At 37.9% G+C, this 144179-nt stretch overlaps 1 protein-coding gene across 1 annotated transcript; it reads left to right on the top strand.

Annotated features, from left to right (window-relative positions):
* Nucleotides 1-67429: 67429 nt before the first annotated feature.
* Slc13a1 (solute carrier family 13 member 1) lies at nucleotides 67430-142736 on the top strand. The gene is made up of 15 exons (XM_052172442.1): nucleotides 67430-67528; nucleotides 82118-82246; nucleotides 93839-93975; nucleotides 96180-96367; nucleotides 96975-97032; nucleotides 97113-97161; nucleotides 113420-113571; nucleotides 123054-123173; nucleotides 127523-127621; nucleotides 128250-128351; nucleotides 131366-131472; nucleotides 134310-134419; nucleotides 139286-139447; nucleotides 140879-141016; nucleotides 142599-142736. Exons 1-15 carry the CDS (start codon nucleotides 67430-67432, stop codon nucleotides 142734-142736), a joined length of 1788 nt encoding a protein of 595 aa, XP_052028402.1.
* The last annotated feature ends 1443 nt before the right edge of the window (nucleotides 142737-144179 follow it).

The following is a 144179-nucleotide window of genomic DNA, read 5'->3' as shown; positions in this document are numbered from 1 at the left end:
CACCTTGAAGTTGAGTCCCACATCCTGCAGATTAACAAACACACACACACACACAGACACACACACACACACACACACACACACACAGACACACACACACGTTTTATATATCCAAATAGTTACAACTGTGGAATATCTATCTATCTATCTATCTATCTATCTATCTATCTATCTATCTATCTATCTATGTTCCATGTGGTTCAAGTAATAAATACATTAAATAAATAAAATGGCAATAATAACTAGCAAAAAATAAATGGAAATAACTTATGAAAATATGCCACTTTTAATACTTTTGGTCTTAATCTTGTCACACTTCAGCCTGCTTTGCTGTTATCTCCAGGTCTTCCTCTCACCTTGATTTAAATGGGTCTGATTTCCTTGCTGACTTCCATGTTTCCAGAAGAATGTGAAAGCAATGTTTTGGTTGCCTTCAACTTTAGGAATTCATGGCAGCAGATAATATTGAGGTTCATTGTCTATTTATCTGTGAAAGCAGGACAATGATTCTTGCTGGATTCATCTGATAGTTTTCCAAAAGGAGTTAATATAAATAACTATGACCACCTTAAATCATCATGACAGTACATCAACAGGTTATGGTCACACTAAGGAAGCCTGCTGCTTGGGTTCACAGTCTCAGGAAGTTCTTGACAAGAGAGTGTCCCCTGGGAGGTCATTTGTTATGCCCCCTCACCTTTATAGAGTGCTTGTCAGTTTTACTAGTGTGCTTGTTTGTTCTCTAAGTTGATGCTTCATTTCCACTCTTCACCTCTCATGTCCCTTCTACTTTTCTGTCTTGACTGTTCCTTCTTGACTTGTTGTTATTGTTTTTGCTGCTGAGGACATCTCCACCCAACTATGTCCAAAAAGACCATAACTTATTTAGATTGCCCCTTAAAAGCAAGTTAATAGCTGGCCCACTCATCACCTTTTCTGATCTTATACACAGGTGTTCTAAGAAGCTTTGCAATAAAGCAAAGATATAGGGAGTAGCTTCTTGCTTTTCCACAAATAAGTCTCATGATGTCTGTTCTTCTTTTCTTTCACATATGTCCCTGGTAGTACTCTGCTCCAATAATGCAGAAAGAGCTCACCATCTTGAACTGCTAGCATTTGTTCTCTTCAATATATGTATATTGAAGCTGAGTATGGTCAATCCTATAGCTATAGTCAGCTCCAGGCCTGGGAGAAGAATCTTGTCACCCAGAAGGAGACTAATATTCATTCCTAACATTTCACCCTCTTAGTGGGGTTTTTAAAGTTTTTTAAGCAGCTTAAAGGTAGGCACAGGACATTAAACCTCAATAATCTCCCTTGCCTCAATTTTGCTGGGCTTGAAGGTTTCACCACTAGGATTCTTTAAAGAACACATATTTATTAAGAACTTACTCATGCCTATTACTTTCCTTAGAACTGAAGATTAAAAATAAAATCATTGAAGATAAAACAAGCCAGCACATTTCTTTCCCACATGATTTTTATCAAAATTCCAGAGAATATGTAAAGAAACATCATGTGTATGTGTGAGTGGTTGTTTGTATGTGCATGTATGTTTGCACATACATGTGTGTGTGTGTGTATTGAGGATAGTTCTATAATATTGGTCAGTGTTTAAATCTCTGTCTTAGTTAAGCAGCTATAATTTTTTTAAGGTAATGAAACAGATCAGATAAAAATATCATGAGGGGATGAGAAGCAAAATGAGAGATAGAACTTACTAAAGGGACACAGGATCGGGAGCATCTCCTTGGGAAGCCTACTTGGCTAAAGAGCATGGTCCACCAAAAGGGAGAAGATGAAGAAAAGGAAGTGCTTCCATGGTGAAGTGAGGTCGCTCACAGAGAGGTCCAGAAAGAAGACAGAGAAGAGAAAGAGGAATAGTCAAGTACTTCTCTCCTCGAGATACCTCTCTACTGACTTGTAAAACAAACATGTTAGTCAAAGCCTGTCAAGGAGTCAATCTCTGGGTCTTAGAAATACAAGAAAAGATTTATTTCTCTATGTACAGGTAAATCACATGTAGTGAGAAGCTTGGGTAAATTAGTTGGTCCTATATTTATATTAGAGACAGAGAAACTCTTATTTATCACCTTTGATGAGCCTGGTGTTCAAAAGATATTTATTGGTTGTCCATGACCTGGATATTCTGTTTTTTTGTCAGAGACAAAGGGATGAATACAACAGTGCACTTTGCACTCATATCATGGATCTTTTTAGGCTAAGGTTTTCTGTTTTCCTGAAAGTACTTAGCAGTAAGTAAATAAAGATGCTATTAGAAATATATTCATTTTCCTAAACTGTTTTAATTGGAGCTATTACTTCCTCGGTGACCTCTCTCTAATATATTTGGAACAATGTTTGAAAACCATTGACCCCTTAACATATATGCCTATGAGAAGGGAAAGATGCTAGTATAAAAAACACATTAATTATTAGACTTAGAAATAATGATTCATCCTAAGGCAAGAAGGCGTGGCATAATCAAACAATGAATTATCAAGTTATAATGGGCACAAATGCCTTGAGCAAACTGACCTCACTTGCTCCTCAAGTGCATTTTTAGGATTGGAGTCTTATGCCACACACATGTCTTCTTCCCCTTTGATAGAAATTTCATGGATCAAATATTGTAGTGTATGTGATGATAGTAACTTGGTGATTTGCACCTGTACAGATAGCTTTATAGTTAAGAGTACTTGCCGGTCTTCTGAGATCCTGATTTCTCTTCCTAGCACCCACATGGCAGCTCACGGCGCTCTGAAACTCCCAGTTCCAGAGGGTCCTTTATGGATACCAGGCACATACATGATGTACATGCGAGCGAACACTCATATACATGAAATAAATCTAAATAACAATACTTTCGGTAGTTGTAAAAAATACTACTAAACATGGTGGTTAATAACATACATGCTAAATGTAAATCCAATTATTTATTAATTCAAGTATAATTGATATTTTAATAGGAAATATACCACAGCCAATGGCCTTATTTTATTATGAAATGGGAAATTACAATCTATTATTACTTGTGAGTATACAAATATTATGAACATTTAAGAGAGGCATAGTTTCCTTGATAAGAGTGAAAGAGTCTTTAGTTGTTTGGCTAATGGTCCACGCTGGTGACTCTGTGCTATCTCTGAAATCTCCATAGCAACAAACTGCGATACAACAAACAACTGAATATGATGTGGATACCAGAAGTAATTCAGAGCTATCTCAATAGAAATTCAGAAATGTACTTGTAAAATGTATCCGTAAAAGTGTTTATCTCTACTCGGTTCTTAATTTGAAATTACCCTTTGGATATCACTCACTGCAATTCTTTTCTCTATTAAAAAGTGGGTTATTGCAAAGTGAAGCTTTATTTTTCCTTGAAATCAAAACATAGTAAGCACATTCCCAGTTCCCTTAAGGGGACTCGTGGGTTTTTTTTTTTTCTTTTTTCATGGAATATTGTATTCTTAAGGAAAAGCTATGCTTATTGGACATTATAGAGGAAGCCAACATGAAGCTGGGTCTCATCTGAAAACATTCTCCTCACCCCACGATGACCCAAGAATTCCCACTGGGCTTTATAAAGGTTTTGTCACCTCACATACCACAGTGGAGAATGACTTCAATGCATGAACTTTTGGGGAGTGTACTCAAACGGAACTACATTCCCCAATGCTTTATTGTACTTTCATTTATTCACTGAAGGAAGTTTTTAGGTCATACTAACTTCAAACACTCACAAAACCAAGTAAATAGAGGCACAAAAATAACAAGACATCTTCCTGGGGTCAGCTTGCTCATAGTGGAGTGGGCGAGATGACACAGTGACAGAGCTAAACACAGAACAAATCTCTTTGGGAACAGTGAGTGTCTGCACAGTCTCTTCCAAGTAAAATTCATTTCTTCCTCCTCAAGAAATCTGGAGAAGGAGGCCAAAATCCAAACACACACACACACACACTTACACACACACACACACACACTCACACACACACATACACACTCTCTCTCTCTCTCTCTCTCTCTCTCACACACACACACACACACACACGCACACACACACACACACACACACACTCACACACACACACACACGATTCTGTTTAGCTTTAGGTACCGGTGTGTGGAAAGGAAATAGACAATGTTTCCTTGCCTCAAGCCTGATCTCATCTATAAAACAAGACATTTTTTTTGTGCTAATAAACATCTTTAAAGTATGTTTCTTTTTTTTCTTTTTTTTATTCGATATATTTTTTATTTACATTTCAAATGATTTCCCCTTTTCTGGCCCCCCACTCCCTGAAAGTCACATAAGCCCTCTTCCCTCCTCCTGTTCTCCCACCCACCCCTTCCCACTTCCCTGTTCTGGTTTTGCCCTATACTGCTACACTGAGTCTTTCCAGAACCAGGGGCCACTCCTCCGTTCTTCTTGGACCTCATTTGATGTGTGGATTATGTCTTGGGTATTCCAATTTTCTAGGCTAATATCCACTTATTAGTGAGTGCATACCATGAGTGATCTTTTGAGTGGGTTACCTCACTTAGTATGATGTTCTCCAGCTCTATCCATTTGTCTAAGAATTTCATGAATTCATTGTTTCTAATGGCTGAATAGTACTCCATTGTGTAGATATACCACATTTTTTGCATCCATTCTTCCTTTTGGGGATACCTGGGTTCTTTCCAGCTTCTGGCTATCATAAATAGGGCTGCTATGAACATAGTGAAGCATGTATCCTTATTACATGCTGGGGAATCCTCTGGGTATATGCCCAGGAGTGGTATAGCAGGATCTTGTGGAAGTGACATGCTCAATTTTCTGAGGAACCGCCAGACTGATTTCCAGAGTGGTTGTACCAATTTTCAAGCCCACCAGCAGTGGAGGAGTGTTTCTCTTTCTCCATATCCTCGCCAACACCTGCTGTCTCCTGAATTTTTAATCTTAGTCATTCTGACTGGTGTAAGGTGAAATCTCAGGGTTGTTTTGATTTGCATTTCCCTAATGACTAATGAAGTTGAGCATTTTTTAAAGATGCTTCTCTGCCATCCGAAGTTCTTCAGGTGAAAATTTTTTGTTTAGCTCTGTACCCCATTTTTTAAATAGGGTTATTTGGTTTTCTGGGGTCTAACTTCTTGAGTTCTTTGTATATGTTGGATATTAGTCCTCTCTATCTGATGTTGGGTTGGTGAAGATCTTTTCCCAACTTGTTGGTTGCCGATTTGTCTTTTTGATGGTGTCCTTTGCCTTACAGAGATTAAAGTATGTTTCTAATTAATGTATAGGAAGTACATACGTCACAGCCCCTCCTGTGGCAGTGGAGATCGATTAAAATTATAACACATTTTCACTTTCTGTTTCTCCTTCTTTTCTCTCTCTTTTTTTTATTCGATATAATTTTTTATTTACATTTCAAATGATTTCCCCTTTTCTAGCCCCCCACTCCCCAAAAGTCCCATAAGCCCCTTTCTCTTCCCCGTCCTCCCACCCACCCCTTCCCACTTCCCCGTTCTGGTTTTGCCGAATACTGCTTCACTGAGTCTTTCCAGAGCAAGGGGCCACTCCTCCTTTCTTCTTGTACCTCATTTGATGTGTGGGTTATGTTTTGGGTATTCCAGGTTTCTAGGTTAATATCCACTTATTAGTGAGTGCATACCATGATTCACCTTTTGAGTCTGGGTTACCTCACTTAGTATGATGTTCTCTAGCTCCATCCATTTGCCTAAGAATTTCATGAATTCATTGTTTCTAATGGCTGAATAGTACTCCATTGTGTAGATATACCACATTTTTTTGCATCCACTCTTCTGTTGAGGGATACCTGGGTTCTTTCCAGCATCTGGAAATAGGGCCGCTTATAAATAGGGCTGCTATGAACATAGTAGAGCATGTATCCTTATTACATGGTGGGGAATCCTCTGGGTATATGCCCAGGAGTGGTATAGCAGGATCTTCTGGAAGTGAGGTGCCCAGTTTTCGAAGGAACTGCCAGACTGATTTCCAGAGTGGTTGTACCAATTTGCAACCCCACCAGCAGTGGAGCAGTGTTCCTCTTTCTCCACACCCTCTCCAACACCTGCTGTCTCCTGAATTTTTAATCTTAGCCATTCTGACTGGTGTAAGATGAAATCTCAGGGTTGTTTTGATTTGCATTTCCCTAATGACTAATGAAGTTGAACATTTTTTAAGATGCTGTTTCTCCTTCTTAAAGGTACTTATCTAAGAAAGCTGTTCTCCATGATTGCTGGATCACTCCTCTAGATATTGCAAAATTAAAGTTTCATTGAAAGATGGAAAGACCAGTATATGTTGAGTGTCAATGTTCATTTTGTAAATTTACCATCCATAATGACAAACTCTCTTTCCTAGGCTTTCTTGTAATTGTCAATTCATCCTGTCAAGAGCATGTAGAAACCAATTTGCCTCATAATTAATTTGTTCTTAGAATAGTTTCCTTCATCATCCAAAGAGATGAAAGCTTGCAATACTATTCATTGTCCTCACCAGGTGAGCATCTTCTCAGTGAGAAAGATGGAAACAGTGCAACAGTCTTGATGGTTTTGTGCTCCTCTCTCTCTCTCTCTCTCTCTCTCTCTCTCTCTCTCTCTCTCTCTCTCTCTCTCTCCCTCCCTCTCTCCTTTTGTAAATACAGAAATTGTTTTCCTGGACTGCTCAGGATCTGTCAATAGTGCGTTAATAAGTAAACTTGTCTCTCCTGAGAGGATTTTTCCAAATGATTCTCTTATTTACTGATAAATTGCCTAACTGAATTATATTATTCAAAGCTACTAGCAGTCTGTGCCTGTTTAAAATCTCAAAGCATGTGCACCAATATGTAATATGTACATGCCATCTATGGGGAGTAGCCCACAGATAAGCACATCTTCATATTCTTAAGAAAAAAAGAGAATTTATAGAAATCACTTAGTCCAATATTTCATTTTCCTAAAGATCAGGTTGAAGCCTAGATTCATCACATCCAGTAGGGGATGCTTGAAGGCAAGGTCTGTTGTGTGCCATGTTGACTAGCCCTTCATACCGTATTTATAAAATCAAGTAGGTTTAGTCTTATGTGAAAAATATGTGAGATTTGTTGTTGCTGTTGTTATTTTTTTTCTTTGTCTTTTAAAGACCTAGCCTGGAAGATACTATTAGCCTGGTATATTTAAATCAACTTCTCCCCCTCTTCTCTCCATCTCTATCTTTTTCTGGGACTAGGATTTGAATTCAGATCTTCCTGGATGGTAGATTATGTGTACTATCATTGAGCTGTCTGCGATCTGCAGTCAACTAGAATGAAAGAGAAGTAGAATGAGACAATCTTTCAGGTTTTGATATGCTGAGCACTGAAGGAATTTGCAGATTGGAAAATGCAGATATAGAAGACCTTAGGCTCCTTAAAAGTAATTCCCATATTTCCATTTATTCTTCTGGCTCTCTTGGCTTCTCTCCCATCTCAGCCTATACCTGATCCTGACCCCATTTCCCCTTCTCTCCCCAACCCAGATCCTACCCTACCTTTGCCTCCTGTGATTATTTTGTTCCCTCTTCTAAGTGGGATTAAAGAATCCTCACTTGGGCCTTCCTTCTTGTTAACCTTCTTGTGGTCCGTGGGTTGTATCCTGGGTATTGTGTAGTTTCTGGCTAATATCCACTCATCAGTGAGTACATTCCATTCATGTTATTTTGGGGCTGGGTTACCTCAGGATGATATTTTCTAGTTCCATCTACTTGCCTGCAAAATTCATTTTAAATAGCTGAATAGTATTCCATTGAGTAAATGAACCACATTTTCTTTATCCATTCTTCGGTTGAGGGACATCTGGGTTTTTTCCAGCTTCTGGCTATGAACATAATGGAGCAAGTGTCCTTGTGGCATGGTTGAGGACTTTTGGGTATATGCCCAGGAGTGCTTTAACTATTTCCAATATTCTGAGTAACCACCAAATTAATTTCCAGAGTGGTTGTATCTACCAGTTTGCAATCCCACCAGCAATGGAGGAAAGTTCCTCTTTCTCCACATCCTTGCCAGCATGTGCTGTCACTTGAGTTTTTGATCTTAGTAATTCTGATTGATGTAAGGTAGAATCTCAGGGTCATTTTGATTTGTATTTCCCTGATGACTAAGGATGTTGAACATTTCTTTAATTTCTTCTCTCCCCCCTAACTCTGCCATTTGAGATTCTTCTGTTGAGAATTCTCTGTTTCGCTCTGTACCTTTTTTTTTTTAAATTGGGCTATTTGGTTCTTATAGAGGTTGATCTCTTGAGTTCTTTATATACTTTGGATATTAGCCCTCTACCAAATGGAGGGTTAGTGAAAATCTTTTCCCAATCTGTAGATTGCTGTTTTGTCCTATTGATGGTATCCTTTGTCTTACAGAAGCTTTTCAGCTTCATGAGGTCCCATTTAGAGGTGGGGTAGGGGTGGGAGAGACCCTCCAGAAAGTTCAAGAGACCTGTGATGTCAGAGACTTTCAGGAATCAATGGCGGTGACCTTAGATGAAATTCCCAAACCTGGGGAGAGGGAACCAGAGGAACCTCTGGTAGATAAACAGGACCCCAAGTGGAAGGACTGGACCAGCAACCCACAGTTACAATTTTTGACCCAGAATTGTTCTGGTCTAAAAGAAATGCAGGCCTAAAAATGGAGCAGAGACTAAAGGAAAGGTTGTCCAGCGACCGGCTCAATGTGTGATTCATCTCATGGGGAATGGGGCGGGAAGGCCTGACCCTACTACAGATGTGATGTTATGGTGACACACGGGAGCCCAGCACGGCTGTTCTCTGACAGCCCTACCAACTGTTGACTGAGACAGATGCAGAAACGTACAGCCAACCATTAGACCCCTATGGAATAGTTAGGGGAAGGATTGAAGGAGCTGAATGGAATGGTGACTCCATAGGAAGACCAACAGTCTCAACCTGGATTCCTGGGAGCTCCCAGAGACCAAGCCACCAACCAAAAAGCATAGGTCTTAGGCACCCTGGCACACATGTAACAGAGGACTGCCCTGTCTGGTCTCAGTTGGAGAGGATGTACCTAATCCTGTAGAGACACGAGGCCCCAAGGAAGGGTGGGGGCACTGTCTCAGAGGAAAAGGAGAGGGGGAATGGGATGAAGAACTGAACTATGGAAGGGAGACCTGGGAAGGGGAGCAATGTCTATAATGTAAATAAATGAAAGAGTTAATTAACAAAAGTAATTCCCAGGCTGTTTAAACAATATAATTTAGGTGCCTGGAGGAACCAGAGTGAGGTTTTAGAGAAACTAACCATTGCCCCTTGGCTAAGCCAAACCTCCTTTGAAGGTTCTTGGTCTTGCAGCCGGAATAAAAGCTTAGGGAGTGAAAGGCTCTATGAATCTGTATAGAAAGCACAGCATAGAATACACATTGGAGGAATGTCAGTCACCAGGGTCTATTTTCTTAAAGGGAAGAAAAGGGAAGAAATGAAGACTGAAGGCCCAAAATGCTGGTATGACCAACAACCCAGTGATCCTTTGCTCTTTTTTTTCTTTTATAAGATATTTTCTTTGTTTACATTTCAAATGTTATCCCCTTTCCAGGTTTCCCCTCCGAATACACTCTAACCCCTCCCCCCCCTGCTCTTCTATTAGGAGTCAGTCTCCTCCAGAATCTGCCCCAGTTTCCTGAGCATTGTTTAGGCCCTAACCCTGCAGTGACCAGAACACATCCTTATTAATTAGGCCCCATGTTCTTTGTACCCTACCCCAATACAATCTATCCTTATGCTTGTCACAGATACCCCTCCCCCCAGACCCTAGCCCGGAGCTCTGTTTATCAACCAATAGAACTGATTGTTGAAAGGTCACAGGTCACAAGTTGTACTGCGCTTAAATGTGTAAGAAAAGGGAGCCAGGAGGTCAGTCTCTGGAAGGCTATGACCCTGTGTCTGCAAAGATGGCGCTGTCCTGAATTTCATTCTTCATCTCTCACAGGGGTGTGGGGTATGAGTTGTGGGGTGTAGGGTGGTGTGGGGTGTGGGTATGGAGGTGGGGTTGGCAGTGTCCCTGACAAATCTCTGTTGAATATTCAATTTTTTATTAATGTTTTCCCTTTTAAGTTCTATCATTCACACCAGAAATTTAAAGTCAATTATATGTTTATTATTTTAAAATTACAAGACTCTCCACAATCTAACTTAGTTTTGGCTTGTTTTGTTTTCTTTTTGGTTTTGCTATTTGTTTTTAAACAGGGATTCTCTTATAGGCTATTGGGAACTCACTGCCTATGTAGACCAGGCTGACCTCCAACTCATAGAAATCTCTCTCTCTCTCTCTCTCTCTCTCTCTCTCTCTCTCTCTCTCTCTCTCTCTCTCTCTCTCTCTTCTCTCTCTCTCTCTCTCTGCCTCTGAATGCTGGAATTAAAGGCATGCACCACTATGCCGGCCTCATACCCAGTTCCTATATTAAAAGGTCAAATTAAGGCCTGAAAGATACAGATCTCTGATGGGGATGTTAAACACAATTCCTTCACCCTGTAATTGGAACTTACAGTTCATGAATGGGATGGTCATAAAGGATCCCTTTGGATCATCTTACATACTGAGGACCTCCCTTTTTACCCCCGTGTCCATGAGATGTGGACTCCAAGTTCTTTGCTCATAATGGTCCTCCTGGATTGTCAAATGTTCTTCAGCCTGGTCTCAGAACGTAGAGACTCTTTGTTGTTTGCCGCACTTATTTCCCTTGGGTATAAAATTTCATTTCTGATATTTGTGCAGTAATATGGAGTTTGGGACACTTCTTCAGAATCTACAGCACAATATTTTACAAGAGGATACAGGAAAAATGAGTCTCACACTTCAATCTGTACAGCAGTTTTAGTGAGAACAAAAAGCGTAGAGTCTGGGGAGAAACTCCATTTCCAATCTGATCCAGTGTCTGCTGCTAGAGACAAACAGGGCATCAATCTGCTTGTAACCTTATGTCATTGGATGTGCCCCAAATGGTTCAGGTATGACTGTACCAGGAACTCATAAAATAAACCGCAAAGCCCTCATTTATGCACCTCAAAGGGAATGGAGCTAAGCAGCAAGTGTCTGTGAATAAATACATACATATGAATTCTGAGCTTTTTAATTTTCTGCTGCTGTGTACAATGCAGCTTTTACACCAAGGTTGAGGTCGTGAGGCTGTGGTGGTTCCTTAATATCAAGCTGTGTAACAGAAGTTTAGCAATGTTGAGAGGGTTGGAAGCCACACATTCTAGTACTTATCTGGCCCACTAGGAGTTGTTCTTTTATGGGCATTATGAAATGATGGGGACTTAAATACTGAGGGCGATACTCTCAGCCAACCACTGGAATAAGCACAGGGTCCCCAATGGCGGAGCTAGAGAAAGAACTGAAGAGGTTTGCCGCCCCATAGGAGGAACAACAATATGAACCCACCAGTACATCCAGAGCTCCCAGGGACTAAACCACCAACCAAGGAGCACACATGGAGGGATTCATGGATCCAGCTACATATGTAGCAGAGGGTGGCCTTGTTGGACAGCAATGAGAGGAGAAACCCTTGGTCCTGTGAAGGCCAGGGGCCCCAGTGTAGGGAAATGCCAGGTCAGGGAAGCAGGAGTGGGTAGGTTAGTGAGCAGGGGATGGGGATGGGATAGGGAGTTTGGGGAGGGGAAATGAGGAAATAGGATAACATTTGGGGGCTGCCACATAAATAAAGAAAATATTTAATAAAAAATAAATGAAAAAAAGAAACACATCTCTTATGCAGATAATTTCAAATAAATTATATAGATACTAAAAAAAGGTATTATTTTCAAAATAGCTAGTCCTCAAAACAAATAACAAAAATGGCCTCCTCAACAACTGAATGTGTAACTTTGTATCTGGCATTCTCCCAGGTCATTGTATGAAAGTATAAAAGGTGGTGTCTTAGTTAAGGTTTTACTACTGTAAACAGAAACCATGACCAAGGCAACTCTTATAGGGACAACATTTAATTGGGGCTGGCTTACAGGTTCAGTCCATTGCCATCAAGGGGGGAACATGGCAGCGCCCAAGCAGACATGGTGCAAGAGTAGCTAAGAGTTCTACAACGCCATCTGAAGATAGCTAGGAAAAGACTCACTTCTAGGCAGCTAGGACAAGGATCTTAAAGCCCATGCCTCACAGTGACACACTTCCTCCAACAAGACCATACCTCCTAATAGTGGCAGTCTCTGGACCAAGCATATTCAAACCACCACAGGAGGTAAGTGACAGGGAAGATTGTTACAGATATGTAAGCCTTTTCCAAACACACCTCAGACCTAGTTTGCATGCATAACTGAAACAACAGCATCACCAGCTCCTTCATGTGCCCAGACAGGGCTTGCTTTGGGGGATTATGGGAATCTATAGAATCACTATCAAGATGAACTCCTAGAACACCCAATTTAACAGTGAGAAAAGCACAGGGGAGGCCCAAGTGAGGACTCTTTGTTTCAGACAACTGGAATGCTGCAGAGGAACCTTGGGTGACTCCAGAGCTTGCTGAAACAGAGTGGCTACCAGATCTCGCAGTATATTAATATTAATCAATATTAATATTAATATCTACTTTCTTTTTTATCCTTTCTATTAGACCATGTTGAAATCAATGCTGTGTATATATAACATTAGGTTGAAAGTCAAAGAGTATGATGCTTTGGCAGCTTTGTGGGTTATATGTATGCAAATGGAGAACCTCTGTCCTTAGAGCAAACTATGAGTTTGACTTTGGACAGATAGCACTTGGTTTCTAAGGTGTGCCTATCACTTAACATGTAGGCCTCTTGGGTGCTGAGTCATTAGGGACCGAGATGTGGACTCACATAACTGGGAAGCCTTACTCACTAACAAAATTCTCTGTGAATACCTCTATATCAACATGTGACTCCTCCTAGGGGAGAGATTATTAGGAATAGACTCTGAATAAGTAATTAAACAATGATTATACATTCATTTACTATTGAACCTCAAGAGCAGGTATCTTCCTAAGTATTACAACTCAGTTAAGGATTCATCATGGATTCTGAGGTTATTTTTATACACTATAGACTTGTATTTAAATTTGAGTACCCTGTATGCACTTTATTTTTCATGGATGTTTCCTTGTTTAATATTCATAATAACTCTACAAGGTAGATACTAGTTTGATAACTATTTTATTACTATTTTGATAATAGCTTAAGTGAACTTTATGGGTTATTCAGTTAAGAAACATTCCTTAAAAGAACTGGGGATATGGCTCAGTAGTTAAAGGCCTTGCTGTGTAATCATAGGATGAGAGGTCAGTTCCCTAGAACCCATATAAATGTCCCGAGGGTATAGGAGTCTATCCAATTCCAGCCCTCAATATGAAGAGCCAGCAATTCCAGCGCTCAATACATAGAGACCAGAGATCCTTACAGCAGTCTGGCTAGCCACATCAGTTCAACTGAGAGACTCTGCCTCAATGAATAAGGCAGAAGAAAACAAGGACAACACCTGATGTTGACATAGGGTCTTTATATACACGTACATACACTCATACATATATAACACATGCATGCATATCAAACACACATACAACTTTTTAAAAAAAGTATTTCTTAAATATAAAACTGTGTTCAGCAGACTTATGCCTTACCTACCCTGTTCCAAAATGCCAGCCTTCTAATCCCTATAAACTGTGGAAAAGTTACATGGCAAAAGGAGATAAGGTTAGAGATGGAAATGAGATTGCTCATTAGAAGCTAATTTCTTAAGCATAGATCTTATTCTAAATTACTCAGAAAGGAGGATTTACTCGCCAATGGAAGGGGTCCTTGGAAGCTGAAGACTGAGAGAAAAGAAAGGTCACCATGAAGCTATTGTACCAGGTACTAGGGCTGAGAAAATAGAGGAATGAGACCTAGAGCTAAAGGATGCAGGCGAGCTCTAAAAGCCAGAACAAGCAGAGTGATAGGCTCTCCTCTCTTGCCCCCAGAAAGAAGTAAAATCTGCCTGAAACTTTGCTACTTGCCCAGATGGATTTCCTCAGACTTGCAAGACAACTTATTCACATTTAGTTTAAAAAAAAAAATGGTGTGGCCGCTTTAATCTTTCAGAGGAAAACGTCTTTTGAAAGCAGTTCATATGTGACTATCACACTGAAGTGTGTGTGTGTTGGTTATGATTTAGCTTTCTGAGATATTCTTTTTTTATTCGATATATTTTTTATTTACAGTCCAAATGATTTCCCCTTTCCTAGCTCTCCACTCCCCAAAAGTCCCTAAGCCCTCTTCCCTTCCCCTGTTCCCCCATCCACCCCTTCCCACTTCCCTGTTCTGTTATTGCCCTACACTGCTGCACTGAGCCTTTCTAGAACCAGGGGCCACTCCTTCCTTCTTCTTGGACATCATTTGATATGTGGATTATGTCTTGGAGCCAAGTTTCTAGGTTAATATCCACTTATCAGTGAGTGCATACCATGAATGATCTTTTGAGACTGGGTTACCTCACTTAGGATGATGTTCTCCAGCTCCATATATTTGTCTAAGAATTTCATGAATTCATTGTTTCTAATGGCTGAATAGTACTCCATTGTGTATATATGCCACATTTTTTTGTATCCATTCCTCCATTGAGGGACATCTGGGGACTTTCATTCTAAAGCATAAATAGTATACTGGGGTTTGGACTGCAATGATACTGGTAGGTTCTTCATGCAGGAAAGCCTGGTGGCCAGAACACCAAATGGACCCAGCTCTTTCTGTCTTTAAGCTATTTTCTTTCTTGTGATTTTTCTTGTTACTAGCTCTCTATTGTAGAGAGAACATCTTATATATTGTATGGATGCATCACCTGTCAATTAAAAAGCCTATAGCCTATGCCCTATGGCTTAGGCAGAAAATGGGAGGTGGGCATCTGGGAGGAGAAAGAATTCTGAGATAGAGCCAGACTTGGGAGCCAGGAAGATGTGAAGAGATGGATGCATGGAACCTGAACACAGGCAACCTGAACATATGGCGGCGTGTAGGTTAAAATAAGTAAGGTATTTTAATTATGATCTAGTCAGAGTAGAGCCTAGCTATATGGCCAAGGTATTTCTGTTTATTTTTGATGTCTAAGTCTTTTTTATGGGAACTTGGGGCTGGGAGAAAGAAATGGATGCAATTTCAACATTCTATACATTTCTACTATTCACTCGCTAATGCTGCTTATCATCTATTTAATGATCAACTGCATTTAGAAAGTAGAGTTGAAGCTACATTTCATTCAATTCAGAAAATGCATTTTAACACTACTCATATTTTTACATAGAACCTTGGTTTTTCATGGATAGAATGTAATACAAATGTAGTATTTTTTAGCATTTAATTACACATTGATACCCATTAAGCATTATTTAGTGCATTCTTTTATAGCCAACTCTTGGAATCTGGCCTAATGGATAAAATACTATATTTTAACTCAACATGGGAGCTCTTACCTGACACAATTACCACTAACAGAAGAAAAGGGAGCCTTAAATTTTAGAGCAGAAGTAGACACAGAGTAAGATGTGGGATTTTCTAATCTTAGAGACATTTGAATGAAGTCTGATTGCCTGGCTTCAGAACTGGAAGGTTACAACTAGACACTCAACAGAGCTCTGGGGGTTGTCTGTGTTTGTCACCCAGTTTCAGGTGGTTCTTTCTCCTACTGTATCCAACACTGAACACCAACTGTGTAATACTCTAGCATCCAGGTTGGCATATATCCCTGGTGAACTTTTCTAGAAAAGGCTGGAAAGCTAGTAGGAATATTCATACATGAGTATTCATACACAACTCATGACTTACCCTTGGATTAAATAATCCTGTGCACAAATTTTGAATAATGAGACCAAAAGTATAAGAAAGTCTAGAAAACAGATATGAGATATTATCCAGTTAAGCAATACAGACTTCGCATGTTGTTCAGATTGTTTAAATGCTTTCGTTTGAACCAGGAAATGGCCCAGGTATTTATATAATAACATTACTACTTTTGGCTTACTAGCCTTGTTATTGATACCAAACGTCAATGTTCTGAATAAAGTGATATTTTTCTAGTAAAAGCTCACAATTATCATTAAAAATACATTTTTTATTTTTATAGGAGTACATATATATGAAACATGACCTTTCTAAAACCACAAACCAGTTCCATTGGAAGTCAAGGCTACTTATTGGGTTCTGTATTCCCTTGAGAGTTATAGTTAATGCCTCATCTCTATAATGGAAGGGAACCTAACTGAATCATATAAAGGCCCATTTTATGATATCAGGAATAAGAAACCAATTGAGAATTTTATTATTTTTGTACACTAAAAATATTTACCTAATCACCCAAAATAAGGAAATTTACTTATAATCCCAATAAAAACCACAATTGAAAGCAGCTGCAATAGGGTTATTTGGTTCCCTGGGGTTTAACTTCTTGAGTTCTTTGTATATATTGGATATTAGCCCTCTATCGGATGTAGGGTTGGTGAAGATCTTTTTCCAGTTTGTTGGTCGCCATTTTGTCCTTTTGACAGTGTCCTTTGCCTTACAGAAACTTTGTAATTTCATGAGATCCCATTTGTCAATTCTTGATCTTAGAGCATAAGCTATTGGTATTCTGTTCAGGAACTTTTCCCCTGTGCCTATGTCCTCAAGGGTTTTCCCCAGTTTCTTTTCTATTTGTTTCAGTGTGTCTGGTTTTATGTGGAGGTCCTTGATCCACCTGGAGTTGAGTTTAGTACAAGGAACCAAATAACCCTATTAAAAATGGGGTACAGACCTAAACAAAGAATTTTCACCTGAAGAAATTTGGATGGCTGAGAAGCACCTCAAGAAACACTCAACATCATTACCCTTTAGGGAAATGCAAATCAAAACAACCCTGAGATTTCACCTCACACCATTCAGAATGGCTAAGGTTAAAAACTCAGGAGACAGCAGGTGTTGGCGAGGATGTGGAGAAAGAAGAACACTCTTCACTGCTGGTGGGATTGTAAGATGGTACAACCACTATGGAAATCAGTCTGGCGGTTCCTAAGAAAACTGGGCATGACACTTCTAGAGGACCCTGCTATACCTCTCCTAGGCGTATACCCAGAGGATTCCCCAGCATGCAATAAAGACACATTCTCCACTATGTTCATAGCAGCCTTATTTATAATATCCAGAAGCTGGAAAGAACCCAGATATCCCTCAATGAAGGAATGGATACAGAAAATGTGGTATATACACACAATGGAGTACTATTCAGCAATTAAAAACAATGAATTCATGATTTTTTTAGGCAAATGGATGGATCATCCTAAGCGAGGTAACGCAATCACAAAAGAATACACATGGAATGCAATCATTGATAAGTGGATATTAATTAGCCCCGAAGCTCTGAATACTGAAGATACAATTAGCATATCAAATGATTCCCATGAAGAAGGAAGAAGAGGGTCCTGATCCTGGAAAGGCTTGATCCAGCATTGTAGGGGAGTACCAGGACAGAGAAAAGGGAGGGGGAAAGATAGGAGAATGGATGGAGAGAAGAGGACTTATGGGACATATGGGGGGAGGGAACTGGGAAAGGGGAAAGCTTTTAGAATGTAAACAAAGAATATAGAAAATAAATATTAAAAAAGAAAGAAAGAAAGCAGTTGCATAAAGGAAAACTTTCCAGCCAGGGCTATACAGAGAAATTCTGTCTTGAAAAAAAACAAATCCAAGAAAAAAAAAAAAAAGGAAAAGAAAAAAAAAGGGGGAAACTTAAATCTCTTTCAAGCAAAATTAGACTGATTATTTAAAAAAAAACATTAACAAAAATCATATTTTTTTATTCTGTAGCAGGACTCTTGATAAAGAAATGCTCACAGAAGATTTGTTGTATACTAAGAATTTTAGATTTGTACTTGAGTAAGTAAAATCCCTATACATGTTGAAAATAACTGGTTGCCAGAGATGACTCAGAAACTCAATCCATTGGCTGAGAGGTGTATAAGACTTTGACTAAGAGTGTTCAAGTTTTAGGCTTACATTAGAGCCATCTGGGGAGTTCTGAAATGTTCTGCATATCCTCAGAGCAACTGCGTCAGAGTCAACGAAGGACAGATTCAGGAACCATGTGTGTTTGAACCAAGGCTCAAGGTTCCCAAGAAGGTTCCCAAGTAATCCTAAGAAGTACCCAAGGCGTTTACTCCAGTCTCTGCTCCACACTTTGTCTCCTTAATTGTTCCTGTGAGTATTTTGTTCCCTTTCTCAGAGGAACCAAAGCACCCTCACTTAAGTCCTTCTTCTTGAGCTTCCTGTGGTCTGTGAATTGTAGCTTGTTTATTTTGAGCTTTTGGGCTAACATCCACTTATCAGTGAGTACATACCATGTGTGTTCTTTTGTGATTGGGTTACCTCACTTAGGATGACCCTTTCTAGTTCCATCCATTTGCCTAGGAATTTCATGAATTCATTGTTTTTAATTGATGAATAGTACTCCATTGGGTATATATACCACAGTTTCTGTATCCATTCCTCTATTGAGGAACATCTGGGTTCTTTCCAGCTTCTGGCTATTATAAATAAGGCTGCTATGAACATAGTGGAGCATGTGCCCTTATTACATGTAGGAGCATCTTATGGGTATATGCCCAGGAGTGGTATAGCTTTGGACAACAAGAAGTGCATACCAAAAGGAACTTTCCATGGTTGTCTCCGGAGAGGCCCTGTTAGAGCCTTATACATACAGAGGCAGATGCTAGCAGCCAACCATTGGTCTGGGCATGGGGTCCCCAATGGAGGAGTTGGGGGTGGTCTGGAGGAACTGAAGGGGTCTACAGCCCCATGGGAAGAACAACGATGTCGGCCACCCAGATGCCTCACAACTCCCAGGGACTAAACCATCAACCAATAGGTACATATGGTTCCAGCCAAAAATGTGGCAGAGGAATGCCTTGTTGGATATCAATGTGAGGAGTGGTCCTTGGTCAGGTGAAGGCTCAATAGATGCCCCAACAAAGGGAAATCAAGAGGCAGGGGGAGGTGGGCATGGGTCCTGTGGAGGTGGAGGGGCATATTCTTGGAGGCAGGGAGTGGGAGGAGGGGTTGGGGGTTTTCGGGGCGGGAGGAAACCGGGAAAGGTTTTATCATTTGAAATGTAATGATTATATTCAATAAAGAAGAAGAAGAAAGAAGAAGGAGGAGGAGGAGGAGGATGAGGAGGAGAATAAGGAGGAGGAGGAGGAGGAGGAAGAGGAGGAGGAGGAGGAGGAGGAGGAGAAGAAGAAGAAGAAGAAGAAGAAGAAGAAGAAGAAGAAGAAGAAGAAGAAGAAGAAGAAGAAGAAGAAGAAGAAGAAGAAGAAAAAGAAGAGAAGAAGAAAAGTCGAAGAAGAAGTAGAAGAAGTAGAAGAAGAAGAAGATGAAGAAGAGGAAGAAGAGGAAGAAGAGGAAGAGGAAGAAGAAGAGGAGGAGGAGGAGGAGGAGGACCCAAGGCTGAATCCCTGCTGTGTGACCAGTGGATGGCATTTGATCTTCAGGCATATCAGAAATACCAGTGTGTATTCCAGGCATACATGCTACCAAAAAGAGCTGAAGTTTAGAAGTTCTAATAGGGTCATTCTGTAAAGGCACAGAGTTGGCAACACACGCTGTTCAGTGGCAGTGAGCAGGTGGGTGCTTTGTGATTGCTGAAGAAGGAAATGAGAACTACCCAAGGCCACTTGAATGAAGACATTCTCTCGGGAAGTTCTGGCATCTTAGCCATTATGCTGTGCTTCTTAATAATAAAAGCAAGAAAATAAAAGCAAGACATTGTCCTGAGGGTAAAGAAGGAGGAAGACCGGCAATTACCTACCGGTTACAAGAGGTTCCAAGTCACCTGCGAATCACAGTAAGTTGGTGAATAAACATTAGTTGCTAAGGAACTTGGCTTCCATACAAAACTGAGCGCTCTTTAAACCAGTAATCATGGGAAACTGTTTCTAAATGAAGAAAATATCTACTCTGCTCAAAGATAAGTTTTACCTCACTCATACATAACACATTCTCACCCTCTTCCTCACCTTGGTCCTCTCCTCCCCTCTCCCTTCCCTTACTCCTGTGGGTATTTAAACTGAACGATGCAGATAAGATATGAAAGTCTTGTTCCCCCCCCCAAAAAAAAACAAAACTTCACAAATATTTGAGAATAAAGGTCACAACTAAGTTCTATTTTCTATTTTCCTACAGTAATTCATATAATATTATGCTACTGAGAAAATACAGATTTGTTTTAAGGAATGGGCAAGAAAATCCCATTCCCCTGCCAGCAGGAGTGATTATACCTTTGAACATTTGCTCTCCTGCTTCCCAACACTTATCAAAGTCATTATTCAGGGAGCATAGGTGAGCAGAGGGTTTGTGTGGAAGAAACTGGTAAACAGCTGGGGATCCAGGTGCTCAGCATTTAAATTCTGTGGTGCAGAAGTATTTCCCTCATTACATGAAACTGTCACGTTATCATTTTACCTAATGATACCATCATTATCATATTCACTTGAGTGACAAAATGCCAGATTCCAGCCCATCAATTTTCTGTGGAGTCTTTCCATATCAAAGAGCCCTTCCTTTTTAAATGCAGCAAATTTTTATGGTGAGCTCAAGCAGCAGAAAGAGGATGCAGTAGCAATATTCAACAATTTCAAGCTATCTCAGTCCTTTCCTCTAGTTCATCATTCAATTTAGTTTTGCCAAGATTTAGCCATTTAAGTTTGAATTATTCTGAGTTTAATTATGCATATCAAGATGAATATTTAAGTGTGAAAATTTCAATCCCAAGAAATGATAAGAAAAATGTAAATACAATTTAGAGAGGAAGGACCAAAATAAATATTCTTATTTTACCAAGATGTTAATCGATATCAATCAAATTTCTTTGGGTGAATTAAAAGAATACATTTTATTTCCATGTATTTAGAAATAATAACTTGTCTGCAAACATGTTATACTAAGTATAGTTGGTGGAGAGTATAGGAAAATGGTTAAATGTGTTGACAAGTCTCCAACAATTTATTTTAGGAAACAGAAAGAAAGCCAAAAGGCAAGATACTAGGTTAGGGAGATAGCACAGTCTTTATATTACTTGCCTCAAAGGATAAAGATCTGAGTTCAATCCCCAGAGTCCGTGTAATAAACCAAGTATGGTGGCATGTACCTATAACCCCAGTGCTGGGAGGTAGAGACAGGCAGATCCCTGGGAATTGCTGACGAATCATCTTAGTGTTCTTGGCCAACGTCAGGCTACTGACAGATCCTGTCCAACAACGTGAGTAGATGCAGCACTAGAGGCTATCTTCTTGTCTCCATTTCCAGGCACATGCACATATCTGTGCTCCCTCACACAAACTAACATGAACTCTCACATATACACAGTAAAAAAAAAAAATCAAAAAGACAAGATGTGTTTATTGTTAAAGAAGTAGGGCCTTCATTAAAATACCCTGCCTGTCTGATCCATTTATATATGTACTTGGCAGGCTACCTTTCTTCTCAAAGTCTTACTTCAGTATACTCTAATTTCCACTTATGTGAATATGTGTTTGTGTGTGTGTGTGTGTGTATGTATGTGTGTGCGTGTGTGAAGACTGAAGTAACATGCCTGGCATACAGTAGGTACTCAAAACATAGATAGCTATTGTTTTTAATAAAAGGACTATTGTATATTATCCTGAATTATATTATTATTATAAGGCCACTTCATTTCTACTTATATGACTTTTAGGTTAAGGGGAAGAGAAAGCAATGACCTGCTGAAATTTTATCTGATACTAGAAGAATGTTTTAAGTCCTATGAACTGAGCCACAGCATGTGGGGTGGTAGTTCAGCATGCTGTAGTTTTAGATGAATGGTTGATCGTTAGGTAACTAGTGGAATCAGTGAAATTGTACTCATTATGTAGGGACTACTTCATGTGAACTAAAGTACCACCTCCCCACTCATACAAGAGTAATACCTTGATCATTTGAGATGTCTCAATCCTCCACCGGTCCCCTTGTACATCCATGAACTTAGAAGACTCTTGGTTACATACTTTCAAAATCCACACTTCTTAGGCAGCTCTCAGAGTACCTCTTTATTGGCCTCTCCTTCCTCCAGTTCTCCCATGGCCTGCCTTAGTTATCATTCAAACTACCTAGCTAAATGATCTTTCTAAAATAGTTTGCCACCTTCTTGGACTTGTCTTCCCTCCATAGAAATCTATTTTTTCCTCACATCACAGGATGGCTGATAAAACTTTAAAGAGTAAATTAAACCATCTTTTGAGCAAAGCTTTAGTGAATAAAAAACTTCTTACCTTTTGCCTAGCTAAATATAATATATGCAGATATTCCATTCTGTTGTAAAAAATACAAATAGATAACTCATCTAGATAAAAAAAAAACAACAGTAGAACTTGATGTCTATCTGGGAAGCAGCAAGGTGCTAATGGCTCTTTAACATCTATGAGTCAATTAAGTGGCAAATGCATATGTACGAAAAAAGCATAAAAATAAAGGTATAGGTGGTAACTATGAATGAACCTAAGGAGAAATTGCCAAAATAAAAAGGTAACATTTAAAGAAGACAGTATGGCAGCAAAGAACATGGAGAAGGTATGGTGGCATCTTCAATCCATTCTTCATGGAGTGATTCCTGTCACTATGGTTTCAGTATGTTCTTCCCCTATTCAGCATCCTCACATACAGGCCTCATGTAGAAATTTAATACTCAAAATTGGATAGCTGTCAGTGGAACAGTATTAAGAGGATACTGATTTAATCTGATTCTAGATTCAGAAGTATGGCCATTGAGAAATGATTATGATTAGATAAGGTTATTATATCACCTGTGGGTTGGCCTGGTGGCTTTGTAATCAGGAGTAAGGCATACAGGTATACATGCATGTCCATAGTAAGAGATTACTATGTGATATTTAAGTCTGTCAATAAGAAGGTCATCACTAAACAATGCTCTTTAACCTTATATCTTCATAACCATGGACCTAAATAAACCATTTGTATTTATAAAGTAGGTATTTCATTATACTTAAGCAACTGAATATGAAACCGGGAAAGGGAATGAGGAAATCTGTGAAAAGAGAACTCTAGGTTGCAGGAGGAATCAATGTAAAGACCTAGAAGCAGCAATCAATGTGTGTGATCTATTTGAAAAAACAAAACAAAACAAAACAAAACAAACAAACAAAAAAACCAATAGAAGCAGTCATTAAAATCTCCCAACCAAAAACCCCAGGGCCAGATGGTTTTAATGCAGAATTCTAGACTTTCAAAGAAGAGTAAACACCAATGCTCCTCAAATTATCCCACAAAATAGAAACAGATGTAACATTGCCCAATTCATTTTATGACATCATAGTTATCCTCATACACAACCATATAAAGACCCGACAGAGAATTACAGACCAATTATGTTACAGACTTTATGAACATAGATGCAAAAATTCTTAATAAAATATGTATACACTGAAAACAAGAATGTATCAAAGAGAACATTCACCATAATCAAGTAAACTTCATTCCAGATATGCAAGGATGGTTTAATATTCAAAAATTGATAAATGTCACCCACCATATTAACATACTAACATATCAACAAAGACAAAAGCACATGATCATTTTATTAGATTCAGAAATAGCCTTTGACAAAATCTTGGAGAGGTTTAGGATATAAGTGACATATTTCGACATAATAAAGGTAAATTACAGGAAGCTCATAGCCTATGTCAACTTAAATGGAGTGGAACTCAAAGCAATTATACTAAAATCAGGAATAAGACAAGATTGATCACCCTCACCATATCTATTTAATATTGTACTTGCTGTCTTACCTAGAATAACAAATGAAGGTAATAAAAAGGCACAAATTTGGAAGGAAGAAGTAAAAATATCATTATTTATAGACGATATGATATATACATAAGAGACCCTAAAATTTTCACCAGATGAAAAACTCTTACAGATGACAAACACTTTAGCAAAGTAGCCCAAACAAAATCAACTCACAAAAATCTGTAGCCCTCTTACAAATGACAAATATTACTGAGAAAAAGAAATCAGAGAAACAACACCTTTGACAATAGCCTTAAATAATATAAAATATCATGAAGTAACTATAACCAAGGACTTGTGTGATAAAAACTTTAAGACATTGAGGAAAGGAATTGAAGAAGATGGAAAGATCTCCCATGCTAATGGATCTGTAGGATGAACATAGTAAAATTACTCATTTTAACTAAAACCAATGTACAGATTTAGTATAATCTACATCCAAATTGCAGCACAATTCTTCACAGACTTTGAAAGGGAAATTTCCTGCGTTGTATAAAAATACAAAAACCCAGGAGGTCCAAAACAACCTTGAATAATAAAAGAACTGCTGGAGGCATCATCCCTGATCTCAAGTTGTACTATTGTGCTATAGTAACAAACACAGCATTGCAAGGGCACAAAAACAAACATGTTGAACAATGTAATAAAATTGAAGACCCAGAAATAAATACACAAACCTATGGACACATGGTTTTTGATAAAGCAGCTATAAATACACACTGGGAAAGAGCAGCATTGTCAACAAAGGGTGCTGGTGAAATTGGAAGGCTGCATGTAGAAAAATTCAAGATGGATTCAAGTATGGAGATCTGTATTGTTCATACTGCACTAAACTCATCTCAGAGACCTTAACATAGAACCAGATGCACTGAACATGATAGAAGAGAAGGTAGTTAATAATCTTGAACTCATTGGCATGGGAGAAGACTTTCTGAACAGAACACTGTTAGGATGGGTATTAACACCATTATATGGGCATTAAATTGCCCTCATGAAACTGAAAAACTTCTGCATTAAGGACATCATTATTTAGGCAGAGTGGCAGCCTACAGAATTAATTTTTAATTAATTAATTAATTAATTAATTAATTTTACTAATTCCATTTTTGACAGAGGGCTAATATTGAGAAAACATTAAGAATTTAAGCATTTTTCTATGAAGAAACAAAAAGCCCAGCTTTTAAAAAAATGGGATACAAATCTAAACAGAATTGCCAAAGGAGGAAACTCAAGTAGATTTAAATAAAACAATGAAAAAAAAATGTTCAACATCTGTAGTCATCAGGGAAATGCAATCTAAAGCTCCTTTGAGATTTCATCTTAAACTAGTCAGAATGGCTAAGTTCAATAAAACAAATGGCCAAACTGCAGAGCAAGAGGAATACTCACTGCTGGTTCCCCAGGAAGAAGGCAATCACTCTCCACCAAGATCCAGCTATACCACTCTTGGGCGTACACCCAACTGTCATTTCATCCCACCACAGAGAGACTTGCTCAACTATGTTCATTATTGCTCTGTTCATAGTAGCTAGAAGTTGGAAACAACCTAGATATCCCAGAACAGAAGAATGAGTAATGAAAATGTGGTACATTTACACAATGATGTATTTTACAGCTATTAAAAATAAAACCATGAACATGTTAGGTAAATGGATGGAATTACAAAAATTCCTCCTGAGTGAGGTAAGCCAGACTTAGAAAGACAAAGTTTTATGCATTGACTTATATGTGGAGATTAGCTGTTAAGTCAATGATAATCAAGCTATAATCTGTGGAGCCACAGAGGGTGTGTATAGAGTAAGGGGCTAGGCAGGGCAAATATATCACCTTATGAAAGAGAAATGGAATAGTTAGATATGGATGAATGAGAGTGGACTAGAAACAGAGGATCAAGTATAGATTGGGGAGGCAAGAGGGGGGTTAGGAAGTGACTATGAGGAGAGACAGCCTAAGGGTCATTTGAAGAATAATATGAAAACTGTAAGAATCTATAGCAGCTTCTTAAAATATATGCTCATATGAAGGCTATCTCAATCAATAGCCAAATCATGAAAGACAGGGCCCCAGATAGCCATCTCTTGTCATCAAATGAAATTTCCAGTCCTGGCACTGAGTTACATTGAATGGAATTGTTGGCCAAAGGGGATCCATAGGAACCCCAAAACAACCCAGACTGTTGCCAAGATTTTAGGTTGCTCTCCACAATCTGATAGCAAGATCGATCCCACTGCTGAAGGTAACACCCACACAGCTTCCTGAACATCAAGTGCTGAACTGGTCCATTCATAGAACCTTCAGACCTACATTGTAGCATCTTTGGTAGAGGAAGGTACCCTGCATGCTACAAAAAAGAAATATGAACACCATTTCAGCCACAGAACCCTTTATCTACAAAGGTGAGCTAGCATATCTTACAGACAGTGCATACATCCTAATAGTGCCACCCCTTGGGTCAAGGATATTCAAACCACCACAGACCACATATGTGACACTGTTTGAGTAAACAAGAACCCTGAGAATACATACCCCAGGGACCTAGGGTAATATCAAATGCTACCAATGGAATTCTGCTGTACTCAGCAACTAGTGTCTTGTTCAGCCATTATTAGAGAAATTTACTCCTGCAGATGGCAACAAATGAAGAGACCTGAAGCTGAGATATTGTACTGAGAGTGAGAGACCTTGGAACACTCAGCAATACATAGGATGTCTCCATGAAATCCCTCCCCTCAGGGCTTTGGACCTTCAAGAAGAGGAGGTAGCAAAAAGTGTAAGAGACAGAGGGATGGACAACACTAAGAAAACAAGACCTCATTCAGCATGACAGACACACACATGAATGCACAGAGACAGAGGCAGCATGCACAGGGCCTGCATGGGTCTCCATCACATGGGGCCCTAGAGAAGTGGACACAAGCCCCCATCCCTAACCAAGGAGCAATCTCCAATTGGCAGCCATTTGCAAATGAGGTTTACTTTCCTTTAAAGGAGTCTCACAGTGTTTGTGTGTGTGTGTGTGTGTGTGTGTGTGTGTGTGTGTGTGTGTGTGTGTGTAAACAAACTACTCAAGTGCAACCATCATAATCGGCAGTAAATGACCAACAGAAAACAAATTCAACCACATCTTTGATGGTCCCTTGTCTCATTATGTTATGTCAGAGCTTTTCTTTTTTTAAAAATCATATTATTTTTATTTTAATTTATTTATATATTTTTATTATCTCTGTTTTTTTTAACCATACAAGTGTTTATTTATATATTGTGGTTTCCTGTTTAGTGGGTTTTTTTTTTCAGATTTCTAAGTGTATAAGCAAACAAGTCTTTGTTTCTTGTGCCTTCTTTTGGCCTTTTTACTTCTCTTTGTTTTGCCTGATTATTATTATTATATTATCTCCTAGAAGCCTAGAAGCCTGTTTTCTTTTCCTTTTTTTGCTTTTTTATTGGTTCTTTGTGAATTTCACAGCAGGCACCCCAATCCGACTCATCTTCCCTTCCCTTTGTACCCATGCTCCACCCTTGCAATATCCCCTTGCAACAGAGAAAAAAAAATCTGAGGTGTGTCACAATGTGTCCCTACAGCATTCCTTTTGTCCACATGTCTTTGCTTGCCAATGTTCATTGCAATAATTCATTGATCTGGTATGAGGCCTCTGGCTTCTGCTAAGCCATCAATAGTGTAACCTCACTGGGACTCCTCAAATATCTTGTTGTTGCCCTGTGTTGTGGAGATCCTGTAGGACCACCCCCTTTCATGAACTCCAGAAGTTCATAGACAGTGTAGATGTTGGGGTGGGCCAATTCAAGGTCCTGGCTCTGGGCCTGAGAGGTCTCTGAGCTGGTAAAGCCCACCAGCTCTCCTGTACACACACACTCTCTCAGCAGGCTCACCAGCAACCCCCAAGTCCGGGGACAGCTCCTCAGTGCTGCTCTTCTGAGGAAGCTTCTTTTCTTTTTTTTTTTTTCTTTCACAGAGTAATCATAGATTTATTTTTTTCCCCTTTGATATATTTTTTTATTTACATTTCAAATGATTTCCCCACTCCCAAAAAGTCCTGTAAGCCCCCTTCTCTCCCCCTGTCCTCCCACCCACCCCTTCCCACTTCCCCGTTCTGGTTTTGCTGAATACTGCTTCATGAGAGACCAAAAGAGGGTGGGATCCGGCTGGGAGGAGAAAAATCAGAATTTATTATATGAGAATAAAATACCTATTTTCAATAAAAGGAGGGTGGGGAGGGCATTCTGAATGGAAGAGACTGAGCAGAGGTGACTTGGTAGCCAGGAAGGGAGCAGGAAAAGTTTACGAAGTGAAGTGACTTCTGCCTTAGTGGAAGCTCGTTTGGCACAACACAAATTCTGTGAAAGTAGTGAGGTGTGGTGAGATACTGAGAATAGTTTAAGTTCAGAACTGGCAGGGTGAACTGACCGAGCTGTTCATGACAGATTTCAAGATAAGGAGTGCTTGCTGAGATATTTGTTCTGGGTACAAGATCTGCATCTGAAACCTCCAGGAATAGGGTCTTGGACCTTGCCATTATACTCACCTTACAGGAGACTTTCTTGCTACAGATCAAAGCAAACATCATGGTTCACCTCAGAGATCCTTTCCAGTACCTACGTGTTCCATCAGGCTTTGAGAAATTTCCCAGAATTCTCTTGTAGGGCCTGCCTAGTGGCCTGGGAAGAAAGTCAAATTGTACCAGTCACCTCCTATTGACTAACTGATAGTTCCTATAGCTTCCTTTCCAGATCCATCCCTCCCCACTCCCACAGAAGAACTAAAAACACTAATACACCAGTAGCCAGAGCTTCTAATTTAATATATCTCTAATATATATATTTTATAATAGGGAAGGATAAAGAAATTTGGTGATGGAAAAAACCAGAGGCTAGAAATTAGACTTCATAAAAATCAGCTACTAAAGTCCCTTACCATCCAATTGTTTATTTTTATGTTTTATTTTTTATGGTTTGCCTTTGTCTCTCAGTGTAAAAGAACTACTGCTTTGTGTTTTTAAAACACCTCTGGAACAGGGTTAGGGAAAAAGAGAGTTTGGAGGAGCCAAGGCGAAAGGCAGTTTTTAAGTAGGCAAGTTGTTTCCTCAAGCATAATTCGGATTTAAGCATCATGGTGCTGATTTTCCTTCCTTCACTCCATGGTTGCGGAATAATGAGAATTAACAGCATTTTGACTGAGACCAAATATAAAGTGATTCCAGCTTAGTACCTTATAAAATCAAGTTAATTTCCATTCCTGTGATAAACAGATCCTCCAAGGCCTGTAAATGAAAACTCAGATACGATTCTGGGCAATTCTGTTCACTTGAAGTCCTATTTGCTCTTTTATAAAGGCAAGCGCGGCACGGGAGGGTGATTATCTGGTCTCCAAACAACCCTTTAGTTCACTCTCAGATTCTGAAACTGGTGAGCCTATGCAAAGAGCCACAGAATTCTACTCTCGTGCTGGATTTGGCATGCAGGATGCCTTTCTCCCCGAGCCACCGTGGCACCAATATAAAGTAATTTGGCTGGATTGATTTCCTCAGGAATTGGGCCGTAATGTACTTTAGTACCTTCGCACCCTGTGCAGGGCTGCAGACTGTCCCAGTGCGCCTAATGGTTATTGCATTTGAAGATGACCCCTCCCCCTCTTGTTTCTCTTTGTCACTTTATCTTCTGTAAAACGAGTCAGTAGTTAGTGTGAAGTTGCAGCGAATTAGGATGAGGCACAAATGGTCTAATCATTATGCATTCTGTTTTATAAAGACAGTTAAATTGACTCTAAGTCTAGTGCTGGGCTTCTGTGGGTCTGTGCCTGTCATTCTGAGGAATGGCAAGTCTTACATCAAGATCAATCAGCAAAATGATTTTCCACCTCAGTGAGTCTATAATAATGATTTTATAAGAAAAATTTTAAAAAGTGTGACCTTCTCATAGAAACCCAATAAAGTACTAATTGGTGAATGCACAAAACAAATAGATCTGGAGTATGGTCTGTCAGTTGCCAGTAAAAATCTACTTGTTATTATGCAGCCATTGTTTGCTGTAGATCTCATTCATTCATTCATTCATTCATTCATTCATTTTTGTCTACAGGTTACAGTTACATGAAAAGTTATTATTTCTGAGTAGCATGCTAGGTTATTGGTTACTGCCTAGTATTTTGATCAAGGTCGGTTATATTATTTAAAGATATTAAATGATGGGTTTAATGTATATCTTGCTTGGAACACACAGTGACCTGAGTATAAGCTCTACCCTTTGATTTGGAGTTCAATGATTTGCCGTGCTTTGTTAAGAAATATTAAGAAAACCGAAGGGTAGCTGCACATTTCCCCTGATCTCCTACATTTCTGCTGTTGCTACATTGTAGGTTGTAGATGTAAAGGTTTTCAAATTGTACACATGTTAAAGAGTTGAGCCCACATTTGATATTATTGAGAAGTGGTAGAAATTAAAAAGATGGGGGCTCTTTTTAAAGATTAAAAAGTGATAAAGCACTTGCTTAGCATGTGTAAAATCCTAGGTTCAATCTCATCTCAGGAAGAGAGAGCATGTCCATGTAGTTGACTTATTTAAGCTCAAGGTAACTAGCATGTAGCATGTTCTCAGTACATATCTGCAGAATGGGTGCATCTGTAGAGGAGTGAGAGGGTAGGGATATGGGAGGCTGGTGAGTGGGGAACTGCTATTAGATACATTGGAAAGTAACCCTGGATAATAAGGTCCAGATTTAGGATTTGAGCTATGGGACATGATGCAGGAATTTATACATAAATGGAAAAGAGTAAGAAGAGAAATTGGTCCACTATAGGATTATACACAAGGCGTGCCCTGGGTAATCAAGATTCTTTTGTTTTTTGATAAACTTCAGATAAATATACACTATAAAACCACATTACTGTATGGCATGGCTATTTTAATAATTGGAGATGTATGGGTATTTATTTGATAGAAGAAGGAAGGGGAAGGCCTCACAGTAATGGATGGGAAGGAATCAAACAAGACCTCCCATGAGCTGTCTTCTCTCCTCCAGCTGCTGCTTTCACACTGGATCCCAAGGAACTGTGTGCAAGGAAGTCACACAGCAGGCTAGAGTGACAGTGGTGGTCCCTGCTGACTTCTATGAGGAAGGGAAAAATGCAAACTGCAAGCACAAAGTTGTCTTATTTCTACCCAGTTTCTAGCAGACCATCTTCCATGGAACAGACAAAAATGCCTCCTTTGATTCTATGGCTTTCTACCCAGCATTTATTATGGTCAAAGGACTCACAATTGATAGGTGGAGAGATGGCTCTGTGGCTAAGAGTATTTCCTAGTCTTACTGAGGTCCTGGGTTCAATTTTCAGTATCCACATGGTACCTCACTAGCATCTGTTACTCCAGTTCAAAGGGATCTGATGCCCTCTCTGGCCACCACAAGAACTGAACATGTTTAGGATAATATCTATCTCTATCTCTATCTCTATCTCTATCTCTATCTCTATCTCTATCTCTATCTCTATCTCTATCTCTATCTCTGTCTCTCTCTATATATCTTGGGTATCTTTTCCAATGTTAATAGATTTTCATATATATAGGTCTATCTATCTATCTATCTATCTATCCATATACATGAATATGAGAAGGCAAAACACTGAAGCACATAAAATAAAATGGACTCAGTGAACAACCAAAGAAGTATAACCCTGGTTCTAGCTTACCAAATAGAGTGGTCCTTTGAAGACTTGGGCATAGTACCAAAAAGGCATGAATATCTTGCAAGGTAGAGAAAGGTTCTCCAGGAGTCTGTATTCATTGTTAATCAGTATCTGACATTAATTACTGTTTCTCTGAATTCATGGGTCCTAGATTCAGCTGGTGGCACTGGGGTAGAATCACTAACCATACTAGTCATAGTAGCAGTCCAATCGTCTACTATTAACGTTTTGGCTTCTTATCTCAGCAACCTTATGCTTTGGTAATGTACAGGTCTTCCTTCCAGAGGTAAGGATACCTCCAACAGTATGTGACAATTTTCCATTTAACTAGAAGTGAAAACTGATTGTCAGTGATTGTGCATTTCTCATACTTCTGAGTCAACAACCAAAGAAAGAAAATAACCATATGGGCCATAGTGATTGATCTAACCTTCTGAGAGAAGACTAAAATTCTCAACAATGGGACAAGAAAAAGTAATGCTGAAATCAGAAGATATTCTTTAGCGTCCAGGTCTTGACGAGGTGTGCAAAGGTAGGAAAATACAGAGGTGAAGCATAGCATGGCTGGAGTATAATGACCCAGAGTTCTCAGAAAGGAAGGACTGTCTCATCCTGCTAAGCAAAAAATCCCAAGGCTATTTTAAGTTTCCCGATGAAGGCAAGAATGGAAAATAACTGCTTATAAATAGTAGCTATGGCCATGTGACTGTTGGCGAAGTGAGAACTGTAACACTCTTGTTTCTTTCTTGTTTAGTTCTATGTATGAGTGTATATAACACATACACTAAGAATATACCCATGCTGTCTTTCTTCTCTTATTCATTGATCATGTCCATAGGATTTACTGACTTCGTACCGTAGTACTTAATTATTATCTATTTTATAAAGCATTTCTGAGATTTGTAACACTGCATTTCTGGTCTCCACCTTTGAGACTCAGAATGAATCACACCATTAGCTTTTCTGGTTCTTCAGCTTCAGGTGGCATACCAGGGGGTTCTCAATTTGCTTCCATAACTATTTGAGTCAATATGAATTTCATCTTATGAATCCCTATCGTTTGTGTCTATACGTTCTGCCTATCTGGATAACTCATACTAATACACCACAGGATTTAGCAAGCTAAAGTGTAGCGTTGTAAAGGTGAAAAAGAAAAACTTAAATAAGTTTTTTAAAACATCTAGGAAATAAAGTTAGCAGAGCAGGAGATGGGAGATGGTGTACTAGCAATTATTGAGAAAGGAAAACTAAAACATACAGCTATCTAAAAAGGAGAGTAAAAGGCTCGCACAGGTTATTTCAGATTATCATATTCCTCCTTTTACTATTGCACCAATTCATTCTACTAGAATTGCTTTTCTAACACATTCATTTCCTTAAAGTCAAGTTTTATATGTATTGAAATACATATCCCAAAATGTACACAGAGAGGTCTTTTGTTATTAGGTTTAGGAACAGATGGATGAGGTGAGTTTTGTTCATCTTTTCTTCATTATTTTCTGGTATTTATGATCACCCTGTATTCTGTTTGCCTCAGTCTTAATTGTCATTATCAGGATGATGAAAGGGTTTCATACCACAGATGTTGACAACAACCAAATTTGGTGCTTTGAAAAAGGAAACTCCAGTCCATAGATAAATGAATGTTTGAAAACTCAGAATAGAGATTGTATTTATAGATGAAACAGCTTATCTGATATTCTGAGTTCAGGCTGAGTGTACCTGACATAAGGAATGGCTTCCATCCTGATTCTAACAAGAATATTAATTGTTCTCCTCTTGCCTTGCATCTGGTGCCACAGTGCAAATCTTGCTCCTTTAATTAGATTTCAGAAGATTGAGAAAAGGTCTACTCCTGATCTGAATTGTTTCCCTTGGTGACATTATTAAGTTTCATTTTAGCAGCCTGGAGGTGAAACCCATCAACCAATCAGCAAGTTCATATGGCCTCCCTACTATGCAGGTGGTTTTGTGCGAAGAGAGCGCAAGGAGTTCAGAATTGAATTGAGGAGGGAAAATCTACACATATCTAATAGTAAAAGAATAATGAGGGTCACACCAAGGAATACATAGAAATTCGGAGAAAGAAAAACATCAGTGTAGGCTAAATAGCCAAAGATTTTTTAAAATTTTATTGTTGACAAAACCCTAATGAGAGTAGCTGCTCCAGCTGAAGGGCCATCAGCAGTGGAACCAAGGCGTCACAGGGACCAGTTAGGCCCTGCGCCCACGACCACTGACCTTCGCTGACCAGCCGGACAGCAAGCAGCTGCAGTTGTGCGGCGCCTTTCCTGCACGGAGGCCACTTCAGAACTCGGCCTCCCACCAGTCAGGAGAGGAGGATCCATCTTGGTTCCGTACTCCAGGAATCGGACAGACTGAGGTACACAAACATAATCCGAGGCCAACACCGCGGTGGTCTGAGCCCGACGGGCGTTGGCCTGCACCCAGGCCCTGGGCGGGTCGGGGGGCCATCGGGGTGCCAACCCAACCAGGAGGTTTTTTGCCCAGGCCTGCGAGCGCGCCGCCGCCATTTTGCCTGCAGGACGACAGAGAGCTCAGGCGGGCAGACCTGTAACAGGCATAGCCTAAGGCTAACAAAGCGGGGATCCAGGCCCCAAAAGGCACAGGACTGACCCCAAGAACTGGGCGGCTTGGTGCGCCATCTGTGAGTCAACCCGCCCAGGTGATTGTTAGCAAAGCAGACTCTCCCGGCGCTTTCAGGGAGCGCGGGCGCACACGCCCGCCATCCTAGTCACCTGGCAAACCCAATTAACAGTCAAAGCCGTAGGGGAACTTTGCTCGGACCTTGGCCTCCCAGGCTTTTGCCTGGACTCAGGGACTGGGCGGCCAGGCTAACCTTGTGTGCGATAGCCCGGTTGGCAGATCGGCTGCCCAGCGGAGTGAGCGGAACTCAGGGGAGGTCACAGTAGCATACACCATCGGCACTCCCTGGGAGTGCACACGGGCTCCATCTGCTCCACAGACACAATCTGGGGCAAGGCCTCAGGCAGAAGGCCTTAGCTCTACTCTCTCCGCTTCCGGATCCAGATCAGTCTGGGCGGCAGCATTACATCTCCAAGTCCTGCAAGTGGCTAGCTGGGCTTCCGGGCGGCCAGCTGGGAGAAGTCAGTGTGCTCCAGTGAATCCAGCGGGCCCCAGCGGGAGCCTTCGGGTGCCTGCTTTGGGATCTGAACAGCCTGGGCAGCAGCACACTGTCTACAAGCAGTGCAGGAGGTAAGCTGTGCACCAGAGGCCAACTGGGAAGGGGCAGCTTGCACTGGTGAGTCCAGCACTGACAAGATAAACTAACACCAGTGAGATCTAGATGGCAAAAGGCAAACGCAGGAACGTCACTAACAGAAATCAAGGCAATATGGCAACATCTGAACCCAATTCTCCTCTACCAACATGTCCTGGATACCCCATCACACCAGTAAAACAAGATTTGGATTTAAAATCACTGGTCATGATGCTGGTACAGGAACACATGAAGGTCATACGTAAAGAAATTCAGGAGACAATGGATCAAAAGGTAGAAGCCCTTGCAAGGGAAACACAAAAATCATTGAAAGAAATCCAGGAGAATACAAAAGCCAACAAGGAGGAAATGCAAAAAACACTTAAAGAAATACAGGAGAACTTTGCTCAACAGGCTGAGGTCATGAAAGACGAAACACAAAAATCTCTTAAAGAAATACAGGAGAACTTTGGTCAACAGGCTGAGCTCATGAATGAGAAAACACAAAAATCTCTTAAAGCATTACAGGAAAACACAAACATGCAAGTGAAGGAGCTAAGCAAAACCATCCAGGATCTAAAATCAGAAGTAGAAACAACTAAGAAAACTCAAAGGGAGACAACTTTGGAGATAGAAAGCCTTGGGAAGAAATCAGGGGACAGAGATACAAATATCAACAACAGAATACAAGAGATAGAAGAAAGAATCTCAGATGCTGAAGATTCCATAGAAACCATGGACTCAACAGTTAAAGAAAATGCAAAATGCAAAAAGCTTGTAACCCAAAATATCCAGGAAATCCAGGACACAATGAGAAGACCAAACCTAAGGATTATAGGCATAGAGGAGAGTGAAGATTTACAACTTAAAGGGCCAGCAAATATCTTCAATAAAATTATGGAAGAAAACTTCCCTAACCTAAAGAGAGAGATGCCCATGAATATACAAGAAGCCTACAGAACTCCAAACAGACTGGACCAGAACAGAAATACTTCCCGTCACATAATAATCAAAACACCAAATGTTCTAAACAAAGAAAGAATACTAAAGGCAGTAAGAGAAAAAGGCCAAGTAACATATAAAGGAAGACCTATCAGAATCACAGCAGACTTTTCACCTGAGACTATGAAGGCTAGAAGGTCCTGGGCAGATCTCATGCAGACTCTAAGAGAACACAAATGCCAACCAAAACTACTATATCCAGCAAAACTCTCAATCACCATAGATGGAGAAACTAAGATATTTCATGACAAAACCAAGTTTACCCAATATCTATCCACAAACCCGGCCCTAAAAAGGATAATAGGAGGACAACACCAATACAAGGAGGGAAACTTCACCCTGGAAAAAGCAAGATAGTAACCTTTCATCAAACCCAAAAGAAGTTAAGCATTCAAATTTAAAAAATAACGTCAAAAATGATAGGAAGTAACAATCACTATTCCTTAATATCGCTTAACATCAATGGACTTAATGCCCCAATAAAAAGACACAGACTAACTGAATGGATACGTAAACAGGACCCTACATTTTGCTGCTTACAGGAAACACACCTCAGGGTCAAAGACAAACACTACCTTAGAGTAAAAGGCTGGAAGACAATTTTACAAGCAAATGGTCTCAGGAAACAAGCTGGAGTAGCCATTTTAATATCAGATAAAATTGACTTTCAACCCAAAGTCATCAAAAGAGACCCTGAGGGACACTTCTTGCTGGTCAAAGGAAAAATACAAAAAGAAGAACTGACAATCCTGAGCATCTATGCCCCAAATGTAAGGGCACCCTCTTTTGTAAAAGAAACTTTATTAAAACTAAAAGCACACATTGCACCTAACACAATAATTGTGGGTGACTTCAACACTGCACTTTCCTCAATGGACCGATCAGGAAAACAGAAACTAAACAGGGACACAATGAAACTAATTGAAGCTTTGGACCAATTAGATTTAACAGATATATATAGAACATTCTATCCTAAAACAAAAGAATATACCTTTTTCTCAGCACCTCATGGTACCTTCTCCAAAATCGACCATATAATTGGTCACAAGACAGACCTCAACAAATATAAGAAGATCGAACTAATCCCATGCCTCCTATCTGATCACTATGGAGTAAAAGTGGTCTTCAATAGCAACAGAAACAACAGAAAGCCCACATACACGTGGAAACTGAACAATACTCTACTCAATGATACCTTGGTCAAGGAAGAAATAAAGAAAGAAATTAAAGACTTTTTAGAACACAATGAAAATGAAAACACAACATACCCAAATCTATGGGACACAATGAAAGCAGTGCTAAGAGGAAAACTCATAGCCCTGAGTGCCTCCAAAAAGAAAATGGAGAGAGCATACATTACCAGCTTAATGACACACCTGAAAGCCCTGGAACAAAAAGAAGCTATTTCGCCCAGGAGGAGTAGAAGGCAGGAAATCATCAAACTCAGGGCCGAAATCAATCAAGTAGAAACAAAGAGAACCATACAAAAAATCAACAATACCAGGAGCTGGTTCTTTGAGAAAATCAACAAGATAGATAAACCCTTAGCCAGAATGACCAAAGGGCACAGAGAAAGTATTCAAATTAACAAACTTAGAAATGAAAAGGGAGATATAACAACGGAAACTGAGGAAATCCAAAAAATCATCAGATCCTACTACAAGAGCCTATACTCAACACAACTGGAGAATCTGGAGGAAATGGACAATTTCCTTGACAGATACCAAATACCAAAATTAAATCAGGACCAACTAGACCATCTAAACAGTCCCATAATGCCTAAAGAAATAGAAGGAGTCATAGAAAGTCTTCCAACCAAAAAAAGCACAGGACCAGATGGCTTCAGTGCAGAATTCTACCAGACCTTCAAAGAAGAGTTAACACCAATACTCTTCAAACTATTCCACAAAATAGAAACAGAAGGAACACTACCCAATTCCTTCTACGAAGCCACAATTACGCTGATACCAAAGCCACACAAAGATCCAACAAAGAAAGAGAACTTCAGACCAATTTCCCTTATGAACATCGATGCAAAAATACTCAATAAAATTCTTGCCAACCGAATCCAAGAACACATCAAAACGATCATCCACCATGATCAAGTAGGCTTTATCCCAGGAATGCAGGGTTGGTTCAATATACGGAAATCCATCAATACAATCCACTACATAAACAAACTCAAAGAACAAAACCACATGGTCATTTCATTGGATGCTGAAAAAGCATTTGACAAAATTCAGCATCCCTTCATGCTTAAAGTCTTGGAGAGAACAGGAATTCAAGGCCCATACCTAAACATAGTAAAAGCAATATACAGCAAACCGGTAGCCAGCATCAAACTAAATGGAGAGAAACTTGAAGCAATCCCACTGAAATCAGGGACCAGACAAGGCTGCCCCCTTTCTCCTTATCTTTTCAATATTGTACTTGAGGTACTAGCTCGGGCAATTCGACAACATAAGGAGGTCAAAGGGATACAAATTGGAAAGGAAGAAGTCAAACTATCATTATTTGCAGACGACATGATCGTCTACCTAAGTGACCCAAAGAACTCCACTAGAGAACTCCTACAGCTGATAAACAACTTCAGCAAAGTGGCAGGTTATAAAGTCAACTCAAGCAAATCAGTGGCCTTCCTATACTCAAAGGATAAGCAGGCTGAGAAAGAAATTAGGGAAATGACCCCCTTCACAATAGCCACAAACAGTATAAAGTATCTTGGGGTGACTCTTACCAAACATGTGAAAGATCTGTATGACAAGAACTTCAAGACTCTGAAGAAGGAAATGGAAGAAGACCTCAAAAAATGGGAAAACCTCCCATGCTCATGGATCGGTAGAATCAATATAGTTAAAATGGCCATTTTGCCTAAAGCACTATACAGATTCAATGCAATACCCATCAAAATCCCAACTCAATTCTTCACAGAGTTAGAAAGAGCAATTATCAAATTCATCTGGAACAACAAAAAACCCAGGATAGCTAAAACTATTCTCAGCAACAAAAGGAAATCTGGGGGAATCAGTATCCCTGACCTCAAGCAATACTACAGAGCAATAGTGTTAAAAACTGCATGGTATTGGTACAGTGACAGGCAGGAGGATCAATGGAACAGGATTGAAGATCCAGAAATGAACCCACACACCTATGGCCACTTGATCCTCGACAAAGAGGCTGAAAACATCCAATGGAAAAAAGATAGCCTTTTCAACAAATGGTGCTGGTTCAACTGGAGGTCAGCATGCAGAAGAATGCGAATTGATCCATCCTTGTCTCCTTGTACTAAGCTCAAATCCAAATGGATCAAGGACCTCCACATAAAGCCAGACACTCTGAAGCTAATAGAAAAAAAGCTGGGGAAGACCCTTGAGGAAATCGGTACAGGGAGAAAGTTTCTGAACAGAACACCAATAGCGTATGCTCTAAGAGCAAGAATTGACAAATGGGACCTCATAAAATTACAAAGTTTCTGTAAGGCAAAGGACACCATCAAGAGGACAAATCGGCAACCAACAAATTGGGAAAAGATCTTCACCAATCCTACATCAGATAGAGGGCTAATATCCAATATATATAAAGAACTCAAGAAGTTAGACTCCAGAAAACCAAACAACCCTATTAAAAAATGGGGTACAGAGTTAAACAAAGAATTCTCACCTGAAGAACTTCGGATGGCGGAGAAGCATCTTAAAAAATGCTCAACTTCATTAGTCATTAGGGAAATGCAAATCAAAACAACCCTAAGATTTCATCTTACACCAGTCAGAATGGCTAAGATTAAAAATTCAGGAGACAGCAGGTGTTGGAGAGGGTGTGGAGAAAGAGGAACACTCCTCCACTGCTGGTGGGGTTGCAAATTGGTACAACCACTCTGGAAATCAGTCTGGCGGTTCCTCCGAAAACTGGGCACCTTACTTCCAGAAGATCCTGCTATACCACTCCTGGGCATATACCCAGAAGACTCCCCACCATGTAATAAGGATACATGTTCTACTATGTTCATAGCAGCCCTATTTGTAATTGCCAGATGCTGGAAAGAACCCAGGTATCCCTCAACAGAAGAGTGGATGCAAAAAATGTGGTATATCTACACAATGGAGTACTATTCAGCCATTAGAAACAATGAATTCATGAAATTCTTAGGCAAATGGATGGAGCTAGAGAATATCATACTAAGTGAGGTAACCCAGACTCAAAAGGTGAATCATGGTATGCACTCACTAATAAGTGGATATTAACCTAGAAAACTGGAATACCCAAAACATAATCCACACATCAAATGAGGTACAAGAAGAAAGGAGGAGTGGCCCCTGGTTCTGGAAAGACTCAGTGAAACAGTATTCAGCAAAACCAGAACGGGGAAGTGGGAAGGGGTGGGTGGGAGGACAGGGGAAGAGAAGGGGGCTTGCGGGACTTTCGGGGAGTGGGGGGGCTAGAAAAGGGGAAATCATTTGAAATGTAAATAAATTATATCGAATAAAAAAAAAAAATTTTATTGTTATCAATTACTATCATTATTACAACAATGGCTAGCATTTTTGTACATTATGTATTCATCACACACCAAGTGGTGTGCAAAGCATTTTGTGAGCCTTCTCTGATTTAATTACCTGTTATTATTCCTACTTATATAGAGAAAGAAATGCAGCCTTATTACCATCCCCCATTTATAAATGGAGATATTTAACCTGGTTTGGTAATTCATCTAATTCCATCCATTAGAACTATGAAAAGTCAGAATAGTTTTTCTAACCCCAAACCACTATACCCATTTACCAAGATATAGGAAGGCATTTCCTAATGTTTGCAGCAGGCTGCAACAGGTAGCACCTCTCTCTAAAATGTATGGAGATTTCAATATATAGGATAAAAGACTGAAAGCATTTCTGTAGATGTCTATGTCCACATCTGAAAGATAAGGAGATGATATGTATGAGACACAGCAGAAAACATGTGCAAAACAGTATGTTTGTGCTTTAGGGGTTGGGAAATCCTGGGTAGGTCCATTTTGCACAGCTATACTGTAAATCTGCACAAAGCATTTTGGAGGAAGAGGCTTTTTTTTTTCCCCAGATAAGGGACAGGCAGTGTTACTTGAGAAATTACAGTCATCTTAGATATCAAAACTTTACATATTAGGTGGGCAAGAGTCTGAGGAGCAAGTCAGAGTAATGCAATAAGAATAGGCAGTTTTTCTGTCAGGTTTGACATGCTAATCGGTATCAACCTTGTCCAGCTTACATTTGGGCAGTTATATTAGTGAGACATTATGGGCGTAGCTTCTGATACTACAAGGAGACAAAATTTCATAGCAAACTCCCTGATCTGTCTTTTATTATATTTTTGCTCCCACTTCTGCAGTGGTCATTTCCTTGGGTGGAGGAGTATTTTGAGATATATCTATTGGACTCCACTGGTCTCCACAACTCTGTATATTGATTGGTTATGGTTTTCTGTAGTTGTTTTCTCCCTTGGGGATTCTCTCCCCGGGGAAGAGCACACCAACTGGTTGTTCAGTGCCAAGCAGTAAACCTGAAAAACATACATATACATTGCAACATATGGACTGGGGAGAGAGAGAGAGAGAGAGAGAGAGAGAGAGAGAGAGAGAGAGAGAGAGAGAGAGAGAGAGAGAGAGAGAGAGAGAGAAGGGATATGTGGGAGTAAATTGTAATTATTTTTTAAAAAAAGGCAGCGTAGATCATTTTGCTTTTATCCCTTCCCAATAACATCCTTGAACATCTGTATATTAGTTCCGTTTGCTCTGCTTTGACAAAATGCCTGGAAGAAACATCTTAAAGGAAGGAAGATTTCCTTTGACTCATGGTTTTAGATTGTTTAAGTTCAGCTTAATAGAGAAGAATTGGCTAAGTATCTCAATAGAAGCATATGACAGAAGCTGATGACATGACCGCTGACTAGGATTCAAAATGACCTAACCAGGGTCCAGGCATAATCTTCAAGGCTGGGACCTTCATGTCTTATTCACCCCAGATAGTCTCCACCTCGTGATGATTCTTGTGCCTTGGGATCTTCCAAATCAGTGCTACCTACCAGGGGAACAAATATTCAAAGTATGCGTCTGTTGGTGACATTTCATGTTAAAACCATGGCGACCTACTGGATTCAATAACAGGAACTGTGGAGTTGTAAAGAAAACTCTGGATTCATTCCCTCAAGTAGTCTTCAGTCTAGTCAGAAGACATGATCACAGGTAGTTAGAATGCTTGAGGATTGGGGCTAGATAGATGACTCAGTGGTTATGAACATATCTTGTTCTTGCAAAGGACCTGAGTTCATATCCCAGCATACACATCAGGCAGCTTACAACTCCAGCGCCCATGGTATTCCCTAACCTCAGGTACATGCACGTATACAGATATACATACATGTACCTGATGTATGAAAATCAAGAAAAGGTGAAGGAGCAGTTTGTTGAGAAAACACATATCCCAAGAAAATGAAAAAACTGGAGGTTATAATTTATTTATTTATTTTTTTACATTCATTGATATTCTGCTTGCATGTATGTCTGTGTAAGGGTATCAGATTCTATAGTACTGGAGTTACAGATAGTTGTGAGCTGTCATGTAGGTCCTGGGAATTGAACCACACTCTTCCAGAAAAGAAGCCAGTGCACCAGTATTCTTAACTGCTAAGCCATTTCTCTAGCCTCCTAGAGGTTATAACTTTTTAATTTATATTACATATGGTAAGCACTCACTATAAATCAGGAGTGCAGAAAATGGTAGGAAATATATATATATATATATATATATTATATATATATATATATATATATATATATAAAATGAATACAGGTGGATATAAGATTAAAGATGAAATAATTCGTATGTAAACAAGTGAATTAAGACTGCAGAGTTAATAACACAAAAGGGAGGAGAATTTCTTATCATTTTAGGTAATTGAATGTTGCATTTCTATTAAAAGGAAGATAACTATAAATATCTAAAGAAAACTACAACCATTGATACTGAAGGAGTAAGAGGAGTCATGATATTAAAATGCTGGGGAAGAAACCAGAGGAAAGACATACAAAGATTTGCTGGCCATCGGCCAGATGTGATTGGCAATACAAGGTTAATGAAGATGAAGAGAGGGCAGAGATAATCAAGTATGAAACACATGAAACAATGGGGAAGGGAAGAGAAGGCAAGGAAGAGTAACTTCAGAAAGCTCAACTAGAAGCCTTGGCCAACATGGAGTTGGTAGGCTGGTAAAGGAAAAATAAAACATTTAGACTACAAAGCTACAAAGGGTGGTAGCAGGTAGGGGCAAAGAAAAGTAAGATGCTGAGGGAAGCACCTAAATTTTTGCCTGTGTGAGGTATGGATTTACTTTCTCTGAAAGAACCTTATTCTGATGAAATAATTATGCATATTTACCGTGTTTTGAATTAATCCACAAGAAAGCAGCCTTCTCGATTGTTTCTTAATATGGAATTGGGTTCTGAGCTGCACATAAGTGGCAGATTCGCAGCAAAATGATCTCAAAAGTATTTTAATTCTCACATAGAGGTCCCCACTGACGTTCAAGCACATACTGCATGAGGGCAAATACTGCTAGTAAATATCACCAGCCAGTAAATGTCATCATCAGGAGAGAAAAACTATTTGTAGCATGAGTAGTTCTAGGTAGAAGACAATGGTGGCATACTAAAAGCATGCACACTGCTTATCTAAGAAGTATTTGATGAGTACCTCGTAGAGCAAAGGTCTTCTGCTAACTAACACAGAGTTGAAATTTGAAGGCATGATCCATATCACCTCTAGAGACTACTAAGTTATATGAAATCAGCATACTTGTTTCTTAGAACATAATAAGTGATAATAAGCACATGCAGGTATTTTGTGGTTCTCAATAAGTAGTAAATGTAAGTGATAATAAAAGAACGCAGGTGTGTTTGTTCTGTGCTTTATAATTCATCTCCTCCCTCCTACAATAAAGGTAGAGCAGGGCAAACACCAGAGTGAGTAAAGAAGTTGGTGCTTATGCAACCTAGCCACTAGACTATTATGTTGAGCACTCCAGTGCATGTATGAACAGAAATGCCAGTAACAGTAACCTTTCTGCACACCAAAGAAAGGAGCTTTAACGATCTAAGTAAGCATGAAATAGGGTGTGCTTACAGAGCTTGGAACATGAAGTCAAATTTTCATTTGAGCTGAAATCCTTATAAGAAATTAGAAATCACACAAAAAATTTTTAAATAGAAGAATGGGTTTCTTTAATGCCACTAAAACCAAAATGCACATTTAAACTTGGAAGACATGTATCTGACAATGGGGTATATTGAGAATTTATGGAAAGCAGTTTTTTATTCGATATATTTTTTATTTACATTTCAAATTATATCCCCTTTTCTGGCCCCCCACTCCCTGAAAGTCCCATAAGCCCCCTTCCCTTCCCCTGTTCTCCCACCCATTCCTTCCCACTTCTCTGTTCTGGTATTCCCCTATACTGCTACACTGAGGCTTTCTAGAACAGGGGGCCACTCCTCTGTTCTTCTTGTACCTCATTTGATGTGTGGATTATGTTTTGGGTTTTCCAGTTTTCTAGGTTAATATCCACTTATTAGTGAGTGCATACCATGACTGATCTTTTGAGACTGGGTTACCTCACTTAGTACGATGTTCTATGGAAAGCATTTTTAACTTGAGTGGAACAATAACAATGGAGAGTTAGACAACAGAAATGTTAAGTTTTTTTTTTTTTGTATTTCTTTTTTTTTTGAATTTTTTTTATTCGATATAATTTATTTACATTTCAAATGATTTCCCCTTTTCTAGCCCCCCCCCACTCCCCGAAAGTCCCGTAAGCCCCCTTCTCTTCCCCTGTCCTCCCTCCCACCCCTTCCCAGTTCCCCGTTCTGGTTTTGCCAAATACTGTTTCACTGAGTCTTTCCAGAACCAGGGACCAATCCTGCTTTCTTCTTGTATCTCATTTGATGTGTGGATTATGTTTTGGGTATTCCAGTTTTCTAGGTTAATAACCACTTATTAGTGAGTGCATACCATGATTCACCTTTTGAGTCTGGGTTACCTCACTTAGTATGATGTTCTCTAGCTCCATCCATTTGCCTAAGAATTTCATGAATTCATTGTTTCTAATGGCTGAATAGTACTCCATTGTGTAGATATACCACATTTTTTGAATCCACTCTTCTGTTGAGGGATACCTGGGTTCTTTCCAGCATCTGGCAATTATAAATAGGGCTGCTATGAACATAGTAGAGCATGTATCCTTATTACATGGTGGGGAATCCTCTGGGTATATGCCCAGGAGTGGTATAGCAGGATCTTCTGGAAGTGAGGTGCCCAGTTTTCGGAGGAACCACCAGACTGCTTTCCAGAGTGGTTGTACCAATTTGCAACCCCACCAGCAGTGGAGGAGTGTTCCTCTTTCTCCACACCCTCTCCAACACCTGCTGTCTCCTGAATTTTTAATCTTAGCCATTCTGACTGGTGTAAGATGAAATCTTAGGGTTGTTTTGATTTGCATTTCCCTAATGACTAATGAAGTTGAGCATTTTTTAAGATGCTTCTCCGCCATCCGAAGTTCTTCAGGTGAGAATTCTTTGTTTAACTCTGTACCCCATTTTTTAATAGGGTTGTTCGGTTTTCTGGAGTCTAACTTCTTGAGTTCTTTATATATATTGGATATTAGCCCTCTATCTGATGTAGGATTGGTGAAGATCTTTTCCCAATTTGTTGGTTGCCGATCTGTCCTCTTGATGGTGTCCTTTGCCTTACAGAAACTCTGTAACCTTATGAGGTCCCATTTGTCAATTCTTGCTCTTAGAGCATACGCTATTGGTGTAGAAATGTTAAGTTTTAAGCATACATAAAGCTTTCAGATTTCACCAATGAATACACACACACATACACACACACACACATACACACACACACACATACACACACACACATGCATATTTACACCAAGTACATAGAACACATTGCTAGTCAATAGAGAAATACAAATTTAAGCTATAGTTAGATAATAATACAAATCTACCAGAATTATTAAACTTTTCAACTTTTACTCACTGATAGTACCAACTGTTGGTGATAATGTAGAAAACTGGGGCTTACACACCACAAACAGAGGTACAAAATGACCAGATTACACCAGGAAATACTGTGGTAACATTTTTATAAGGTGCTTTTCAAATGCTCAAAAATCCTATTCTGAAGTGTTCACTCAAAACTGAAGAGGACATAAGTTCACAGAAGACATACTGTAAGTGTCCTTAATAGTTTTTATGTAGGAGTAAAATGCTGGCAACAGTCCTTATGCCATCACTTATGGCTACGTAAACAAATTGTTATCTCCCCACAAATGTGATATTTTCAGGGATAAAAAAGCAAGAAATGTTGGTCACAGGTCCAATATAGCTCAATCTAAAAAACAATGTACTAAGTTCAAGAAGCATTCTTCATAAGTCTAGTTTACATAATATTCTATCAGGACAAAATCATCCACAGAGGGACAAAATCCTCCTGAGACTAGACAATACATCTGGATGACTAGAATGTTGGACAAATTTACCTGTGTGGTCAATCTAAAGAGGAAAACCTCTGGTGGTTACCTGCACAAGAAATCCATGATCTTACCAGGAGACAAAAAGAAAAAAGAAAATGTGTGGTAGGTACTAGGAGTGCAGTGATAGCTCATGCCTTCTGACAGAGTCTATCTCAGGGGCTGTCCTTATTTTGATTCCAAAGCTATTAGATGAGTATGCCTCTTCAACATGTCATTATCCACTCTGAATGACCCTTTAGGAGATGCGAGCTTTCTCTAATCATCCACATCTCTACTAATTAAAGATGCTTTCCCGGCAGGGGCTTTGGATGTTTTCTTTATCAGGATGTTTCACCTAGGGAATCATAACAATCACATTCAGTGAGATGTAGCAGATACCTGGGTGGTCTGAAGCAGATTTCCTTTTCATTGTATTCTACATTGGAAGCTTATCGTCTCTGAATCTAGCACTTACCAGTAAATACATTCCTGAACATGATTGAAGTGTAGTAGCAGTTAATTAATTCAGTACAAATAAACATGATATTTCTGTTTGAAAGTCATATAACATTAAACTTTAGGTCAGGTGTTATCCTAGACACCTTAACTCATTGAATTATTATAAAACCCATGAAAGTGAAGAGATTCTGTTATTCTCAGTCTTAACAGGAAGGGTAGGTGACTTGCCTACAGTCACAGAGATCATAAGTGCAGGCACTAGAATGTTAACATGAGAAGTATTAAGGACTGTTACTTTCCACTACAACATACTACATTAGTGCTATACACCTGTGGTATTCTTTACTTATGAACCAGGAGTCATGGTGTTGTGAATACATACTGGGTGCAAGGATCATAGTTGGGAATCACGGTTGAGGAAAACAGAGAAGGGGTTACAAGGGACAAAGGAAGCATGATGTAGGGTGTGCTATAGAGGTTAGGAAGAAATAGCAGAAGAAGCAAATTCTCCACGTTATGTTCAAGAAAGAGGATACAAAAAGTCAATGATAAAGATGAGGACTACGTGGAGAATGAAAAGGACACGAACCCCATTCTGTGTCACTTAGGTTTAAGGGAGGCTAAGAGACTTGAAAGTTACCTGACTAGAATTTTGACTTAGCTCCCCCAAATTGATCACTGCACATTATATACATGAATTGAATCATTGCATTGGACTTTGTAAGTTTGTACAGCTGAAATAACAGTGAATAAGTGTTTTTAAAAGGACTATTTTTCACATCATAGTATTTGCCATCAATGATATCTTTTGCTTTTTAAATGTCTCCTTATTTTGTCCTCTCAGTGAGTTGATAGAGGCCCTTCTATCAAAATAAATAAGCAGCCACAGGCCCCTCCATCTCCTTCCATACCTCCCTATAGAGCTGAGGGTTTCATTGACTCCACTGGTCCTTGTCCACTTCCCCTTCACTGAAGCTTCTGATGTCTCTCAGCTACCTTTATAAATAAGGAATCTAGTCATACAGAAAGCCAGCCATTCATGACCTCCATTCAAGGGCAAGTAATGAAAAATCCTCTTGGAATTCACTCTATCCTGACTTCATTCTATCACGATTCTTTCCTGATAGACCTATGCCCATTCTCTTTTCCCTTCCACATGTGATTTCCAGCCCATGTTTACTGAGCCCATCCTCTAGGTGGTCCCCTGTATCATTAGGAATGGATTAGAAACATAACCCAAAGAAGCAAGCTTGACCAGGAAATGCATACCAACGAAGAGCAAAGGAGAACATTAAGATGGCTAAATTCAGGACTTTTAAATTAAATAAGGTAGATTTAAGCTGGATTAAATCACAAAGTAAAACTCTAGCATGAAGGAAATGCATCAGGATATCAAAGGGTGACTAAACTGAGCCTGTGGATAAGACGGAGGAGTTATGTCTTCTTGGACTAGCTCAAGGTCTTGCACATGTGTGATGATTTAAACAAATTGTCTGCACTTGAGACATTAAATTGCACCGAGTCTTGTTGGGGGTCCATATGTCTCTAATAGTGAGTTTTCTTTGGAAAATGGACCTACTAATAACTCTGATAATGGCTATACTCTGTCACTTAGGTGAAAGTTTGTATTTACAGAAAATATTTTATGATGTTCATAGAGTTCTACTCTAAAATACAGGAAACTCAAACTTCTGCAGCAAGCAGTGTGCCATAGGTTAAGCAATTTATTTGTACTCTGTCTCTGTTTCCACCATTAACTAAAACTGTACAGTTCTTGGCAAATAAATTTTGAGGATACCTCACTATTATTTTTTTCTTCAAATATTATTGCTCTATTCTCCATTTGGCGCAAAAAAGGGGTATCCTTCTCCTAATATATGTTTGCCTATTTGTGTGTGTGTGTGTATGTGTGTGTGTAGATAGATAGATAGATAGATAGATAGATAGATAGAAATTTTAATTCATAATAGCTCTTAGTTCAATTATTCTTGAAAGGTTCTGTATATGATTGACATACTGTTATATTATCTGAGGGGACAAAATACCTTGAATTTCACCAATTGTTTCCATTAGTTTTTTTCTTACTCTGTGGAGAACAATGGATATATAACTAGAAGGAACGCCAATATCAAGTCAGTCCCTCGCTGTTCATAGCTAGAGTAAAGTTGTGTGGAGGTTACACATTATTCTACTCCTTTAATGAACATTAATCTAGCAACTTACTTAAGTGCTTTTGAATATTCATTAAAGTTCATAGTTTGGTTTATGCCAAAGGATAGTCTTTGGTTTCAAAGAGCTGAATTTCCTGGTAGAGGTATATTAATAAGTGATGTTCAAGAAATAATATTATAAAGGGGACTCACTTGATAAAATGCCCACTATGAAAACATGAGAATAATTTGTGTGGGTTAGAGCCAACTCACTCAGGTGTGTTGGCAGGATTAACCAAAGAATCAACAGTTAGGCAGAGCAGGAGGTTAATTATAGAACTTGGAGTAGCTAGTAGGGCATTGCTGACAGAGTGAAGTATTGCAGAGCCTTAAGGTGACAAATGTGATCACTGGGTAGCCAAGAATTAGTAAACTAGTGGGAGATGATGAAGGAGAAGAGTGTTTCCTCAGAGTGTTCTGTCACGGAGGACATTAGAAGCTAAGTTGGTCCCTGTCCACGTCACAGCTCCTGGGTCCTGGACTGCTTCATGATGTAGCTGTTTGTATAACTCTTAGAAACTAACACAGTCTCTCAAGAATTATGAGGCTTCTCAATTCAAGAAGTCTCTTGAAGCCTTCATCAGGGTCCTGCATTTTAGACACTAGTCAAATATGGGAACTGACATGTTCGATTTAGTCACTTTAAAATCAATCTGCAGCATGGATAATTGAACCTAAGATTGAGCTGGGGAAATGGTCCAGTAGCGAACATGCATCATGTGTACATATAAAGCCCAAGTTTGGATTCCCAGGGCCCATATAAAAAGCCAAGCTTCATAACATGCACCTATTGCTAGGTGACCATAGGAGTCAGAGATAAGAATATACTTGGCAGAGATCTTTGGTCAACTGGTTTTGCTAAAGCAATGAGATCCAGGTTCAGTGAGAGACCTTGCCTTAAAATCTAATCTGGAGATTAATTGAGGAAGACCCATGACATCATCCTCTCTCCTCTATGAACACGTGTGCAGGTATACTTCCCCAAACATGCATGTGTTCATGTAGCTTCCCAACACATATGTACTTACCCTCCAAATACAAATACATGGTTATGACGCCAGTCCTTAGCATTCTCCCATCACATCACAACTAATATTTTACCTACTACATTGTGAATACCACATTCGGCTAAATGGAATGTTCTGATCAATCAAGAATTACTTGTCTCTATTTTACAATGTTACAAGCATGTCAGAAAGCACTTTGTGGTTGCTTGATTGTATTAAGCATGGCAGAATTAAAAGAAGAAGAGTGGATTTTTCAGGCTATATTACAGTAGTTAGGCAGAGCTGCTTAGGTGAAAAGAATCTATGAGGACAGATCTGTGTTTGGAACTAGAGTAACCTCCTTTTCACAGCCCCTGCTCCTGAGCAGATAAGACCGTCTACACTATGTACACAAAAATGCAAAGAAAGAGGAAGGCTCAGCCCAGCCCAAATGTCAGGGATGACAACAAAAGGTTTTGTCTTGTTCAACAAAGGTCCTAAAGAACCTGAGGGAACTGTGAGGAAGCAGTGAACACCGAGGAGGCTTTTGTGTTGCTGCTCTGGAGCCTCTTTCTACAGACTTAGCCAGGGGGAGTATATGCCTGTCAATCTAAACTGTGTAAGACTGTGCTGATCGAGCACCAGATCTCCACTGAGAATAGATAGGGCTCACGTCTTCCTCCCATTGTCATTCCTAGGAAATTCACATGGTGCCTGCCATGGAGATGATGGGATAAATAGAAATCTATTTTTCTCATGGAAGTTTGAAGTCCAGACTGGCTCAATTACAGTAGCTATTACCACAAAACCACATGGGAAATGTTTTCTATAGATACTACATAGTGACACCAATTATGGATTTACATAAGTAACTCATTAACTACTGGCATGGCCATTAACTGGGTAACTAACTGCCGGGAAAAGCAGTATCTGAGGATTTACTGGAAAGGTTAGCTATTTAATATTCTTCTCTCTATACAACCTTAATTTCAGAAATTATAATACATACCCCCCAAAAGAAGTCAAGTGGTTTTGGCTTACTTCATTAAATATAACTGAAAAGTTTGTGAATATATTATTTTATTTGGTTAGTGTTACTGGGAGACAATAAACAGATTTTTATACCACTAAAACTTAATCCATTAGGATATGCAAAGTTTATTTATATCTTCTATCAGCAGTAACCTCCCCTTTTACCAGTTCTAGTTGAAAATATGGTTTTGTCTGTCGTGAAGAATCGTTTCCCTCTAAGTCTTCTTCCTTGATGCTTTTCTGTTCTGTAGATGGCACTCCTGAATAGTCAGCCTCGACTTCCCTTCTTCAGTCACGCTGCTCACACCAGAGTCCATTTATTGCCTGAACTGCTGTGCAATGTTCTTGGTGTTGATTCCTTCCTATTCATCATAAACTGCATTGCCAAGTGAGGTGGCTATCTGCTTGAAAGCCCAGCCTTACAGGCCACGAAAACTTGACTGGAGACTTTCTGCTTTACAGATCCAGTCTTTGTACAGCTGAACCCAGAGATCTGATGTCTCATGCTGTTTAGTACTGAGAGCTCAGGCATGAGACTTGGGATTTGGTAAGGACAGTTGTCCATGAACAGCTGGATTCAAGGGGGAGCAGGCAGAGGAAGAAGCTCCCATGCATTCCACTTTGTTAGTGATTGTGATGGGAATATTATCACAGGGAGTTACTTTACCATCCAGTGGCAGTACTGTGCAATCCATTAAGAGTCTCATTCCTTTAGTTAGCTTCAAGTCAAGCCCTTCTGCTCTCCTGAGGGAGAGCTTTTCTGTCTGTCACCAACAGCCTCTCAGGAAGATCAGTTCAGTTTCTTAAACCTATTTAAATAATCTTTCTGAAAGCAAAACCTAATGTATCCTTATTTCCTGATTAAGGTAGTTCATGGAAATCCACTACTGATCTTGGAATAAAGTCCAGATTTTTTAAGCTATAATTTATGACCCAGAATCATTTACATTCCATTGATTTCGGCAATCTCTTGCCTTACCATCATCCATGAAGATACTATACTCCAGACACACCAAACAAAAGACTCTACCTGCTTAAATGTAGAGCTATTTAATGCTATTAAATCCTTGCTGGTTACCTTTAATTCTTCTCCCATTGCCTAGTAGATGACCGTGCATTTGTGTCTTGGCCATGCCTGATCTTTATTCTCTATAACCCCCTTGTTAGAGTTACGCAGATTTTCTCCTGGGCTCTCACAACTTGCCTTGCAATTATTTTAATGCCTATCACATTGTTTAAAGTATATGCTAATACCTTACCCACCACCTTACAAGTCTCTCAAAGGTAAGAAACATATCATCTTCCTTTTGGTAACCCCACTCTTAGTACAATTTTAAATATATAAAATAAATAAGGTAAAAGAGGAAATTACTTACTCATTTTAATTCTCCTTCTTTTAAGTTTCTCAATTCCCATTCTACCTACTTCAGCAAATGCTTCCTTAAGTAGCCCTAAGACTCTAGAGGGCTCTCTGGCCTTGGTTGCAAACTCCTTTTCTAAATAATCTCTTGGAAACATCAGTTCTGCTAAAAGGTCATTCCCCTTTACTTCAAGCAATTCAGTCCTCCATTTCTATACTCTGGGACATTTGACTAGTCTATCATTTGTGTTCAAACTCTGACCTACGCTCAAGTACATCAGTTTCTTTTCCTGTTGTGACAATAAAACTTAACGGAAATGACTTAATGAAGAAAGAGTTAGTTCTGGCACACAGATCTTAGGAAGTCTGTCATGGTAGAGAAGCCATGGCGGGGGATATGCGACTGCTGGCCAAGATGTATCCACAGTGAGAAGCTGAGTAATAACAGCTCAGCTAGCTTTCTTCTTTTTTCAGCCCCCAGAATGGCATGTCCTACATTTGAAATGGTCTTCTCACCTAAGGAAACTTAGTCCAAATAATTCCTCATAGGCATGTACAGAAGTGGAGGTAGCACTGGGACATTAAGCTGGTGACCTCTGTTAACTATCACAGAGTATAATCAAGTTCTAAAGCAGTTTATTGACCTTTTCCCACACATCCTTTTTTTAAACTGTATTATAACATTTTTGAGAGTGCTATGTTTTGTAATCTTTGGATCTCGGGCACTATTGAAATAACTAATAAAACTAAAACTAATAGTTTTAACCTAAAAGCTTTTAGGTTAAAACTATTACATTAGTTAAGTACTGACATCATAACTTTCAGCAAAAGCAATATTTTAGACTTTTTTCTTTGTGTCTTTCATTTCTTTCTATATTCTTTTCCTTTGTCATTATTACTATTTTACTTAAACATTATATTTACAAATAAAGTAGTGAGGCTGGAGAGATGGCTCAGCAGTTGAGAACACCGGCTGGTCTTCCGAAAGTTCTGAGTACAAATAAAGTAGTACTTAAATTTTAAGTTTTTATATAAGAAATGACTAGATAGCCGCACAGGAGACTGATAAAGTGAATGCTACTTTAAAAATAACAATGAGAAAGGCTATAAGTAGGTATAGTCATACTGAAATTAAATTTGGGTTTCCTAAAGAAAATTCAATTATCAAATGATCCAGGAACCCTATTTCTTGGACTATATTAATCCATTTTCTGTCATTGTAATGAAATTCCTTTTTTTCTTTTTTTGTAATGAAATTCTTGAGTCTATCTAACTTTATCAACAATAGAGAGTTTATTTAGTTCACAGCTCTGTTTGGTTCTCAGATTGGGTGGGCCTCAAAGGTTTTGCCCCTGATAAAATATGAGTGGAAGCAAGAGTATATTGAGCCAAACAGTCAGTGAGAGAGTGGGTCTGGCTTGCTCTTATGTTGTGGGTTGTCTTTTTACTTTTCTGATTTTGTTTTTGACTTATTTAACGGAATGTTGGTAGGCAGAATAAGGAAGGGGGTCAAATTCATTTTTTTAACATGTAAATGTCCAGAAATCTGAAACTCTTAGAGGTAGGTTTACTCTTGCCCTAATTTTTTTGGCTTCTAGTCTCCACTAGCTATATGTATCACTTAAATCCAATGTGCATATGCTCAGGTCAAGCAAATAATTTGTGAAAATATGTGACATGCTGTCAACTTAAAAGTCAGTTAACTCAATGACTATGAGAATCTTCTGTAGAATGTGTGTGTAAAGGAATCACTAATACTGAGACAAAACATCCCATGGAAAACTTGTCTTAAAGTTTCCCTTATCTCATGTAGACCGGGTTTCCTGGGATCTTATCAGAAAGCTGTGCTAAGATCATTTTTTTTACATTAAATTAGTTTATTTATTTACATTCCAAATATTACCCCCCCCCTTCCCAGAGCACCTCACTTCATCCTCCTTCCGCTTTGCCTCTGAAAGGGTACTCCCTCAACAGGTGACCCCCCCCACCCCCAACTTACCTTACTATCCCCAGTATTCCCTTTCCTGGGGCATCAGGCTTCTACAGGATTAGGGATATCTTCTCCCACCGAGGCCAGACAAGTCAGTCCTCTGCTACATATGTGTCACAGCCTAGGCCAGCCCATGTATGCTCTTTGATTGACGGCTCAGTCTATGGGCTCTCTGAGTGGTGCTAGGGCCATTTTCATGCTATGTTTTTCTTGATATTTCGCTTTGGGGAGATTTCTTAGCAGTTTCATCCTTTGTTTTTCATTTTTAGAGGAAACAACATCAAAGGTTGGAGATTTTCCCTAGGGTTTTTTATAATTACACATTTATTTTACCGGGAAAGATGCTATCTCTAAGAATTTCAAAACATTAGAACAAATGAACAAAGTTTTGAACTAATAGAAAATGCTAGACAAACAAGCTTCTTAGTAAACTAATTGGAGATTTTCTCGAAATATGAAACAATTGATGTATTAACTATCATGATAAGCTAATGTAACCAAGCAGTAGGTTACTATAGAAAGAAGTACCTGAAGTTTGTCAGATCCAGCATGCTTCATGTAGGGATATTAAAACCAAGCAGCAGAGCTTTGAGACATGGCTCAGCTGCTGAAGACACTTCTCCTCTAAAGGACCTGAGTCAGGTCCCAGGATTCAGGTGTCAAAGCCAATTTCTCCTTTTTTGTTTCACAAAGTACAAAGCCCTCAGTCTCATTCTCAACTCAGGAAACAAACAACAACAACAAACCCCTAAAAACCTTGTACAAAAGTATGTGTGTATTAGCTAACCATCTATGTCAGAGACATGAAGAGAATCTTTAAGTTTAAATGAATAAATTTAAGCATAAATCATTTGAAATATGTAACTAGAATTTGTAGAAAGATCTGTAAAGGGAGATCATGTATTTTTTCTCTTAAAGAGAATTTAAGTTTGCCAACCTGACAATTTTTTTTTATTTGAATGCCTTATGTGGTAAGATTCTTGGCATTGCGTGCATTTATTCTGCTTATTCATGTACAAGCATAATAATGTTCCTCTAATTTCAGCTCAGCTGCTTGATGGAGTCATTTCCACCTGGGTTGAGGCAGAAAAATGAAGGAGATGGCACAAGACTGTGACTCTCAGCCACAATGACACATAAAGACATAATTAAACAGATCTGGAGAGTGTGTGTACAGGGTTTGAGTTTCATCACACTTACAGCTGCTATTCATAGTATTGTTAGAGCGTGGGTTCATGTTTTGTAGTGAACCCTGAAGATCCTTGAATTAGTGGGTACTAGCCTTTAACTTGTTATTTAGAGTCATAACTTTTTGTCCGTCTTTATAACTTCCATATGCAATAACTGAGTGAGATTGCCCATCAAGTACTTTTATACTTAAATTTTCTCACCAGAGTTTCATTATCCTTCCACTTTAGATAAAAGTCTATTACAATACTTTTATATGTCAAAATCAATAACAAAAGTAAATACCATTCCAAGGTTAACACTCAAGGGACTGGGACCACAGAGCAAGCATCTAGTTGAGAGGATGCCATGTCAAAGTCTTAAACTTTGCTTCAAATAGGATGGGATACTGGCTTTAGAGAAAAGAAAGTGATAATTGGATGGGCGTTCTCAACAGCAGCTATAGAGAGACTAATGTATCTTTCTGTACAGCTATTCTAAACAACTTATGACTGCTTGGACACTTTAAAGAAACCTGTGAGGAAAGTCTGTGCTTGTTGCAATGGAAAGAATGGACCATGGGGTGCAGAGGGGTTATACCCCTTGGACTTGTAATATGGAGTGAGGGTGGGATTCAAACCCTGGGTTTTGGATTCAGACCTTGACTTTCTTCACACCAAATCCTTACCATTTCTTCAAATTACTTAGAAATGGCAAATTCACCAAGAAGAAGACAGGATGCAACTATCCAGGGATATAGCTATACTCACACAATGACTTATCCTCGACAAAGGGGCTGAAAACATCCAATGGGAAAAAGATAGCCTTTTCAACAAATGGTGCTGGTTCAACTGGAGGTCAGCATGCAGAAGAATGCGAATTGATCCAACCTTGTCTCCTTGTACTAAGCTCAACTCCAAATGGATCAAGGACCTCCACATAAAGCCAGACACTCTGAAGCTAATAATAGAAAAGAAACTGGGGAAGACCCTTGAGGACATAGGTACTGGGGAAAGGTCCTGAACAGAACACCAATAGCGTATGCTCTAAGATCAAGAATTGACAAATGGGACCTCATAAAATTACAAAGTTTCTGTAAAGCAAAGGACACCATCAAAAGGACAAATTGGCAACTAACAAATTGGGAAAAGATCTTCACCAACCCTACATCAGATAGAGGGCTAATATCCAATATATACAAAGAACTCAAGAAGTTAGACCCCAGAAAACCAAATAACCCTATTAAAAATGGGGTACAGAGTTAAACAAAGAATTCTCACCTGAAGAACTTCGGATGGCAGAGAAACATCTAAAAAAATGCTCAACTTCACTAGTCATCAGGGAAATGCAAATCAAAACAACCCTGAGATTTCACCTTACACCAGTCAGAATGGCTAAGATTAAAAACACAGGAGACAGCAGGTGTTGGCGAGGATGTGGAGAAAGAGGAACACTCCTTCACTGCGGGTGGGTTGCAAATTAGTACAACCACTCTGAAAATCAGTCTGGCGGTTCCTCAGAAAACTGGGCCTGTCATTTCCAAATGATCCTGCTATACCACTCCTGGGCATATACCCAGAGGATTTCCCAGCATGTAATAAGGATATATGCTCCACTATGTTCATAGCAGCCCTATTTATAATAGCCAGAAGCTTGAAAGGATCCAGGTATCCCTCAACAGAAGAATGGATGCAAAAAATGTGGTATATCTACACAATGGAGTACTATTCAGCCATTAGAAACAATGAATTCATGAAATTCTTAGGCAAATGGATGGAGCTAGAGAACATCATACTAAGTGAGGTAACCTAGTCTCAAAAGATCAATCATGGTATGCACTCACTAAAAGTGGATATTAGCCTGGAAAACTGGAATACCCAAAACATAATCCACACATCAAATGAGGTACAAGAAGAACGGAGGAGTGGCCCCTGGTTCTGGAAAGACTCAGTGTAGCAGTATAAGACAAAACCAGAACAAGGAAATGGGAAGGGATGGGTGAGAGAACAGGGGGAGGGAAGGGGGCATATGTGACTTTTGAGGAGTGGGGGACCAGAAAAGGGGAAATCATTTGAAAAGTAAATAAAAATATATCGAATAAAATTAAAATTAAAAAAAATTTGTAAATATAAAAGAAATGGTTACACTTTGGTTTGAAAAGTCACCACAATTATTATACTTACATGTTTAACCTAGTAGTCCATTGAAAAGCATGCTACTTTTCCTAGCGATCTAACCAGCGTGTGTGAAGAACTCAGATTAAATTTTCAATACTGCACAAACAAACAAACAAATACCATTTTATGAGAGCAATGGTTCTTTTGCCATCTAGGGTGTTGATTGGATTGATTTTCCTCTGCTAATTGCAGAATTTAAAGGCAGGGAGTCTTAATTCTGAATTGGTATCCTCAGACAAAGCAGGCAGCAGTAGGTAGCAAATATTATTAAAAGAGATGATAAAGAAAAGACATAAGGGGCTAGGGACTTGTAAGGTTTGGATGGCTTACAATGGGTTTCTTTCCCCTAATTTTGGCTTGATCAGCTTAAGCAAAGATAGGGGAGTAGCTGATAGGCCCACAGATTGAGGTAAACATGTTCATGGTCACCGTTAAACATATGATGCAGAAATATGAACCACAGTAATTTGAATTTTCTTTTCTTAGCTCTTTTATGATCTCTGGTGAAATTCTGTTTTACAGGAGTTTCACAGAGGTAAGTTCACCCTGTTCTACCCTGCACAAACTCTCCCTCAGCAGGGATCTCTTTCAGCAGGGACCCCCTGACTGTTTCTTGCAGAATTTTTCTATATTCTTACAGGGGCATATGTTACTTACACTTGTGGTGTCAGCACTGTATGACTGATTCCTTTACATCCTGCTGTCAAAATGTGGGTCTTGACAATAAGGTCTCACCATATCGTAATGGCAAGTAGCCCCAAACAAGGGCAGCTGCACATGTTGTTTTGGAGACCTCTGGGGCCTCCTTGACCAATATCTTGTTGGGAAGAATTCCCATGCCTGGCACTTCAGTCTTCACTTAATACCTCATGTCTTTAGGAAGCATCATTATCCATGATTACAGAGTACCACTGTTGAAACTCTTGAAATTATATTTTGAAATTCACATTCTGTCTTGTGGATCTCATAAAGCTTTCAATACATTGGTACTTTTGCTTAACCCTTTCCTGCTCCCATCTTACCCCCAACCTTCAGCACTACATTTCCAGTATCCTTTTACCTATTTGCATATGGCATGATTTCTACTATTCCCTCTGATCATATCTCTAATTGGATTGTGAAGAAGTAGTTTATGTATTTTCATATCCCTTCATTTAAGTCAGTTCTCTGCTACACCACATAATTTCCCCTACCCTCCCTTGATTCTCCCTCTTAGAGACGATACCAAGAATAATTAAGATAGGAGATAAACCCACAGAAAGACAAATTTTTGGCTCACTGTAAATAAAAATGTAAGATGAGCAGAGAGGAAAGGAGATGTTTAAATCTGGAAGGAGAAATGAGTCAGTTGTCATTAGAGGAAGATATCCAGCAATATGCTGAGATAGAATAAGTTTTGGCTTGCATGCTTCCTGAGGCCTTGGAATGATTTTCCAAACCAAAAGTACTGTGATTCTAAAAATGTCCAGGAAACTGTAGAAGGATGGGATATTTGCTTGGGAATTTATAGTGAATTATCATGGAGAAATCATTAAACAAAGTAATAAGCCAGAATTAACTGCCCTCTAATAGCTCTTGTCTTATCTCTACCAGACCAGAGGACTCCTTGCTGTGTTCACAGTCTTCCTCTTGGGAAGAGACAATCTCATATAGATAAGATAAATCACTTGCTAGAAAGAGTTTGTTTTGATCCATTTTATTAGCTTCTAAGTCAGTCCATATTCTCTACTATACCAAGACACCCGAGGCAAATCACTCTTCAAAGAAGCTTCATTAGGATGTGTCTTTGGAGATGCTGAAGTTCGAGAACATACTGTTGATTCTGCTTGACTTCTAATGAGGCTCATATGGTAGAAGAGAGGTTGACACGTGTAGGAGACATGTGTCAGTTAGGTAACCACAGAGAGGCAAAAGAGGCTTGTCTGCTTGATATTAAACTCAGCTCACCATCAGGGATCCAATCACAAGAGAGCTAATTTCAGCAAGATTTCATCCTGTCTTGAGAATATTAATCTGGTCTCTTAAGAAGGATCTTAATACATTTATGAGAATATCATTTTATAACTTCATCTGTTCTTGTTGATTTCCACCTCTAAAATGTCTTCTCATTGCTTCTCCATATTGTTAAATTATGGGGACTAAACTTTGAGTATTTCAACATCTCCGGGAATGCACTAAACAAAAGCTACAGATGCTTCATTCCTTTTCAAATGTCCCAGAGTTCAAACTACTTCTTAGTACTATTGTTTGCACATTCAGACCAAAAGTATAAATTCAGCTGGATCCCCAGGGCTTTTCAAATAAGGTGGTATAACCAGACAGCGATATGAGTGGAGAAGAAAATGTTCTGACAATGTATCTCTCTATGTCTGGGATAAAAGAGGAGGAATTTGCCACCAACCCAAATAATAAAAGAATCCAAGTGGTGCAGAACAAAGACTTCTGTAGCTATGCCAACAGAAAATTACTGCAGGAGGACAGCCTGGCCAGCTTCCATATTCATGGTAATAGCATATTGTCAAATATTCTACACTTAGGTAAAAAAAATAATTTGTGAAAGAGATAGGTCAGCTTGACTGTGAGCTGTACTGTGTCAAGGCCATTTACTACACTCAAAATAAAATCACCATTGGGAACCTTAACATTTTGCTTTCATCGTCATCAGGGACAGGAAATGTTTCAAAGGGACAATATTTTGGTAGTTAAATAGGAGAATTTTTTTTCTTTCTGCCTAAGAGAGATAAACAGACATATTTTACTGAGAGTAATAATGATTTTGTTACAGAACTGAGCTTCCTGGGATGGGGTTGGGGGGAGGATGTTGGCCTCACTTATTCCTTTAAAGTAGTCTCTGTAGTTTTTCACAACAGTTGGATCTGCCTGACTTGATGTACCACATGGTAGAATCTTGTGACTTCACATGTGGTATGATAGCTGACACCAACTCAGACTACGTAGAGGGTTCAAGTAATCAACTGCTAAGAGTCTTCAGCTTCCCTTAGAAAGAACATTAAACTTGTATCAGTGTTCTAGGACATCACAGCTCTATGCTTCCCTATCTATGAGCAAATGTAATAAATGCTGCGCTCAGGTGTCCTGGGTTTGCGGCTGAATACCCTGGCAGCTCCCATTAGGACTGAGACATGGACTGCTGACATGGTCGGAATGTGACGAGTACACCAGATACTTAGGAAAGGAAGCAAGACACTAGCATTCATGGGGCAGGACTGCTATTTTTGCACTTCTTAGGGCAGCATTACTCACTTACCCTCTTTATTTTCTTAATTATTTTCCTACACAGTTTGGATGCTATCTTGTTCATTAATTTATAGTGTTCATTCACTCATTCATTCACTCATTCCTGTATCAGATAATTAGCAAATGCCTGCTCTATGAAAAAGCCCACTGAAAAATGTTCATAAAGAACTTGTGCTATATTCTTCCTCATAAATAGAAAATCAGATAATGCAAAAACAAAATAAAAAACAAAACAAAACAAAATCAAAACAACCAGTTCAGCACTGAAATATCAAACCAACTCCCTGGACCTGTGAAGTCATGGATCTTACCAGAGCATTAGTTGCCACCATTTTACTAGACCAGCATAATTCCTAACCAAGTTCTAAAATGTATCCTTATACCCACAGATACATGTAGCTTTCACCCTTCATCAAAGAAAATTCTCTACAAAGCAAATGAAAACCATTACAGAAAACCACAACAGAGATCACGGAGTTGTATGGAGCCCAGCTCTAATGGATGCATCTGCAACATCGTTTTGCACTGTAGACACAGAGAACATCATGGAAGATGGGGACCAGGCAGTGAGATCCTGTCTGCTAGAAATGAGAAGGAAGTGACACTGTATTATTGGAACCATATGGTTGCCCAAATAACATCACCAACAGATATGCTAATGTGAAAGGAGAAAAATCTTACTAAGCCCATCCACTAGATAAAAAAAACCAACCAAACAAACGCAACAGGTAATTAATGACTACTGAAAGGGAGAATTACCCTTTCCCAGGATGAATCTACATAGTGGCTCATCCAATGCACAGTAGTCTGCCCTCAAATCATATGCACACAAGCCACAATAAATGAACTCAGCAGGATGTATTTATTTGTTTAGGCATGTATATGTCACATTAATAATCAAAAAGAGGTGATCTATTTAAGAGGCAGTGCAGGAAGGAGCCACATGATGGGCTGGAAGAAAAAGCAAAGGATCAAGTGATATAACTGTATTTTAACCAAAGTTAAAAGAAAAAACGTTAGTTGAAGAAACAATAGGCAGGTCCATAATAAATAAAAATAAGCAGATTAAATCATAAACAGTAACTATTTTCTCAGCCATTTATAGAAGAATTTAATATTTATTATGTTTAATAGGTCATTTTACCTTGTGGAAAGAACCTATGGTAAAACATTCAGATTAGTAAGTGAATACCATCCTCTGTTTAATTCTTCAAAAATTAAAAAGCTTCATCTGTTGGCATTATTAACTAGTAACACTAAGCATTTGTTATGTAAGTGATAATTAATTGCATTTGTTTATAAAGCATAAAGCTAGTGACTTCAGAAGGAAAGTAATGACACTCTATAAAGAATACATTAATTTAATTTTATTTAATGTCCAAATCACCAGACTTATGAACTAACATACTGTTTATTACCCCTTTGTAATGAGTACTAGTGTTCTAGAATAGTCCTTCTCTACTTCCCTCTTTCCTAGTCCTCACCTCTATTCTATAATCAGAGTTTCTCCCTTCTAGCTCACTTCCCAAAATAAAAATGAGGTCAGGCTTGGCCAGAAGAAGCATTTCCTCTGGCTAGCAGAGGGTGTGACCAGTTCTGAGATGGCCCTGGTGCTGAGACAGTCAGCTATTGCTATGTAAACTTGAGTAGTCCCTCCTCCTTTGGAATTTGCTTCTCTTCTCGGTTCACAGAAGCCTGGGTCCCGGCCTCTCGGGACACAGTTCAATCTTTATCTATTTGGTCAGTTATTTACTTCATGATTATTGAGGTTGTGGTTAATGAATGTTGACAACATAAGCAGTTAAGGAACTTGTGTTTGAATCTACAGTCTATATGGTACATAGCAGACAAATATTTTAATCCTTCATTTTAGGAGATGGGACATGGGCCTAGAAGTTTGTCAACATATTTTTTGTTTAGTTTTGAAACCAGGTTTTACTATATTGCCTATGCTGCCTAGGTTGTCCTGGAGCTCATAATTTTACTGCTTCTGCTTTCCCAATATTTGGAACAAGTGACTACCCGTCACGTAACATCATTGTCTATGTGTTGGTTTTATTGGAAGAATTTGGCTCATCTTAAGGATTTAGATGTATGAACCTGAAATAATTGAAAACATTAAAACACAGTGAGGTGAATGCCAAACTACTAGATGGTAGACAGGGGGGAAATGCCTTATTTTAATAACTTGTAAAATAGTTGGAGAGTCAGCTTACACACAACACTGCCTTCCCCCCACATAATGTCTAAAAGTTTTGAAATTTATAAGGATGGTTGGAATATATAAACAGGAATCCCAAATGGTCAGATGGCTCAGCAGATAAAGGCACTTGCTAACAAGCATGGTGACTTACGTTCAGACTTTCAGACCCACATAGACAAATGGGAAAACTGATGGTTGCATTTGTTTTTGTCCCCTGACCTTTATACATGTGCCATAATAAGAATGTGCCTACACAGTAATATACACACAAAATAAATAAATTTTAAAATAAATACATAGGAATCCTTTGGGAATGACATTCGGTTGTGGGACTGGTAGAAGCTTAGGAACAAGTGAAAGCCAGAAGAAATCATGGCTTTTATTCCTTGACCAAAAGTCTCAATTGCAATTGACTTAAATTGGCATGTAGTTTATACTCTAAAGGTTCAAAGAATAAACATAGCAGTGTGACTGAGGCAGAGTGCTAATTCAGGAAGAGTAAAAGCATTTTGACTTTTGATGTGTTTTCCCCTCCTTAGCAAGTACACATGAACATTAGCAAGTGTTCAATTCTTTTGTAAACTTAAAAGCCATTGAGATTCCATGTATCTTTTGAAGCCTAAACACTCTACTAATAAATGCTATACTATAACCAGCCATAACCAATGTGTCTATTTGGCTTCATTTGATTACAGTCATAGGTAAGCACACAGACACTACCCATTGAGTACAGTCTTGTGCCCAGAACTTTGATAGAGACATGAGAAGTAACTATATGTGTATCTTTAAGAATTAACAATCTTCGCTGGGTAGTGATGGCGCATGCTTTTAATCCCAGCACTTGGGAGGCAGAGGCAGGTGGATTTCTGAGTTTGAGGCCAGCCTGGTCTACAGAGTGAGTTCCAGGACAGCCAGGGCTACACAGAGAAACCCTGTATCAAAAGAAACAAACAAACAAACAAACAAAGAATTAACAATCTTACTGAAAAGTTAAGATTCATATACATTAGTAAAATAGCGAACTGTATAAGCCATCCTATGACAAAGCTAAAGAGTATTTTACAGTTATTCAGTCAATGATTCTCCAATTCTAGGGTACATAAAATTGCATATAAAGCTAACTAAACCAGAAGTCTCTCAAGACTCATTTTGGTTTAGAACTACAGTCATCTCATTTACACTAAAGAGCTTCCTGGAATGGACATGAAATGTAATGGATCAGGGACTTGAGCACAGATTAGACTTATCTTTATAGAACAGCAGTTTGTAGATGAATCAATAAGATCAAATTTCAACATGGGTAGGATTGAAGGAGAGAAGGAAAGGCTTGAAGGAAAACAAAAATCAGACAACAAATATGTCCTTAGAAAAGAACAAAGAGAGAAACTCACCTGCACTCTGCTCCCACTGATGGTCTGAACAAATCAAGTGTGATGGTAACTGAACTGTCTTACAATAGCTAAGGGGGCCCTCCTCCATCAGTGCACCAACATTTCATATCATTTATGCTATCCATAATGCCCAAGAATAAATGAAAAAGATAGAATTCTTAAGCTTACCAAAGCACATGTAAGGTCTAGTGGGTTGAATAAGTAGTCAATATTGTAGATATATGGCATCGTGGAAAAGGAGAAAAAGAAAGAGTTGGATTCAAGTCTTTACCCTATCCATTGATTTCAGGCATATTTTAACTGACCTCTTCAAATCCTTCACAAAATACAAATGGTGATAAAAATGGCAAATCACGAAACAAGAGTTCATATCTTGTATTTGTGTATGTTTATGATACTAGAAATTGAACCTAGAGACTCATGATTGCTACACAAGGGCTCTACCGCTGAGTTATTATCCACCCCCCTTATGTTTTTTTTTAATACCGAGGCAGGGTTTTTTTAAAGTATTTGAACATAATGTGTTTTAAACGAACTAATGTTCACCTGTTGTTACAACTTAATTCATATACAGCACAATTATATGTAAGAGCTAATGTTCACCTGTTGTTACAACTTAATTCATATACAGCACAATTATATGTAAGAGCAACTACAGTATGTCACACGAGGTTTAGTTTCTTTTTATAAGAAAGTCAAAATTCGACCCAGGGAACTAACCTATCTTTGCCTTGAAACTGGCTAACAGGGTGCAATTTGCAGAGTGTCTTGAGGTATGTCTTCAAGAAGCTACAAATAGCTTGGCATGTCGTTCCCTGGTGAGTCCTGCCTGACATTTATCGCCTACTAATCCTAATTACTTTGCCAGATCTTTTCTCTCTGTGACAGCAAGAGAATATGGCTGAGGGTTAGGAGAATGGTTGTGTGGCAGGGGTAACTGAGGATTGACATTTAGGAATTATGTGATGAAACTTCTTGTGCAGGCACCCACAGAAGACTGGTCCAGTTGTAATTTCAGGTCACAGAATGAGGGTCCTGAGAACCTTCACACGGGGAGAAATGGTCTCCAGAAGAGAGCAGAGGCTGGGCAAGCCCCAGGAGCTCTTGTTCAGCCTCTGTCTGAATGATGAGCTACCTCCCCGACACACTATGCACAGGTCTTCATTTCTGTTAAGTGGAACATAAATGTCTTTCCATTTTCGATATTATTTCACAAAGTGATGTCCTCTGAAATGAGAAAGTGAAGTGCAAATGGTCACAGCAGACGGCCTAAGAAAATCTGAGACCTAAAGTGTTTCCTTCAAAAACTAGAAGAAAGGAAGAGCATGGGATGAAATATTCAGGGTATTAGTGAGGAAAAATAAGGATAATTCTGAGCCACTCAGTTCCTTTTATCTGTTCTTAATACTCTTTATTATTGTGACTTTGTGGATAGTCAGTGTTATATTTCTATTGCTATTCAGATGGCAATCACCCTTTCCTTCATCTGCGGACTTATTTTATGTAATGATGCATTATTATTCAGAAACTTTTTTTCTATTTACCTCTCTGGTTCTCCTGAATTACTGTGTGTAATTTGCCTGGAAATTTATTGTTTTAGAGGGTGAAAAATCTTATTTACACCGACACAGGGACTATTATTGAAAGGAATAATTTTCCTTGACACAAAAATAAAGTAGAGTCAACACTAATATGGAATTAGGAGTCAGGTCTAAATGACATCCATACGTTACAGAATAGTGAAGTGTGTGTCAAAAGAAACTTATTCTAAAGTTCAGGAGCTCTGGTGGGGTACTTTGTAAATACCTAAGGATGAGTTCACAGTTGCTAAGTTGAGCTTTAGTGGGCAATTCACATTTTAAAATGCCCAAGACAATCCCAAACCATACCTTCTCTACATTGCGACAGTTTTCATCTTTACCTACATACACACAAGCACACATGCACACACATCCCTTGAATGACCATACTGATTTATCTCTGTACAATTCCCTTGGTAATTATGTAACTAATATCGGTACAACAATATCATTTCAAAAGCATAAAGTTCTTAAAGGAGAATGTTTATATAAGGTTCATATTTTTGTTTCCTACCAAGAAAAGGTATTAAGATCTCTAAGAGACACAACATACTTTGCTTTCAAAGCAAAAAGAAAAATTGCTATCAATTTTTCAAAATACTTACTCAGACCACGACCCAAGAAACTCCAGGAAAAGCTATCAGTATCAAACATCCTTTCCTTTACCCACTCCCCTGCACTGAAATCTGTGCAGCTGGAGTTGCTATTTCACCTTAGACAGTGAAGTCGACTTTCTTAGATAGGATTCTGGAGACTGCATTAAAATACTGAGGGTATCACAACAGTGGTGACAACTTCAGCTAGAAGCAGCCAGGTTTTATCAAAAGGGGAAGAGGGATTAAGTGTGGACAAAGTTAACTTCATTCATGATCTGATCTTACCTTCTCCTGGTCTCTCAAGTCTATAGTCCAGTTACTGTGCACCAAAAAAGAAAAGAAAAAAAGAAAGAAAGGGAGGGAGAGGGAGAAGGAGAGGGAAAAGGAGACAGAGAATGAGAGTGAGAGTGAGAGTGAGAGGGAGAGGGAGAGAGAGAGAGAGAGAGAGAGAGAGAGAGAGAATCAGTATTACTTTTTATAAATCACATAAGCAAATGGTCTTTGAGTCCTCGAACATTCTTGGGCTTATCTCTTTCTTTTAATTGTGATAGTAAAACAATAAAAATGAGATTTAATTTTAACTAACATTGGCCTGTCTGAAGCAGTAAGTAAAGACGATGAGGTAGAGAAACATTAATCCAGGCTGGTTATTTAACATCTGCCTGCGTGTGAGGAGGGTACTGTTGAAGGCACCTGCACAGGACAATGAAGCTCCTCAGTTCTGCTTTGGTCTATCGCCGCTTTCTCCTTGTGGTTGTCAGTGTTTTGGCTTTATTGCCACTTCCTCTCGTAATCCGCACCAAGGTAAGCAATCCCAGAAGACACACAGGAACATGGTTTGGGCTCTAGGTTGTCCAAGGTTGATCGTGGTCTAGTTCAAAGCTGAAGGAAAGGTAATATTTTCTGCTTGTCTATACATTGTAGCTGCCAGTTTTCTTGATTGTTAATGAAGCTTGTCTTATTTACATCTCTGCATTAGTAAGTGGAATAATTAGACATAATAATCAATGAGTATTGCTCTCCCCCTAACAACTAGATGAGAGAAAGAACAAAAGAAACACAACGCTTTAGTTCTTTCAACTTATCAGCCTCCAGGGAGTATCATGGATAACCATCTTTCCCCCCAGGAATATGCAGTAATATATTTTTATATAAAAGACTCACAGGGAAACCCACCATCTTGATATTGTTACATGATGTTGTCAGCTCCGAATATGTTGTGTTGTATTGATAGTTATTCTAGGATGCAGGAACCCTGAGGCTGCAGGTTATACAGGCCTAGACAGAGCAGTTGGCAAAGTAAGGTCTAGAGACAGCACAGAGCTGTCAGCTCTGTGGCATAGAGTCAGCCACAAAACTCTCCAGAAATTTCATTTCCTTTAGGAACAGAGACATCAAAGATATAAAGTTATTTTCCAGGTTAATCAGAAAATTTAATAAGTCATTGCTTTGCTCATTTCAGATTTTAGTGTACGTACTTTGGCATACTTTATAAGTATCTTTCAGTTTGCCTTTTGAAAATAATCAGTCTATTAAGCCCAGAATATTAAACTCAATGAATCTTTCCATGTTTTGGTGCCGTGGTCTGAACAAGCAAACACTTAGTGAGCACCTTCCCTGTGCCAGCCACAAGCGTGATGTGGTGGTAGGAGAACAGGTGCTGGGAACAGTCTCTCTGCTTGAGATGCCATATTTAGCATTTGCAAGCTGTGTGGCCTGAACAACTTACATAACCTCCCTGTACTTCTGCTTTCTCATAAGAATGGGATCATAGCAGGCTTGTTTGGGGGGCTGAATGAGTCATTGCTCACCAAACAGTAAGCGGGGCTCTCGTAGTTTCCCTTCATGTGTTGCCTGTACAGCTAGGGAAATTCTTACCCTTCCTTGACAGACAATCCCTCCACTCAGTAGAAGAGATGCTCTTTATTCATGAGCATTGTTGTATTAATAAAATAGAATAATTATAGTATATTGGGCACTCTAGCTTCCATCAGAAGTATTAACCACCTATCTGGAAATTCCCCGAAGGAAATTCATATACAGTAATAAAATGGTGTGGATTGTTTTCAGCCAGATTTGATCCTACTGTAGCTTCCTACACTTGACTCCCACCCAAGAGACTAGGCAGCTGTGTGACCCTGGTGCATGGACCAGATAATAGAATTGACTTGTACACACAGGACTCTAATACAGCTCCTCCCCTCGCCATTTCTAGGTCTCTCACTCCATCTATTATGCACAATGACTTCTTTACAAGCCCCCTGAGTTTATGAATCTTCAGATGTATCAGAATTTTCTCCCAGGCACATTTTGATTCATACATGGATGCTTGCCATATTTTAACACTTATGCCTTAGTATCAACATGGGCCCTTACTTATTGCAGGGAATACAGGAAATTAAACTACAGTCAACCCTATGCCATGACTGCATATCACCTATGTGGCTCCTCTGACGTCCACATATATCTCATTCTAATTATCATCCATAATTTTAGGGGAAATAAATACAAGCTCACTGAGAAATAAAACAAATACATAAATAAAAAGCAATAATGTGAGTTCATGATTCACCACTAGGAAAGTCTATCATTGCTAAAATATACACTCATTGATTTTCCTTTCCCAAACATGTGATGGTAAAAGTATATTACGCCTACACATTAGCCCAAGTACATTGAGTGCAAAGCGAGGAGTTGTATCAAGTTGTACTCTGCATGTGTTCTGCTTTTGTTTTATTCTAATCAATTCATTTGTTAAAATTCAATTAATTTTAATGAGGAAAAATTTCCTAACACCATACAAGAATTTTATTAATTAATTAATTAATTAATTAATTTGAAAATTTTGAATAGAAATATTATCATCAACCAACTACTAAGTAAACGTAAAGGAGCATCATTTAACTCTTGAAATGAAGGTAGGGAAGAAGGTATAATATTAGGTAGAGGCTTACGTCGACACGGATATACATCAATTTGTGGTTGCCATCTTTGTTACTGAAGTGAGGAAACCTGCACTTATAGACACAGCCATAAGGATACAGAGGAATTCAAGCAAAGTGAAAAACACAATGAATGTATGTGACATAGAACCAACAAGGGAAATTGCTGGCTGAGATTTCCACTGGTTACTGACGCTTTCAGAGACTGGCCTTGCCTCCTATCTCAATTCCATCTCTAGCCAAGACTGTGTCCTCATCAAAGGGATCCTCAGAGAATTTTTAAGCCATGTTAAGAGGGAAGGAGATAGGATATCTGTACAGAGCACTCCTCTCTTCCAGGCATTCTGCCAAATGCTTTGCCCAAATCATTATATTTAACCTTCTAACAAACCCACAGATGCTGGCTGACACGCCAGCGCTCTCATTCCACATCTGAAGGAATCTGTGCTCAGAGATACTGAACACAACAAAGACCGAGGAGCTTGTTCTGAACTTGGGTTTTGTCAAACTCGGAATTCATGTGTTAACAGGTGTTTCAGAGACTTTCCTCAATTTTGTGTTTTTAAAGGTTTAACATGAAATTCTTAGGCAAATGGATGGAGCTAGAGAACATCATACTAAGTGAGGTAACCCAGACTCAAAAGGTGAATCATGGTATGCACTCACTAATAAGTGGTTATTAACCTAGAAAACTGGAATACCCAAAACATAATCCACACATCAAATGAGATACAAGAAGAAAGCAGGAGTGGTCCCTGGTTCTGGAAAGACTCAGTGAAACAGTATTTGGCAAAACCAGAACGGGGAACTGGGAAGGGGTGGGAGGGAGGACAGGGGAAGAGAAGGGGGCTTACGGGACTTTCGGGGAGTGGGGGGGGGCTAGAAAAGGGGAAATCATTTGAAATGTAAATAAATTATATCAAATAAAAAAAAAAAAAAGGTTTACTGTTAATCATTTAGCAAACAACCCAGGAAGTTCTCTACAAGATAATGTTCCCAATAAGCCAAAGAGCAAAGGAGGTTTATCCGAACTATTTCTTTAATTAGCAACATACTATTTAGAATCGTGAGATAGAAAATGGCATGGATTCCCGACACTGGGGAAAGGTCTTTTGAGAAATGAAGCAATGAACTAGGTGTGTACTGTTTCCATTTCCTGAAGTCACAGAGTCCCAACTATGTCACATGGTCGTGTCTGCTTGAAAGGTTATGTTGACCCTTTCTCGTCCCGTGTTCACTATAAATCATGGCATTGGGTTGGTATGTGCACACCATCATGTTGAATGAGAAATTGAGCCCGTATTTTTCAGTGCTTTCATGTGAATGACATCTTATAAGGAAGGAGACTGCACCTTATTCCTGAAGCTTCAGGGCATAAGCCAAATAGAAGACCAGATTTCCTTGTTACCAATTGGTTATTACTATTAACCAGTCACTCAAAATTTTCAGAATAAATATAGAAAGAAATACTAGTAAAGAGCTTCATATAATGTGGTTGCTTGTGTTCTCAAACATTTGTCTGAGTCCATTTTCTGATCACCAATATTCATAACAAGTGATTATCTGCATCTATAACAATTCCATGGTGGTTAGAAGTTCAGTCCCATAGCAAGGCTGTAACTGTTGCTTTGATAAGTGATAAGTTATACCTTCTTATGAATATAAAGTATTAGAAATACTTTTAAATTCTCACCAAACACAAAGGTACTTTTATTTCTTCCCCAGTTAGTAGTTAATAATCAATAACAAACTAATCAATAACCAAGTTCTAATGCAACTGCTGGGTTTTTTTAATTCAATAATCACAATGAATTTTTCTCACTATAAGGAAGAAATTGCCTCAGTATTCCCATGCAGAATACTATTAACACTGGCCTAGGCGCTGTGCTACAGTTTCATTTTATTTTCTATGTAACTGTGTATTTATGATAACTTCTAGCAGTTTCTAATTTTAATCTTTCAGTATGTGCTCAGTTTTATTTTCATTCTTTTATTTTTTTTTACAGTGTTTTGGTTTGTCTTGGTATTACTGTTTATAAATCCTAAAAAGATTAAAAGAAAGACCAGCTAGGGATCTAGCTCATTCAGTTTACTGTTGATCATCTATGAAATCCTGAGTTCAAGGCCCAGCAGTGTGTAAACAAGGTGTGGTAGTCCATGCCTCTAATCCCAGCAATTGAATTAGGAGGACTGGAAATCAAAGTCAAGGCTTCATTCGACACTGTCTCTATAAAAATGTAATAAAATCAACAAGCCCGGTTCTTTGAGAAGCCATATGAAAAATCTGAACAGTCATATATTGTTCTATGGGCAGCATTTCTCCCATAAGTGTCTCACTCCAGCTGTCTGATGCTTTTGTTTGGAGTCCTTTTCACAATAAAGAGACAGGAAACAATCCTATGGACACTGAGAAAAACATTTACTAGTTGATGGATTGTAAGATCCTAACTGCATTTCAGTTTTCTCTTTGATACTTCTGTTTTGTTTGTTTGTTTGTTTGTTTTTAATATTTTACATCGAGATGGATTCCAAGGGAGAAGAGTATGGGAGAGTCAAGATATAAGTATAAGCCTCAAACCCACGTGTCCTTTCAGAAGCTTCCCCCCACCCTGTCTCCTACCACTGAGTATGTTGTCTTTCCATCTAAATCTTGCTCTCTCCATCCTTCTTCCATTCTCCATTCTCACTGTACTCTCCTCAAGACAACAATCTTCATATCTATTCATACATCATCTTTTCACACCCATTCTCCCAAAATCTCACCAGAGAACTGATTTCAAAATGCCAGCTTGATTCAGTTATGACCACCAGGCAAACATCTTTCACACTGATGGAAAGTTTCAACTTTGGTATTTGTCCTAATAACTTCACATATCTATCTTACCCACTAACCCTTTGCTGTCCCCAGAGTGCCAGACTATTCCTAACACTCTCTCTTTGCTCACCCTATAATATCTTCCTGTCTCCTACTTTGTCCTGTCCTCCTTGAGAAGAGCAGAGCAAACTGATAGTCATTATGACTGCTTGTGTTTCATCATAGCTATCTTGGCGCTATTGTAGTGTGTATTCCATAGGGTGATTATCTTTGCCTTCCTCTACAGACTGTAAATGCCTTAAGAGTATTCTGCAGATTGTTAATCTATGTTCTCCTGTCCCAAATAGAGGGTTTCCCACACAGAGAGTAGATGACTACATTGAGTGAGCAAATAGGTTGTTCTCATGTGGCAGAAGGATATGTAATTTCTATGAGCTATAAGGTGAAGGACTGATTGAAAGAGAAGTCTTCTAGTACAGAAAAAAGCATAGTGAAGCGATCATGGGAAGGTGCTTGACCCACAAAGCTCATTTTCTCTTCTCGGAGAGGATTTTGTACCTTGCTTGGTAAACATGACAAATGTGACAGCTCATAATGATAAGCGTCACAGTAATTATTAGAAATATTCAATATCTCCTTTCTGCAGTTGAACAAACTCAGGTTAAAAATTATCCAAAGTTACAGGAACCTATAAATGGAACAAAAAGATTAGAGGAGACTGCCTGACTCCAAAACCCACAGAGGACAACCCCTTTTGTGTTGTATAGGGACAAAGTAAAGTGACAGATTCCTAAGGCTAAGGAATCTTGTGCTTGGATTGACAAAGGTGTTTTGTATAAGTATCAAAATACATTATCAAACATAATAGTACAATGAACATGGAGAACTCGTAGTCAACAGTTCCCACAAGTGATTCTGGAGTCAGGTCCAGCTCAACACCAGAAGCTAAGGGCAAAAGAGATATTCTTTAATTGATGAAAGACAAAAAGAGGAAGACTGGTCACTGCCTCTGGTCCATAGGAAGTAGGCACTTCTGGTTTCCATAGCCAGAAAACCGCACATCAGCTTCCTTATTTAGTCAGATGCACCATTTGGATCATACTAGCAGGATTAGGGCTCTCAGCTGACAGAATCTTATCTGAGGACTAATGGAGGTAAAAGTGAAACTCCCAGAGCAGGAAGATAAGTACAGAAAGAGAAAGCATGCAAATAAAATATTAGTAAAGTTCCTTTTATGTGTATGATGAGTTGAGAGTTGATCATTTAGTATTAGAAACCAGTTTTGGGGGTTTCCCCAGGGAAGACTATTCCTCCTGTTCTCAGCATTTTTTAGTTATCTATAATTCTTTGTCTAGGGTTGAAGCCCCATGGTCTTTTCCTCTTTTCATGGTAACATAGCCACTGGTGTCATCATGTATGTTCAGATCCTGTTTAGACAGTCATGTTGATGGCACTTCAACGAATATAGCTTCTCTGACATCTCTATGACCCATAGTCTCAGAGCAAACTTCCTGTTTCTCTGGCCTCTGGCTCTTACAATCTTTCCAACCCATTTGCTATGATCTGAGGTACAGGAATTGTTCTGTAGATGAATTTATAGCAGTTTGTATTAATATATTTAGGAATATATATGCATATATGCTTTTGTTTATATATATATGCGTTTGTGTATATGTGTGTATATATATATGGAGAAAATTTTAAATAAAAAGAGGCCATGAAGTTCAGACATAACAAGGTATTATAAGGGAGGTGTGCTGAAAGGGCTGGGGACAGGAATGGGGAAGAGAAAACAATATAATTATTTAATTTTTAAATGTATATAAAGTAAATAAATAAAACAACTATTGCTCAGGATACTTTGGAAAGCTTCAAAAATGCACTACTATAATGCAGGTTGCAGAAATCAATAAGTGGTGAAAACACCCAAAATGCAATGAAAGTAATCAGGAATCAGCAATATAGGAAAGGAGAAGCATATAAATGACAGAAACATCTTAAAACAATATCTTAGACATGAATAAAGGTAGTCATAGAAATTAAAGCAACAAAATAAAATTTAAAACTCAGAAATGTCTTGGGGGTTCTGAATGGTCCTGGGTTCTCAACTTTCTCAGGAGAAATGCCTTTCTTTGTTTTTGTTGAATTCACTTTCTTCAAGGATGACTTTTGTATATCAACTAACATAAGCAATGTACTGGGACAATGCCATACATAGAGGAGGACCATGCCAAGACATGGCTCAGGTACAGCCAGAAGGTGCACTGATTAGGAAGGTGTCCACCAGGAGACTATTCTTCCTCTCTTACGCCTGAATAAGCTGGGGCACATTATTACGTGTTCTTATAGGGTAAGCTTTATTATAATCTGTGTTGTGTTTGCCTTGTTTCCTGGTGATCCTTTTGCCAGTTTGCAGCAAAATTGATTGCTAAATATCAGGTAATAACATCCCTACAGACATTTGAATTGGCCTCATGTCTATCATTAATTTTAGATTTTTTAATGTATACTACACTTTATACTCTTCCCTTGAAGGGTCAATACTCCACTCTGCCTGCACTTGGAAATGGATCCCTAGAGGTCTACCAAATATTAAGGAATAGATTTCTTTTAAAAGAGGGGAGATCACCAAGGGCTCTGAGTGAAAGCATTAAATGTCTTTGGACACGGAGTCAATCAGGAGAACAAATTATGGGATAGAGAGACTTATTGGATTGGGTAGCTTTGGTCTAGGTTTCTTAAGTATCTGGCTAGTCTCACCTACCCATCAATATCAAGAGACAAACTCAAAGAACCAAAGTCTTTCAGAATGTGAAAATGTAGAACACAGTATTATCTAAAAATGTAACCCCAAACACAAGATGAGAAGGCAGTAGAGATCTCAAAAGCCTTGGGTATCAACTGTATCAGAATGAATATTTCCTTTACCATTGTTTTGGCCTCCAAAAGTTATCTTTTTCCTATGTAAGAAACACCCAGTGATTAGAATTGCTGAAGCAGCCACTACAATTGCCCGACTATACTTCTATCGAATGGAAGTGGAAGACTAAAGGCTGGGAATACATGTAGGGGATTCAAGAAGAGGGTGGGGTAACACTGGGTTAGATAAATGGAAATATCTAGAAATAGACCACCATGGTTATTCAGGATTGGCCAGATAAGAGGATGTTCAGCAAGACAGGAAAGAGGATCCAGTAAGAATTAGGGTATCTTGTGGGTCATGGTATCTATAGTCTAGTGCTAGTAAAAAGAGAAATTGTTCCTCAAAGCAATCCAGTGAGACTAAACTATGTTAACTGTTAGGGAGAGCAAAGTAGGCTCATTATCCAGTTGAGTAGTTGGAAGATGTGAGAGTAGGATTAGGTTCACCTGTAGTGAAGAAAGATTGGTTAACAGACAAGTGTTTGGATTGGGACCTGAGCTGAGTGTGACTTTCTGGGAAATTTTTCAGTTAGTAGTTGACAATTAAAGGGGTGGAGTCATGAGAGTGAATTGTAAAAAGGACCAAGGTTGAGCCCTCCTCAGTCTCTGGTTTCTTATTTGACTTTATCATCTCCCTTTACATGTACTTCTCTTATTGTGATACCAATCACCATAAGACACTCATGAGACCCGAAAAGACCACCCAGTCTTGGGTATTTCCATCACAACCATGGGAAACAGAACAACACACAGGCTGTAGACCAGTCTGAGAAGTATAAGAAAGTCTGGGATTCTAAATTTTGTTTTTCAAGTAAAGCTCAAGTCTATTAAGTCAAGTTTGAGAAAAATAAAGCAATTTACCAAATAGATCTGAAACCTTATTGAAAAATCATAGGAATTAAAAATAATGGTAACATTGCAAGAAACAATTTGGAGAAGCAGCAATAGGGAAGGGGATTGTTTTGTACTGCCAACAACAATACTGTACAAATGATAATAAATAATAAATATAAGATACAAAATTAGTATAACCACCATTTTGGAAAATAGAAATAGCTAAAAATAAAATAATAAAAACGTTTAAATGGTCTCTTCCACCAAGAAATGTTGCTGCATATTTTCTGTTCTGGGATTGAAAATCTTTTTCCTATATCCATATGGAGCTGAGGTATAAGGATGTTTGCAGTCATACTATATTGAAAAATTAAGGAGGGTTAAAAGCTGTACACACAAATGCTAATATATTCCTTAGCAAGGAAAATTTGATCGACTTAAAATGAATTTAACAATAGTCATACATATATTAGTATGAATGCACTTGCAACATGAAAAACTGAGTGGAAAAGTCACAAAATGATACAAGAGTAAAGCATTCTAATTTTAAATATGCATGTGACGCTTGAGGAGATAGCTCAGAGAGTATAGCACTTACTGCACAAACACAAATGTCTGAGTTTTGGTCTCCAGTACTCACGTAAAAGTCAGGGGTGGTGGTAAGTAACTGCATCCCCTGTGCTTGGGGGTGGGAAGAGGAAGCCAGGCATCACTAGCCAACCAGGCTAGCCCAGAGACTGAGCCTCAGGTTCACCAGGAGCCTGTCAAAAATAGGGAAGAAAAGTTGTTGAGAAAGACATTCTAATTTGAACCTTTGACCTCCACACATGACTGCGCAGACAAGCGCACTCCCACACAAATATGCACACAGGCAGACACCACACACAAAGAAGAGAAAAAACATGGTTATTAAAATACTAATGGTCTGTATATATATAAAAAAAATCACAAACAACCGACAGAAGGAGACAAACCACAAGCTAGACAGATCCAAATCTCAGGGTCGAGTGCAGGGAAAGAACACAAGGAAGTGGCTCTGAGGAGCTTTTCACAGAAACATTTTCTATCTTAAAAGAACAAATACCCAAAACATAATCCACACATCAAATGAGATACAAGAAGAAAGGAGGAGTGGTCCCTGGTTCTGGAAAGACTCAGTGAAACAGTATTTGGCAAAACCAGAACAGGGAACTGGGAAGGGGTGGGAGGGAGGACAGGGGAAGAGAAGGGGGCTTAAGGGACTTTCGGGGAGTGGGGGGGCTAGAAAAGGGGAAATCATTTGAAATGTAAATAAATTATATCGAATAAAAAAAAGAAGAACAAATAAAGTAAATGGGACTGAATATCTATATTTGCTCAATATGAGAAAGTAAACAACTATATCTGTTATGTAATTTTTCTAACTCTCCTAAATATTTTAGAATTCCAAAGGCTATTTTAAAACAAATTGCTACAAAGCTTTAATACCCTAGCATACTTTTTTTCTTTATTTACATTTCAAATGTTTTTCCCCTTTCCAGGTTTCCCCTTCAGAAACCCCCTATCCCATCCCCCTCCCCTGCCTCTATGAGGGTGCTCCCTGACCCACCCACCCCTGTCCTCCTGCCCACCCCTGTCCTCCCGCCCTGGCATTCCCTTACACTGGGTCATCCAACAACCTCAGGCCCAAGGACCTCTCTTCCCATTGATGTCCAACAAGGCAGACTTCTTAGATTAAGGGACAATGCATCTCCTTCATTTTGTTCTAATGGAACATCTGATGACCATATACTGAGCAGTCTCTTCTGCTTGAATGAGTGTCTTGTTTCCTGAAACAAATAATGTGCCTCAAAAGTGGGACATCTGGAGACTTTTGAACATTTAAGTGGTATTGTTGGCCCTGATGCGGTTCCTATTTTCTGAATTCCTGTTTCTTCCTCCCCTTCCTCTTTTCACTCCTTCTCCACCTTTATTCTGCTCACTTCACATATGCCATTTTGCACAAGGTCATGGATTTTTAAAAGCATTTTGTCAAGTCTTTGATAGTCATAACTTCAAATTTGTCTTCCCTTCCTGCATTTGCTGTCACAATATATAAACAAGATAAAAATAGCTATTACTTTGGTTTCTGTCTCTCTGTTCACAGATGTACAATTGTAAAGGATTTTTCTTTTACTTTTTCTAGTTTTTTTTATTCGATATATTTTTTATTTACATTTCAAATGATTTCCCCTTTTCTGGCTCCACACTCCCCAAAAGTCCCATAAGCCCTCTTTCCTCCTCCTGTTCCCCCATCCACTCCTTCCCACTTCCCTGTTCTGGTATTCCCCTATACTGCTGCACTGAGTCTTTCCAGAACCAGGGGCCACTCCTCAGTTCTTCTTGGACATCATTTGATGTCTTGGGTATTCCAAGTTTCTAAGCAAATATCCAGTTATCAGTGAGTGCATACCATGATTGATCTTTTGAGATTGGGTTACCTAAACGGGCAACACCAGGTTGACAGAGACAACTTGGGGCAGGGCACACTAGGGCTCCAAGGGCACCCAAGAGGAGGGCAGCACATCAGCAATCTGTGCCAGGGGAAACCCAGCCATCCAGTGTTGCAGAAATAGCCTTACAGGTTCACAGGAGGATTTTTCTAACTTCAGAACAGAATTTGGATTTTAATGCATGTTTGCCTTGGTTATTATGACAACATCACAAGCATTGCAAACTTCTACCAGACCTTGGAGGGTGGGTGGGCTTGAGATGAGGAAAAGCAATTCCCTCATTCTATTTTGACAAGGGTGACTCTGTTTCCTCCTTTTCTAGACTTTGAGTTTCCTTCAGGCATGGGAAATTCTTACAAATCATAGTTTAGTTCACAGAGACAATAGAAGCATGGTGCAATTATAATCCCATGAATTACTCATATGGAAAAAGTTATGTTCAAATGTCATTGTGGGAAACTCCATGAATGGTATATAATTTTGAACTGCAGAATGTTACACTTTCCAAATAGCTTACAGATCCGGGGATTTCACCTGGCAGAAGGATATTCCCTGAAAGCAAGATTCTGGACCAAGAGGTATAATTGAGAAGAAAAGACTGAGTGATCATATAGTACATCCCATAGCTTTTTGATCTTTAACAAGAAATCACTTGACTACCTTGAAAATGCCAGTCATGTTTCAGTATATCCAGGGACAGACATTGTACATTTCTTGCAAGTTTCCAGATGATCCCGATATTGCTGGATTATACGGGATATATGCAGAGAAAGCCAACGAGCAAATGTGATAACTCAGGGATAGGGAAACAAGTAAGAAAGTTAGAACACGTAAAGGATGGTTTGTTTTTAAACATTCTACTCAAATGCTAACTAAAGACAGAAAGGGAAAAGGAGGAGGAGGGAATATGGAGGAGCTATGCAGAACTAGAAGGCAGTTGTTACTTTCTAAGATATAAGTTCCTAAGAATCTGGATAATTGTTGCCCTGCACAATATAATACTAATGTTACCCAGCCTCTCATTTGTTAAGGTAAAGACAAAGATTCACTATGTTTTAATATAAAATCTACTGGTTCATAAGTCTCAAGTCAAATTAGAACATAGACCCAAATGTACACATACATAGAGAAATACAAGCATTGTTGAGTCCAAGAAATTGAATTTTCATATTAGACTTTCAGATACTTCAAATCATTAAGTAAGGTAAAGGGCCCAGATTTCAGCAGACCATAAAGAAGCCCTTCAGGAGATACTGAAGCTTGCTGGTAGACACCTGGACAAAGGTTGTAAATTAGAGTGTGACGCAAAATGAGAGGCAAGTGTCAGATCCAAACATCAAAATAATGTAAAATAGAGACTTGCTTGTTTTTCTTGACACAGTCTTACTATGTAGGTCTTGTTACTCGTGCACATGCTTCATAGACTAGGCTAGTTTCAATCTCATGACATCCCTCCTCCTGCCTCAGTCCCACAAATGCTGGGACTAACAGTACATGTCACCACGTCTGGCTTAAAAGTGTCTTTACAGATAGAGAATTGATGTCAAAAAGTATTTGGGATAAGTCTGATTATAGAGTAAAGGTGATAAATACCGGATGAAAATTCACAATGATCACAAATATAAAAATCAAGCAACAGAAAGGTGCTGACTTGGGTGTTGGTACAGTATGAAAATCTTCCAAGAAAGGCGACGTCATCCAGCAATTGAGACTTCTGTGACCAAAGCTGCCCCTTCTCAGTAGATTAGGCTGTTAGGACAAAATTCTAGTTTATGGCAGAAGTTAGAGTTGGTAACCAGAACTCACCAGCCTCACTAGACTTTCCTCTTATTTTTCTAATGCACACTATTATATGTGGGTGCTTCAAAGTGTTTTCTCGCTGGACAGACCTTTAATCTAGCTTTATGGAAGAAATGATAAAAATCAACTGCATTCTCAGAAAATGATCCAGTCTTGGAGCAAGCTTCCCTCTCATGGACTTGGATGGAGGTATAGGGACAGATTTGAGACTTAATGTAAGAACAATAAATAGCATCAGGTGATGGGTTGGTCAGAACTAGGGAGTGTGATAGTCAAGGGACCCAGGTTGTTTTTGATACCTATATTCTTCCAAATATGGCAGAAAACGTAAAGCTGTAAGGAAAAGTTTTGGGGCCTTCCATGGTTTATCATTAAAAGAAAATATACAGCCTTCCCTCTACACTGGCATTTTAAATTAAACTCGTGCCCACAGATTCTCTCCAGAGCTGTTTAGAAGGATTCAGTCAAGGCTCTGCTTTATTTTGCTTTTTTTTTTTTTTTTTTTTTTTTTTTTTTTTTTTATTGTTTGTCACGACTATAGAGGCAGACTCTGTAAAAACTGTCAACATCAAAATACCTTTATTCTTTTTCCTTTAAAAATATAACACAATGAAGATATGGCAGGGTCTGGGCTTATTAAGAATCTCTTAGATTCTCTGAAAGAGCAGGGATGCTGTGGAGGAAAAACCAGGCCCAAAGGATTCAGCTGGATACTGGTGACTCACGGGCAGGAAAGCTGGATATTGTACAGGCCTCAAGAAAAGACTTCATCAAAACCCTAGCCACAGTCTCAGTAAATTTCCAGATGCAACCCAGAGTTCTCAGACAGCAAGGAGCGCGAGAAACAGAATCAACAATGTAGTGGATGACAACATTTATTGATTGTTTAGTGTATTTCAGGTGATTATGTAGCAAATTATACAAGTCACAGATGGTTATAAATTTAACCACTTCTGTTCAGGGCTCGAAAACTACAGTTTTAGGCTAAGCAAGACTTCACTGGCATGAAGATTCCCTGTGAGTCTCCCTGTGCTGTCTACAGTGGCTCAGCTGCCATCCTCACAAAAGGAAGCTGGACCCTTCAGCATCCCCAGGGTCACATGCTTAGAAAATGGACTCAGGCTCATATGAGCCACCGATCTTCTTGCAGTGCTTGTTCTGATTGGTTAAAAACATGGATGCAGGCCCCACCCATACAGGCACAACTAAAAGATGAAAGGAATAGAATCAAAAGAGAGGTCCGTCATGGAGAATTGCCTACAGCCTGCCTATTTCTACATCCCAGCAACACTCACTCCATTTGAGACACGAAATCACAGTGTAGATGGACATCCATAGATGCTAATTTGAGTTCAGAAAATTATCACAAAGATGATGTTCTTGGAAGGAAATATGAAAGGAAATGGAGAAATTTCCTCGTTTTCATTTCCACCTTTATTAATTTTTGCTTTAAACCCCCTAAAAATAACCATTACGTGGTAACTTAATGATGCAGAGAATTTCATCCCTCCTTCTCACTGAGCACCATCCAGCAAAAGTAGTCGTGATTTGAAGGATGATTTCGGGTGGTCATTTTTTTCACCTTATGTCTTGTCTTGGTTCTTTGCAGGAAGCAGAATGTGCCTACATCCTCTTTGTTATTGCCATATTTTGGATCACAGAAGCCTTGCCCCTGTCAATCACAGCTCTACTGCCTGGGTTAATGTTCCCCATGTTTGGGATCATGACTTCCACACATGTAAGTTCTTCAAATGCTGTTAAATATTGATTTTTTATGTAGTGACATCATTTGAGAAAAGTTGTCTTTAAAGGGAACCATGATCCTGATGTAAGCCTTCTTTGTAAGTGATCTAAATGTTCAAGTATTCTTCTCCGAGATTCTGCATGTCTGTCTATCTTGAATGAACAAGCAGGTCATAGCTTTTTGAGTCAATTGGGTCTGTAGTAGAAATGTGACCATCTTCTCTTGTTGACACTTATAGCTGGCTCCTTTCTCCCAACTAAAAGGGCCATTCATTCACATCCTAAATAATCTTGTATAATTCCCTAATTCCACAGAATTCGAATTGACAGTATTGTGGGGAGGGGGGGGAGGAAACACAATTTGTGCTTTTTATGAAGAAAATCTTCCCTGGTTTTCTTTTCCAGCAACCTGGTATTTCAAAAGATAAAGCCAAATTATCTATCATGTGCATTTCTATTTTGTTCTTGCTGAGAGGAGTTTATTCATGCTGAGATCTGTTTTTTTTTTAACCCCTATGCAGTTTAAGGGTACCCATCTACAAAAATAAATTCACTTTCCCCTTAAATACATGAAACACGCTAAAACCAGAATATTTATCTCCATTCAGTCTCCAGGTAGTGAATAACTGCCTAAAGTGCTTACAACTTTAGAGTAGCAACATTCTTAGGAAAGCCCTCAAGTTCATATGGTCAGTCAGTGCTATCTGACTTTCTTTTTCTTTCTTTCTTTCTTTCTTTCTTTCTTTCTTTCTTTCTTTTTTTTCCTTTCAGCCTTCTGCTTGGGTCTAGCGCCATTATCTGGATGCTGACACTTCTTGCATGTGAATGGAGATTTTCTTTCTAACTAGTCTTGGTTAAACTCTTCCTACCAGAGGAGCTGTTCCTACTTCATTTGCACATAATTTGTCCCCAATTAGGAGTCAAAATTCTTTTATGACCCTGTCTATTCCTCTTTCCATACCGTGTTTGATCTTCCTTTCAACGTTTCTTCTGTTCTAATTATGATTGCTTTGGAGAAGAGCGTGGCAAAGGTTATCCCTCAGTTTCTCTTCCCTCTAGCGGAGTTTCAGCTTCTGAGGAATCTGGAGCCCCAAATTCCAAGTTTCTTAGGTTGTCTACCATGTGGTGGGATGGAGAAGACCAAGCAGAGACAGTAAATATGTTGCAGGAGCTTACTGTCCTTGTACCTCTGTGGCTGGCAGTACCAGTCCATAAATCCTTTATTCTCAAAGGTGACACTGTCACTAGTCCTCAGGTCTTAGAGGTGGAAAAGAATTCTTCAGAGATAACTCTCACCTAGGGTAAACATCTCCTCCATTTTATCTCCTACAAATGACCTCATTCCATGTCATGGCTTTCTGGTTGTAGGTCATCAGTAAATCACAAGGATGGTAATTGCGACTTTCAAGAAGTTCTGCTTCATTTCGACTAAGTCTGATATTCAATTACTTTGACCCATGCAATTCTTGCTTCAAATCTGTTCTGAAAATAAACATCATAAATGCATGTAGCATTTCTTTGAAATTAAGTATTTATTAATGTAATCCATAGCTCCAGTCTATATGATTTCTAGATCTTAACTCCTCTCTTTAAACCTACCACCTTCAACTCTACCACCACCAGGGACCATCCCATCTTATCTTATTCCAGAACTAATGCTAGATACTTTGCTTGTTGACAATGCTTAAAAATAAGTGGGTTAATGAATTAACTAGTTTCCTATTGCTTGGATAAAGTGTCCTGACAAGAGTAAATTAAGGTAGGAATGGTTAATTTTGGCTCACAGTGTGGCCCTACTGTCCATCATTCTAGGGATATAGCTGTAACTTTGTATCTGCAGTCAGAAACCAGAGAGTAAGGAATGCTAGTGGTCAGCTCAATTTCTTCTTTTATTTAGTCTATGATAAAAATCCATAGAATGGTGCTAGCCACACAGGGCAAAATTTCCCACTTCACCTAATCCAGCCCAGATAAATCCCCCTCAGGTATGCCTAGAGGTCAACCTAATATAGAAAATCCCTTATTGGCATCTTCTCAGGCTTGTATTCCAGATGTTTCTAGATGCCATCAAGAAATAAAGGGTGTACAATCAAATAAAACCCATAAACAATGTTCAAATGATGGTACAACACCTATGAATTTTCATGTCAACAAATTTAAGAGTGTTGCATTGTTGCTATACCTCACGTAAGCAATTATGAATATCAAATCTATCACTGAGTAGGTGAGTCTCTTCATCCAAATGGAGGGCTTTAAGCATGTCTTTCTTTGGACACAATGCTTATAATTTCATTTACATACTTTAAAGCCAATGCTGATTATCTAAACCTTGTTATGCACATTGCTATAATTGAAAAATGCCAACAACCATTGAATTTTCGTACTGTTGCATTAAATTTAAACTGCTAAGTAGTGAGTATGATCAATTTGATCTTCTATAACAGCTATTAGTATTACTATAGTTGAAAATACACTTATAAATAAAATATATGAGAAAAATCTATGCATATATTGATGTTATATAACACATTTACTCAGTCATTCAATAAATATTTATGAGGTAAGCCCTGGCAGACACTTGGAAAACAATAATAAATAAAACTTGGGAATTTTTTATGAATTTAAATAGACAAATTTCCTATTTATTTTAGAATAATGGAAAGAGTAAACAATATATCTGATAAATAGATGAGTTAATAGTTTGTTTAAAATGTAATTGCTGGGTCCTGAAAAGATAGCTTAGTGTTTAATCTACTTGTTACTCAAATAAAGGGATATGAATGCAGATCCTAGCACCACTTTTTTTTTTTTTTTACAAAAAGCCAGGTGTAGCACCACAAACCTGTAAAGTCAGCTCCATCGAGTAGGAGACAGAGTCTGGATGGTGAAAAGTCAATCTATACAACTGCTGAGCCACAGATTTAGTGAGAGGACCTGTCTCAGAAAATGAGGTGCAGAGCAATAGAGAAAGATATGGATGCCTCACTTCTTTTTTTTTTTTAATATTTGTTTCTTTTATTCAATATATTTTTTTATTTATATTTCAAATGATTTCCCCTTTCCTGGCTCCCCACTCCCTGAAAGTCCCATAATCCCTCTTCCCTCCCCCTGGTCCCCCATGCACCCCTTCCCACTTCCCTGTCCTGGTATTCCCCTATACTGCTGCACCGAGCCTTTCCAGAACCAGGGGCCACTCCTCTGTTCTTCTTGGACATCATTTGATGTGTGGATTATGTCTTAGGTAATCCAAGATTCTAGGCTAATATCTGCTTATCAGTGAGCGCATACCATCATTGATGAGACTGGGTTACCTCACTTAGTATGATGTTCTCCAGCTCCATCCATTTGTCAAAATTTCATGAATTCATTGTTTCTAATAAGATGCCCCACTTCTTGCCTCCACATACACATACCAAGGCACATCTGCACACACACGGGCACACACATGCATAGATCATGTACTCCCCCAAATAAATTAAATCTATTTGATGATATGGAAAAATGCAAAAAGTTAGTGAAGAACAGTAGGGGTAAAAATTTAGATAGGGTTATTTACTCTATTTTTTTTTAAAATCAGAGTAGAATAACCTATTTATTGAATAAAGAGTTGCTGGAGATAAAGATATTAGTTATTTAAGTCCTGGAGAATGCCCATTAAGGAAGAAACCCCCAGTACAAAGACCTCAAGGAAGGTCAGTGCCTATGGTAGGACCACAGCTAAAGGATTAAGTGGTAAATCTATTAAAGAGGGTGTCAGGGAGGGGCTGTGATAAGACTTGGGCTGGCAGTAGGCAACAAGTCCACAATAAACTTTTATCAATGAGGAAATAGAATCTTAATGGAGAATTTTGTGCAGACTTTGACTTTCAAGGAATAATTTGAGCTACTGTATTGAGAAAGTAAGCAAAAAGATGGGCAAGCTAGGTAGAGACCAGAACAGGGCTGGGGCACACAGGTCGACTATAGTGGTTAATAACGTTGGAAAGACTAATTCACTTCCTTTACTTGTTAGATATAGCACACAATTGAAAGAAGAAATTTAAGGATGCCTCCTACTGTTTGGCCTGTCAGGTAGAGAAATGGAGTTGCATCCCAGGAAACTGGAATGATTATAGAAAGAGCTGCCTGGCTGTGGAGAAGGGCTGAATTATGGGGTTTAGTGCTTGGTGTGCATATCTGAGATGTTTATTGGGTCCCTAAGTGAAGACTTGCCTATGGGGTACAAGTATGATTATAGCTCACCAGACATTCAGAGTTCATGAGAGATGGGATCATCTGGAGTTACTAGATCTGGCAGTCATCACCACTGAGATATTTTTTAAAGTCTATGACTTGAGATCATTTCAGAAAGTAAGTGAAGTCATAAAATTGAAGTGGGGGGGGGGTTGGGAGCTGGAGAGGCAGCTCAGCGTTTAAGAGTATCAGCTGCTTTTCCAGAGGTCCCGGTCTCAATTCCCAGTCCCCTCATAGCAGTCACAGCTGTCTGCAATTCAAGTTTCAGGGCTTCTGATCTCCTTACACAGATATCTGTCCAGGCAAAAGAAAAGAAAAGAAAAGAAAAGAAAAGAAAAGAAAAGAAAAGAAAAGAAAAGAAAAGGAAGGAAAGAAGGGAAAGAAGGAAGGAAGGAAAGAAGGAAAGAAGGAAGGAAGGAAGGAAGGAAATAAGAAGAAAAAAAAGAAAAGAAACAAGAAAAACGAAAGGAGAATCAAAGTAGATTGTAGATGCTACAACTTTCAGAGATTAGCAACACTGGCTATGGTAGCTTGACCCTGTAATGAAAGTACTCTGTAAGCAATTTTAAGGTCACCCTGAGCCTTGTCAATTCAAGGTCATTTGAAGATGTATAGAAAAAGCCAGTCTCAAATAATGCAAATAATAATGCAAACAACAACAACAACAACAACAAGAAACTGCTTAAGGTTTATGAGAAGAGAAAGTATTAGGCAAGGAGACTGAGATAAAAGGAAAACCAGAAAGGTATAAAAACCTAAGATCCAAATGAAGCAAATGCTTTAAGGATGAAGCAATTACCAGACTGTCAAATTTGCTATTATGTCACATTAAAATACAGACCAGAAATTTGATCATTGCATAACAAAACAACTTTGATAAATATTTTAAAGTGAAATATATGATCATATTCATTTTAACCAACAAGGCATATTTTACAGAGACATTTTTATTTAGCTCACATACAATGTACAGAACTGCTTTTTATAACTTTTTATTGATTTGGGCAAAGGTTGCTCAGCTGATAAGTTATATAACTAGGCAGGAACCCAGGTGTTTTGATCAAAAAATCCCATATTTTTTTGAGATGAAATCCCATTTGGGGGCAGGAATGTAACTATCTTGATCTTGTAAATGGACTTTAAGCCTTGTGAATTTTACTTGACATAACCATTTTTCTCTCAAAATAGTTATATTTAACAGTGTCATTTCTACATCACAAATGCTTCTTTTTTCCTTCCTTCCTTCCTTCCTTCCTTCCTTCCTTCCTTCCTTCCTTCCTTCCTTCCTTCCTTCCTTCCTTCCTTTCTTCCTTTATTTAACAACCTCTTGGCCTTGAGCTTTCCATGTAGCCAAGAATGACCTGATCCTTCTTACCCTCCTGCTTCTACCTTCCAAGTGCATGTCGGAGACTATAAGATATGGAGCCTGTGTATACCAGGCTGTGGTTTATTCGGTGCTGATATTAAACCTAAGGCTCCATGCAGGCTAGACAAGCACTCTACCAGCGGAATCCCATCACTAGTCCCCATCACTGCGATTGTCTCCTGGATGTTAGGCTCGACACAATGTTCTTCCTCAAGTATATCTGATCCTTATGAAAACTCCATCTACAACAGCCGACAGAGAATATGGACCTTCTTCCTTAAGTTTAATCTCTAAATTTGTTTACAAAGTAGACCACACTTTGCTGGTAAAGCTAAGAACTGAGGGCAAATCCATCTTGGTACCTAATTTTCAAAGTGAAATTTTACTACAATACAACCTTGCCATTTATTTTATATTGCCTTTGGCTGACACTGACAAAGTTGAATAATTGTAAAAGAGACCACATACATAAAAACAAAAAACAAAAGAACAGCAAAAAAATACCTAGAAAATTTACACTTTTACTATCTATCCTTTTAAAAGTATAATAATCCCCCAATAAATCAAATCGTTTACAAGAACATATTGCTGGATACGGTGGTGTATACTTTTAATCCAAGCAACCAGGGGCAGAAATAGATATAACTCTGTATGCTAGAGGCCAGATTGCTGTACAAAATGAGTGTCAGAATAGCCAGAGCTACATAAAGATCCTTATCAACATCTGGCCTCTCTATACTCATAAAAGAATAACTGATAGTTCTGAATGTATTCTTGTGCCTAATCACTTACTAATGCAGTTGTTTCCCCCTCATTTTATGGGGATACATTCTAAGACAACCAGAGATTTTCCTATAACTGTTGACACCACCAAACCCCATGTGAACTACAAATGTTTCCTATGTGATCTTCAGTTCTTGCACGTAGTTCCAGGGTTAATCTGCTCTTCTATATTTTAAGCCCTGCTATCTTCTTTTGCTTGATATCCATTAGTAAGTAAAATAAGAATTACTTAACACAAGTACTTTGATACCGTAGTTATCAGTCTGATAAACAAGAAGGCTGCTAATGATTAACTTGCAGGTAGTTTATACACCATAGATACACTAGAGAAAAGGTTGACTGATATTCTGGTAAAGACAGAGAAAAATAGTGTGAGATTTTATTATGTAACTTTAAGCTAAGTTATAATTTTAAATGTATCAGCTATTTATTCAAGTATCTAAAACAAAATAACAAAATTCATCAAAGCTGGAAACTTCCAAACACTTGAAATGTAATCACTTGTGGTTCTGGAGGCTGCAAGTTACAAGTTCAAAGCCCAATAGAGGGTCTGTAGAAGTTTCAGCAAAAAAAGAGCACTTCTTGCTCTTGTAAAGGATCAGAGTATGGTTCCACAAACTGGCATTGAACCACTCACAATTGCCTTGAAATTCATCTCTAGGGATCTAGCACCGTCTTTTTACTTCCATAGGTACTCACACAGGCACAAGCATGTGTGTGCGTGTGTGTGCATGCATGCATGCACACACACACACACACACACACAAAGAAAATGAAATAAAATAGAAGTTTAAAATATCAATAGATTTGGTATCTATCTGTTAAGAGTTAACTTTCTGCTCCGTAGATGTTGACTTAGTGTTTCAGTCATGATGTGAGTGAATGGGAATGTCTTCTACCCTCCTTTATAAGAAAGTAGAACCAATGTTATGTTCATGTTATGGTCCCATACATAGATTTAAGGAAACAACATCATCACAGAGTCAATGAGTTGTTTCCATAAGCAAAACACATAAAGAGCAACTTTCAAAATTCCAGCATTAGGTCTTACAGGACAACTTCTCACACTTCCTAGGAAAAAGTGCTCACTTTCTCTTTGAAACTTAATTATGCCTTGAAGAAGTATCTCCCATATGCTCGTAATACTGTATTGCCTTCTCTGATAACTTGCTGCTTTTCATTTAATAATTTCTAAGGTTCTTGGACCTAAGGATTTGGTAATTAAATACCTATTAAACACAAACTATATGAGCTATATGTACATGATAAGTTCATAACTCTCTGATCAATATAATTCATTCTATCTTCAAAGTTATCTAGCTGAATGAAGTGAAAAAGTCAACACAATATACGTGTTTTTGTCATAACACAAAACTGCCATATAGTCCAGCTTAGGTCCCAGAAAAGAAATCTTTGAAAAACTAACATCTATTTTAATCTATGAAAGAAGATTAGAAGTTTGTAGGAAATGCAAAAAGGAGTTTACAGTTTAAATTGAAAGCAAATGTCTAATTATTTTTGTGTTTAGAGAAAAATATACACAGAAAGTAACTGGGTGAAAGCAGATGATGAAAGATTGAGCTGGAGAGAGGCAGTGAGCCTGAATTTAGATGAGTTATGTTTGACAAATGGAGAATATAGGATTAGGTACCACAGAATCAATCACCTGAAAGAGAATAAATAAGTTGATGATGTGACTAGATTCACACTTCATAAAAGTGACTACATGGTATAGGATCAGTTAGAAAACAGTGGGAGGACGTTAATGGCAGGATCCTGTGGGAATAGGGAAGATTCAATACATTTAAAATACAGAGACAGTAAAAGAAACAGTACACACATATTGGAAGTCAAAAGGGAATCTCAGATGACTCTGAAATTTGACTTAGTCCACAGACTAGATGGAGTTTGATTCTTCATGAAATAGACCAGGAGGAAGAAAGTATTCAAAGGATATTTGAGTTGAGAAGGTGTCTGTTATTTTGATTCACTAAGTTTTAGATGTTTGTGGGAAAATGGAAAAGGCTGTTGGGTTCCCATTCTGGAACTTGGACTTCTCTGTCAGAATACAAGGAGTGTTGAAGTCAGCACTCACTCGGCAAATGTGAAGTTGATCTCCACTGTGTTAGATCACACAGAGACAGGAATTAACTCTCTAGGATTCACCCTCAAATGTATGAAACAAGAAGTGCGCACATGAAATCATCTAGAGTATATGCAATTGTGAGAACAGATTAGAAATATTTCAAAATAGGCCAAGAAAAATTTCTCAAAGAACAAGGAACACACTATTGAGGAGAAAAAGTGTTTACAGCCATAGACACAAGGGAAAAATCAATATAGTAAAACAGTTGTAGCAAGTAATGGCACAGAGTTGGGTGGGCTGGAAGGGGTAGGACTGAATAAAGACATTTGGAAGGCAGGAGCTCAAACATCATTGCATTCTTTATTACCTCATTAATTTATTCAGTTTTATTTACAGAGTTCCTAGTTTGTGCCAAGACTTCTGATGATTTAAAAACATCAGTTTCGGAAGCCATGGGATGGGTATCAGGCCTAAGACTGGGAGCAGAGACCTAAGCAAGCAGCTACAGGATGTGGTAAAGAAAAGAAGCAGGGCAGGGCAGAACAACAGCAGGACCCATGTAGAAATTCCAGATGTTTCATCATTGAAGAAATTCATGGGTGTCGGGGTGGGGGCAGAAGAAACTATCAGACATCCCTTTGGTCTCAGATGAGAGCATCTGCAGCTCTTCAAATGGTTATCATTTCTTGTGTTGTGAAATGTTTAATTCTTCTCATTTTTAAAAAGATGCAATGGGCAGGGTGCAAGGTTCTGGCAGGTTGTGCCATTGTGAGACGGTTGTAATCGCTTTGGCCCACCAGTCCAGATGGTAGGAATAAAGATATGTGTTACCATGACTGACTCCAGCAAGCACTCTTAACAAATGAATCATCTCCCCATCCTCTAAAGCAGAATGTTTGCTGTGGGTTTCAAGCAATAATAGAATCTTTCTCTCTTCCAAGATGACACAAGCAATCCTGGTCTGGTCTCACCCTTCTTGCTCAAGATCTACATCAAAATCTCAGTCTCATTCGTTTTCAAAGTTCCCATCCTAAAGCTGATCTGTCTCTCATTCAAGGAAGCACAGGCTGAGTTCTAGGTCTCATTCCAGATCATAGGCTGCAGCTCACAACAGAGAAAGAAATCACCCGAGAGTATATCAGAATCAAGATTTCCAAGGCTATAGGAGGCCCTATTATTTTCATGGGTGAAATCGAGGCTTTTATCCATGGGGCCAGTATAACCTAGGTGGCTATAGAAATTACTGTTCCAATTGGCAGAATCAAGCATACAGCCCTCATCAGGACTGTTCTCGATCCAGATACCGAAAGAGAAGGTCCCCTTCACCACGGTCCAGGAGCCATTCTAGGAACTCTGACAAGTCATCCTCTGATACGTCAAGATGCTCCTCATCCTCCCAGTCATCCTCCATCCACAGAAGAGTTGAGTTGTCTAAGTGCAAGTCTACCAAAAAAAAAAAAATACCTCTTCTAAGCATAGCCAGCCATCCCAAGCCAGGGATATGAGACCAGGGAGCAGATATTCTCTGGAGGCACTTCTCAAGACCTAAAAAGGTCTGAGAGCCCAAAGCCATGGCCAGATGCCACCACTGTTTCTGCACCACAGGCCCTGGTTTCTGATCTAAGTTCCCAGGAGAGAAGCCCTGTTCTTAAAATGCCCCTCTGGTCTATGGTGGTTAGGCGCAGGTCACCATGCTCTGTGTCAACATCTAGTCCTCTACTTTCTAATACATCCCAGGAAAAGTGGAGGAAAGTAGAGGAGCTGGAGGAGGAGCCTTTCACAGAGAGATCCTGAAACGAGGTGTGTGTAGCATCCAAGAGGAGCAGAAGTGGGCACAGAGACTTGGTGCCAGAAATAATTCCGTTCCATTTTCCAGCACATGCAGTCAGCTCAGTTGAACCCCTCAGAATTGTTAGCCAAGCACAGAGTGACCATCGTTCACCATGTTAAAGAGCATCACTTTGGATCCTATGGAGGGATGTTGCATGAAGGCTTTGCAAAATATATATTGTGATTGATAATGGCAAAAATTTCATCAGAATTCATTTTTTATTCTCCTTTCATAGTGTTAGAATAGTCTTACTGTATCCCTCCCCTGCCATATTACTAGGGTTTTGAAAAGACAGTTTCTTATAATCATCTCTGCTCAACATAGCTTTGTAATTTGATTTTATAAAGCATTTCCTTTTTTTTAAATTCAATATATTCTTTATTTACATTTCAAGTGATTTTCCCTTTCCTGGATCCCCCTTCCCCTATAATGCTTTATATGAGTTTTTTGTATATAAAGCATTTCCTAATGTCCTTTCTAGATACCAGTTGCATGAGATGCTTTCTCTAACAAATTACAAGTAAATTTATTAAACTTAAGGGCATTCTGAAAATAGAAAAAAATTCTGAAAAATATAAATTATCATGTAAAGGTTTTATGAAGATCGATGGGAGAAAAATTCTGAAGTTTAAGAGTTGAGATTCTAACTTAACACATAGTTTTTCCAGAGTCAGGAGATTTGTATTAAACATGTTAGATAATTCTTTGGAATTAATAGTTGCTCGAATTAACAGAACACCGTTCCTCTCTGAGCGATGATTAGTAAAAATGATTTAAATTGGCAGTCTTTAGGTAAGGACATTTGTTTTACAATAAAGTACTTTGAAGATGAAATCATTCAAATATGAAGGAGGACTGTGGTTATCAGAAAACAGGTAGTAATAAAGTTGCAAATTCAGGTTGGTGAGGATAAAGATTTGAAAACTGGGGACTAATGTGGAATTCCCTAACATTTCAGTCATTGGTACTCCAATATAAGACATTTTAATAGTAACATCAGTTTATAGACGGAGACATTAAAGTATAGCACCACTTGTACAAAGTGACTTATACTTTTATTTTTAAAATATAGTGCTTTTTGTATACATATTTCCCTGTATTCTTTAAAATAGGGTTGTTTCTGGGTGAAACTATAGATAATGTGTATTCAAACACATTTATACATTCTTTGACACAATAGAAAATTGCACAGTTGAAGGTCACAGTTAAGAGTAGTAGTCTAAGAATATCTGTTGTTCATCACTCCCGGACCAAGATATGTAAAACATGGTTTTCATTGCAATTCCAGGTGGCTTCTGCTTATTTCAAAGACTTTCACCTTCTGCTAATTGGAGTTATCTGTTTAGCAACATCAATAGAAAAATGGAATTTGCACAAGAGGATTGCTCTGAGGATGGTGATGATGGTGGGGGTAAATCCAGCCTGGTGAGTATTATGTATACAGTATTACGTGTACAGTATGATGTACACATTATATCCTAAGCATATGATTTATTGCCCAGCAAAATCTAAGTAAGTAATGCAGGAACTGCCTTGGGTAGCAGGGTAACTATGAAATTACGAAGGCTTTGTAAAGAGTGCTTGAGGGGTAGGAGGAAAACGGCAACAAGTTTCCTTTCACTGCAGGTCAAATTTCAGGGAGATTGGAAGAAATGCACACCACGCTCTCAGCTTTCTCACACCATTGGAGGCAAAGATGAGAGGCGCCTTGAACCCCAGCACAGGAGATTGACATACTTCAGAGTAGATTTCAATCCCATCTTGTTTATTTGGCTGATTACACATTCAAAACTCACTCAAGAGCATCCTTTATCAACAGGGAGGATGTTAAGAACCAAAGACAAAGACATTACTGACAGAATACAAATCTGTGCAGGAAAATTTCAAGGTGAACACATTTTTCTTTTCAAATCAAGTGTTGCAAAGTGAAACAATCAATTGAGATTTTTCTTCTGTATGTGAAATTACTCATTTGACTGATTCCCCTTCACTGAAATAAATGTTTTTCATTCCATTAAATTAATTGCCTATTTGGGTTCTACTTCACCTCTTGTTATAAACAGGAACATCAGCTAAGAAACATTTCCAGTGTCATAATAATTTGCATAATGTTTTACTTTAAAGCCTTAGGTGGTTTTTTCCCCTTCTTATCATCCTTCGGAAAATAAGAAAAAAAAATGACTTCTGTTGCATAATTTCTTCAAGGGCATAGGAGACTTCGTGTTTACCACTGTGGAGAAAATTTCTTTGCTAAAATACTAACACTATGCATGTAGTATGTTCACGTACATTTCTCTGTGTATATATGACACATATGAGACAACCATGGCAAAATATATTACCTAGAATTTTATTATTCTTAAAATTTTATTATTTCTTAAAAATAAATTTATTATATAAATACAGTGGGAAAGTGCCTTTTCTTCTTGAGTATCATAGAAATCTTTTCCTTAATCATCTATCTGGTCATTGTTCCGGGAGAGAGGAAACTGTAGTGTACAGTAAGGCAGGACTCCTGTCCATTCCAGCATTATTTGGCTCTTTGGTTTAAGGCATTTCCACCAATAGAAGCTTCACATGATGCTAATATATTTAACATGGAAAAAAACCTATATATTCTATAGATACTATAAGTTAGTATAGTTTTAGTTTTTAATGATATTATAGTTACAGTTTTTATTTTTAAATTAAGAATAAGTTCTGTTTAAGCATATTTGTAAGATGTTTTATGTTGTTTCACACATAAAAATATACATCATACTCAAGTTGGAAACTTGGTATAGAATTGTTTATATAGACCTAATTTCTTTTCTAAAAGGAGATTATATAATTAGTACTTTATAAAAATATCTCTTTCTGAATGATTTTTGGCATCTCCTATCAGATCACTCCCCCAGACCCCATTCAAATATCATGATGAAATTTTATAGAAATGGTTTAAGTCCCAAAGTCTTAGATTTGTTATTTTAAGGATGAATTACTCTATTTATAAGAAAAGACAAGTAATAAATCTAATTCTTGACAACAGGAAGGAATGCTAGGTTTAGGAGAGCATAAATAATAGAATCTATAGAAAATTCTGAAACTTCATTTTAGAAAGTGATTGTAACCATTTTCTCCACCCACGATGTATTGAACCAGGAGAATGAATGAGTGAAAGGAAGATTTATAAATAGGAATCCTGTTCCTAGTTCTTTTTGCTACACATACTAACAAACAGGAAAATGGACCAAAGATGAAACAAAACTAGGGGATTCTCATTAGTTGGTGACACTTTCATCTTCCTTGGGTCTTGAGCCAAGTAGCCATTCGTTTAAAAAAACATACTAAAGTATTAGGGTGGCACTGCAAGCTGTTTTGCTACAAACCAATTTGCAGTTAGGTATAAATTTAAGTTTTATCTGATTTTGAAACAAATGTTCTTCTTGTTCCCTTAAGGGACACCTATTTTAATAACTTCCTATCTGTCTGTATAACTACACTTGGAGTTCCCCATCAGGGCAGAAACTTTATCTTCTGTGTTCTGAAACACATTATTTCCAATTTGCAAAAAGGTTTTAAATAGTTGACTATAGAGCGCTCCATGAGCTGGACGGCACAGCTCCACACTAAAGACACTCTCGTTTCAGGCTGACGTTGGGGTTCATGAGCAGTACTGCCTTCTTATCTATGTGGCTTAGCAACACCTCTACTGCTGCCATGGTGATGCCCATCGTGGAGGCTGTGGCGCAGCAGATCATCAGTGCTGAAGCAGAGGCCGAGGCCACTCAGATGACTTATTTCAATGAATCTGCCGCCCGTGGACTGGAAGTTGATGGTATCATGTATTGATGTGGCCACAGTGGGGTCTAGTCATCTGGGCAGTAGGCATAAATCCAATAATGCTGGAATGTATTCTGAATTAAGAATTCATAAATGCATGAGATGCATTTAGCCTCACTATTTTTGTAGTCCCCAGTATGTATCCAAATGAATTCTACAAATATTTTACATTAAATTAACTGTTGAATATATTCTCTGGCATAAAAAGGAAAAACGCCTTTGTACCCTCCCGCCAGTCCAATGGAATGCTCTCATGCCCTTATCAGTAGACATCCAGGTTATACTCCTTTCTCATGAATGGTTTTCCTGCATACATTATAGATATTTAATTCCTACATCCTATTGGGGTACAACACAGCATTAAATTCCACCATTGGTATTTCTTGCTCTGATGAACTGCTCGGATGCAATGGAAGATGTTGCAGGATATTTGTGCTTATAAAAGAAGGATACTAAATTGCTATAAGGTGAACTTGTTTATTTTTAAATTTCAAATAATGCTCATACCTTCTAATGTATACATGCATATCATGTGTAGACATACGCAGACCCAATTTTAACTCTTTATTTAAATGGCCTTTCTTTCATTTAATATCTTACAGAAACTGTTATTGGACAAGAAACAAATGAGATAAATGAGAAAACAAAACCAGCTACGGGGTAAGAACTATTGATATTTAATAAAGATTTTCCAAATTGCATTTTAATGAAATTACAAACTGGGTCAATTTATGTTTCAGAAGCAGTAATGACACAGGGAAAGTGTCAAGCAAGATGGAGACAGAAAAGGTACATTATATATGATTCTTCCTAAAAATACTCATAAATGAATTATATGAACACTCTAACTGGATACATACCTATTTTAAAATGTGTTACTTTCCCATATAAAATCAGTTTGTATAAAAGGCCCAGGTGTGGTACAGTGGTTTGATAAGCCTTCCTCAATAGACATCCAGATAAGAATCATTTTAGGCTTTGTAAAGCCTAAAATCATTATTTTTTTCCTTCTATTAGAATTGTGGTAATGGTGATTAACCTACTGAGTTTAAAGAAACACAGTTCTGCCACAGAATACTGTTTCAGTTCTCACTAAATTTTGTTGACTCAAACTTATACTGGTTTCATGAGCATCAGCCCTGTTTCTTCAGGTTACAGACTTAGAACATCCTTTTTCATATACATACAAGTAAGCACATAATTTTAGCATTCCCACTGCCACTAAAATTTCAATGTGAGCTGCTTCTGTCAAATATAGGCAAAAGAGCTGCAGCTGTTGTAGACACTGAAGAGAGGAAGGGGACCTTAGAAAACTGCACTATATAATGCATTTCCTCAGAATAAATCAATATAAAAACACTACAATGCATTGTACCAGGAACATAATTTCTCAAGGCAACGGAAAATAATCCTACTTAGAAATAGCCCTACAGTAACCATGGCATTAAGAAAATGAGAGCGAGATATATATTTCTTCTTCGGCTGTCTAATACACTAGCATGCAGCTCAATGGGAAAAGGAACTTTACTGTTCATAGAAATTTCAAAGAAAGAGTGAGTTCTATGAAAAGAGAAAATAAATGCAAGATAAGGTTTAAACCATTAGCTGTGTCTACCTGAAGGTTTTTGTGAGAAAAATTCATGTTAGTGAGAATTTTCTTTATTTAAAATTCTTTATTTATTTTATCTTTAAATAAAAATATTCCTTATGAAACATTAAGAATTAAGTGAGGCAGGTGTTTTATAAAAGTGTACATTGGAAAATAAACTTTGTATACGCTCATAAAACCTAGCAAGTCTAAACAGAACAGATATAAAACTACACAGAGCCAATCATTTCCTTGGAAATACCTTCAGCAAGCTAGGTTTCTGGCACCATGCCTAAGACTTAAGTTCAAATTGATTTGCTATCCAATGTGTTCTGGGCTTTGTAGGGAGAGATGTTGAAAACAGACTAGTCTTCAGTATAAATATCTCAGAGTCTAGGAAATGCAAAACAACAATGATAAACAGACGCAAAAAAATGCTACAGTAAGTTTTCCCAAAAGCTAAGCTTCCCAAAAAGTTGCACAGTTAGTTTAATATGGGCCTATCATGGAGAAGGAGGATTAAAATAAGTGCTTGAGTCTGGGAAGGTGACAGTCTGCAAGAGAAGATTGCAAATTCCATGTCGTAAGAGCAGGTCCACTCTATCCTGATTTTAACCTCAGCATATCCACTATCTGAAACACAGCAGGTAGGAATTCAATATTTACTTTTACCAATTAAGGAATGGACAAATATGAAGAGGTATAAGAGAAAAAGATACTCTAATAAAAGAATCTATTTATCAACATCTCAATGCTTCAAAGCTCGCAGCCTTTGGGATGCCACTGCTGGACAGGTGCCAGAGAAGCACAGGGTGCCTGGGTGGGGCGAAGGGCAGATTTTTTGAGCCCACAGTATGTTGGAAGGTGCTCTTGTGGGAAGAATCTTTAAAGCTAATGGACAACACGGCAAACTCTGCTATGGGATGCATTCTCTGGTAACGTTGTGAAAGCAAAGGGATATGAACCTGATGAGTTTTCTGATTAATCAGGCCCTGGGAAAGAGAAAAAGTAGTATAGAAAATGTCTCTACTGTACTAAACTAGGTGAGCGTAGACTGGGATGCAGTGGACTGACATGGGGAATGCAGATGGAGGAAAACTTTGCCGTAAAAATAGTAAGGTAGGTGGGGGTATACACGCCCCCAATAAAGATTGATGTCTCAGTTGAGAAGAGAAAAGCAAAACTGTAAGTGCTGGTTCTATATGGCCTTTCAGACCCTAATACTTTTAAAAATCAGCTATAAGAGATTTTTTTCTGTAGAATAGGCTTTTAGGAAAATAAAACCATTTCATTGTATATGGAGGAAATATTTTAATTTTCTCTTTGAGATTTTCATATATGTATGTAAAGTGTTTTGATTATATTGGCTCCTACTTCTCCCTATTCTTCCTAAACTCCAACCCACCCAGGTCTTCTAAACCACTTCATTTCCTTCCCCCTTGTAAAATTAAACCACTGAATCCAGTTAGCCCTGCCTATAAGCATGAATGTAGGGCCACTCCCTGTAGGTGCAGCTTTATTGAAGGAAACCTTCCTTTCTAGCAGCAAGCAACTTCCAAGAGGTCTTTTGGTAAGGGAGGCCTCATGAGTCCCTCCCCCATCCACTATGGAGATTCTATTGACTTGAAATTGTGTAGGTGTGTGTGTGTGTGTGTGTGTGTGCGCGCGCGCATGTGATTCAAAAGCATACATCACTCCCATCCTCCATTAACCCTTCCTAGTTCCCTGGCTTTTACAGGCACTCCAAATTAAATATACAAATATAAAATTATTTTGATTCTTAGCAAGCATAGCTCCATTGTCAAGAATAAAAAAAATTATATGGTTCATATTGCAATTCTAAAGAACTGCAGCTGGTTCATCAGGCTTACATTAGGCAATTTAACACTGAGTGATTATATGAAAGGCTTTACACCCAATTTATCTAGTTATAAAATCTATTGTAAAATATTTGAGTTCATAATGTTTTGTTTGTCTGCATTCTTCTTGAAGTAGAATAGGGTATTCTACTGACTAAATAATACTAAATACTTGATAAATACTGTCTCAGTCAGGGTTTCTATTCCTGCACAAATATCATGACCAAGAAGCAAGTTGAGGAGGAAAGGGTTTATTGAGCTTACACTTCCACGTTGCAGTTCATCACTAAAGGAAGTCAGGACTGGAACTCAAGCAGATCAGGAAGCACTAGCTGATGCAGAGGCCATGGAGGGATGTTTCTTACTGGCTTGCTTCCCCTGGCTTGCTCAGCCTGCTCTCTTATAGAACCCAAGAGCACCAGCCCAAAGGTGGAACCACCCACAAGGGGCCCTCACCACTTGATCACTAATTGAGAAAATGCCCCACAGCTGGATCTCATGGAGGCACTTCCCCAACTGAACCTCCTTTCTCTGTGATAACTCCAGCCTGTATCAAGTTGACACACAAAACTAGCCAGTACAGATACTAAATAATACTAAATAATTGATACTAAATAAACCCTGTACAGTTTGACATCACATTTTATCTTCAAGCCACAAAGATATAAATATTACCTTCTTTTGAAAGAGAATGGTTTAAAATATATTTCAATGATTAAAAAAAAAGAAAAAAATGAAAGGGTGAAAATATATATAGTGATCTACACCAGTAATGCCATTACATGGAAGGCTAAGGCAGGAGAATTGCCATGAGCTTGAGGCCAGCCTGGGCTATATGGTGAGTTCCAGGCAAACAAACCTGGGCCACAAAGTGAAATTCTTTCACAAACAAGAAACATGATTTTCACAGTTCTGTCATATTATTACAAAAGAATTAAAGTTGTTATCTAATAAAAATTAATATGATGTTATTAAGTTAAAACCATTTATTTTGTACCAAATTCAGAATTGACCTGAAATAATGAGATTAAATTACCATAAAATTATTAATAACCTTTTCTTGTTTTTCAAAGGCAATAAAGCACACACACACACACACACACACACACACACCCCACACACCCCAGGGGAAGGGGTGAGATGTATAGAAATAGAGAGGAAGCTATAATTTATTATGTAGTAAATAAACAGTTCTAAATTAGAAGAAAATTCATACTTGATACTAAATAAATGCTCTATTTATTATAATAATATCACATTGACCAAGAAAAATGAATTTAACATATGCCCAATATTACCATGCCATGAACAGCCTATTGTCTCTTCTTCATTGTAGCAACCATATCCCATATTCCAAATCCTCACACTTAATTCAATTTTTCTCTAAAGAATATGTAATTTTCTCATACGCCTACATATAATGTGCTTATTTTTAGTTAATTTTTTATTACCTGCTTCCTATTCTAAAATGTAAGACCCATATAGGTATAGTATTATTATTACACTATATATCTGGGACAGTAGTGGCTATAGTAAGTGTTTAGTAATTATTTGCTAAAATGCTTGGATAATTTCAGTATTATCAATTACAATTGTTTGAAAATAACTAACGCTGTTTATGAATTGTAATAAAAGCAAGTAGAAAAAGCATAAAAATAGAACTGTGTGTCATATTAAAACTTTGCATGGAAAAATAAATAATGGTTTGGAAAACAAAGGGATGGTTCAAATCAACAGATGAATGAGTAGTCTCCAAGAGAACAAACATAAATGAACAGTGAATACTTTTCAAAGCAAATGCAAATTAAAACTTCTTTGACATAACACTTCATCTCAGCCTGGATACTACCAAAAATATCTGACAATAAAATGTGAGAATTTATGGAAAGGCAAACCCTTCCTCACTACTGGTGGGGACCGTCGAGATTAGTAAGGCTGCTATGGGAATCATTATTGAGGTTTCTCGAAATATTAAAACTTGAACTACCACGTTATTCAGCTAAACAGATCCTAAGCACATACACAAGGACTCCATATCCTACCACAGAGATGCCTGCACAGCTGCAATCCAGTTTTAGTGATGCTGTGTTCATGACAGTAGGGAAATGGGACTTCCCAGAAGCCCTTCCATCAACAAATGAATAATGGAGTGTTGTACATATACAAAATGGAATTTTATTATGCTGTAAGAAAAAATTACACTATGAAAATCTCAGAAACATGGGTGGGTTTGGAGAATTTATTATTAAACAAGGTGACCCAAATTCAGACAGGCAAAAACTATATGGTTTCTCTCCTGTGCATGTTTGAAAATGTCATCATGATTCATAAAACCTTCTATGATGAATCTGAAAAAAATATTACAAGTGCTTGAAAGATAAAATGAACTGTAAAGTTCTTGCTAAGGAACTGCAAAGTCCTCATGTAGATAGAAGAGCAGTTTGGCTGCCGGAGATGATTACAATGAGCTGGAGTTAAGGATGATGGAGATTCTGTTGTTTCTCAGATTTCAAGAAGCAATTCCATAGTGCTCATAACTAAGGGGCACATTCCCATGCTATATACTAAACGAGGGAGATTATTTTTCCCTCCAGTGTTCTCCTCTCACTATGGGGCAAGACCTAAGCATTAACCCGCAGCCTACTGCTGCCTACAATGAAAGTGATGGTTAAGTGGGTAGCTCATGAATTCTGCTCTGCTTTCTAAACACCTGCAATATTTTTAGAGAAAGGAACTTGAAAAACAAATGCTGATTCCAAAGAACACCAGCATACATAGGTGATTATATTTCACATATTTCACAAGTCTCATGTGACAGCTAGGAAACCAAACATCACTTATAGCACTTTCATAAGAAATGAGTCCTAGGCATTGAAATGAATTTGCACTCACCAAAGGAAAAAGCCCCAGTTCTTGGCCTCCACAGAGAGCCTTAGCATTACTCAAAGAGACAGCTCAGAGTTCTATACTCCCTCAATCTCTAGACCTCCAGGCATCTTTGAATGAAGAAAATTGAAAAAAAATCAGTACATTATTATGAAAAATAAAGATAATTGTTATCATTCATTTACTATAACCTGTTGTTCCTTCAAAGGGAAAAAGTTTGAGAAAAAAATATCCTTGAACAAATTGCATCAAGCTTTTAATTAGGGGTTGTTTAGTCTGGGGTGAAAATTCTTAAGGCTGAAAATTAAATTCTAGAAGACAACATTTCTTAATACTTGCCAAAAAATTCATAGTCTGGTAAACATAGCAACAAATACAGTTCTTAATAGTAGGAACAAATCTCATTAGTTCTGCCAAGAAAGCAATAGCAATTTAGAACACCTGGCCCCAGACTAACCACAAAATTCGTACTTTAGCTTAAACTACTGTGGCTCTGTAGACATATGCATCTTCTCTGATGTTTTTCCTATCCCTTGCTTAGGTGAAATTCAGTTACCAGAATGATTAGTGTACATAGTCACATACTGCTCAGTTATCACTTGACCCAACTTAGATGTGCTCTTCTAGGTTTTCCCATGGATAACTAATAAGGGTTTGGGTTTGAGCACTTCAACAAACACCCAAAATACAAAGGGTGTCAGGAAAATTGAAATAGGCTAAAATGATGGTTCCTCAACCAGAATGGCCTTAACTTTCTGTTTTTCCTGTACCATCTTCATAATGAAGACATTTAGTCTGTGAAAGATCTACTATCTCCCTCTACTCAGTACTATAGCTAGTGGGAATAAGAAAGAGGAGAGTAAAAGACAAATGGATTCCCTATGATTGTTCTGGGATTAGGACTACTCAGATGTTTCTATTTCATGTTTAACTAGTTCTATGTTACTATGATATATGCAAGTGTGTGATTATTCATAATGTTACTATTTATTTATTTTCTACACTACTTACAGGTATATCTTTTGTAATTTCTAATTTATTTAGTTTTTCTTTGAACTAAATTGGTTGGTGTTAAAAATTAGTAAAATCTAGAGCTAGATTATACTTCAGAGAGGTGTCTTTTTGTGTTGAATCTCCACTTTTTGTATATTAGAAAGCTACTTGCAATTCTTGAAGTATACTTTAGTAGTTATGGACACTCATATCTTAATTTACACTGCCCTCTGACCTTTTTTTTTTCTGTGAGAAGTCAGCTATCAAAGTATCATTACTTGTAGGTGATCTTTTCTTATCAGTTACTTTAGAGATGTGTGTGTGTGTGTGTGTGTGTGTTTGTGTGTGTGTATGAGAGAGAGAGAGAGACAGACAGACAGACAGACAGACAGGGACAGAGACAGAGTTTTTAGCATATTATTTAATATGAGTATATTCTTTCTGAATCTCCATTGTCTCTTCCAAAACCTGTAAATCATCTATCTTCTACCACCTCATCTTAATCATGACTGCCTCTCCCTCCAATTAAACACATTAAGTAACCTTGTCTTTTAAAAGTATTGACATCTCTTTTGTTTACTTCTTTGGTGGACTTGTGGATTATTCACAAATAACTTAAGTAAATTCTATAGTTCAGCAGTTCTTACTTAAGCTATTTCTATTTCATTGATGAACCTCTTCACTGAGTTTTAAATTATATTTAAGGCCCCATTTTGTATACTAATATTTTAAAGCTTTCCAAAAGCTCATTAATGATGAATAAACTTACTTGAATCCTATAGCTTTAGTTTCTGATGACTTTGTGGGTTGCTTTCTTGCCAGGTTGGTTTGCTGGTCTTTTTCATGCTGTTACCCAATTTTCTTGCATGTGTCATGCTTCCAAACATTGAAATGCTAATTTTCCTTGAAATTTCCACGGGGGGTGGAATCTGAGTTCAGGGTTGCAGCTGCCTACAGGAGTTTTCAATTATATTACCATATTTCCCTTAACACAGAAGTAATGACAATTTATGCTTTAAAGTGCTTAGGATAGGAATCTTTAGGATGCATTGTACTGTTCCTTCGCTTGACTTGACATTTCCTTCTCCCAACTCTGCAGAGGATATGGGATATGACTGTTTTCCTACCCTCATCCCTCACACAGCTGGCCCTGGGCATTATCTTCCATTCCAAATTCTCTTTGTAACAAGATAAACGAAATCTCTTGAGCAAAGTCAGACTCATCGCTTCCTAATATTAAACTCACTTGCACTATATTTTACAGTTAATACAGATTTCTTCTTTCATATAATTTAGTGAGATATTTTTCAAAAGGATGCTTAATGTTTTTAATTTAAAATTGTTAAACAGGGAGTTGGATTTGTTATGATACAAAATATTATATGCTATTATCTATATATTATTGCAGTCATGTTTACCACTATAGAAAGAACATTTATTTTTATTTTTATTTTTATTTTTTTATTATTGAATATAATTTTCATTACATTTCAAGTGGTAAAACGTTTCCAGGGCTCCCCCTCCCCCAAAACTCCCAACTCCTTCTTTCACCCCCCTGCCCCTAAGTATATGCCCCTCCACCTGACCCATTCCTACCTCTCCCCCCACCTTGATTTCCCTTTGTTGGGGCATCTATTGAGCCTAGAAAGAACATTTTTAATGTAGTGCCACATATATTTATTTCTTAGCTCAAAAATCACAAAGGAAGCTTCCAAATGTTTAGTATTTAAGTTAATACAATTTTGTTAGTAAATCCTGTACCGTGAAAAGTCATAATTTAAAGCATTTCTGAAAAATAGCTTATTTTCACACTGAAAAGCCTTCACGCCCTGAATGCTAAATTTTGAGTACTAATCTGTGCATCTCCCTATTGTTTTATAAGCTGATAGTCTCATTTTTAATATGAAACATAGAATTTTAGTAGCTTCAAAGAATGGAAAACTTATTTCAAAAACCATTTTTGATCATTTCAGTTTTATTGGTACCCTGAGTACCCCAGGTTATCCCTGACTAGATCTTCAATAACTAGATCTTCTTGAAGAGTTCATACCAGAGAGTATGAGAAGAATCCTTTCGTACCTTTCACCCTCCTCATTTTCTCACTAGTTATATTCTGTGACTTCTTTGCAGAAATAATTTCCTTAAAGAAATTATTTTAAACCATAGGTACATCATGAAAAGCCAAGCTTAATTAAAACTAAATAACATCGTCTGTTATCCATTTAACTACGCACATGGAAACTCAATATGCAAACAAAATGAGGTCCGATGTTTTCATACCTCTGAGCGTTTGAACTTCTACTCCATTTCCCCTCCTTGAGTTATATGATCTGTTTACATATGAGACATAAAGCTACCATGGTTAATCTGTCCATTCTTTATTAGTAAAGACTAATTCTCTAAAACAACAGCAACTAAGGGGTTGGCCTGAAGTAGTGCATACAGCAGGAAAGCACTCTACCACTAAGCTTATCCCCAGACTAATTTTCTCTTTTATTAACAGACAAGGTCTTATTAAATTGCCCAGGTTTTCCTTGAACTCACTATGTTATCAAAGACCTCTCTGCCTCAGCCTTCTAGGTAGATTGCATTACAACCCTACACTATATTTTTGTTGCTGTTTTAATAGAAATATGTGCATCAGACCTTCATAGAAACGACAAGTTAAACAGGCCAATTTACAATCCACTCTCTCTGGATGAACAAATATACTGCTTAGGCCATGATCACAATCAATTTTGTAACTATAAAGGTAAGAAATGAAAGGAAAACAAAATGATTTCAGAGTCTGGAATGCAAATGAATGGCTAGAAAAGACTTGGGTATCAGTGGGCACAGAATTGCTAATTAGTATTGAAGAAAGCAAGTAGAACAGTTTAAGTAGTAGTTTTAAAGTATTTATATAGCAATGTCAGAGGAGGGGCAAACTTTGCTTCTGAAGCCATTAAACCTCCAAATGTCTCTGAAAGTCCACTTAGATAGCTGCTATTCCATCAAGAAGTATCATCCTAGATACGGCATCTCAGAGAATAGTCAGGTATGGCTCTGAGTCAAAGGAGAGGATCATAGTGAAACTATGGGCACCAAATGAAAGTTCCTGCCCTGAGTAGATATAACCTGCTTGCCCCAATGCCCTCCAGGAGTGCAAGCAGTTAGAGCCTGCTTTCTATTCCACTGAGCCAGCAGCCTACTCTAATGTCCTCCAGGTGTCAACACACAGTAGTCCAGAAATGTCCCTGGGGGAATTCCCTGGTGAATACAATCAGCCCAACAGAATAAACAACAGCATCCTGACATTAGAGTTTTCTCAAAAAAGGCCTGTCAGTGAAGCTCACAGCCAAGAGTGAATCCCAAAACACACATGCAGAGCTTTGAAGCAGCATTTCGCTGCCTTGAATATGAGCAGGCAACTCCAAATTCCTAGGTATCTGAAGAAAGCCTGAGGCATGAAGAAGTTCCAAACAAAAAGAAATCAGCTATGTGTAGGTAACAGTCAATGTGAGAAGAGGCAAATATGAGAAAGGAAAACATCATTAATATGTTTAGAGAGGTAACGGAAGAAACTGCATTCATAAAATATAAACAGCATTCTGGAGAAGGAGGACACAAGAATGTAAACTACAGAAGTATATAATGCATTAATAAATTGTTGACTCAGTCATGGGGAGTATTTTTAATAAATATTTTTTATTGAAAAAAAGAAATATACAATGCAAATAAAGATATGAAGTTCAAGTAAAAAGGGAAGATTTCCGAAGAGGCTGTAAAGAGAAATTTCAGATGATGAAATATGAAGAAACAAAAGCAAGAAAATAATAAAAGATTTAGGAAAAGAGTAGAGAAGAGAGGTAAAGAATTTTGAGAAATAGAAGAGAACTTCCATACTGGAAAAACAAAATATTTATCATTAAAATCCTCCTGGTGGCAGCTGAGAAGCAGAATTTGGAGAGCTCAGAATACTATGGGTAGAAAGGGGACACCGCAAGCTTTCAGCTTTCAGAAAAGTGAGAGGAACAGGGACTGATTCCTTTTAAAAGATGTTTTTAGAGGGAAAGGGGCTTATGTGACTTTTGGGGAGTGGGGGACTATAAAAGGGGAAATCATTTGAAATGTAAATAAAAATATATCGAATAAAATAAAAAAAATATGGAACGTTGAATAGTTTTCTCTTGTAAGTAGGACTTTTATTCACTAGCAGTAAATGTCATCTTGGAGGCTTACTGGTGAATAGCTCACATTTCCTAGCCTGAACTCAGGCCGGCTGGTTCAACTCAAACAGGTTCTGGCTCAAACTCTTCTCCAAGCTGGCTGATTCAATCTGGCTTCTCTCAGCTTCTCACTGAATTGTTCTGCTTGACCTCAAAGTAACTATTGCAATTTGTTCTAATCTTCTGGCCTCTTCTGGCCCCTTCTTATTGAATCGCTTAAACTGTCTCTGCTGACCTTCATTGAACTGCATGAACTCACCAACTGCACTGCACTCAACTGCACTGACCCCCAACAGACTGACTAAACTGACTGAACAGCCTTCACTCTCCTTGAGCTGCTCTCAGCTTTCGCCTAAGAGTTGGGCATATCCAATCTCTGACTCATTCTGTCAAATCCTTCTCTGAGTCACCACTCTGTCCCTCATTTTTCAGGTCACCTATGTACATCTGGATATATTTATCTAACAGCAGATATAAACCTGCCTCTGCAATTTCACAGAAGCCTCATTTACTCTGTGACAAAAGCACTCTCCCATTCATAACATAACCATGACAATGTCTTTCAGGCACCCTGGCACAAGAGTCTTCCTGATCACATCATATCTAATATTTCTAGATGCTTCAGTTGTTTTTGAAATCTTTCTTTGCTTTGTAATTCTCAAATTTCCTCTGTCTCTGTCTCTCTCCTTCCCTCCCTCCTTTCCCCTCCTCTCTCAGATTCATAACATAAACATACAAGACACTCACCAAAATTCTCCACTATGAAGACATAGGACTGTGGTATTTTTCATCCTGTATTTGCAAACATGTTTTCTCCTATGCAGGATCTTACTGTCTAGACTCAATGATTTAATCCAGCTTCTTGCTCTGGTATCAAAACTTGGTTCTAAATTCAAACTATCATCTTAACAGGAAACTAAAGATTAATTTCCTGTGAAATTTTGATTTCTCCATAATTTTCTACTCATTCATTGATGCATGGTAACTGGTTAACCTCAGCATCCCATATCACAAAATGACAATAAATCTCAGTTATGAGGCTCAAGCATCCTGCGACAGGAAAAATGTGTGCCTTCCATTCTACATCAAAAACATTGTATTAAAGCTTTGATTGGTATAATCATTTTGTATATAAGTCTAATCATTGCAGGATTTGAATTGACTTTAAATTTTTCACCTGTTTAAATTCATAAAATCTACATGCATGTTGTAATGCTCACCCTAGCATTAATGGTACTTTTATACTCTTTATGAAGAAAAAGACTATGGCATCTCAGTTTTAAATTAGTTTTATTACAGACCTGACAAATTTTAATTATTATGTACATATATGCAAATATTTGTAGCTCATCTTTCATATAAAATCTATATTTATTCTTTGTTTTTAAATCTATAAGCTGTAGTGTAAATGTAGAACTATATATAAATTACATTTTCAAATATCTACAACTATCAACTTAATAATGCCCAAATTATACATTAGTTTTGGGCTATTGGATGTCTTTCTTGTAATAAAAAATATTTAATACATAGGCCCTAAGTTTCAAGTATCTTTTAGTTTCACTCATAAGATTTTTAATGAAGTTTGCCATATTTTACATACATTTTAAAGTAACTTTTTAATAGAAAAAGGTCACATAGAAAATACAAATCATTACCATGTAAAAAATATAAGGCAAATAGAGTTTTTATATTTTTTCTTTTGGGTAAAGAGTAGATACCTATAGGGTCTGACCTTTACATTAATTAAAAAGAAAAGGTAAATTACAGTCCATAGCACCAAAACCTGTCATACTAAATGTCATTTCCACATTATCGTTGACTTTTAGAGAGCAGTCATTTTTCCTTATTATGATTTTGTGAAAAGGCCTTACACAGCCAATATCACAGACAGCCGGCTTTTCCAATGCACCCTGTGTTGTGTTTTGTGAGAGGGAGTATATGTTATTGTAGCCATTATATAAAATAATATGAAGGTATTTTACAAAATAAGCTGTAGAACTAACCTACAATTCATCAATACTTACAGGTATGTTTCAAAAGAAATGCAATCTAGCAGATGATGTCTAGTTCCCAACATTCATTGTAGCACTACCATAACAGTTATTATGCATGGATAAATGTGTCTTAGTGTGTTTTGATTACCATGACAACTGGTGGTTCTTCTTTTAGCAATTCGTAGCTATTTCAGATATGTTTCATACACCTTAGTTTAAAAATTATCCATATGATTAAAGTACATATGACTATAACACAATAAAGAATATCAAGTACTATTATAGTTCCTAGATTTATTTGAAGACTGTAACATATAGAAAGATTGTGAAATGTCAACAACTAACCCACATTTCCTCCGAGATATCATGAGATTGATCCAGGCCAGAGATAATATTGACTTAGACCAAGAGGACATGATGGTACTGAATATGGAAGAATCTAAACACAGTGCTTTATGTAAAAAGAAGTCAATAAAGTTGTGTAGAAGAGAATATTTTTAGTTAAAATGGCCATTTTGCCTAAAGCACTATACAGATTCAATGCAATACCCATCAAAATCCCAACTCAATTCTTCACAGAGTTAGAAAGAGCAATTATCAAATTCATCTGGAACAACAAAAAACCCAGGATAGCTAAAACTATTCTCAGCAACAAAAGAAAATCTGGGGGAATCAGTATCCCTGACCTCAAGCAATACTACAGAGCAATAGTGTTAAAAACTGCATGGTATTGGTACAGTGACAGGCAGGAGGATCAATGGAACAGGATTGAAGATCCAGAAATGAACCCACACACCTATGGCCACTTGATCCTCGACAAAGAGGCTGAAAACATCCAATGGAAAAAAGATAGCCTTTTCAACAAATGGTGCTGGTTCAACTGGAGGTCAGCATGCAGAAGAATGCGAATTGATCCATCCTTGTCTCCTTGTACTAAGCTCAAATCCAAATGGATCAAGGACCTCCACATAAAGCCAGACACTCTGAAGCTAATAGAAAAGAAACTGGGGAAGACCCTTGAGGACATCGGTACAGGGAGAAAGTTTCTGAACAGAACACCAATAGCGTATGCTCTAAGAGCAAGAATTGACAAATGGGACCTCATAAAATTTCAAAGTTTCTGTAAGGCAAAGGACACCATCAAGAGGACAAATCGGCAACCAACAAATTGGGAAAAGATCTTCACCAATCCTACATCAGATAGAGGGCTAATATCCAATATATATAAAGAACTCAAGAAGTTAGACTCCAGAAAACCAAACAACCCTATTAAAAAATGGGGTACAGAGTTAAACAAAGAATTCTCACCTGAAGAACTTCGGATGGCAGAGAAGCATCTTAAAAAATGCTCAACTTCATTAGTCATTAGGGAAATGCAAATCAAAACAACCCTAAGATTTCATCTTACACCAGTCAGAATGGCTAAGATTAAAAATTCAGGAGACAGCAGGTGTTGGAGAGGGTGTGGAGAAAGAGGAACACTCCTCCACTGCTGGTGGGGTTGCAAATTGGTACAACCACTCTGGAAAGCAGTCTGGCGGTTCCTCTGAAAACTGGGCACCTCACTTCCAGAAGATCCTGCTATACCACTCCTGGGCATATACCCAGAGGATTCCCCACCAAGTAATAAGGATACATGCTCTACTATGTTCATAGCAGCCCTATTTATAATTGCCAGATGCTGGAAAGAACCCAGGTATCCCTCAACAGAAGAGTGGATGCAAAAAATGTGGTATATCTACACAATGGAGTACTATTCAGCCATTAGAAACAATGAATTCATGAAATTCTTAGGCAAATGGATGGAGCTAGAGAACATCATACTAAGTGAGGTAACCCAGACTCAAAAGGTGAATCATGGTATGCACTCACTAATAAGTGGTTATTAACCTAGAAAACTGGAATACCCAAAACATAATCCACACATCAAATGAGATACAAGAAGAAAGCAGGAGTGGTCCCTGGTTCTGGAAAGACTCAATGAAACAGTATTTGGCAAAACCAGAAGGGGGAACTGGGAAGGGGTGGGAGGGAGGACAGGGGAAGAGAAGGGGGCTTACGGGACTTTTGGGGAGTGGGGGGGGCTAGAAAAGGGGAAATCATTTGAAATGTAAATAAATTATATCGAATAAAAAAAATAACAATAAAAAAAAGAGAATATTTTAGGGAAGACCAATAATACAGAGCAAGGGCTACAACTCTGAATTTTAAAGCAAGACAATAATTAAATTATCCAGGTTTGTCTCTCTTAAGCACTGACACTGGATAATTCATTCAACCTCTCTGCTTCTCCTGTGTTCATCTGTACCTTGGTATCTTGGTATCGAGGTATAATTCTGCTCACCTCACTATGGTGTAAAATTTACATGGAAAAATTTACTTGATGGAATCTGAATTGTATAAAGATGGAAAGGTTGGGTTGAGCATAAACAGTCAATCACATTGGATGTGACTAGTTGTTCAATCTCCGCCCCCCTTCTGACTTTCCTGCCATGATAGAGTGTAACCTGGGATTGTAAGCTAAGTAAACCCTTTCTCTGCCTCTGTAGTATTTGTCAAGATACTTTTTCACAAAACAAGACATGACTGAGCCAGGCAGCAGCATTAAATGAAAGAAAAAATAACTACTTCAGACTATCACGATAGAAAGTATAGAAAAAAGGAATACCCAACTTATATGATCCAGTGGATGTATCTGTGTGTGTGTGTGTGTGTGTGTGTGTGTGTGTGTGTGTGTGTGTGTGTGTGTGTGTGCATGATCATATATACACATACATGCAGGCTATTTTGGAGCAGAGAGTGAGGAAGAAGGTCTATGAGTCCATCTGTCCAGGCTATGGATCATGAAGATGAAAACATTTGGTTTTTAGAATGATGTCTTATGGATATCAACCACGGAAGGGCCAAAGTGAGGAAAAGCTCACAAAGAAGAGCTTATTGACCCTGTACCAGCAATAATAGCGGAAAGTTATAGAAAGCTTCAGAAGTTATGAAAAAAGGGAAGGGATAAATGAAGGGTTGGATGAGAAACAGAAAATAAGCTTTAAAGGATGACTGAAATTGTGTTTGTGAAATATTTTCACAAAAATATTTTGTGAAATATTTTATTTATTTATTTATTATACTGTCCCATTCCTATGCCTTATTCCTATGTATTATTCCTATGTATTATTTATTATTTAACCCAGGATACAATAACAAAATATCAACAAAAATCTCATTCACCTCAGTTAAGTCTAGGATCAAGGTCTGGCAGGGACTAGAGTCTTCCTGGCTACACCCATTGCCACCTTTGTGCATTTTCAGTTGGTGAAGAAAAATCTTAATGTCTTCTTAATGTCTCCTTTTAAAGGGGGATTTGATCTTATTTCATGTCATTAACTCTAATTACCTTCCAAAGTTCTGTATTCAAACACCATCATATATATCAAATAGAAAAGCTAGGACACATTCATTACATAAGAATGTTGTTACCACAAATAGAACTGTTCTCATAATGTCTTGTCTTATTAACAGAACACAGTCACCGGAGCAAAATATCGGTCAAAGAAGGACCACATGGTGTGTAAGCTCATGTGTTTATGTATTGCTTACTCTTCAACCATTGGTGGGCTGACAACACTCACCGGTACCTCCACCAACCTGATCTTCTCTGAGCATTTCAATACGTAAGTAAAATCAGATTGGTGATTCAACAAGTAGACAGCAAACAAACCATAGATGTAGTTCTTACCTGATTCATCAAATTCAGGGACTAAACTGTTATGCTGGATTAACTTTGTTTCCTATTAGGATGTCTCTAGATTTAGAAATCCACCTTTGGATTGATGATGAATATGTAGGATCTGGTAAAATAACATGTATTTGAAGATCCATTCTCTTGTTAAGCTAAGCTAAGATCATGATCTTGTAAAAGTGACTCTGCTAATATCAGAGACAGCATGCCTCTGTGATGGAATGGAGCATCCTTCCTGTCTGAGCTTCTTACCAGAAAGTGACTGAATTTCTCATTACATCTAATTCAATAATGTGATAATCAGCTGATATGAAAATGCACTGTTGCATGAGATGATTTACACAGAGCTTGGATACTGAGCCTTTGAACTTAAATGGTGTACTGTGAACATGCGCACTAACTGGAAGAGGCTAAGGTTGGCAACACCAAAAGAAACACTGAAGAATTAAATACTTAAGTTACTTAAGAATTATTAAGTAACTACCAGAGATAAAATCATTAGAATATCCGACTTATATGTGAATGAATAGCTGAAAGTTTATAGTTGTGATACCAGACCATTACAAACCTTGAGGAATTTCTAGTTTCAACCATGGTAGTGTTTTAGTTAAATTTAAATGAGTTAAATACTTTAATTTTTAGTTAAATTGCAAAATTTAACTAAAAAGTTAATTCCTCCAACATGTAATTTTTTATATGTAAAACAGTCACATTGGAAACATACTATGAGAGCTAAATATGTAAATAATGCTAAAATATTTGCAATTGTGTAAAACTATTAAAGACATAGTTAGAAATACATGTTTTTCTTTGAGAGCTCAGAAGCAAGGTCTATTTCAAGTACTAGAAGTATATTGTGTACTTGTAAGAGTGCTAGGGAGAAGAGTGGACTTTAAGAAGAGGAGGCAGGCTTTGCCCATAAAATGTAGGGTTCAGAAACAGGGATCTATACTCCAAAGAGCAGAACCCTAGGCTCTATTGACATTCTCAAGTAATTTGTAAAACTTTTTGCGTACATAGCTTCTCCAACCAATGCAAGGCTAAGAATATCAATCCCCATTCTACAGAGTGGCATCTTGTGCGCTAAGAACAAGATGTAGAAGCTCAGGTTCAATATTGAATACTTTTGTATATATTTAATGTTTCTGTGAATATACATCCATCATACATTTGTTTTAATTTGTATATTTAGTATAAAGATATATTTATGTTATTTTTATAGGTTTTCAGACAGTATATTTTGATCATGTTTTTGCCAGTTCTCAACTCTTCTCAGGTCCTTTTCACCTCCCTATTGTCCTTCTCTCTCTCTCTCTCTCTCCTTTTCTCTCTCTCTCCCTCTCTCCCTCTCTCTCTCTCTCTCTCTCACACACACACACACACACACACACACACACACACACACACACACACAAAAGCCACAAAAATGAAAATCAAAACAAAAAAAGAAAAAAAAGCAAAAGAAAACACAAAGACTTTGTAAAAAGTACATGTTCTGGTGGTTAACTCCACCTGGGCTTATTCTTTGCCTTGAAGTGTAGTTGATACACCCAATGACTCTCAGTTAGAGAACACTGCTTTTCTCTTTCCCACCAGGTATCAGTTTCAAATAGCTTTTTGGTTAGGGGTGGGGTTTGGGTGTACTTCTCCTCTTCAATGATACTTCATAAGTCTAAAAAAAATCACTTAGGAAAAAATATTTGAAAGGTATTTGATGCATAAATGGAGGCCTTCTAAAATTTAATCTTGGGTGGCTATATTCCACAAATAGCCAAATTAAGAACTGGAAATGTTCCTGAATCTTTTTTGCCAGCTAGATTTGCACCCGTGATCAGGGAAAGAGATTCTGCATCTCAACCAGCTCTTCAGAATTCTCTTCCTAATGTTAAGACCCAATTTAAATGGTTTACCACTGTTTGTATCAGAGAGCAGCTGCTGTATATAGATGGTCTAGCCATTCTAAATAAACCACTTTACACAGCTGAGTCCATGCTGAGCTTGCTCCTGTTCTTTGTGTTCCTGTGTAGTGTATTTAATTTTTTTTATTACTTAATCTTTCTCTTGGTATTTTACATGCATTACTTTATTTTTAATATCAGGTCAAGAGCCTTTTAACAATTTAAACAAAGGTTTCAATAATTATTTTCATGAACCTAATGTCTCTAATCATGAAACTTGACCAAAGTTTCCTTTAAATTTATAAACTACTTAAAATATACCTAGAAATACAGTGTTTTTCTTCAAAATGGTGTCTTTCAACTAATAAATATATAGAAATCATGATTAGAATAAAGCCCAATTTACCATTTGATAGAAAGTACTGTTATAAACTAAAATATATAGGTAAGTATTACATGAATACATCTTTGAAAAATACAGTAGTATCATAAAACTACAGTGGGGCATTATTCATTCAATTTCATTGGGAAAATATCAGAAGCCTAAAGTTCTGCAATATATATTCTTTTTGCCCATTTTTAGAGCTGGAGAGATATTCTGCTTTTACTTAGGAAATATCTAAGATAATACAATCCTTTCTTCTTGATACCACTTGCCATTGTTTTGAGCAGTAATCTGTCTCTAACTTGGACTCTGTTGCCTGCTTTTGAAACCCTTTCCCCTAGTTGGCCTGCCATGTCTGGCACAGTGGGAAGTATGAGCTTAATTCTGATAAGACTTGATGTGCTAGGGTGGGTTGGTACCTAGCAGGGACAGGGCTTCTCTGAGGAGAAGGGGAGGAGAAATGGGAGAAGGAGAACAGGAGGGTGGGAGGGTGGGACTGGGAGGAGGGAGAGGGCTGCATTCAGGATGTAAAATGAATGAATAAATAAATTGATGAGAAAGTTTTGAAAAAATTTCCTTAATGAAAAGTGGCCTCCCCAGAAACTAAAGGTGTGTTCTGAATTAACAGTACTTTAGCCATATGCTACAGAAAATTTGCTACTGGAAACATTGTCATTATTCAGAAAGATTTGAGAGGCAAACACTATGTACAGTAATAAAATTAGTGAGTATAGCTCATATCAAATGGAGCAATATCTCTAATATATTTTTAAAGAACTGGGGTCATCTCAATTTTTTTTTGCATAGTTTAGAGTGGCAGTGTGCACACAGATTGACATTCTAAGAGTCTAGGGTAAGAATCCAATTAGAAGTGCATTACTCATGCACTGAGAAATGATGGAAGGCTACTCCTGAGATGACAGTGTTTAAATCCAAGGCATCCCACAGCCAGAAGGTCATTATAATTAGTCGTGAGAGTTTCAAGTTAAAGAGCTTTAGAGCAACTCTGGCGATGTCTGGCTAGAGAGTGGTGCTATGAACTTCTAGAAGAGAAAAAGCATATTCCTTGGAGAAATTAACATAATCTGGTCAGATTTACATGGCCTACTGAGAACCTATCCACAAGGAGATTGGTAGCAGGCTTCGGAAGTACGTGCATTCTCAGAGGTAATTATGTCAAGAGGCATACCTATAAGGGCAGAAATTAAATTCTTGAACATGGAAATAACCACAAATAAAATGTTTAAAAGAATACAGATAAGAATATACTTCCAGGAAATATTGTTAATAAGGAAGGTAAAGAAAGTTAATTAAAGTAGGAGGAGAATCAGACACGTGGTATTCTAGAAGCTAAAAGTGAAGTCCATCTTCAGAATAATAGGTGGAACATGGGAAGCTGAAGTGATAGAAGAGGCAAGAAGATGGCCAAGAAAGGCCCAGGGTTCTCCTTGGTGTTTCAGAAGAGGGAACGTTGAACATAACAGAAGATGGTGGCCACAGATCAGACTGCGCAGAGCGGAGTAAACACACAGGAGGGAGAGAAAGGCAGAAAGGTGAAGTTATTCAACTTTGAAAAAAAAAAAACAAGAATAAGTTTTGGGCTGACCTAAACACAGGGGAAATTCTTTTAAAACAAAGGTAAGATGTCAGCCTGGTTTTAATGCTTGAAAGAAATAGAAATCTTGGGAAAAGGGAGGTTGAGGGGAGCAGTAAGGAGGGGAGAGCTACTGGGCAAGCATTGGGCATACAGTGTGTCCATGAAGGACTGAGAGTTCCTAGGGCTTATCCTAACAATGGAGTAATCTTGATATCAAGTTAAACTTATGAAAGGAATTACATTATTGAGAACAATTGCTATTTTCATAGTAGCAGTAGGGAAGTTTTGATGTATTGATATGAGTGCTATCAGTCAAAAAGAAGCTATTGAATTAAAGAATGGAATGCTATTCCAAGTAAAATGGCATAGCTTGATTATAAAATATATTATTCAGGTTTTAAGTTTTAACTGTAAAATTATGGGCAAAGAAGACTTATTAGCAAGATCATCACAGACATTCCTTCTAATTGTGTATCCAAACATTGTAGCAGTCAGCTTATCAATACAGGTTAGGCTGAAAGAATCTCAGTGAATATATAAACCTTTAGGTAGTACCCAAGCACATATGTAGCATTTGTTACTCCACACATATAGTACTGAATTTGTAAAGTAGTCATGAGTCACTGTAAGGTATTTATAATACCAAACAAAATCTAGAAGAGCTAAAACATACTGTAATGAAGGTTATATACATAGCTACTTTCTTTTAAGAAACAAGACAAATGTGAGTATTCAGATTATGATTGATGGCTGACAGCTGTTCTGCAGAAAACAAAACTCTGGCCAAGGAGTGGACTGCTGTTCTATGATTCAGGCTAAAAGGGATAGTAAAAGGAATGTGTTTGTACTTGTCTTGGGTTCAAAGCTTACCTGGCTATTTTATTGTCTATGCTAATCAGAGATGAAGGAAGTAAATGTAATGCCTTTCAATACAGTACTAATTCCCTTTGACCACTGCCATGGCTTTCACTTCAGAAATGAGCAGTATAAATCTCTTAGAAACAAATTCCCTGACAACTACCAGAGAAGGAAAATGGGGATCGGCAAAATGTAGGTTAAGGTACTGACAACCAAGCCTGGCAGCTGAATTTTACCCTTGGTACTCATGTGATAGAAGGTGAAAGCCAACTGCTGTAGGTTGTTCTATGACCTCCATATATGCCCTGTGGCATAACCATAATATGTACACACACAAAAATTTAAGAAACACACACATTAAAGACTTTGGATCGGGTCCAAAGTACATGATTTATGGTGTGTCATACACCATAGCTTATTTGAACATCAAGTTTGTTTTTGTTTGTTTGTTGGTTGGTTGGTTGGTTTTTATCTACATAGGGGAAATGTTATAATACATTACCATAAAGATTAAAGGCTCAGTGCATGTGTGGCTCTCCATCTAGAGCCTAGAGATAGCAACACTGTCCGCAACTCTGTTTTGCTGCCACCTTGCCCTTTCTTATTAGTTCCCTGAGAGTTTCACATGCCTTATTTTGGTCACATTCATACTCCTTCTTCCAACACTCTCCATATCTATATGGTACTTTCTTGCCCACCCCTTAAGGTTTTCCTTATGAAGGCCAGTCTGTGCTACCCAAACATTCTTGGACCTCCTCCTTCCCCTGAAGAGTGGCGGACTTATCAGGAACTCACTCTCAGGGAAAATTGACCTTCCTCTCCCGGCAGTTGACAATTTCTGATCACTCCCCAGCTAGGAGTGAGAATTCACACCCACACGTCTCTTCCTGCTGGGATTTCGTCTGGTTTGGACTTGTACAGGTCTTGTTCATGCTGTCACGCTGCTGTGTGCTCATATGTTCTGCCTTGTTCTTGCCGCTAGAAATCATGCCTGGCTAATGAAAACAAAAAGCAGTCAACATTTTCAAACTTTGTTTTTTAAGTATCTCTTAGTTTCCTCCAATCCAGAGCTGAGAAGTGACTCTGTCTCATGCAGTTGAAGAAGTTGTTAATCAAGAGCATTATAATAAAAAAGGATTATAATCAGGTTAGACACCGAGTCATTATGACTGTTAATGATCCAAATCTGTGAAAAGGCTGCGTAGATTTCCATAGCTGCATCATTTCTTTTGAAGCGGTTTCTGTGCATTTTTTTTACTTGAATTAAAGTAATCCATCTTGTTCATAGTTGGTCATAAGAACTGCAGGAACAGTGGTATCTTTTCCACTATCAACATTTGGATCTATACATGCTTTAGGTCCAAGCATGTCTCAGTTTTACATGAGAAAAAGTTGTACCTGTTTTGAATGCCTTTAAAAATATAAATATTATATTCTAGTTTATGATGTTTTGCCATAGACACAGAAGTTTCTATTTTTAGCTGGGACCTGTAGTTGCACTCACAGTGGTTGAGTGATAAAGCAGTTTTGTTTTAAATCTCCTGGGTTGAAAATCCCACTTGACTACATAATCTATGACCTTGAATGATACATGTAGCTCCTAGGACTTAGTTCTTCCCCTGTGAAATAGAGGTAGGGGATTTCATTAGAACTGAGAGTTCATGGCCTACCTGCTCATTCTTCTACTTTTTTCCTGACCTCTTAATATCAGGCAAGCCTATGATTCAGCTTTACATCTAAATCTCCATTTCATCCTAAACTGATCATACCTCCCTGGCTTGGAATCCTACCTGTACACTAACAGCTTGCCATTTCATGCCTGAGTCTCTGTCCCTTCCTTTGAGCTCTAGATACATTCATATAGAGGACTATCAAATATGATCACTTGGAAGACTAAAGAACATGTCAATTCATTCTGTATATGCTCCCTTCATGACCTGTTCCTCAACCATCCTGTCCCTCAGACTTCACCATCTTAATATATGGCACATTTTCTCCATAACTCTAGAAAGATCTCTTGTGCTCATGGATCAATATGGATTGTATTGTGAAAATAGCCACCCTGTCAAAAGCAATCTTTTTATTTGATATAATCCTTATGAAAATTCTAATGCAAGTATTCAGAGACTGTTTTGAAAGTCTTAAGATTCAAATGGAATCACAAAAGACACCATTCCTACTAAACAATACTGAACAACGACAAAAACTTTGCTGGAGGTATTGCAGTACCTGACCTCAGGCTAGACTATAGTGTACAGGAATTACATCAACATCGTGCTGGCTCTAACACAGACACATTGGTCAATGGACTACAACTGAGGATCCAGACATAAGTCCACATACCCAAAATCACCTGATTCTTGACAAAGACACTGAAAATATACATTAGAGAAAATACATGTCCTTTAAAAGTTCTTTGAAATTAAATGTATAGTTATATCATGTCCTCTTTTTTCTTCTCTCAAATTCTTTGCTTCTATTTCTTAATTATATATACATACATATATATGTATTTATGTATATTTCATAGTTTATAATATGTAAACAAACTCCTAAATGTATAATGCAATCTGCTCAGTCCATATAATGTTTCTTGTAATCACATTATTTCAGGCCTGAACATGTATTGGGTAAACAGTCAGTGACTCTTCCCTTGGAAAGACTATTTTTAGTGACATACATACCTTGGAGGTAATCAATAGTTCACTAATTGGACTTGAAGTCCACTCAAGAAGAGAGAAGCTATGCTTAGTACTGGAAACTTAGCCAACTACTTATGGCTAGTCAAGTGATGTGTTTTAGAGAAGAACCTACAGTCACCACTTTACTATGCCAGCATAATTCCTAACTGTATTCCAAATATTAATCCTTATATCTACAAATGAGACAGTACCTTTCACAAGTGCAGCTGGGAAAACTGAATATTGACTGATATTCAGACAAACAAAATTTAATCCTAATCTTTTACCCTTTATCCATTTATGATACAAAACATTTACAAAGTACCTAGTAAATTTTTTAGTTCACACATTAAAAAGTCTTTATATTTATGGGACACAAAATTATGCTTCAATACAGAGTTTTATGGTTCAAATTAGTGAAAACACCTCAAATACTTATTATCACTCTTTGTAGTGAAACATTCAAAATCATTTCTTTTAATGATTATTGTTACTTATAATCAACCTGTCAAACAATGGAACATCAATGTGTTCCTTCTGCTATCCAACTGCAGCTTAATATCTATGGCCCTCTCTGTCTGTTCTTCCTCCCTACTGTCCCCAGCCTCTGGGAATTACTATTCTGTTCTCAAAGTTTATGAGTTCTATTTTTCTAGGTTCTGCAAATGAGTGATGTCATGCAGTCTTTGTCTTTCCTTAACAGGCATAGTCATTCAATATACTATCTTCTATATTTTATATATAAGTAAATTTGAGGATAATGACAAGGTTTTATCTTTCAGTGATTTAATACTGCTTCATTTGCATATCTACCATATTTCCTTCCTCCCTTAACTAGTGTACAGAACTTCTTCCTGGCAATTGTTTCCTGAAGATAACCTTGAGGGGAGGATTGTGATTTACTTTTAGCGATCTGGACTTTGGTGATTTGTTTACTTCCTGAGTCTCACGAACTTCCCTCTTCTTCCAATGACATTATGCTTCAATATAAAGGAAATTGCTATGCAACAAACTACAACAAAAATTGGAAATCTTTATTTTTACAAAGCTTTTTTTTACTTTGTCATTTTAAAAGAACTAAAAACAGGTTGTCAATTTTATATGTATATTTAGATTTTCAACTTTTATGTTATCACATCAAGAAAAAACTATCAAAGCCAATTATTTTTCAAATTTTCTGATGTTCCTCTGTAGTTATAAAATTACCATGATATGCTGATTTATTTCGTATTTAGACTGTATTTTAAAGTAATGAGTGTAAGGTCACCAGAGAAAGGTCTTCATTATCTGAGCTTATTTAATTGCTGATGTTTTGTTTTTATGCTAATTTTTAAGTAAAATAACTGGGAGATAAAGAAAAAATTCAGAAATATTACACAGAATATTTTACTATTTCATCTGGTCCAGAGTTGTTTCATTACGGAGTCCAAAATGGCCTCTGATATACCCAGAGTGGTAGAATGCTTTTGGTAAAAGATACCTGAAACTAGCCAGAGGAGAAGGTCTGAGCCAAGTCAAAGTTCTTCATAAATATTAGGTTGCCAGATACCAATGGGGAATGGTGACCAACAGTGAGTTCTTCCTCTGCCATCTGTTCCCAGCCTAGCTGATTGGTCTTTGCTCATCCATAGCCTGATGATTTGAACAGTAACAACAAAACACACACCTTCATGCACATATAGTTTGGATTTAACAAATATGAGCTACAGTGATAGGCATTTTTGCAAGTATGTCATTAGAGCTTGATTCAAAAGGACAACAACTAAAACATCCCTCTTCTTTTTGTGGGGTATAGTGTAGTTATGTGGTAACAGAATGAGGGCAGAAGATTTTAATAAGGAATGAGTGTTTGTATGTATACTGTGATTGGACCCCAAGACAACCATCTCTGCCAAAAGCATAATAAAGGTGTGGTCTGTTGCTCTTTGTCTCATGACCATCAGCAAAGACCCTATGTGTTTCTCCTCCCTAACACAGCTTCCTATTTTCATATAGACGCTACCCCGAGTGTCGCTGCCTCAACTTTGGATCCTGGTTTTTGTTTTCCTTCCCTGTTGCTGTTATTCTTCTACTTTTGTCATGGATTTGGCTCCAATGGCTTTTCTTGGGATTCAAGTAAGTAGACATTTTATTTTAATGTTATAAAAGTATCTATATGTCCAGTGCGTTTTACCTCTATATCCAGATATAGATAATATGTGCATTCTCCCCTATGCTATCCACATTGTGTTTCCACATTTTTTTACATTCAAAAAATTAGCATGCCTGAACACATTTTTAGGATAGACTGGAATAATTTAAACAACATTGGCATTGATGGAATCTATAAAATACATATCCAAGTGGGTGCCCTTTGAGTCTTAAGCCAGTGATATAGTAACTGCTCAGAAAGGCATAAGTAACCAGTTATGTTGTGGTCTCAATCCAACTATCACAGCAGAGTTGTGAGAAGCCATGCTGTTCTGTCTCCTAGGATGAATGTTCTTAGATTATCAAGTTACTTTCAATTGTTAACATGCAGGGTTCCCCTGTTTCATGTGAACTTCAAACTTAATAACATCTTCAAAATATAAAGTAAAATAGATATCTGAAAAGATTCTCTGGGAAAAGATGTTAGACTAATAACTGGGAAAAGAGAGGTAGCTTTGTTGTTGTTCTATTGCTGTGAAGATACACCATGACCAAGGCAACTATTATTGAAACAAGCATTTAATTGAGGGCTTGCTTACAGTTTCAAAGTTTAGTCCTTTATTAACATAGTAGAGAGCATAATAGCACACATGGTGATGGAGAAGTAGCTGAGCACTGCATCCTGATCTGTAGACAGAAAGAGGGGAAGAGAGAGAGAAAGAGGGGGAGGAGAGAGAGAGAGAGAGGGAGAGAGAGGGGAGAGAGAGGGGAGGGGAGAGAGGGAGAGGGAGAGGGAGAGGGAGAGGGAGAGGGAGAGGGAGAGAGAGAGAGAGAGAGAGAGAGAGAGAGAGAGAGAGAGAGAGAGATTGAGTTTGACATGGGCTTTTGAGATCTTGAAGCCCACCCCAGTGACACATTTTCTCTAAAAAGGCTATACCTCCTACCTCCTAATCCTTCTAATCCTTTCAAAGAGTTTCACTCCTTGGCAACTAAGTATTCAAAGATATGAGGCTATGGGAGTCATTATTATTCAAACCACCACAAAAAGTAACACTAGGACAGATGAGTAATCTCTTCTCATGATTATCTTAGCATCTTCTACTGTAAACAAGAGGATTTATTCATCAGTTTGGTAAGATCACTTCTAGCACCATGATGTCAACACTTAAGAGTCCAAACTGAACTGCAGCAACCCACATAGGATATACTGATTAATAAAGAACCACCAATGCCACTAAAATGTCAAATTCTGTATTCTAAGTGAATCCCCTGCTTTTCTAAGATTGAAGCTGGTAGTTTAATAAGCATTCAGTGGTTGTATGATTGAGATGACAGCCACCATAAAACCCACAAAGGGCTAATCTACAAAATCTAAAATGCAGCCTGTACTTTCAACTTATTTAATACTCCATTAGGAATTATACATCACACACAATTAGGAATTATATATGTATATATATATATATATATACATACATATATGTATATATGTATATATATAATATTATTGTGACACATATATGTCACAAATGGAAATTATTTTCTGAATAATAAAAGCATTTAAAATTCACTTTTATAGTTTAATTTTAATAATTTTAAGAACCTATGAATCAAGGAGCATACTGTTCTATAAGACAGCTAAGGTGAACTCTCAGCTACTAGGATATCTTTTGAAAAATTACATTGTAGAGTAGGGTGTGGTGTTTTATCTCTGACCATAGTTTCCAGGTCTAGCAAGGTAATAACCAACATTTCTCCCTCTCTATTTTTCATCTTATTTTTTTCCTCTCTAACTGCCCAATTGTGCTAGTAGTTGGAAGATAGCACTGATAGTTTAAAAAAAAAAAAAAAAAAAAAAAACGTTTTATCCAGATTGTGGGAGCAGCATGTGGCAGTCCTCCTGCTGAAGCAAATGTGTGGAATGTCACTGACTTCAGCAGGTGGCCTTCAGTATGACAGGCCAGCTGCATACAAAGTGTTCCTCCCAGGAAATCCAACCTTTCCGGGTCTGGTTCAGTTGTACAGGTAGCAAGGCCAGTAGCACCGAGGAGAAGAATCCTGAACCAGTAGGCACACTCTCTAGTGACTAGGCCCCTGCTGTTTCCATTCTTTGTTGCTGCTTTTAATGACTTTAAACAAATACACGTGCAACCTCCATTATTTTCATATGGGGCAGGCATATTACAATACGCTTCCAATGAGGAGAAACTAAAACAAACAAATAAACAAATACAAAAAAGGAAAAAAAAAAACATGTCAAAGGTACTCCTTAGGCAAAGTCCATAAATCATGATCAGTGTTGTATTTAAACGGTTCTCTTGTTGTCCACTACTGGTTAGACATGACAGTTTCATGTTCCAACTAATTTTTCAGAGTTCTTTTCAGTTTGCCAGGGCGTGTACCTCTAAAGGCTTTAGACTGACAACCAGAAATTAGCTGCTACTCCCCTGGCAGGCTACCATACATTCTGATTAGTGTTCTGACTTTTAGCACAGTTAACTCAGTCATTACAAACAGCCCCGACATCAGAAGCTCATCCATCAGCCCTCTGCATTCATTTCAATGGAAAAGAGGTTGACACACACACAGCCTTATATGCTCCGCCGGTTCCCTTGTTGAATATTATCCTTCATTTGCAACAAAGCAAATTCAGCTTGATCTGTTTACTGTCTGCAGCCAGGGAGACAAAGAGCTCAAGCAGCAGCTTAGAGGGTAGAAAAGGAAAAGTTTTAATCTTTGTCTATTGTTTTCTCTCTCACAGTTTCTCAGGGGTAGTCCTCGGACTTGTTTCTTGAAATAATATTTATGCTGGGATTAGGGACAAAAAAAATTGAAATTGGCAATATTCAGGAATTTAATACAAACAAAGATGTCATTAGTCCTAGTTGTAAGTGAAGCAATATCTAACTAGTTGCAGAGGTCATCATGTTTGCATGAGGATGACTGGGAATGTCTAAGATAAAAAGCTGAAGAATTACAGAAATTCTGTTCACCCAGGCTTGGTGGCATATACCATAATCCATTAGCCCGTGGGAATCACAGACAAGCAGATCTCTGTGAGTTGGAGGTCAGCCTGGTCGATATAGCAAGTTCCAGGAGAGTACCAAGACTATATAAAGACACCCTGTGTCAAACAAACTAAAAATCAAACACAAAAAGAATCAAGGAAATTTTGCTTCTTTAAAAGACACATGGAACATTATTTTACAGCAGAATTACATGAAGATACGATGACTGAGCACGAACTGTGTCTATGTTGGTTATTGCTTTCTCATTTTCCCATCTTCCTTCCCACTCTCTCTGAAACTATAAGCTGACAGGAGATTGTTTCCACCATCACTGCTCACCCATGAGAACCCAGCTAACCTACTCACACTCATTCCAAAAGGCAAACCTTAACAATCTATTTTCCCACTTGATTCTTCTTCCAGAGGGATTTAAAAAAATATATTACATCGGCAGTAATGTCCCACAAAAATTGTTCAAAGTTTGAAAGACCTTAGACCAGGAAAATAAAACAATAACAGTGAAAAGGGCGACAAAAGCAAGCATCTACAGGCAAAAGAGGAGTGGTATTTAGTATTGGAAGTATACTCTAAGGACTCTGCTTTTAGGGCAGGTGGATCTCTCAAGAACACAATGGACTCAGTTGTTTTTACGTCTTTGAGTAGCGTAGTTTGGAGTCTAACTTCATTAATTTCATGGCCTTGTGTCAGCCCTTTAAAATCTTTGTCAGAGTTGACAGATTTGATGCTAACTAAGTGTCTTATAAATTTGCCAGAGGTGTTATAGTGTGGTGAGTATAGTGCTTACTAAGTATGCCAATGTTGAGACACTGGGCCATAGAGAACATCTATTTACTGCCCTTTCTCTGCCCTCCACTTCTGCATAATGGGATGAAACTTCCATATACACAGAAATAAACGACCAAGATGAAAAAATATATATATACATATACATATATATGTGCAATATAGATATCAAGCATTCCTACATATTTATAGTTATTATTGCATATTTATAGTAATATTTATATGATATCGTTGTATCATGGAAATATATGAGGTGTGTAGGCATTCTCTAAAAGGAAGAGATAGGGAGAAGACATCATGGACAGCAAAGCAAAACTTGGACGTGTAGAAAGGAGCAAGCCAGACAAAGAAGAGAAGGAATTAAGAGTCAACAATGGAGACAGAGTCCTAGGCACAGGGGATGGATTCCAGGTGTCAGCAGGGGAACGTTTAACAAAGCATTCACAAACGTTATTTTCCATAAGGGAAGTAGGCGGTGGCAAACTAGCTTCCTTATCTCTGAAGCTTTATTGTCTTTTTCAGCTTTAAGGAGATGTTCAAGTGTGGCAAAACCAAAACACTCAAGGAAAAAGCTTGTGCTGAGGTGATAAAGCAAGAGTATGAAAAACTTGGGCCGATGAGGTAAAATATGCATGATTATACACACAGAGACATACAGACATACACACACACACACACACACCAACACCCACATGCCACAAATACACACAAACACACACATTTCTACACCACACACACATAGATACACATATACATGGGCACACATAGACACATACACATACACTTAAACACACACATATGCCACAAAATACACACACATACACACACACACACACATGCATTCCCATACCATACATACATAGAAACACATACACATAGAATGCGCGTATGCGTGCACATACATACATACACATACACACACACATACACACACACACACACACACACACACAAGCAGTTCTTTTAAAGCAAATAATCAAGTACTTGTCAACAAAGGAAGTTATTGACTAAGACCCAAAACCTGTGAAGCTCAATGACTACTTGTCAGTATACTGAAGAACACACCACTGCCCTACTAAACCGTGGTAGGTAGAAAAGCTGAGAAGTACAAAGGACCCTTTCTAAGAGCACTAGTGTTCCCCAAGTAAGAATACTCCAAGATCCCACGGCCGCCATGGCCTTTTCAGATTAGCTTGGCAACAGCTCACTTTCCTCACATGTTTGAAAAGTAAGCAGGGTTTTTCTGCAGGTATCAAGAAATCGTGACCTTGGTGATCTTCGTTGTAATGGCCTTGCTGTGGTTCAGTCGGGACCCTGGCTTTGTCACTGGTTGGTCGGCCCTGTTTTCAGAGTGAGTATTCCCAGGGAGTCTGTGAGCCCTTTCTGTTACACCTTGTGTCCCTCTAAAGACTTCCTGCAATCTCGAGAAACTGCATGAGATGCTTGCTTGACTCATTTCACTAGAAAAAATATTGTTATGTCTAACCTTGAAGATGAAGTTTCTAAGTTGATGGTAGGAAAGCAGAAAGCACTGCCACCACGCCCTGTGTGAAAAATCAGCATTTGCTATACATGGGGCCTTTCACCTCCAGACAAAGTTAGACATTCAGCTGCATTAACTGGTTAGTGTGAGAGTCACACAAACTGTGCTCCTGAACCTTCTGTTTGTTCCGGGCTAGGCTCTGTTCTGTTCGTTCTGGGCTAGCCTCTGTTCCATTCGTTCTGAGTAAGCCTCTGTTCTGTTTGTTCTGGGCTAGCCTCTGTTCTCTCACTTCCATTACCTGGAAGATGGAAATTACAGTAGAACATAGAATACTGTTTTTTTTTCCCTAGAAAAAAATGGTAAATAAACCTCTAGTGTGTGAAATAAATACTATGCAGTGACTCTTGATCTGACATGCATTGAATCATGCTCTGTGATTTTTGCCACTTTTATGTCTCCCAAAGATTATTTATTGGGTTCAAGATTTTCAGTAGCTCCTTACAAAACTAACTCTGCCACCATTTCATACATGAAGATGGGCTGAGTAAGTGGTAAGATGACTTTGAAGCAAATGCTGGAGGCCAGACTTAAGGGTACTGCTTAGTGTGGGATGCTCTGTGAAATGAGTAGTACTTACAAAATTAACCATCCTATGTGTCAACAAAATTTGGTTGTGAGATTTGTGTTCTCAGTCTCTTTCTGATGGATATGCTCTGGTTCTTAAACCCAGAAGATTTTCATCTTGGCCTTACTGTCTTGCCCCAGTAAGAATCCACATAATTTGGGAGCAAAAAAAATCAAAGCTGTTTGAGCCAGATGTATTCTGGCCTCATGGAAGAGAGAGACAAAACCTTCCTCTAGCCTGACCACTCTGTTTTCACAGACCTTGCCAATATCTAAGGTTCGAGGGCTGAATTCAAATTTCTTATGCCCTCCTTGCCTCAAGCAATGCATGAGGTAGATGTTTTAAAAGATCAGCTTGAGTCTGTTGGTTCCTTTAGGCAAAGAACTTCTCATTTTGAGACTTCCAAAGCAAAGCATCATCTATTTATGTAAAAGAGGCTATTGTTTAAAACAACATTATCTCTTTATGTTTTTCTAATAGGATTTAGAGCAAAATGAAAACAAAAAGCAACTTCACTTCTCTTTAAAAATCTAACCTCTACTATTGTAAATACTGCCACCAATAGTAATGTGTTGAGAACTGGATGGACTCTGACAATAGCCAATAAAAACTAGGAGAAAGTCCCACTAGGATATTCAGTACATCAGCATCAAATTTTTCTTCCTTATGGAGGATAGTAGAATTCAGGAGATGCTTTGTTTGTATTGGGAAAACAGGGTTTGGTGTGAGCAGGTGCTTCTAATGTCAGCCAGCTTTGTGAGAGACAGCAGTCGGAAAGGGGAAGGGGTTTAAAAGAAGACAAACTTGAAGATACACGTGAAACAATCACAAGCAAATAAAATGTGTATAAGCTCAGTAATTTATAGTACTGAGATAACCCAGTTCATAATGAATCAAGTCTCAACATAATGAGATAATTATAATTTAAAATATCTTGTGAAAAATGTTTTTTAACATTTATACCTTTACCTATTCTGTAAAATATATGTGCAGTATACGCAGGTTTTAGGCAGTTATAATTTCAAAAGCTGGTATGATATATTAAGATTTATTGCTACCACCTAGTGCTCTCATTCCATCTGTTTGAACCTGGACTGATTTCAATATGTCTTTTCATATAAAGCAAAATCCAGTTACATGACACCTGGCCCAGCTTGGAAAAAACTCAGCCAAAAATTGTAACTAAAAAAGAACAATAATGAAACAATATAGTTACAGGAAGTGGTCAGGTTTTTAGAAATAATTATGCCACCATAGGGTTTTAGTCATCAAGAAAAGAAAGTAAGCCCATATTTAAGATAAGCTTAAAAAATATCACACTGAGAAACATAATATACTTCCTTGATTATTTAGATTTTGTACACATAAACTATAAGACTATAGATATTTTCATTGAAAAGAAAATATGATAGAAAAACAAGCCTTATGATGTACATATTTCTTCAGGCTACAAAGATGCACGTAGTTGATACTGCTGACTTCTAAAGCTGTATTCTAATTATTTGTGTCTGTTTCATTTGTATAATCTCCAGGTGCCTCTTAACTGCTGAGGCTTCCGGGAACCTGTCTTTTTGCTAGAATGGTCTAGCAGTTCTTAGCCCCATCTGTTCCTGAATTACTCTTAATTTGTACAGTGATCCATTTGTGAGCATCTCATAAGTCATTCCCATAATTAATCTCAAGTTTCTAGAGGGAAGAGCACCAAATGCGTTGGTTTCAGTTGTATGTATATCTACTACCCTCGACAGAAGCAGGTGTTTTATCCTAGAAACCAGATCAATTTTCTTTCACAGTTTATAGAGGAGTTTGAGGGCACACTAGCAACAGCGTGTCATGCTAAATTCAGTAGAAGGACATTATAAATCAATTACATGGGGCTTTGCTGAACTCCAGCAACTGTTTCAAGCTCAAGTATCTGACTCTATAATAAAAAGCAATATTTCAAAGAGGAAACTGGTTAACAAATCTGAAAGTTTACCTGAAAAAAATTGCTCTCTTGGTCTGATAAAGTAGCCTCTATACAGGTGGTACTGATTAATATGAGAAATCTATTGAAGTAGTAAGAATTCATTCTGAAATGCTTGGTCTTTATAAGTTATATCGCTTTACTGGAAAGTTGTATTGTTTTAAAATGATTGCCCAGAGTGGATGACCTGGATGACCACTTCTACTTAATTATTATTGTCATAGCTGACACCTTAGGTCACACGGGTTCCTAGTGCCATCTTTAATACACACATTTCTTTATTTTTTTCAGGTACCCGGGTTTTGTTACAGATTCAACGGTTGCTTTAGTGGCAGGAATCCTTTTCTTTCTAATTCCAGCTAAGAAACTTACAAAGACGACGTCTACAGGAGAAATTAGTTGAGTATCATTTTGAACACTGAATTTATAGCAGACCTTTAAGAAATCAAAATCCTGTCAGCTTCAGTTGGCCACATATTTAAAAATGGACATATCTTAGCATATTCCACTTACACCCATGTTCCCTACTCAGCCAGGATGTGTTCTTGTAACCTCCACCTACAGGAACTCACTATAGTTTGCAGGAAGGGAAGTATGTTTCCTTTCATACCCAGGTTCCAGGTCTTCTATGATAAATACCACCTCCCCTGCCAAGATGAGAATATTAACTAACAAGAAAACAAGAGTTTATAAGTTACCTTTTTATAATGAGACCTCAGTAATAAGTTCTGAGGATCTAAAACGGGATGAATTTCATGAAAGGTCGCTTCCAGTTTCACAGATCTCCTTAACGAAAACAAAACAACTCCCATGTAGAATTAACCTGTGGCCTCAACTGGAAAAGTTACTCAGTAGGCTCACTCACAACCCATGGGCAGAGAAGTACATGCATCTGACATGGTGGATGGATTCCTTATACAGGATCCATTCATGCCTGTGCTTCACATTAACTTTGATTTTTAGTAGTTATATTCCTGAATTACATACATAGGTCAGCTGGGTTATAATAGTTTGGAAACACAATTGAGTGGGGCTTTGTTTGTTCGTTTGTCTTTTTTTCTGGAGTGAAACTGGGAGTTCTATAGTTGAGTGGTACTGCTGACCTCTTAAGTTATCTTTAAATGATGAGTGTTTCAGATTTGCAGACATGATTTAAATGAGGAGCATATGGCAGACATAAAGTTGTTCTATTCTTTGTGAGATTAGAATATGTCACTGTGTATCATGGAAACATAGCTATCTATAGCAATGGTTCTTTTGAACCCCCTAAAACAGCGGATTTCAACTTCTGGGATATGACCCCTTTGGGGGTTGAATGACCCTTTCACAGGGGACACACATCAGATATCCTGCATATCAGATATGTCCATTGTGATCCATAACAGTAGCAAAATAAATTATAGTTATGAAGTCACAACAAAATTAATTTTGTGGTTCAGTGTCACCGCAACATGCGACTGTGTTAAAGGGTTGTAGCATTAGGAAGGTTGAGAACCACTGCACTAGAATCTATAGCCATTCTACTTAATGCCCAGTGGCAGCAAGTGCTGAGGAAGAAGCAGTATGCTTTAGCCCTCTTGGTTCTTACCTCTGAATACACATGATCTTAATCCAAGCAACAGACTTGGGAGCATATTTTCAGTCATCAGTTTAAAGTTTGCTTTGGATCTAGGAAAGAGAGACATAAGGGAGGCTAAATAGTATTCTTATAAACTAACTGTGTAGAGAGAACACATATGACATACAAATATTAAAAGAAGATAATGTGCTCCTAAGTTAACTCATTCATCAAGTTTGATGGATATATATGAGGAAAAATCTCAATGCTAATTGCTTCATGAGCATAGGCATTCTTGAAAATGATACTTCAACATTCAATTTTGAATTTTGAATAATCCTTAAACCAGAATCTTGATTATCTTTATGATGAAAAGAATAAATCAACTTCAGTGAATAATTAAAATTCTATGCTGATACTATTGGGGAAATAGGGTGTTATCAACATTTGGTATACGAAAGAAAAGTGCATGTGTTCGTTTCTTGTTGGTCGCTGACATACATGGCCTGACAACAGAACAACATAAAGAATGGATGTATTATTGGGCTTATGATTCATGGGAACAGTCCACCATTGGGTGATACCAAGGGAGGAACTTTGGTCACATCACATCCATTGTCAAGAGCAAAAATAAGCAAATGCATTCATGATTTTGAAGTTTCTTCCACTCTTATAAAATCCAGGACTTATCACATGAAATGGTATGACCCATAGTTGCCTAGGTCTTCTCACATCAAATAACAATCAAGACAGTCCCCCCGCCCCAAACAGGCCCAAGACCAAGCCAATCAAGACAACTCTTCATTGAGTCTCCCTTCTCATGTGATTCTAAATTGTATCAAATTGACTGAGTCCAGTACTATAGTCCAGAACAGTCCACTGTTCTATAGTACAAGTAGAAGGAGGGACCCATAGCTCCAGCTGCATGGGATGGCCTTGTTGGACATAAAAGGGAGGAGAGGCCCTTGGTTCTGAGAAGGCTCAATGCCCCAGTAGAAGGGAACACCAGGACAGGGAAGCAGAAGGTGGTGAGTTGGTGAGCAGTGGGATGGGGGATGGGATAGTGGGTTTTCAGAGGGGAAACCATGAAAGGGGATAACATTTGAAATGTAAATAAAGAAAATATCTAATTTAAAAGAAAAAACAAAAGATGAGCCAAGGAATAAACGGCATTACTAAATAACAATACCATAACATCTTATCTAAACATATTTCAAATATTATCTGAAAGATTTGTCTATGTTACTTTTAAAATATTTATTAAAGCATTGTTTCTATTTTACAGATATGAGTGTTTCCCTACATATATGTGTGTGCACTATTTGGTTCCTTGTGCCTGTAGAGGCTAGAAGAGGTTATAACATCTCTTAGAACTGGAGTTATAGACAGTTGTGAGCCAACATCTAAGTTCTGAAAATTGAGCCCAGTTCCTCTAGAGAAGCCAGTGTACTTAACTGTTGAGCCATCTCTCTAGTGCCAAAGTCATATTAGTTTTAATCATTCTAATATAATATTCTACTTAAGGTCAGTGGGAACTCAGTCCAGGTCAAATCTCTGCCTTGAAAACAATATCAGAATATTGTTAAGCTTCTTATAAAATGACTATTTGGACGCTGATAAAAAATTCACATCGCCTTATTTTAAACAACATTTAACTGTAGGATTTCTGTTTTGCAGTCGCTTTTGATTACTCTCCCCTGATTACTTGGAAAGAATTCCAGTCATTCATGCCCTGGGACATAGCCATTCTTGTTGGTGGAGGCTTTGCCCTGGCAGATGGCTGTCAGGTAATGCTCAGTGTGTAAGTTATTTAACAATTAACTAGACTGTTGAAAAGAAGAACACAGGCACATCCAACCTTTGGGCATATTCAACTTTATCCTCCAATTTAATAATACAGAATTCAGTAGCTATGCAGTATCCCACACAGATGAAGTGAGATCACAGGTCAAGAACTTTAATGGGCTAGAAACATAAATGTAATACTGTGTGTTCAGGAATGTTAAAAAAAAATAATGCAAAGAAGTTTACATTATTTGCAATATATTCTACCCACTGTCAGGAAGAAATGAAAAGTTCATGAGTTAGACAGTTGTCCCTTTCATTGATCTATCCACCAGCTGATGCAAAGAAAGCTTTTATCCCTTCTAATTGCCCTAGGCATGGTAGGTTCTCTAGAAGAAAATTATCTTCTCTAAAACTCATGGGCACGTGTACATACAAACAACATCTAATGGGATTTAAGTAGATTGTATATGTACATGTGTATATATGTAGAAAATAACACATATAAACAATAATATGATATTAAGTAGGAGACCAGGTATTTAGGAGGGGAGACACGGGAGAAGTTTGGGGAAGGAGACTTGAGAGCAGTATAGATACGGTATTAACAAAACTCTCAAAATTGTATTTGTAAAATGAAAAGAATATTCTTTTCCTTCTATCTGACTAAAAAACCATTTGCTCGTGTGGGTTTTATAGCTTTGTATTAAATCCTCAGAGGTGATTCGCATCCATTTGCACACACAGTCACAAACAGGAGAGTGGCAAGAGAAGCATGGGACCAGGGCCCTGACTTCTTAGAAGCCATTTTTACTTATTGATTTCTTTTAACAATACACAGGTAAAAATGCTATCTCTTTTTCTTGATAATTTGTTGGAAGAATATTATTTGCTTCTAAGTTTAGTACCAGCTTCTGGAGAGTATTCAGATTCTGAGCTTTTAGCAATGGAATCTAATAATCGTTGTTAAAGCTGAGGAGTGGCTCAATTCAGAGAGTCTTTCGCAAAATTGTTTTAGGCTTAGGTTTGCCTTGCCTAATAATTTTCCAGATAGAAATAATAGTTTTCTTTTCTACCATTTCAGCAGTAATGAGGTCTGAACTCTGAGAATAAGTAAGTGCCATTTCATGTCTGCTGACTTGAACTGAGAGCATAGCAGAGTAAGAAAGTCTGGCATTCCTAAGAATTTGCTCATCTCTCCTCAGAGTACATCTAGACTGGACTCTAGACAAAGTGGCTTTGAAACCATCGACCAGACCTTAGAACAGCAAAATCTGAGGAAATGAAAAGGTGTGGTTTAGTCTGATGCGCATGGCTCTGTCAATGGAAGAGTTAGATAAATCATAAAGGGAAGACTATAAAAATCCTAGTAATTGGAATCTGTATTCTGAAAGAATGTCTAGAAAGAAAGTATTTCTGAGTAACCAAACTAAACTCAACAGCTTTCTGGAAAAAACAAAAAAGGGGGAAAAAAAAGAGAGTCTGTACACACATATGACCCTGGAAATTGATTTCACAAAATACTAGAAGACAATTTGAAAAATGTTTGTTTGAAGTTGCAATTTGTCTAGCAAATGTCTCAAGCCACAGAATACTTGTACTTGAATAAAAGCATGAGATAACAATTATGTGTTAGTCACCTCCTGCTATGAGCTCTCCCTTAAATGTTCTTCATAGGATTTAACGTGATTGATGTCTCACAAAGAAATAGACACTGTGCAGATATTACCAATGAATAATTTCTTTTGTGCTATTTTCCACATTCTTAAAATGATTTTCTAAGATAACTTTGAAAAATTAAATACTCATATCTCAAATACTCCTGTGCTCCCAAGAGCAGAATAGCAATAATAATAATAGTAATAATAATGATGATGATTATGATGATGATAATGATGATGATATCTATCAAATCTTTAAATACAAAAACTGGATAGCATAGACAAAATAATTGGAAGCAAGAGATTAACATGTAAGCATGGGAGAAGCCAGGACTGGATATCAAAGATGGTTGTAAAAGTATCCAGTTATATGATTTCCTCAAATACCATCCTCACTTATGAAATGCCCACACAGATTTTAGAACCTTAAGCTTTACTCTGTAGTAAAATTAAAATGCAATCCTCCCTGAACAAGCTTTATGTTACCAAGAGCTTTAGATCACCATGTCATGGTCTTTTTAGATAAAAATTAATATGTAGTCAAGAGTCACTAGATGACTGGGGGAACCTCAGATACAATAACCAAAGACAGAAACATCAAATATAGAAACAAAAAAAAATGGATCAAGGAAAATATGGAAGAAAATGCGTAAAGCAATGAAAATTTTAAGCTTACTTATTGGTGCCCCAGAGGGGTTAGAAATATCAAAGACTTGGAAATTAAAGAAAATATCATTTAAAACAGTATCATAGAGTAAGTCTCAAAAATTAAAATTTTGATATTATATATTTTTTGGTTTTTTTATTCGATATATTTTTATTTACATTTCAAATTATTTCCCTCCTTAAAACTCGCCAACAATGTTAAAAGTAAAAGTAAACATGTGTTAGAAATACATCAAAAAGGCAAGAGATGGGTCAATGATGTATTATATTTTAACTAAAAATAAGGTAAAATTATAAAAGATAAGAAAACTGGAGTATTTGTTTGAAAACTCCTCAAAAGTCTGTTTAGGAAGAGAAAACATGCTGAAAGGGGGGATAGTTCCAAAAATAACACAGGAATTCTCACACCTGTGAGATTTTCAACTAAGAGAGCTATTAAGAGGTTCATACTGGAGGAACTCATGAAGATTCTACAGTGCGTATCTCAGAATCTTGAAGTACAGAAAGCATTATAGTGGTCTCCAGAAGGGAACACGAGTGGTGCGTTTCTCTCACTTCTCAACCAGACTTAGGAAAATAACCCACTCTGTTCATACTCCAAGAATCTGTGTTTTGTACTTTAGTTTCTGTTCTCTTAACAGCTATATCCAATATCCACATCCATGTATATGAATCCATAAAGCGAATATCCGTACACACATGTGGCTCACTGGATAAAATGTTTTCTCTACAAGTGTGAGGAACAGAGTTCAAAGCCCCAGGACCCATGTAAATGTCAGGTGGTATGGTTATTTCATATCATGCTCTACAATTCCAGAGCAAGATAACTAGCTAGATTAGCCATATCAGTGAGTTCTGGGTTCAAATGAGAGAACTTGCCTCAGCAGATATAATGAAGAACAATCCAGGAAGACTCTTGACATCAACTCAGGCTTCTACAAACACCACACAGGCATACACACACACACACACACACACACACACACATACACATAGGCATATATATATATAAATATATATATATACATATATATAATCAATCATATACAAGCACACACAAATACAAGTTAAAATACAAATAAATAAAATAATGACTTATGTATATATAAGGCAAAACAATAAATATGACTGATATCTAGTGCTCATGTCTGTGATGTTTATATTCACTTTGGAACTGAATTTATTGCTTATAATCAAAGATTTTTCAGTGCATAGCCTAGCTTATCATAAACATTATCTCACAAAATGTCAAGTATTTCTTCTATTTAGTTGGAGAACAGAATTAAAAAAAACCTGTTAATCAGAGTACAGGCAATTTTTTGGACTGCATGTAATAAATCAAAGATCAATATGTGATCAATCGAAAGAACCCCATGGGAAGACACTGGAAATAGATTAATGATGAAATTGCTGAACAGTTTCGATGGTTTCAAAACTAGAGTTCTAGACATCAGAACTAGAAAAACAGTGTGAAGAGAAAGAAAAGCATTTACAGACCTGTAGAGACTACTTCAAATGTACTTTTTACCAAACAATCTCAGGACACATGAAAGGGTGTGTTTCTCCAAATGAATCAAAGGCTTTCCCCAGAGCAGAGTGATTGAGACAAGGAAGGAAACCAGAACAACAGTCGAGGAGGCTCAAAGCAAATCTAGTCCAGATGGAGCAGGAGGAGGGTCTATTTCAGGACAGGCATCTTGAGGGAACAACAGGAAAACAAACCCACTTACTTCATGTGTTTGTTTGCTTGTTGGCTAGGTCTCCAGATATGTTGAAGAGCTTGGTGAATTAGTGATAGGCATTTACAAAACTAAGCAAGCAGAATAATGTTTTCTTAGGAATGCAAAGAAAGTAAATATAATCTCAGATGGCTAGGTGGTTCAGTAGTAAACAATATATATATATTATTACAGCAGTAAAGGATAAACATTGATTTACCCAAAAGTGTTGCTGTGTAACGTGGAGTTAAGAGGAAGATGTAAGAAAACACAATCCTCATGTAACATATTTGGAAACTAATAGATAATTCTCCAAATTGGAAATTTAAGAAAAAGCATAATTGCAACATTATTTTGAAAAATCATTATATTGCTTCCTAAATGTTAGCGTATATATTCATATATACATTAGGTATATATAACATAGTTAATAAGAGTTGAAAGTTTTCGCCTCTAGGGGATAGAGCTTAGGAGTAATAATAGGAGCCCCAGGGCTTCCCACTACTTAAAGCCCAATAGTGTGCATCATGACTTATTAAGAAATGTCCATATGATCATTACATGAAATTACAATTTAATTGAGAAAAGCATGGGGAGATAATTTAAACTTAAGGCATAGTGCTAACACTGAAATAATTCTGAAAATTTGTCCCTATTCAAATACCCATATTTACCAAAACACAAAAAAATGGGAAATCATATTTCAGAAATTGGTAAATACATTTTGTGTGTGTTTCTGTGTTTAGATGTGTGTGTGTATGCTTAAATATGGTTTCATTAAGTGAATTATTTGAATAATAAATGCTTTAAATTTGTTTTGTAGGTATCAGGACTATCTGGATGGATAGGAAGTAAATTATCTCCTTTAGGTTCATTACCAGTTTGGCTAATAATTCTGATATCTTCTTTGATTGTCACATCTTTGACAGAAGTAGCCAGCAACCCAGCTACCATTACCATTCTGTTCCCAATATTATCTCCTTTGGTGAGTATTACATTTATGTTTACATTTATTTTTCTCTAGTGTAGGTTTGGATGTTGCTATTTTGACTACAACTTCTCATCGTGTACTATGAAGTTTCTTTTGTGTCAAATGGGTCTTTGGTAAGCAATTTATATGGTTTTTGTATATATAAGGCGACCTGTGCCCAAGGAAACTGTTTCACATTTAGGTTGCAATAATATTTAGTAAATAATTTACCTTCTCTCTGTCTGGGTTTTTGTTTTGTTTCCATTTGAAGATAAATGAAATCATTCTGGATCTATTGCACTGTAAGATGATCCAATATTTTCTGGCACTTTGAGATTATCTCTTTCCAGAATAGCATTCCTAAGTTTCTGAGAGGAGCTTCCTATAGGGGATGTGTGAATGGATGAGAAGACAATCTTAACCTTGAAGCTTAAATATCTGGACAGTTCTTTGCTTCCTAGAAAATAGGTCAGACAGATTTGCTAAGAGAGGAGGAAAGACCCCTTCTTCCACTTCCCATAGCAATGACAAGATTTAGCTTTGAGTGAAATGTTCTCCTGATTCAGGTGGGTTCCTTTGGTGAAAAGAAGCACTTTAGATTAAGAATTGTTTTAAAGAGAGGATCTCTCTGGAAATGCTTTCTAGACATTCCACAGAATTATTTTGCTCAGATACTTGAGTTGCTGCTTCAAATTAGAAAATAAAATACAGCCTGTTTATCAATTGCTCCTTGGCAAGAAATCAAGGGCAAAATGTTGTCTCAGCTTTCTACTTTCTATTTTTATTTAATGAAATGAAGCAGTTAGAAGATTATGTGATGAGTTCCAGATAATAACAACTCTCTCATTCAGTAATTATCACTTAGGATTTTAAATTTGTCTCAGAAGTGACAGAGTTACTAGTTCATGAACAATGTCAAGAAGCACAGGCCCTGGACCTTCTCCTGGTCTCACACTAGCCAGCAGTGTGCTTGACAATTTCTTTTAGTGTCTCTAGCCTTGGTGACATCATCTCTTATTTTGAGCTATCCAAGCCCTCTTTTGGTACTCTAAAATACTTAAATATATTCAAAAATATTGTATTATATCATATACCATGTGTGTATAGAACACTAGTTACATAATAAATTGATAGTTTCTAAAACAAGTGACACTTTACTTTCTAAATGAATTGTAATATGAAGGTTTAAATACAGAATGATAATGATATAAGTTAGGAAAGATACTGTCTTTTAAATGCTCTGGAACACCATAAACAGTAAATAATTTTGTACTATTAAGTTTCAAACCTGATTATGAGAAAGTACGTTACAATAAATTTGCTCATTCTCTTGTTTGGTGCCCGCTCTCAGCATTTTAATTCAAGTCTCTCTCTCTCTCTCTCTCTCTCTCTCTCTCTCTCTCTCTCTCTCTCTCTCTCTCTCTCTCTCTCTCTCTTTTATGCCAGGCTGAAGCCATTCATGTGAACCCTCTTCAGATTTTGCTGCCTTCCACACTCTGTACCTCATTTGCATTTCTTCTGCCAGTTGCAAATCCACCCAATGCTATTGTTTTTTCTTATGGCCACCTGAGAGTCATTGACATGGTAAGTCAGCAGCTAAAAGGACACTGTAAACCAATACACCCCTCCAGCTGATGGGCTGAATGCATGCTAGCCTTGAGCTCTAACCAACCGCTGAGCAAAGCAGAGGTGGAAGTCTATTTCTGAAAGTGTGGGCGTGACTGGCCATAGAATTATTATTTTTAAAGTGGACATGCTAGAAGTGGGCATGCCATGACCTTAGTGCTTACAGTCACAAATAGAGGTGTGGAATGGATGCACACTGGCTTGGGAGAGGAAAAGAGCACGGAATTTCTTAACACAACTTCTTACCATATGTTAAGTAAGGCAAGTAGAGGAAATGGTATTGATAGACTCCAACAATCAAAACAACTACAGTTTTTTGTCATACGTATTTATAAAATATTTGCAACAGTAATGTACTGCTCAGTGCCTAAGGCCAGAGTATCTTCATTTTTTATTCTAACAACTGCTTTTGTAGAGACTCTGTGAGAAATAAATGCAAATTTATGTGATAGAACACATATCTTATTTCCAAATACAAAAATAGTAAGGTAGAGAACTAATTTAAGAATATTCTAGTCTTCACCCAATTTTTCAAACCAATCCAAAGAAGGATATAACCAAAGTCATTTCCATGTTTGTTGCATAAATAAAATTATAAGGAAAGTTCCTGGTCCTTTTCCCACCCAGATTATCATCTCTGCATCCTTGAAAAATAAAACTCTTGAAATATTTCTGTGTAAAAGGCACATAGCAACTTATTGGAAAATAGAATATGTTTAATATAAAATATGACATATATGTATCTCTGTGTGTGTGTATGTATGTGTGTAAATACAAACAGACTTACGGAATAAATGAATGGCTTGAATGGACAAAGAAAAGGATCTCCATAGTAATCAGAGAATTCAGGAGTATCCAAACATTCTGCAGGAGCAGACAATTACTATTTGGGCTTCACAGGCCATAGTCTCTGTCTCATCCACCATTTTATTAAAGAAAAAAGTAAAACCAGTCAAAGATAATATACAAAAAATGAGAAAGGTTGTGGTCTAGGTCTAAAAACTGGTATAACAAAGGCAGATTAAGATCAGAAACTGACAATTTCTAAAATGTTAAAAAAAAAAAAACAATTCTGAGATTGTTCAATAGTCACTAGAATGCCATGTAAGAGTTTTGAGAATAGGATCACTAAGAAAGGAATAGAAGTGACAATATACACTTTCAATTAAAGAGTACTTGCATGGGAAACCAATAATGCTAAGTGCTCCCTTAGAACACAGTTATCACATAGCAATCCAAAACCTATCCTTTGAGAAATAAGATTATTGAACTTCTAACTTAACATACAAGGGCAGATTAACTTACATATATCCCAAAGAGAAACCTCTCTGGTGTTGTAAAAATGATAGTTAAAAACAGATTTTCATTTGACAGTAGAGTCATGGATATTAGAGAATATTCCTAGTTTGATGATAATCACAAACTATACGGGTCATTGAGGGTACATGGAAATTAGGCTTTTGCTTTGTTAGATTCTATTCTGAATGCTTTGTAGGATATCTCCCTGGGAGACTGACGTTTATGCTTTTTCCTGTTCTAGGTTAAAGCTGGACTTGGAGTAAATATTTTGGGTGTGGCCGTGGTGATGCTTGGCATGTTCACCTGGATCGAGCCTATGTTTAACCTCCAGGAGTACCCCACCTGGGCCCCTGACATGGCCAATCAGACTACACCATGACAAACACGCAAGAGCTACCAGTGTATGGTGAATTAGGACTTGCTAAGAATTGACTGTACGATGAAGGACTGGCCCATGTAAATCATCGATACAGCTATTGCAACTGCAGAACATGCCTCACACATGCCCCCTGTCAGTGTTATCATACAGAGTCCGTGTCTTTTGAAATATAATCAAAGAGCACTTCCCTGCCTCCGTCCAGAAATTAAGGTTGAGATTGCATTGGCAGACCATCTACATGTGCTTTCTCCATAAAAGTGATGCTTAAGGACCTTCAACGAGGTTAGGCCATTCGCAGCATCTTAAACGCAGAGTTCAGTGTAACATTTTAAACATCAATTTATTATTTGAAAATTTTCTTATGAAACTAAAAGCAGAAATAAAGTATGAAAGTAAATGAGATACTTGGAAAAATAATTTCTATAGTGTTTGTCCAGGGTATTTGCTAAAGCATCAAACTATGATTATTTGGTGTAATGTAAAAAAAGTGTTTATTTATTTATTGAGAAGTCTAACAGCATTATTACTAAGGAACAGACAGGACAAGTTTAAATTACAATAGCTACAAGTTCCAAAATCCGTGAATCCATTTGAAAGCAAAAACTTTATAATGATTAATTTCTATTTGTTCAAATAAACAGGCTAATATTTATGCTTCTATGAGTCCAGTACTGAGCAATGCATTTTGAATAGCTATGAATAAATAAGTTATGATTTGTAGTATTTTTATAGTACAGTTAGAAAAGCTATGCATTAAAGCTATTAACACATTGATGTAATGTATAACTTTTGCATCTGTCAGAATTGAATCACAGTCCTTTGGGAGTAAGCCTTTCCTTCAGACTAACATAGGAAAAAACTAAATAAACTCCCTTGTCTGGTTGACAAAAGATAGCAAATTTTGAAGATCATAGCCAGAAGCATTTCTACCTAGTACCATGGGAACAGGAACCTGTAACCACTTCTGTTGTAGACACCAACTCTCCACTTGGGTTAGCAGATGTCCAGGAAGTGGCCATGGCAGTGTAAAATCATAAAATACTTAAAATCTCTTCTTCATATCATTCCTGTGACTTTATTCGAATTAAATGTATGTTATTTTTTAAAGTGTTTTTATTTTTCGAAAACAATAAAAGGAAAATGAGTCATAATTAAAAAATATTATTGTACAGAGAGAAGAAAGCCACAGAATTCCATTGTATCAATACTGAACTGAGAGAAAAGAAAAATATAGAATGAAAACTTACAATGACATATTTGACAAATGAGAAAAACTATTTATGATCATAGTGGGAAAAAGGCAATCTTTGGGGCAGACAGACAGACAATAATACAGGAAAAGGAGAAAGATCTTTGGCATCCCAAAGTTGGACTCATAAAACAAAATTAGCAAAATCCAAATAATCTTACAAAGAAGTTTTATGTTAGAACAAAAAACTTTTA

Source organism: Apodemus sylvaticus, chromosome 2, assembly GCF_947179515.1.
Source record: "Apodemus sylvaticus chromosome 2, mApoSyl1.1, whole genome shotgun sequence".
Taxonomy (NCBI): Eukaryota; Metazoa; Chordata; class Mammalia; order Rodentia; family Muridae; genus Apodemus; species Apodemus sylvaticus.
Note: the sequence above shows the minus strand (reverse complement) of the source record. Positions and strands in the feature narration are given on the sequence as shown.

Excerpts from the sequence above, each read along its gene's own strand:
- Slc13a1 (XM_052172442.1), top strand. The coding sequence starts at position 67,430 with ATGAAGCTCCTCAGTTCTGCTTTGGTCTATCGCCGCTTTCTCCTTGTG. Across the intron at positions 82,247-93,838 it reads GGATCATGACTTCCACACAT|GTGGCTTCTGCTTATTTCAA; the intron begins GTAAGTTCTTCA and ends TTGCAATTCCAG. Across the intron at positions 131,473-134,309 it reads GACGTCTACAGGAGAAATTA|TCGCTTTTGATTACTCTCCC; the intron begins GTTGAGTATCAT and ends TCTGTTTTGCAG.